This window comes from Cupressus sempervirens, chromosome 5, assembly GCF_028749045.1.
Source record: "Cupressus sempervirens isolate cs-2001-9-10 chromosome 5, ASM2874904v1, whole genome shotgun sequence".
Lineage (NCBI taxonomy): Eukaryota > Viridiplantae > Streptophyta > Pinopsida > Cupressales > Cupressaceae > Cupressus > Cupressus sempervirens.
The window spans coordinates 483,011,260-483,155,438 of NC_143122.1; positions in this window are offsets into that span (position 1 = coordinate 483,011,260).

Sequence of the window (144,179 nt, forward strand, 5' to 3'; positions counted from 1 at the left end):
TTTTTTGGTTAATTTTATAATGTGTATTTTTTTTTAATGAATTTTTTTAACTAGACACATCCCAAAAACATGAAATATCTATGTGCTCCCCCTAGAAATAATTGAGAACTAATCTAAAATCAATTTTTTTTTCAAAGTGTGTAGAATGGAGTCTAGTTTCTAAAAAACTAAGTTGTTCCAAAATTCGATGAACGAGCTAAAATCTATAGCCCAATTAGTACATGGTGGTTTTTGACAAAAAATGAACATACATTCAAAAGAAATTATAGATGAAAGGCTTGAAATAGTTTCAAATTAATAATTAATTATATGGTTAGATAGCTAACACATAGACCTATAATGCTATGTAACCTGATCTTATCGATACCCAACCATGAGGAATCTTGAAGGGGAGCACATAAGAAAAATCAATCATTTTTGGTATGTTTGCTGGAAAACAAGTCTCAGATCTGTTTATAAACTCCAAACCTTTGGGGTTGGATCTCAAAGGCAAAACCAAGCCTTAGGCTTGATTTTAATACAAAGCTTTCAATAGTGCATGTGCCCTATAGCATGCATGCACTATTACAAGCATTTAAATTCTCAATAGTGCATGCGCGCTATAGTGCACATGCACTATTGAGACCTAAATTGCAAACCAAGCACAAGAGAGAGTTGGGGGGGGGGGGGGGGGGCGAATGGCTGTGTGTGTGTGTGAGAGAGAGAGAAAGAGATAGAAAGAAAGTAGGGGATGGGAGAGGGGAGAGAGTATAGGATGGAGAGAGGAAGTGTGAAAGAATAGGGGTGGTAGAGAGAGGAAGTGTGAGAGAGAGTAGGGGTGGAAAAGAGAGAGTACAGGATGGGGGAGAGAGATTGAAAGTAGGGGATAGGAGAGAGAGGAAGTGTGAGAGAGAGTACAGGTTGGGAGAGAGAGATTGAGAGTAGGGGATGGGGGAGAGAGAGAGTAGGCGGTGGGAGACAGAGTGGGAGAGGAAGAGCGAGAGAGAGGAGGATGGGAGTGCATGTGTGTGAAAGAGAGAGAGTAGGGAATGGGAGAGGGGAAAGACAAAGTAGCTTGAGAGAGAGTAGGGGATGGAAGAGAGAGTAGGTGATGGGAGAGGGAGTGGGAGAGGGAGAGAGAGAGGGGATGGAAATGTGTGTGAGAAAGAAAGAGAGAGAAAGAATAGGGGATAGGAGAGAGTGTGAAAATGTGAGAGAGAGTATGGGGTAGTGAGAGTGAGAGAGAGTGTGAGAGTGAGAGTGAGAGAGAGTGTGAGAGTGAGAGTTAGAGTGAGAGTCAAAGAGAGAGAGAGAGAGAGAGAGAGAGAGAGAGAGAGAGAGAGAGAGAGAGAGAGAGAGAGTAGGCAGTGGGAGAGGGAGAGAGAGTGAGAGACAAAGTAGGGGATGGGAGAGGAGAGAGGGGGATGGGTGTGTGTGTGAAAGAGAGAGTAGGGAATGAGAGAGGGGAGAGAGATAGAGAGAGTAGGGGATGGGAGAGAAAGAGAGTAGGCAATGGAAGAAGGAGTGGAAGAGGGAGAGAGAGGGGGGATGGGAGTGTGTGTAAGAGAGAAAGTAGGGGATGGGAGAGAGTGTGAGAGTGTAAGAGAGAGTAGTGGTGGCAGAGAGAGAGTGAGAGTAGGGGATGGGGGGGAGGGAGGGAGAGAGAGAGAGAGAGAGAGAGAGAGAGAGAGAGAGAGAGAGAGGAGAGAGAGAGAGAGAGAGAGAGAGAGAGTAGTCGGTGGAAGAGGGAGCGGGAGGGAGAGAGAGGGGGAATGAAAGTGTGTAAGAGAGATAGAGTAGGGGATGGGAGAGAGTAGGAAGTGGGAGAGGGAGTGTGTGTGTGAGAGAGAGAGAGAGGGGGGAATGCTAGGAATGTGTATAAGAGAGATGGAGTAGGGGATGAGAGAGAGTAGGGGTGGCAGATAGAGATCGTACGGGGAGAGAGAGAGAGAGAGAGAGAGAGAGAGAGAGAGAGAAGGGGATGGGAGAGTGTGAGAGAGATTAGGGGATGGAAGAGAGAGAGTGAGAGTAGGGGATGGGAGAGGGAAAGTAGAGAGGAAGAGAGAGTACTTGACAGAGAGAGAGAGATAGTAGGCAATGCAAGAGGGAGTGGGAGAGGGAGAGAGAGAGAGAGGAGGGGAATGGGAATGTGTATAAGAGAGATAGAGTAGGGGATGGGAGAGAGAGTGTGAGAGAGAGTATGTGGTGGTAGAGAGAGCTCGTACGAGATGGGAGAGAGAGAGTGAGATTAGGGGATGGGAGAGTGAGAGAGAGTAGGGGATGGGAGAGAGAGAGAGAGAGAGAGAGAGAGAGAGAGAGAGAGAGAGAGAGAGAGTAAGAGATGGAGAGAGAGAGAGAGAGAGAGAGAGAGAGAGAGAGTAGAGAGGGAGAGAAAGAACTTGAGAGAGAGAGATAGTAGGCAGTAGGAGAGGGAGTGGGAGAGGGAGAGGGAGAGAGATAGGAGGGATGGGAGTGTGTGTGACATATCTAGAGAATAGGGGATGGGAGAGAAGAGAGTGGGGGGATAAGAGTGTGTGTGTCTGTGAAAGAGAGAGAGTAGGGATGGGAGAGGGGAGAGAGAAAGTAGGGGATGGAGGATAGAGAGTAGGAAGTGGGAGAGGGAGAGAGTGAGAGTAAAGGATAAGAGAGTGTGTGAGAGAGAGTAGGGGATGGGAGAGAGTGTGAGAGAGAGTAGGGAGAGGGAGATAGAGAGAGCAGGATGGGAGTGTGTGTGACAAATCTAGAGAGTAGGGGATGGGAGAGAAGAGAGAGAGAGAGAGAGGGTGATGGGAGAGTGTGTGTGTGTGTGTGTGTGTCTGTGAAAGAGAGAGTGTGTGATAGTATGAGAGAGATTAGGGGTGGTAGAGAGAGAGTACGGGATGGGAGAGAAAGAGTGAAAGGATGGGAGAGAGTGAGAGAGAGAGAGTAGGGGGTGGCAAAGAGAAAGAGTACAAGATGGGAGAGACAGAGTGAAAGGATGGGAGAGAGAGTAGGGAATGGGATAGAGTGTGAGAGAGAGTTGGGAATGGGGAGAGAGAGAGAGAGAGAGAGTAAGAGTAGGGGATGGGAGAGAGAGAGAGTAGAGAGAGGGAGAGAGAGAACTTGAGAGAGATAGATAGTAGGCAGTGGGAGAGGGAGTGAGAGAGGAGGAGAGAGAGGGATGGGAGTGTGTGTTAGAGATCTAGAGAGTAAGGGATGGGAGAGGGGAGAGAGAGAGGGGGATGGGAGTGTGTATCTACAAAGAGAGAGTTTAGGGGATGGAATAGGGGGAGAGAGAGTAGCTTGAGAGAGAGAGAGAGAGAGAGAGAGTAGCAGATGGGAGAGAGAGACTAGGTGGTGGGAGTGTGTTTAAGAGAGAGTAGGGGAGAGAGAGAGAGAGAGAGAGAGAGAGAGAGAGAGAGAGAGAGAGAGAGAGAGAGAGAGAGAGAGAGAGTGAGGAGAGAGAGAGAGAGAGAACATGATGGGAGAGAGAGTGAGAGTAGGGGATGGGAGAGAGTGAGAGAGAGAGAGAGTAGGGGATGGGAGAGAGTGAGAGAGAGAGTAGGGAGAGGGAGATAGAAAGAGGGGGATGGGAGTGTGTGTGACAAATCTAGAGAGTAGGGGATGGGAGAGAAGAGAGAGGGGGGATGGGAGTGTGTGTGTGTGTGTGTGTGTGTGTGTCTATGAAAGAGAGAGAGTAGGGGGTGGGAGAGAGTGTGAGAGTGTGAGAGAGAGTAGGGGGTGGCAGAGAGAGAGTATGGGATGGGAGAGACAGAGTAAACGGATGGGAAAGAGTGTGAGAGAGAGTAGGAGGTGGCACAAAGAGAGAGTATGGGATGAGAGAGACAGAGTGAAAGGATGAGAGAGAGTGTGAGAGAGAGTAGGGGATGGGAGAGAGTGTTAGAGAGAGTTCAGGATTGGAGAGACAAAGTAAGAGTAGGGGATGGGGGAGAGAGAGAGTAGAGAGGGAGAGAGAACTTGCGAGGGAGATAGTAGGTGATGGGAGAGGGAGAGGGGAGTGGGAGAGGGGGAGAGAGGGGGGGGGATGGGAGTGTGTATCTGTAAAAGAGAGAGTTTAGGGGATGAGAGAGGGGGTAGAGAGAGAGAGTAGTAGATGTGAGAGAGAGTAGGGGATGGGAGAGAGTAGGGGATGGGGGAGAGAGAGAGAGAGATAGTAGAAAGTGGGAGAGGGAGGATGGGAGTGTGTGTGAGAGATATAAAGAGTAGGGGATGGGAGAGGAGAGAGAGTGAGAGAGGTAGAGAGATCAGGTGGTGGGAGAGGAAGAGCGAGAGAGAGAGAGAGAGAGAGTAGGGGATGGGTGAGGGGGGAGAGAGAGTGTAGGGGATGGGAGAGAAAGTAGGGAGAGAGAGAGTAGGGAGGATGGAGAGTGATGTGTTTTCACATAATGCGTATGCGCTATAGTGCGTACGTGCTATAGTGCATACACACTATAGTGCATACGCGCTATAGTGCATACACACTATAGTGGGTACGCACTATATGAGATCACCTAAAAATGGTCAAAAAAAACTTTGGGCCCATTTCATCCATTCTCTGCTTTTGGTCTGTTGTGCACTCTGTTATTCCGACAAAAATCACGGGTTTCAACATAGAAAACACTGTTTCAACACTTTTTGAAGCTAGCAAACACCAAATTCAATCATTGGATACGCAATTTGAAGACTTTTTAAATATTCCTTGTATAGAAAAGGTTAGTGCAATCCATTTTAAATATTGTTTGTCGATATATAGATACAAATTTGATTATAATTTGACATGTTGTTTAATATATAGTGAATTCATTGAAAATTGTATGTTTGAATGAAATGTTATTTCGAAATGATTAGAAATTTGACAAGTCGTTTGATATATATTGTGTATTCATTCAAATAATTATAATTTTTATATGTATTTGAATAATTTGTAATTCAAACATTTTAAGTAATTCAGATATTTGGATAATTTGACATGTAGAAATCATCATCATGCCAAGGAAGAAACCAAAAACTCAAACAAATGAAGATAGGGAGAGATATTTGGCAATTAAAAGAGATAAAATAAAATTACTATGTGAACAAAGAAAATTGCAAAGCAATAATGAAGAATTGACTTTCAAAGAGGATCAAGAACCGCTTGTACAAAGAAACAAAGAGCAAGAATTAGAAAGACAAAGAGAATGAATGAGACTATTATGCTCAAGAAGGCAATTGAAATGTGAAGCTACACCATCTTACAATGTTGGAGTCATATCGTCTGCTACACCATCTTCCAATGTTGAAGTCATATCATCCTCTCATGTTGAAGAGACACTAATTTGTAGATCCGACGATATACACACTCCATCATGTCATGTTGAAAGCACAACATCAACACATCAAGTAGGTGATATTCCATCTTTTACATCTTATTGCCAGAGCACATCATCTTCAGTTCAATGTACGCAATACACTCAACCTTATATTGATGTTCAAAATGTTGAGAGAATTGAAGAGATTAGATCACCTTCTAGAATTCATTTAGAAGATCAAAATATTTGATTGATATTGATATTAACATTTTGAAATCAATGTTTGACAAGATTAGCAAGTGTACTTGTCAAAGAAAAGTTAATCATATGTGGAGATTATTTTTTGAAGAATTAAATATTATAGGTCAATGCCAATTATTTGTTGAAATGATAAAGAATTTTAAATTTAGGCCTATCATGAAGATTCTTGGGCTAAGAACGATGGACAATTCAAATGAAAAAAATATTGTAAAGAATCTAATGAGTGCTTATGACAAAGTGGGTTCTAAATCACGCAACAAAGATAGTGATATCACAAGACAAGTACTTACATCGATGATAGTAAGTAGCCAAATGAAGAAAGCTTGACTCATGAGAAAGATAAGCAAAACATTAAAAATTGGTAGAGGTACTCTAAGGAGAGCCATGCTAAGGCGTGAAAGATTGGAAGATCCAACAAAAAATGAGTTATGGACATTTAGCGGTAGACTACCATGAAAGGATAAAGAAATTAGTGAAGCTTTGAAATCATTGATCGAAGATTTTTGAAAAAATAACACACATGTTTCCCCTAATCAAAGAGATGTTGTAAGGAGGATTGGTAGCCAAAATTGTGATCCCCATGCGAAACATTTTTTTGACTCAAGTCAGACACAATTTTTTGCAAAATTTATTGGTATGTATCCTCAAATTCAAATAAGTCAAAGATTTTTTGAGATGGGTAAACCTTTTTATGTGAAGATAAGTCACACATGCACAAATTGTTGTTGTAGGATACATATTGAATTTTCTAACCATTTTGATATTTTTAGGCATATATGCATATTTTTGCATTCTCAGTTTGTTTTGTAGGATTGTGACATGAATGAGCCACCAAGATCTTCAAGGGAATTCATATCCACCATTTTATGTGAAATAGGGGATGGCCAACAATTTTACAAGACATCATGATTGGATGGTACGTGCTTATTTTGTGGTTCTTTGCAACTTTTATCAACTTGTCAACATATGGATAGTACACATCCAATTGGAAATGAAATAGTAGATTACGAAAAATTTAAGATAGTGACATATGCTCTAAAAGATGGGAAACATGATAAAAAATGTGATTTAGTCATTGAAAAGATTTCAGTGTATGAGTTTATGAAGATTTTTCATGAAAATATTATTTACGAGTATGCAAGGCATACCCATAGAGCTCGATGGTTGGATTTGCAATTCAAGTTGTGCAAGGACACATTTCCATTGGAGACCATTGTTTCAGTTGTAGATTTCGCAAAGAACTACACACTACAACCACAAAATGAGGTGCAAGCAAAGTATTATACGTCTCAATAGGTTTCCATATTTGTTCACATAAACATTCATGCATTCACCTACAAGTATACAGGATGACAAGAAGATTTTGAGGGAGTACCATTTTTACATTAGCAATGATCGATCACATTTTACGGAGTTCGTACATGGTTGTTTTCAACTATTTTATGGAAATTTGGCTAATAGGAGCATAACATATCATCAACACATTATTTGGTCAGACAATTGCGCATCTCAATTCAAGAATGCACAAATGTTCTATTGGTTGAGCAGGATGCACAAGTTGTGTAGAATTCAATATATGTGGAATTTCACAAAGGCTGGTCATGGTAAGGGAGAGCACAATGGTGCAGGTGCATGCATTAAAAGAGCCTTGGCTCATGAAGAACTAAAGTACAAAGATGAAGCAATATTGATAGATGCAAAATCCATCGTCCAATGGTGTAACAATACAATGGGTCCAGGTAAGGAAGGTGAGTCTACGGTTCATAGATTTTTTTTGGTTGATAGATAATACTAACATTGCACCATATTAAGATTGTTGCACACTAACAGGATCTAGTGAGTTACACTCTTTTAGAAGCTTTGATGCAGGTTCATGGAGTATCCACACACAAAAAATGGCATGCTATTGTCCATCATGTGCAGAGGAAAATTGGGATGACTGTGAGTCAACTGAATGGGTGGACAAATGGGAGATACAAATTTTGGACCCAATTGACACCTATCATCCTCCACAAGCACTGGAAATGGTAGAGATGGATTCATCTATTGACTTTGACCGCTTGTTAGATCTAGTGCAACCTAGTAATATATATATATATATATATATATATATATATATATATATATATATATATATATATATATATATATATATATATTTATATATCTTTGTAATTTCAATATGTAACTTTATAACTTTTACCTAAGTATTTTTTGAATTAATGACTGCATTTTGTACATTTGTAACTACAGGCCATGTTTTTGCTGTTATTGCACCTGAAGACAATAAAGAAGGGACAAAATATTATTTGTGTCATTGTGTTGAAGCCAAACAAAAATTGGATCACTTGGTTATAGATGGTGAAAATTTAGAGTACCATGTCGGTGCGGTGGTTGTAATCAACACATGGCTTAGACGATATTCTAGGAAGAACCCTAGCTTGTGGTTATTCAAGGATTGGCAAACCAAGAGGAAGATTATTCATTATTCAAACCTTGTTGTCTCATCAAATGTCCACTTGATAAAATATGGTGGAAAACCAAGATTCTTTAGAAAGTTTGCAAGTCAGACCATGAGGCAATACTTGAGACATTAAAATGTCGAGCAGATCCAGTTGGCTCATTAGATTGAATAGGGAGAGAGGGAGAGAGAGAAAGAGAGAAAGAGTGATCAACTGGATCCAAATACAATGTTGCAACCTCTTCCCCAAGATTGTCCACATGACTAAGGTGGATCATATAGTTTTTTATTAGATAAACAGGTTTTACAGGGACCCTGAAACCCAAGAGTTAAAACATTAACAAGGCTGATAATAAGCGTGAAAAGCCCAGCCAAAAAAGTTCCAGTTCAAAGGCTGAAAATAAGCACAAGGCCCAGCTGATAGACAAAAACCAAAGAAAAGGCTAGGAACAGAAACAACAAGAAATGACCAGGGAAAAAGCCCTTACAAAAAGCCAAAAAATGGCACAGAAAGAAACAAAAGAATAGGCAGAGGATTAGTCCTCGTTCTTTCTCTCTAGGTCTTACATGACCTCAGCTGCCTCATAGGCCATCTTGTTCTTCTCAGCCTCTTGCTAGTGCACCCTTTGATCCTCCTGGTCCTAACCATTGTTGATGTTGTCCTTTGCGGTGTTGACCCCCATTCTGGCTTCTTCCCTATTTTTACCATCCTCATCATCCTTCATAACTCTATCTTTGATCTAGCCCATTAAAGATACGATGTTGTTGTTAATGTAGCTTAGCATCGAAATCATCTGATTTGAGATATTATAATTGTAGATTTCGAGGGTGTTAATCCTTCTCTCTACCAGACTAAGCCTCTCACCATTGTCATCTCTTTTATCAGAGTCCGCTCCATTCTTGTTATCCTCCATATGACCCACCTGCTCTTTGACCTCCTCCAGCTCATGGAAAAGCCACTTGATTGATATGAAGTTATCAATCATGCTATTGCGGGCATTGTTCAAGAGATTCAGCTCGGTTTCCCTGGCTTTGTCCAAAATAGCCACAATCGTCCGGTCAATGAGTTCTTCAAGCCTCGTCTCTTCTTGGTTATCCACAAGGACTTGCGAGATCATGGCCTCTCTTAAAATGCCCATTTTTGAGGTCTTAACTTTAAAGTTTTTCCAAGCTTTCCTCCTGTTATTTACCTGCACCTCCCCACCCTCAATCTTAGAATCCAAATTTTGTTCCTCAAGTTGTGCATGAATATGGATAGGTGAAAGAGGTAGCAAAGACATGTCTCATTTTTGCTACATAATCTCATCCTCCAGACCCTCCCTCTTGCGTTTCTTCCCTCCCCGATCATCCTTAATTTCCTCCTGTGTCTCCATTTCCTCCTCTTTCATCTCCACATCGTCCTCCTCATCACTGTCATCTTTCACAGGATGCTTCTGCCCATGATCCCTAGGACTTTTTCTATTGGGGGTGATGGAGGAAGGCAAGTTCTTGACCTGATGGGTGGCTTTTTATCAATGGATGAAATCACATCATCCTCAGAGCTAAAGCTTTGAATTTCATCCAAGTCTGAAGAGTAGCTAGAGCTTCGAGAGGTCGCATTCTTAGTCTAAGGGGGAGCCTTGCTTATAGTCTGAGCCTTGAAATGCTCATAAATAAGCAACAGGAGCCCCTCATGCAACACGAGGTTATTAGTAGGCTTCTTTTTGAAGCTAACCATCACCTTGCTCAAATAAATTAAAAAGTAAAAAGGAAAAGAATTTTTACGGCTGCATCGAAAAATGATTTAAAAGAACAAAGTGGTGGGTACGAGCCCTATCAAACCTAGGGTCCAAAGTAATATACTATATAATAGCTCTCAGAACATACCTCCACAGTTTCTTCATGGTATCAGTAACATAGTACATGTCAATCTTCTTTAGGGCTTTCAGTTCCTTCTCATCCTTAACAAAATCCTACACAACATTAGCCGAGAGCTTCTTGTCCCTAAAAAACTTAAAACCCTTAATCGGGATTTCAACAACAGTCAAAATTACCTCCTCAGTGATCATGAAAGAAACCCCATTCACCTTCACTCTACCATCCTTCCATGAACCAATTATACTATTGGTCACCTCCTTATCAAAGCCATGCAATTTCATAATGTATCTGGTAATCCCGCCCTGATCCAGTTGTTCCCAAACTTTTTCCTTGCTCTTCCATTTCTCAATTTTTCCTACAAGCTCCTTTCTACACCTTTCACCAACCATATCTGCACTCTGCGCACCCTCAATTCTCATATGCACCTCGCACTATAATAGATTGGATCCTCTATGAATAAGTAGAATGCAAAAAGAATTAACCCTTCTATTGCTCCTATTGTAAATGTAATAAATGACCCACAAAGTGTGTCGACTAGTCTATAATAAATTGCAGCAATTACAATTTCCCATGCAAAATTTTTGGGAAGTACCCTTTCCCCTTAATCCATTCATACTCATAATTGCAAATTGATCTTCTATGTACTTCCTTGGATCTTGTCTAGATCGATCATGCTTTTAACATCCTCCTGCAAAGTATTTTTGGGATTCCATGTCATAATTTGGCTTGCACCGACCCCAATATTTGCAAACTTGTCAGCAACTAGGTTAGCTTGCCAGAAAATATGAGTGACATGGACTCTACTAAATTTGACAAGAGTCTCACGAGTCTCATCAATAAGATTCACAATCGACCATGATGGCTGAGAGTTTCCATTAATACATTTTATAATGTTGTTCAAATCCCCTTCAAGCCAAAGATTAGTAACTCCAATTTCAAAAGCCAATTTGACAGCATTACACACAACATTCACTTTCGCAAAGTGATTGGTTTGATAACCCAGCAGGAGGGAAAAAGCCGCAATACCATTCCATTTTCATTCCTTATTATGCCTCCACTTCCCAAGGAGCCAGGATTTCCCTTGGACACTCTGTTGAAGTTGGCTTTATACCAACCTTCCGGGGGGAGAAGCCATTTGGCTTCCTGTCTTTTCATCTTTCTATCTTTTGCCTTCTCTTTTTTTCTACCACCTAATTCAATATCTCCCTTTCCTTATTGAATAGTTTTCCTTTATGTTAGAAAATATTTTCTTTCCTATCACTATAACCGGCTCCTCTTTATCTCTGAAGATTCTGTTATTTCTCTCCTTCCAAATGCTCCAATAGAAATGAGGCAAGATCCAAGAACTTATTCCTAACATTAAGACCTTTTGAACATACATTTCCATTGATAGAAGAGATCCAGGAGGTTAAAAGGCACACACCAGCTGAAGCCCAAGTCCTGGGTGAGGAAAACCCAAACCTCCCTAGAGAAAGAGAAATGAATGAACAAATGATTACCAGTCTCCATCTAATGTTTACATAACACACATCTGCTAGGCATAATATGACCTCTTTTAATGAGGTTATCCTGGGTAAGGATTTTGTCCTATAGAGCCAGCCAATAAAACATATTAATTTTTGGAATGAGGCCAGGAATCCAAGCCCCTGACCAAGTAGGAATCTCTTTTAATCTCCAAAGAGTCGAGTACCTAGAGGTGGTAGTATATTTCCCATTGGCATTATCTCCCTAGACCAACTCATCCTTGTTGTTCTTTAGGGCCATAGAGTTAAGCATAATCATAATAGGGTTAAGATCTTCAGAGATGACAGAAAGGTCTATCCATCCCTGGTTGTTCCTATAGTTACTAACTTTCTAACCAAAATGGTTGATGCAGTCATTCATCAGAACCTCATAGCTGGGGTTGTTCATAAGGGGGCCCTAAATGAGCTAGCTATCAGACCAGAACTGGATATCCTCCCCATTTCCCAGTTTCCAAGATACTCTAGAATTAGCTAGATCCCTGGCTTTTAAAAAACCATTCCAAACATCAGATCCTCTTGGGATAGCTTCACTAAAGAGGGTAAACTATTTAGAGGGTCTCGTAATATACTTGATTTCCATAATGTCTCTCCATTCCCCTATGCTACTGAAGATATGCCATATTTTCTTAGCCAAAAGAGCCTTGTTGAGGTGAGTTAGCTTCCTGATGCCTAGACCCCCATATTTCTTTGGGAGGAAAACTTTTTCCCAAGGAACAAGAGGATACCTTTTATTCTTTTCAGCCCCTGTCCATAAGAAGTCTCTCTAAATTTTTTCCATTCTCTTAGCAAATTTCACAGGGATCACAAAGAGGCTCAAAGCATAGATAGGCAAGTTCTAAAGGGTGGATTTAACCAGTTGGCATTTTCTAGCTTGGCTAAGAGAGGCCTCTTTCCAACCAACTAGCTTCTTACTAAATCTATCCATAATGCCATTCTAGAAAGAATCAGGAGGATTCATGCCCAAAGGAAGCCCAAGATAGGTAGAGGGAAGCTTCCCCACACTGCATCCTAGAATTTTGGAGATTTTCTTCGGTTTGTCCTTAGGGGTGTTGATAAAGAAAACAAAGCTCTTATCCCAGTTGATGAGCTGCCCCAACCCTTTGGAGTAGATATCCAATATGTCCTTCATAGCTTTTGCCTCCTTAATAGAAGCCTCCCCTCCCATTATGGTATCATCAACAAATTGCTAATGTGAAAAAGGGGCACTTTTACAAGAAGGTTTAAAACCTTTGATTCTCCCTTCCTTCTTATTTTTCTCAATAAGTCTGCCTAAACATTCGGCCAAGATAATGAAGAGAATAGGCGAAAGAGTATCCCCCTGATGAAGGCCACGAGAGGGTTTGAAAAAATCAGAGGGGGATCCATTAACTAAAACTGCAAGAGATGAAGTAGACACTTGCTGAGATATTAGCTTACAAGTTTTGTCATCAAACCCAAAAGTCTTAAGCACCCTATCCAAGAAAGACCAGTCGACCCTATCATAGGCTTTAGAAAGGTCCAGTTTAAGTAACATCCCTTCTCTTTTTCTAGGTTCCATGGAGTGAATCACTTCATGCACCATCATTATGGAGTCTAAGATTTGTTTGCCCAGGACAAAACTAGTTTGCTAATGAGAAATAATCAAAGGGAGGAGTTTGAGCAGCTTGGAAGTAAGAACCTTCGAAATAATCTTATAGAAAGAATTGCAAAAACTAATTGGTCTAAACTTGTCTAAGGAATTGGCTCCAGGAATTTTAGGAATGAGAACTAAAAAAGTTGAGTTAATCTCCTTAAGAATGCTTCTAGCCCCAAAGAATTCCTAAATAGCCTGAACCGCATCCTTCCTTAAAATAGGCCAAAACAATTGGAAAAAGAAAGATGGGAAGCCATCAGGGCTAGGGGATTTATTTTTCGGTAGAGAGAAGAGAGCTTCTTTAACTTTTGACACAGAGGGAATTACTTGAAGCAGTTTATTATGGTGAGGAAGGATGACCTTAGGGATACAAGAGACAATGTCATCCTGATTCACTTTGGAAAGCAAAGGATCCCAAGACAACATGGAAGAGAAAAAAGAAACAACCTCAATTGATATTTCCTCATCCTTGGTCAACGATCCCTGCCCTTTCTTTAAACCTATGATTTTGTTGTTTGCACAATGTTTTAGAGTAGTGAGATGAAAAAACTTTGTATTCTGATCTCCCTCTTTGATCCAGTTAACCCTTGATCTTTGTCTCCAGAACTTCTCCTCTTTATTGATAATATTGTGTAAATCTGATAGGATAGACAACTCAACCTTCCTGTTTAACTCGTCATACCCTTCCTCCTGAATAGAGGTTTGGATAGCAGAAAGATTATCAGTTAAGACTTCCTTCTCAAAGAATATATGGCCAAAATCAGACTTGTTCCAAGCTTTAACCATCCTTTTAACATTGCTAAGTTTTCTTGCTACCCTATACATAGCTATGCCTTCCACATCAATACTCCACCAGAGCTTAATCTTATCTAAAAGGTCAAGGTGGGAGGTCCACATTTTTTCAAAATGAAAAGAGGGAGGCCTTTTAGGACCTATAGGAACAATTGAAAGGGAAATAGGGGAGTGGTCAGAACCCACTCTGAGCAAAATAGCTAATTTATAGGAGGAGGTCTTCAGCCAATCGGGATCGATAAGAGCTCTCCAGTTTGACTTGAATATAGTCCTGACCAATGCATTTATTTGACCAAGTAAAGGCACCTCCCATGAGGTCCATATCCAAAAAATCCAAACCATTAATGAAGTTTGCAAGGTCAATTCTTCTTTCCCAGTCCGGAGGCAGACCTCCCTTCTTCTCCTCATCCAACAACAGAGTGTTAAAGTCACCCATAATAATTCCTTTCTTTAAATTGTTGCTTTGTACTAGACTTCAAGCTCTAGTCCAGTAATTCTTTCTTTCTCTCTTATTGTTAGGAGCATATAAGTTCATCAGGAACCAACATTCATTGGAAGGGAAATGAAAAACTTTGCACAAAAGAATATTACCATCATTGTAGACCACTTCCATTCTAAAATTTTTGGTATTAAAAAGGGTCAGCAGACCCCAGAGGCACCATTAGAGTCTGAAGCCTCTCAACTCATCAAGTTGCTAAACTTAATCTTCCCCAAAAAATCCTTTTTCATCTTAGTTTCTTGGATCATCAAAATGTCTAGTCTTTGATCTCTGATCAAGTTCCTGATAATTTCTTATTTATGGGCTCCATTAAGGCCCCTAATATTCCATGATATGATCTTCATGATTAATTCTTGGAACACTCCTAAAGAGTTCTTTGGCATCCATTCACCAAGCTTCTTCTGGTCTCCTCCTCTTTAGCTTCCTTCTCAAATTTTCTGCCTCTTTTGGCCACTAAACCAACATCCGATTTGCAGCTGCTTCTAGTCTCCACTGGAGAGGCCTAAGAAGGTCCTCTAACATATTTCTTCCTGGCTTTGGGGAAAGAAGAACTTCATCCTTCATGCCAAAATTCAACAACTTGGAAGCCTTGAGAGCAGTCTTTGGGTTGGTTGGAAGAACCTCCCACTGGTCTAGCTCCTTAACCAAAACATCCAACTTTCCTATGTTGGTCCCTTCACTAAAGAGGAGACAAGATTTTCCTCTAGGTCTTAATAGATGATAATATCCCTATTAACTCTATCAATCTCCACCTCTATGGGAGCCGGGGCCAGCCTACCCTCAGAAAGTGGAGATCTAAATAGCACCGCCACCTGAGTAGCCTACTATGGGGCTTTCTTCCCTTCCTCAACTCTAGAATCCAACATTCCCTCTACAAGAGCACCCTTAGTCAATTGGGGTTGAACAATAGTTTTCTTCTCCCTAATGAAAAGAGAAGAGATCGGGGCAGGCTTCGACAACTCAACCTGAGAACCCATCTTATCATCTATGCCCTAAGGAAAATTTGATTCAGAAGGTAGCATTTGATTTACCTTCATTGAATCTTCTGCCACCTTAATGTTCATCGAAAGTGGACCCTTCTGGCCCTAGATGGTGGTCTTTTTTCTCTAGACTTTCTTGACCCTAACAAGAGAAGCCTCAGAGGGATTCTTCTTCTTAACTGACTTTGCTTATGGGCATTGAAAATCTTTATGGCCTATCTTAAATCAATGATAACATCCAAATGGGACACTCTCATAAATCGACTTCTAAATATGAGTTCCAAGTTTAGACTGAAAGCACATCACTTCAGGAAAATCATTCCCTTCCCTAACACCTATACAAATCCTTGCATAGGTCAGCCTGATCTTAGAAGTAGTAGCTAGGTCTATGGAGAGAAGCTCTCCAAAAGAATTGGTGACACCCATAAGCACATCCTCACTCCAGAATTAGTTATGATGTGTAAGTGATGAGATTTAGTTTAAGGGTGAGACGCCAAAATCATCTGCAAAATGGTTGATTATGGATATTTCCTGATAAAAAATCAATTGAAATCCAAATAAATAAACAAATCTAAATAAAAATTGTAAAAACCTTACAAAACAATATAAAAAACCTACAAAACAATATGAAAAACATATCAAACAATGCAAAATGAAGTTTAGATCACATACGGCATTGGCGCAGGCGTGCTTGTGATCTTGGATTTTGCTAGCGAGGAGGATGAGGATGGTGAAAACCTTTGTTTCTTCAGCCTGTGTACATTTTTCTGGTGTAGGAATGTGAAAAAACCGAGATGAAAATGATGGGCTGTGGGTATGCAGCCCATCTATAAAAAATCACTTTTTTAAAAGCGCATACATGCTATTGTGCGTATGCGCTATTTAAAATAGAAAAAAAAAGATTTGTCACCTTTTTGGCACCACAACTCAGTGCATAATATATATAAACTAAATCCAAATGATCTAGAAGAAATGAATGAATAATAATTCATGCCTAAATAGATACTTTCAAAAACAACAAACAAATAGACATAAGATAATGTTATAATAAATTAAATCTTCACCAAATCATACTTAACAAAAGCACTTACAAATGAAATAGCTGAAATCTATAAATTAAATCACAATATAGATTGCATTCATATAACTCTATCAACCCCAAGCTTCTAAAAGAGAGATTCCTTCTCAATATTAACATATACAAAATTATGTAGATTTTATTCACCTCCTACAATTATCACTTTAAACATCTCATAAAAGCCAAATCTATAAAATTACAAACAATCTTATCAACCATCCAAATTTTTTAGAGTATGGTAACATTATAGAATCATAAGGAGTAGAATAGAGATCACTTATAGATAATTAATAATCTTTTGTTCCATAGAGACCAAGTCCATATCCTTTGACTATATCCCAAATCTAATTTATTGTGGGTAAGATATGAGTCAAAATGCCACATACTGCTTTAAATAAATAATGACTAACACATACAAGAAATTCATAGATTTTTATATACAACAAAGTGCAAATTAAATATGATTACTAGATAGTGATGAGAGACTTACAGGGAAAGCCAAATACACATAGCAACTTTAGCCAAATACACCAAAGTAATTTCTCATTTAGGGAGCACACAAAACAAAATTAATTTAATTCAAAAGGATTTGCTTTGCAAGACAATTTTACTAGTCTTGGATCACAACAAAAACTCTTTCCAAAGCAAACCAAAACAAAATAAAAATAAAAATAAATGTCCCCATTCATGATGAAATCTTGAAAATATATATGAAGTGAAGTAATCTAAATTGTATAGTTTCTAATTACAACATACTCATTAAATAGTTGTTACTAAATTAACAAGAAAATATCAAAATTCAAATAGAAGTTCATTGTTAAAAAAAAATAGCAAGATAACATCTTGAAATAGAAATAAGAGAGTGGTTCATATGAAATTCTAATTTCAAAATGATAAGTTAATTTAGGAAGATTTAATTACTTTATTTACTCGTCAATTTTTATAAAAAAGGAGAAAAATAGATTCAATTAAAAAAATTATTTCGCAACAAATCAATAAAAAATCTTGGTAGTAAAAAAATGGGTTGTGACATCCTTCCCTCCTTAGAAAATGTATCATCCTTGATGCATTTAAGTTTGCAATCATAACCTAGGAAGGTCAAGAAGTTCACATTGATAATAATCTTAATCTAACTTTGATTATCAAAATACTGCATGAAGCCATATTCAAATTCTATCATAATTCATCAAGATTGTCCTTCATCTATTTAAGTACAGTCAAATTTATTTTCTTGAATCAATTCTATTTAAATGTATTTGACACACACAATATTCTCAAGGATGATAGTAATACACATAAACTCAGTCAAAGAAGAAAATACACTCATTTATAAATAATATTTTCAAGAACATCTTCTATGTGATTGTGTGAATTCCATTATGTAACACTATAGTTTTACAAGGTTAGAATACCTCTCTCTATAATATTCCCCCTTTCTTATAATGTGTTGTTCCCTCTATTCATTTATTGGAAGAACACCAAAATATCAGTCCATTTTATATCATAAAACAAATCAATTATCCAATGAAATATCAAATCAAATACTTCCTTATATCAAAGACTCCATAAATTAAGTAACAATTACCTTAAAAAAACATGATATCACACACATACCTATGCTTACTTATCATACCTTGGCATCACATGGATTTGGCTCCTTTAATAAGTACTTCATATTCACTTCCTACCATACTTATACATATACACTTACAATACTTTTAGCTCATTGTCAATGTCAAAAGAACAAGATGATAAGTAATTGTAAATATCAAGAGTCAACATTTCACTTTAAACTAATCTTTAGTAACACATTCGTCATGAGTAAAATAATAATAGCAATCAACCATATGTACCATCTAACATATGATTTTCACAAGTGAGTAAGTATCCACATCAATAGGCCAGTGCCCATGAATACATAATCAGGTAATGCAATCATATTATATCTATCTCATCATTAATTGAATCATCATGACATATATTAACATCTTCAATGTACTCATCTAACAGTTAATCATCATTAAGCATATAAACACTTGCAAAAGTTGACATCCTAATGTATCATAATATATCAGTTAGCTAAAAATTAGTGACATATATCTAAAGAATATGATAAGAAGATGAATGATAAAAAGCCACAGAATCAAGTGTATCAAGTAGCATTGATCCAAAGTTTTGCATCAATAGGTAATAAAACCCAATCCCAACCAGACATATTGACCAAAGGCTCTAAGTCAAAGACATAATGATCAAGTCTATGTTGAAAACATATCATCTAAGAGTCCAGAAAAAACAACTCAAGATGACCAAATCATTGGTTGACATTCATCAACCAAGCGGACTAAATAAAATGAGTCAACAACTTTCTATAAGGTAGAAGTCACATCCATGGTGGATCATCACATATACATAACACTAGTGCAATATATATTCTTAAATATAGATAAAATAAGGATCTATACATACCCTTTTCAATTCTCATAGGAAGACCACATTTCCATGCACTTGGCACATAGGCCAAAAATTCAAGCCAGGGCAGTCATAAGTTGACTACACATAGTTGAATCAACAAGTAGATAAAATATCTTTCAATTAATTCTACAACTTCATTCTATTTTTCAACTTATAGGTCAAAATGATAGATACAATGATAATTACATTTTATAAGCCAATTATTGACCAAACAGTCGAACACAATATATCATCACATGAATATTCCATTAATGAATATACTTGAGAAGTTGACCTACATGTAAGAAACATGTCCTACTAATCAATTGCCACATCATCAATTGTAAGAATATATGAATAATCAAGCAAAACCTTAGTTTGAATAGTCAACAATTATTTCATTCACCATAATCAAGGATTATAAAATAATTATTCATTCAAGAATGTAACACATGACATTATCCAAGGATTCTAATCTACACGTCATGCATCCACCCATCCATCAAAATGCATGATTTAATAAATACATAAAGTATAATCTAGAGTATCATACCTCAATGAGAATCACAAAAATTGTTGACCTACATGTCGAACATAGCATAATAAGCACATCATACAAGTGCAATATCATCTACCATATGATCTGCACCATTAAGTAAATCATCTAGATATGATCATCAATCACCTACAAGGATTAGTAAACCCAATTTTTATCAATTCTGTGACCTAGGCCCTCAAGTCGATCTTGTCACCTCAGCATATTTAACCAACCTATAAGCACAAGTTATGATATATGGCTTTCATGTCATTTAATCATCACATAAAATATGGTTGAGGTGCTTTCCTACCCAACCATGAAGTCTTACACTTCCTTGGGATCTTACCTAACACAACCTAACACATAGAATACCCAACCTTGCAATGCCTAAATATTAAAAAATGTGATTCCTTGGGATCATACCTAACATGTAGAATTCCCAATCTAGCAATGCCCAAAATAATGCAAAAAGTAGGGGGTATCTGGTGCAGCCATGAAATAAACTACATTCCACATATATCTAAGTAGAACTAATCATGGATGTGGCAGGAATGATGGGACATAGGCAAGCATATTCAACAACACACTATGACATATGCACATAGCTTTGGCCAAAACATTTTAGCACCATATTTATACTGACAGGTAGAGTGGGAAAGAAAGCATCACTTCTACCCTTCCCTATCTTGTCCACATTCAACACCCCTCACCAGAAGGTAAGCTTTCTAAGTCTCATACACAAAAAGTAAAATGAAAATTTTAATGAAAGAAGAAGAATGAAATGTTCCTCACAATCTACTCCCTTATGCATTCTATCAATATTCCACATTGAACATGATAGAGAACAACACATCACATTACAAGACTAGCAACATAAAAATACACCCTAGCCACCTCAAGATCAAATAAATCTCAAAAACATGGTTCACAAGGTCCAAAAGTGGAGAGGAAAATCAATAGAAATAAAAGTGAATGTAAGAGTCACACTAGATAGATCATAGAAAATTTGGTGGCTAGGTGGTCACAAGAAACATATAACTTTTTTCAAGCTAACCCTTCATCACTCCAAAATTCATGAAAATAGAAAAGACAACATAACCAATTGGAAATCCCCCCCCATTACCCCAAGCAGAAAAACCCCTAGGGATCTAGGGCAGAAGCAGGCTGAGAAGGCTGAGGAGGGAAGTAGCAAAGAAGAGGAGGATTCAGAGTCTAAGGATGTTGTGAAGGAGACACTGGAGGAAACAAAGGAGGACACTGGAAGGAAGAAGCACAAGAGGGAGAGTTTGGAGGATGTGCGCTCTCAATATGAGGAGGTGTCTGTGCTGCCTCTTTCTCTTGTCCATCTCCACCTTGAGGAGAAAGAGGAGAAAGATGGGTATGCGAAAGGGGAAGTGCAGACCAATAACAGGAGGAAAGCGTGGATCAACTTCAATGTCAAAATAGACAAAATGGGAATCTTTAGGGAGGCCATGAATCCCCATATCCTCGTGGATAATCAAGAAGAGCAGCGGTTGGAAGAATTAATTGATTCGATGATTGTGGCTATTTCGGACAAAGCCAGGGAGACAGGGATGAACCTTTTAAATAATGCTCACAACAGCATGAGTGATAATTTTAGATCAATCAAATGGCTTTTCAACAAGCTTGAGGAGGTTAAAGACCAGGTGAAGCACATTGAGGCAACAAGGAAAGGAATGGATGCCGATAGGAAGACGGATGTGGCTGATAGGCTCACTCTGGTGAAACAAAGGATACACAATCTGGAAAACTACAATCACAACCTTGCAAACTAGATGTTTTCTTTATTAAGTTCCATTAATACCAACATCATCTCTCTCATGGGCTAGATCAAAGACAAAGAAGTGCACGATGATGAGGATGGAAATGATAGGGATGAGGCCAGAAAGGAGGATGACCCTGAAAGGGACAACTCCACTCCTACTCAAGACTAGGCTAATCAAAGGGCACAACAGATGGAAGCAAAGGAGAATCAACAGGCCTTAGAGGCTACTCAGGTGATGCATGATCTAGAGTGAAAGAACAAGGAATAACTCTTGCCTGTTCTTTTGTTTTTTGTTGTCTTTTGGCTTTTTGTTCTAACTTTTGGCTATGGCTTTGTTTGATTTCCTGATCTTTTCTCAATACTCTTTCCTTTGGCTGGGCTTAATGCTTATTATCAACCTTTGAACTTTTACTTTTTTGGCCAGGCTGTCACGCTTATTATCAGCCTTCTTATGTACTAACTTTCAGGTTTTAGGTTCCCTGTAAAACCTGTTTATCTAATCAAAAACATAACCAATTGGAATATAATTTACTACAAATGGGACCAACACATGCATACATACATACATACATACATATTGTTTATCAATCAACCAAAAGGACCAACACATGCATACATAGACTAAGCTAATTGACTTATAGTTATGTGTCATAGGGTTATGATGTAACATAGTGAACTCAAGGCCCTAGTGTGGAACCAAGAGCTCTAATACCACATGTAAAGATTGCCCCTACAAAATAGGACCACATTAGAAATCTCCATAAAAAGAGTAAATAGTCAACAAGAGTCAAGGTCAATAGGCACATTGACTAGTCAACATTAATTTTTAATTACCATTAAATTTAAAAGAAGTGCATACACATGTACAAGTATGAATATAAGAGATAAAATTAAAAGTTGTAAAAGAAACCATAACTAGTTACTAGAATACCAACATGATCTGAACCTATCTTCCAAGTTGACAAAGACTCCATAAGTACTTGTCAAAGAATACAATTTGTAGAGAATATTTTAGGAGTTGTTTACCACCCTACCACAAAGCTAATAAGCTTCCCTAGAATATTACTTGACATGAAAGATACCTAGCCTGACAATGAGGGAGTCTAACCAAGCAGAACTAAAGGAATAATGGAATTGTGTAGCAAAATAGTGTCAAGAATATATAAATGTCAGTTAATCATAGTTTGACAAGATAATATGAACAACCTTTGGTTATCATTACAATATCATAGTCTCATCACATGCACTTTTAAAACATAACATCATTCATCCAAATGTGTAGTTACATAATATCCTTTATGCATTCCCTATCTCTACATAGATTTTAAAAACAACTGAAATCCATTGACATGCATCAATCATTCACATCATGCATCAATTATTCACATCATTTTTCATTCTACCATTACTTATTATTCCTCACTCTACACCCCACTTTTCTTAAGGATCACGCAAATACACCTAGCTAATAGCATGTTCTTGATAATTTCAAGGGATTTGATATAATTATTTAATTATGCATAGAACTAATTATAAGTGAATATTAATAACCAATTTAACTAACTTTGATCAAGATTCATGAAAATAAAATAAAATGGATAATTCTTAATTAGCTAGTTAAGTTTGACAACTATCATTAATTCTTTTAAAATCCAACCAAGTTTTAACACCTAATCCTTTAAGTATATTTGCAACAATGAAATTTATAAAATAGAATTCTCATCCAAATTCTATCTTGAATTAATCCTTAATAAATGAAGTTATCATTTAATTCTAAACTCTAACTATTATGTCTTTTACTCCCTTTTAAACTAAAACTATAAGTCTATTCATCAAATCAATAACAAAACAATACAATTATATCCTTATATATATATATATATATATATATATATATATATATATATATAAAATAAATGAGAAACTAAATCCAAATGATCTAGAAGAAATGAATGAATAATACATCATGCCTAAATAGATACTTTCAAAAACAACAAACAAATAGACATAAGATAATGTTATTTAATAAATTAAATCTTCACCAAATAATACTTAACAAAATCACTTACAAATGAAATAGGTGAAATCTATAAATTAAATCACAATATAGATTGCATTCATATAACTCAACCAACCCCAAGCTTCTTAAAGAGAGATTCCTTCTCAACATTAACATACACAAAATTATGTAGATTTTATATAGATCACATTCATATAACTCTATCGACCCCAAGATTCTAAAAGAGAGATTCCTTCTCAATATTAACATATACAAAATTATGTAGATTTTATTCACCTCCTACAATTATCACTTTAAACATCTCATAAAAGCTAAATCTACATAATTACAAACAATCTTATCAACCATCCAAATTTTTGAGAGTATGGTGACATTATAGAATCATAAGGAGTAGAATAGAGATCCCTTAAAGATAATTAATAATCTTGTGTTCCATAGAAACCAATTCCATATCCTTTTACTATATCTCAAATCTGATTTTACATGGGTAAGATATGAGTCAAAATGCCACATACTATAAATAAATAATGACTAACACATACAAGAAATTTATAGATTTTTATATACAACAAAGTACAAATTAAATCTGATTACTAGATAGTGATGAGAGACTTACAGAGAAACCCAAATACATGCAACATATTTAGCCAACTACACCAAAATAATTTCTCATTTAGGGAGCACACAAAACAAATTTATTTTAATTCTGAAGGAGTTGCTTTGCAAGTCAATTTTACTAGTCTTGGATCACAACAAAAACTCTTCCCAAAGCAAAACAAAACAAAAAATAAATAAATGTCCCCCTTCCTGATAAAATCTTGAAAATATATAGTGAAAGTGAGGTAATGTAAAATGTACAATTTCTAATTACAACAGACTCATTAAATAGTTAAAGAGAACAAATTTCCACAATCCATTATATTGTACTGATATGTTTTTGGATTCAATTGTGTTAAGATTTTTACCATCAACGTTTCGAATCACACTACGTGATCCATCATCAAGATGAAGAGCCATTTCGAATCACACTATGTTTCTTGCTCTTCATTCTAATGATGAATCACGTAGTGTGATTCGAAACATTGATGGTAAAAATCTTAACACAATTGAATCTAGAAACATATGAGTACATCATTAAATAGTTACTAAATTAACAAGAAAATATCAAAATTCAAATAGAAGATCACTGTTAAAAAATAGCAAGATAAATCTTGAAATAGAAATAAGATAGTGGTTCATATGAAATTCTAATTTCAAAATATTAATTTAGGAAGACTTAATTACTTTATATACTCATCATTTTTTATATAAAAAAAAGAGAAAAATAGATTTAATTAAAAATATGTTTCGCACCAAATCGATAAAAAATCTTGGTAGTAAAAAAAATGGCTTGTGACATAATAGGATTAATGGGAATGGGCCGCAAGTCATGAATATGATTAGGAAATTTAACATCATTGTCAGAATTTCAATTTATGTATCTTGGAAGAGGTTCAATGTTCATTGGGGCAACAAGCCGCTGGAAATATCTTCCACAACTGGCTGAAACTTTGATTTACGAAGATGCTTGGTTAATTTGAGATGTTTTCTTTAGATGCCATGAGTGCACTGCCCAAAATTGAAATTAGAGAAACTTTCTCTGCTTTTCCAATGGCTGATAAATAGAGGTCCCTTCTATGGTTTAAATAAGGACAGTGGTTTTCATGTTAATCGTGGTAGATCATGATGGGAATTTAAATATTTGTCTATCTAATTAGTTATTATGCATTTACCATTTCAGTTCTGTGCATGTTATAGGCACAAAAAAATTTGATGATCTTAAAATTCATAGCTCATAATTGTTATGAGCATAACTATGATTAAGGAGATTTAGAAATATGTTTAATGTATTTTTTTGATTGAGGGGTATTAAAGGAAATTCAACTTTCACCACTGGATCAAAGACCTTTGAATTTTTTTTAAATGTATTAAAAAAAAGGTTTGATTTATTTAGTTCTAAAAGAGACAACAATGTAATTTATGTCCCTACATTTGCTAATAACAACTAGAAACTAAGGATTTTTTACAAAGTGAAATGAGAAGATAGATGGAGAAATATGTATATAGAAAAGGTTACTTTATTTCTTACAAACTCATAGAATGTTGTTGTGTCTCTGTTGTATTGAGAATCTTGTGATTGAGAACATGTTTCATTTGAAGGTGGCATTAGAAATGGTTCTTGTTGAGTGGCCAACAACATCAAATCTATTTTCTTTTCTAGGCTTTCCAAGTTATTTTTGGAAAATGATATCTTAAATTTCTCATCTGAAAAACACTCAATATATGATATAACCACATATCAGCTAAATATCTAACAACAGACTCCAGTTATATTATTACATTTATAATTCTTTCAAATAGGCTTGAAGAGGATCTAAAATCTCATACAAACATATTTTATGGAAATGAAGCTTATGTTCAACACATGAATATTGCTAGAAGATTGAACATAGAATAACATTAATACACAAGAAGAATAGAATATTTATTTGAAAGAAACTATATTTGCAAATATTGAGAAATGTAAACTTACTATCTTCAAGACAAGTTAGGCTGTGAAATGTACCTTGTTGCATCTTGATGAGCTTGATGCCTACAAAATCAATTACAATTGAAAAAATTTGCTAAGTTCAGAGAAAACAACTTCAAGAAGAACTCATGACTATTATAGTAATTTAGCAATACCTGTAGATGGTTTTTCACTTGAGAAAGGGTAAGCCCTTCAATACCAAGTGAATTAGTTGCAATATGTCAAGTAGCTATTAATAAGAGGTCTATGATCAAACTATGATCATTTGCTCTACTCCATTTATTATGTACAAAATATTTGTATTCAAGGTAAAGCATAAGCTACACAAGGTAACAAGAGCACCCTATCATTACTTGCTACTAGAGAAGATACAAACATATAGACAAAACATTAATAAATAGTTGCAACACTTTGGGATAGTGATGCTTAATGCAAGCTTTAATCCAGCTTCCTGCACAACTTTAGAGAGAATGACACCACACACACGCGTTCATTTTTAATCTTAAGCTTCTTGCTAGAATCACAATATCTGGCTAAACTAGAGGTAGTCTGGTCTTGTACTCCACGAGTACAAGATGCCATTGCTAAGGTATTTTTTCAATAGGGATATTGTGAAAAAATATAAATCACAAACTCAAAAATTTTGCTTGGCACAAGAAGGTGTCGAGTGACATTTTTCTCAACACGCAATGGATGTCAAGTGATAGGTAGTAGGTGTCGAGTGAGCTTGGCACATGAAGGAGATGAGTAGCTCAACACTAAGGGAAACTCAGCACAAGAGGGTGTCGAGTGAGCTCGGTCATTGAAGAGAAGGTGGACCTTGACTCAATGTTTGTTGAGTGAACTCAGTCAACAAGGATTCTGAGTGAACTACAAAATAGATAACTCAATTAAAGAGTAAGTCGAGTGAGTTGTTTAATAGACCTACAGTCTAGACATTTTGACCATTAAAATATAGAGGGGATAACTTCAAAAAACTTACAAGTATGAATAACCATGTAATGTCAAATAGAAGGGAGACAATAATGAGCCAAGTATGCTTGCTTGCTTACTTTGCTCATTTTCTATTCAACTAAATTAAAACTATTACAAAATATGGGAGCATTCAGTTTCAACAAGAAAACCCTAAAAACTTTAAACTTGTAATACTAATGACTGCATACAACAATGCCTGGAGCAATCACTACTTCATAAGACAAAATAATATGAACTTATAGAATAACAAAAGGATTCAACATGTGTTGAAACTTCCTTCTATCTTTTGAATTTTCTACACTTTCTTCCTCTACTCTAATATATTGATCTACTTCTTTTTTGCTCGATACTTTTCTCTACTCTCTTCAACTGATCAAATGAATTAGATTCATTCCTTTTGTCTTCTAGCAAAAATGTTTTCCCTGTCATTTTCAAATTCAAACTCACCTACCTACATCCAATATTTTTTACTATTGTTACTATAGGTCGTGAGGGTGGTAGGTGTATGTTTGTCTCAAGGGGCAACTGCTTACACATGAGATATTTCAATACTCCCCCTTTATCCAAAGCCAAAAAAAACAAGGATCACTCTTGATCCAAATCAACTACACCAAGACTCTCTCTTAGGTACACCAAAAAGTTCCAATGTCTAAGGGCTTAGTAAAGATGTCTGCTAGCTACTACTTAGATTTATAGAATTCTATTTTGATTTCCCCATTCTCCACCAACTCTCTGATGAAGTGATATCTGATCTCTATATGCTTACTTCTCCCATGGAAGACTGGATTCTTAGACACTGCAATTAAGGAGATGTTGTCACAAACTATTGTGGTTCCATCCTCTTGCCTTTCATTAAAATCTGTCAAGATCATTCTTAACCAAATAGCTTGACATGTTGCTGCATTCACTACTATATATTTAGCCTCTATTGTAGATTGAGAAACAATAGGTTTCTTCTTGGTGTAATCACCTGAAAATGGTCATCTAGACTATTAGCCTCCTTCTCAACATTTTGGCTAAATTAATTAATCGCTTACCTAGACCAAATTGCTAACAATCAATAAATTTGATTATAACCTATAGTCTAACTATGCTATCCTAAGTTCATTATTTGATCAAAAGAACATGTTCCCTTTTAATTAAATAAAAGACCCCATTCTTCTAACCCACTTAAAGTGCACACATAAAGTCCTTTTCTAATTTTTAAATTAAAAGAAAAAGCTTTGTGGCTTTTGTCTTATATGACAAGTCAACTTATATTCTATTGATTGACTTGATTGTGCACATGGATCAATCCTCTTTTTGAATTCCACCATTGATCATCCACCATCTTCATCTTAATATCTACCATCCATATGACTTTAAAAGGGAGAGAGCTTTCCCCCTCAAAGGATCCACACTCTTGAGTATTGTTATGCTGCAAGTTTACTATTCAAATTCTTGAGAGCTCTTTGTGGAGAACTTCTACTTCTTGTTTACATTCTCTCATCCATGGCATTTTTTAAGCATATAGCATCCTAGCATAGTTTCATGTTAATGTAATTTTTTACAATAGCTTAGTTCACATAGTAATTAGTTGGATTTGTAACACTTGCATATTGTTTAGAATAGTTGCATCTTGCATTCTCATTTTAACTTAGCTTCATCTTGCATTGCAGCATTGAAGAACTTCTCATGGACATTTTGCACTCTTGCATCTTGTCTTTGGAACCTCCAGTTGCATGGTTTTCTAGTAAGAAGTGTATTCCAAAGACTTAGCTAAGAGCTATTTTACTTGAAACACACTCTCTTGCACTCCATGGATAGGGAGCTCCAAGCTGACATCTAAGCATTCCAAATTCAATGGAATCCCTTGGATAGAAGGGTTTGGAGAGGGACACTTTTGAGTGTACATTTTTGGCACCCACCGTGGGGCAAAGCATCAGGTTTTGTCCCCTACTCTACTATTTTCATTTGCATTTTTTCTTACTACAGACACTTTTTTTTCTTTTTTTAGTTGCAGTTTTTGGGCAACATTTTTTCAATTTCATATCACAGTTTTCATAACTTTCAAGCAATTCTTTTGTGGAAATAGTATCGCACAATTATATAGCACTTTGTCACCTTGGTATAGAAACTTCTATTGTCTGGCTTAGGAATAAATATCGGAGAGGGAGATTTTGTTGGACACCCATATTGAGAAGTATTGTACGACAATCTACCAGTAGAAACTATTGCCAAACTTGAATTTCTTTGCCATTTAAGGTGATTTTGTTAGTTTTTCAGTGGTTGTCTGCTATTTACTGGTTCTTATAGGTTCTCGTCTATTTTATGGAGGTTCTTGTTTACAAATTACATATTTCTTTTTTTAAAGCAAACTTGTGAGGCTAATAGTTGTGGTTGCAAGGTGTTGTTTTGAAGCATTAACATTTCCTAAATTGTCTAAAAGAGCACATGTCAAAGGTTCAAATGCACAAGGTCTACTAATGATTGTTTGTAGGGTTGCCCGATACATAAAAACCTAACTTGCTTACTTTTTTTATTTCATGTGTGGCATCTACTAGTTGTTCATTTTTTTTAGGCACAATAAACTTGCAATTGGGATTCCTTGGTGATAGGAGAGTATGCTCTTCACTCTTGCAGTGAATCAAAAATCTTGACTCACCTTTGGATTTTGAGAACAAGAGGATTAATTGAATCTTCTTGGTGTGTTTGGGGGAAACAATCAAGGTAGGAGAGTATGCTCTTCACCCTTGAGGTGAATCAGAAATCTTGACCCTTGAGAGTGGATCCATTTTGTGGTAGTTAGGATCCTTTAGAGGGCCTACTCTCGGACAATCTGAGAGGAATGACCCAAGTGGGGACAAGAAAATTACATGGCTCTTCCAACCCACTATAAACTCAAGGCTATCAATGACACAAAACCTTGGTAGACGTAGTGTTTGTCTTCGCTTAGTGTGATCGCTTATTGAATTTTGACCATAGGGAGATCACTAGGCAAGGACACTTAAGGTGCTCTTGTGGCTATGAGGTTTGTTACCCATCACAAGGTGGGGTGTCCCTTAATTGTGTGCAAGAGGAACATTACAAATGGAAGTCCTTTCTAAACACCTTAGGTTAGTATCTACACTATTTTGCTGCTCAACTTCTTGGTGCAAGGATCAATCCTAGTGGACTACCCAGATCACCCCAAGATTTACACTCACCATATGTGTTCCCTTGGTTGTGCTTATGGTGCTTTCATGAAAAAGCCAATATCTCTTGTGGGAAACCACTTGGTGTGAGGCAAAGGAGCATCAAGCGTGGGCCAAGTTGTTGAAGAATGAACCATGACTCTTAGGTAGATTGCTTTGCTACTATTTTTGAATGTGTTGACTAGTGTTAATGTTCTTACAAATCAAACATCTTGGTAATATTGGTAGAAAGAATGTTCTGATATCACAAGTGCATGTTGGCAAGGTTCTTTTTACCCTTGCTCAACTGTTTAAGACATGTTAAAACCACTGCTATTTGCAAACCTTGTTGATAAATGACACGAACTGAAATCTCACACTGTGTGATCCAAAAGTCATCTGATTATCAAACTAAAACACAAACTTTTCGAGTCAAAACTGGTCCTTTTTGCACAAAATACTGGCACTTTATCACCTATTCTCTGAAGAAATATCATACAATAGTTCTTTTGCAAAATTATGTCATCCTTCTGCTATAATGTCTATCATCCTAGTATACTAAGTTTTATCATCTCGTCCTGTGTGAATTGTCGCTCAGAAGAGAAGTATCACATGGGTGTCCTAAAATGTGTCATACGACATCTTATGCTATCTCACTATCACCTGACCTCTAAGAAAATATTGCCTAGGATTATTTACTATCAAAATAGGGCTTGTGTTCTGATTTTTCTAATTTAGGGTCTTGTCATTCTAGTCCTTCCTAGTTCTAGTTGCACATCCATTTATTAGGTGTTATCTGAAGTTGAAAAGATGGGTTTAGTCTGTTAGATGTAAGTCTTGAAACATCATTGATGAATCACTTGTCAAAATATAGTTACTATTCTATATTAGCTACTTGCTATTGAGCTTCTTGCTCACTCACTTGGCTTGAGTCACCAGTGCTATAAATTCTTGAGCACTTTTTGACAAGCCATCTGTTGTACTTTTACAAGTGACTAATCTTGATTGTAAGAGCTTCAAATTTAACATAATTTTCTTGTCCTATTAAGCAAAGATGAATCTTTGCATGCCTGTTACAACTAGATTTCAAGTTGGGAGTGATAGTCATACCCCTTTTGTCCTCAAGCAATTGGAAATGCCACATAGATGTCCTTGTGGACAACCTTGTGTGGAGGACCTTGAACCTACTCAAACACAAACAGCCAATGCTAGACATAATCTGCTTTACAATTTTGAAAATTTGTTCAGTACACCCTATGAGACACTTAAGGGTGAGAATAGTTTGGTCATCATGGTGCACCCCTATGAAGTCTAATTCCAATTAGAAGAACAAGCACACGAAAATCAAAGGATCCTAGAAGCCATGTACACTAGGGAGAAAGAACATCAACAATCTAAAAATGATAACCTTACCCACCATGAAGGGAACAAGGGGACTTGCTCTCGAAATCCTTTTGATGGCAATGATGGCAACAACACACCTCCAAGAACTCCTAGAGTCACTACGAGCACATGCCTTTCCCATCATGAAAGTGATGAAGAAGTAACTAGCGAGGATGTTATCAAATTCCAACAAGATGGTTTTGCTCAAAAATTGATGCTTAGAGCTTTAGAGGAAAATGGAGACCAATACTTATGATACATGGCAGCCAAGGGATGGAAAATCCCTCAAGATCTTGATGTAGAATGCATAATTCAAAAATGAGAACCCACTGAAGCTGAAATCTTAAGGGAAGAAATACAAGAATTGAGGAAACAATTTACACAATTGCAAACATCAAAAGAACCACCCAAAACATCATTTGTTGAATCAATATGCACTCTTTGATTTGATAGGAATCTATACATGCTACCATTTCCTAAGGATGTAGAGGTTCCTAAGTATGATAAATACAATGGAAATGGTGATCCTCATGATCATGTGGGGCACTTTTATGCTCTTTGCATGGATTTTATGCATGAAGACACCTTTCTTATGCATCTATTTCCTAGGAGTCTAAGAGGGCAAGCTATGGAATGGTTCACAAAATTGAGTTTTCTTAAAAACATCTGATGAACTAGCACAATTCTTTATCCAACAATACTCTTATAACATTCAACATCATGTAACTGTGCTAGACTTATGCAACATCAAACAAATATTGGGAGAACCATTTGCAACTTATCTTCAACGATGGAGATCCTTATACACTCGATATCCTCGACAAGTTTCTGAGGCTGAAAAAATTGACATTTTTGTCAATATGCTTGTAACAGAGCTATACTTTGATCTAAGAAACAATTATTCACATCCTTCAATGCCATGGTTGAGAGTGTGTATCACATTGAAGATGTTGTTATAAAAAAGGGTGACATTATTATAAACAAAGACAAAAACAACAACAGAAATGGTAAAGACAAAGGTAAACCTTGGAATAAAAACAAGTATATTTTCAATGATGGAGTAGTGAATACTCCTAAGACCAAGGAACCTATGTTTAAACTTTCTACTACTATCTATGCTATGAAACAACAAGAAAATGTGAAACCAAAAATATTCAACAAGAGCTCTAAGTTTACCAAGAAACGACGTGTTTACACACCAATGGTTGAACCTTACAAAGTGGTCTTAAAAAATTTAATTGCAAATAAGCTAGTTACTTTACTAGATAATTCTTGACCCTATGACCCACCTATCAAACCCCCATGGTGGAGAGAGGATCATATCCACAGTTATTATTGAAGTAAGGGTCACAACACTGAAAACTATTTCAAGCTCAAAGATGTAATTCAAGATCTTATTGAGGAAGTCAAAAATGTTGATCATAAAGCTTTTAAGTAACCCTTGCCAGAATATGAGAAAGGTGAAACCTCCATAGCTACTAAAAATAATCATGATGCCAAGATTTTCTATGCTTATACTAGCACAAACAATGTTATAGGCATGCTTGAGCCCGTTGAGTACTTATGCATGGCAAGTTCTAATGATGACAACCAACATAAAGATGAACGACCCAAAGTTATCTTAAGAATATGCAATATTCCTCAACACCATAACAACTCTAGACCTAAAGTGGTGCTTTGAGTGACCGACTCTTTCTCATCACAAAGTGAACCACTTAATGTCGTCACTAGGGGGCAATCTAAGGTTGTCCTAAAAGTTTCCCATGATCCTAAGAATGCTTCATCTTCTAAACAATCAACTACTTCTAGGATCTCCAACTATGACCTTGTCAATCAACTACAATGTACCCTGGCTCAAACTTCCATTTTCTAGATGTTAGAATTGTCCCTTTTGCACAAGGATATCCTTGAGAAAGCTCTATGTTCTACCAAAGTTCCCATATATATTGATGCGGAACAATTCCAAGCTATGGTGAACCATATCTCTTCACCCCATTATCTCACCTTTTTTGAAGAAGATGACCAAGCTCTCAGTCATCCCCACAACCTTGCCCTCCATGTCAAAGTCCAAATCTTTCGCACTTCCATTTGTCGAGTCTTGATTGACAATGGTGTAGGGTTAAACATAATTTCATTCAATGTGATTCAATAGTTGGGCATGTCTGAATTTTCCATTGACCTTAGGTACAAGATATATATAAAAGCCTATATTAAGGTTGAATGACCTTCCAAAGGTCTAATTGTACTTCCAATCAGAGTTGGTCTAGTTGAGAAGGATATCATTTTCCAAGTCTTAGACATACCACTTGTATACAATTTTTTGTTGGGATGACCATGGATTTATGACATGAAAGAAGTACCCTCTACGTACCAGCAATACATCAAGTTCCCTTTTAATGGCACTAAGATAGTTTTCCCCAAAGACAATTCCATGTCTATCAACACATTATCTACTGCTGAAACAATTAGTTCCACATAATCAGTCCTCTCATGAATTGACACCATCCTTTACAAAGTGTGAACATAAATTGAAAATAATGAGCCTTGGTATGGGAAAATACACTCTAGACTCCATTATTGTTGTACCTATTTCCCCATGGTCTTATGGGAAACCATCTACTAAAAAGAAGCCCTTTGCTTCCGCCATGACCCTTTTTAGCACTTTTGGGTAGTCCTCAGTTCCACTAGATGCAAAGAAAGAAGAGCAAGCAATTAAAGATTAGATATATACGGGAGAGGAAGATGAGGAGGATGACACAATCACCACTCCCATTTCTCCTAAATGATATGGAAAAGGATATAAGATGCTTGCAAACATTGGCTATCAGGGCCATGGGTCCTTAACTAGTAATAAAAAAGCTCTAGTCAAACCTTTAAGTCATACTCAAGGTCATGATGCTCGAGATACTATTGGCCTAGGATTTGGGTTAGAGGATGATATACCAACATTTGCTCAAAGTGCGCCCATATCTAGTAAATTAGAGGATGATGATCCTCCATTCATTGCCACCACTTCACAAGATGAGGACTTTATGCCCATGACTTCTCTCCTTTGGAGAGAAGAAACATTCACCACCAATGATGATGCTGAGGCTTCCACTTGCAAACAATTAGAACAAGATGAATTTGACCATGAAGACTTGAATAGAGGATGAATTATACAAAATATTTTTCATTTAATTGCTAGAGATTAGAGTACAGACTCTCAAGGGTATGAATGAGAAAATTTATCAGATGCCTCTTGTGAACTTGGGGTAGATGTCATTCACACCTATGCAACCCAACCAAATGTGGTAGATGAGTTTAGTATAAGGTTAGATGAGTTTGGCTAGCAAAATGCTTTAGTGGACCATGTTAGTCCCTCTAGGTCTATTCCTGATCTAGACTCCTTTGTGACATTCACTATAGGCTCAACTTCGCATGTCACTAGAGATGACTCTTTTCACATCAACAACCTTGAAGCTTCTACCTCACTCTCATTGATCCATCCCGATCTCATAGATTGGTCCATTCAACATCAAAGACCAGAATATAATCTTTTTGAAATGACTATGAGATTTCTTGTTACCTAAACACCATTAAAACCATCACTTCTTCCACTAGTGAACATGTGATTGATATCACAAAATCAGATATCAAGTACCTTAGTCATAAAATAAAAAGAAAAAATAAATGGTGAGATGGTGAAAACCACATTGTGGTGATATTTGAGCCTAAAAATAGTAAAAACAAAGATGTATCTAAGGGTGAAAACCTCTTTGAGGCACTTGTAGATGAGGTACTTGGTAGTGTCCCAAGATATTTTTAGGACAGATTGTCAGTTCTCATTGAACCCACACAGGCTATCAACTTGGGGACAGAGGAATCTCCTAAAATTATTTATGCAGCTCAATCATTGTCAGCTGAAGAAAAGGAAAAATTTACCCAATTCTTTCAAGACAAAAAGATTAATTTTGCATGGATATACTCAGATATGCCTGGGCTCGACACAGATCTTATCATGCATCATTTGTCCATTTCTCCTTATATCAAGCTTGTTAAAAAAAACTAAGAAAGATGCATCTGCATGTAGCCTTATTGGTGAAAGCAATTTTATCAAAGCTATTGACTATGCAGAATGGATTTCCAACATCATACATATATCCAAACATGATAAAACATTACGATTTTGTACTAATTTTAAAGACCTTAACAAAGCATGCCCCAAGGATGACTTTCTACTACCAAACATCAATATGATAGTGGGCATGACTATGGGTTATGAAATGTACTCCCTTATGGATGGGTTTTCTAGATATAATCAAATTAAGATAGCTCCAACTAATCAAGATAAGACAACCTTTACATGTGCTTGGGGTACTTTCTGCCAGAATGTCATGGCTTTTGGGCTCAAGAATGTTGGTGCTACCTATCAAAGAGAAATGACCACCATATTCCATGATATGATGCATACAAATATGGAAGACTATGTTGATGACACACTGGCAAAATCTAGAAAATGAGATACACATCTTGAAGACCTTAGAAAAATATTGGACTGTATGGAACAATTTCAACTTAGGTTAAATCCAAAAAAGTATGCCTTTGGTGTCACTTCTAGAAAATTGTTAGGCTACATTGTCTCAGAAAAAGGTATTGAGGTTGATCCTGAAAAGGTTTAGGCTATCATGGAGATGCCTCCTCCAAGAAATATCAACCAACTTAGAAGTCTACAAGGATGTCTACAATCCATAAGAAGATTTATTTCTCAATTGGTTGATAAAGATCAAACATTTTAACAAGAATTTTCATAAAGGCTCTATTCATATATGGAGTGATGAGTGTCAACAAAGTCTAGACCAAATCAATGGGTACTTGGCAAAACCTCCAGTTTTGATGCCACCTATTCCAAGAAAACCTTTGATCTTGTATATCTCAGCTACAACTTCTTCTCTAGGATTGCTATTTTTCCCAAAGTGATGAGACTAGTAAAGAATGGGCTATATATTATATCAGTCAAACTTTGGTTTCTTATGAAATGAACTACACTAGTATCGAGAAAGCATGTCTTGCAGTGGTCTTTACTTCTCAAAAACTCTGATATTATATGTTGGCACATACAGTTCACTAATTGCTAAAATTCATCTTTTGAAATATTTGTTAAGCAAAGCTGCACTTACTGGTTATCTAACTAAATGGATGATGATTCTTTCAGAATTTGACATTCAATATGTTGAATATAAAGTCATCAAAGGACAAGCTATATTTGACCAATTGGATAATTTTCCACTAGAGGATATGATACCCATACAAGTTGAATTTTCAAATGCCTCAATTATGTACATCACTGAGAGAACTTGGAAAATGTTCTTTGATGGTTCTCATACACAGAATGGAGCTGGATGATGTATCTTGTTTGTTTCCCCTCATGGATATACAATCCCCAAATCTTGTAAACTCTTATTCCCCTATACAAACAACATTGTAGAATATGAGGCACTAACAAATGGGATCAAAATGACTCTCAAATGGAGAATAACTAAATCGCATATCTATGGAGATTCTCAACTAGTTATCAATCAAGTGAACAATGACTATCAAATGAAAGATGATAAGTTGATACCTTACAAAAGGTTGATAGATGCTCTAAGGAACTACTTCAATTTTGTGACATTTCAACAAATTCATAGAGCTGAAAAAAAGGATGTTGATGTAATGGCTACTCTAGCATCTATCCTCTAACTACAAGAACATGAATCATGATCTGAGTTCCTAGTGGAAGAACTGCGCCATCCTACCTACAATTCCTCAGATAACCAAGTGATCTACACTATTATAGGTCACGATTCCTCTCGCTATGTGGCCATCTTCTTTTACCTATGTGATCAAATTTTTCCCAAGAACCTCATGCACAACCAAAAATGCCAATTCCTCTACAATGCCTCACATTACACATTGGTCATTGGTGACTTGTATAGGAAGGGTCTAGATGGAACATTGCTTAGGTGTTTAGAACTAGAGGAGTCCAAAAAGGCACTTGTCGAAGTCCATGATGACATTTTTGGGGTACATTATAATGGCCTTGTACTTGCTTGAAAGCTACTTAGGGTGGGTTATTACTAGACAACTATGCAAGTTGATGCTATTTGTTATGCCAAATCCTGTCAGAAATGTCAACTTCCTGGTAACTTAATTCATGCTTCTAGATGTGAGTTGATTCCTTCTATGATATATTGGCTATTTCAAAAATGGGCCTTTGACATGGTAGGAAAAATTCACCCAAGTTCATCTAGTGGTCACAAGTTCATCATTACAACAACCGAGTCTTTCACCAAATGGGTTGAGGTTGTGCCACTATCGACTGCTATAGGAAAACATCATGCCCTATTTATACTAAACCACATCATTTGTTGGTATGGTATTCCTTCCTCCATTGTCATTGATAATGGAGGAAAATTCAAGAATAAGGACCTCAAACAGTTGTGCAAGAATTTTTGAATCAAACAACATTGGTCTTTTATTTAATACCCTTAAGGGAATAACCAAGCTGAGGTCTCCAAGAAAGCATTTCTGAAAATCCTACATCACATGGTTCACAAGTTTGGGAAAGATTGGAACCTATAGATGAATCTGGCATTTTGGGCCTATAGAACTATCATTCATACTCCAACAGGGGCCACCCCCTTTTCTCTAGTCTATGGCTTTGAGGCCATCCTCCTATTAGAAGTAGAGATCCCCTCCTTGTGAGTCTCTTTACATGGGTTGATAACTGATGAAGACCATAGAGCTATGCAAATACAATAATTAGAGACTCTTGATGAATTTCATAAGGCTACTTTTGATCACATGAGATCATATTAGAAGTGTATGTCTACTCAGTATAACAAGAAAGTTCACCCATGTGAGTTTCAAGTCGGTGAACTCGTGCTTAGAGAGAATCCAAAAAATCAATAGCATAGAGAGCAGAAGGGAAAGTTTGAACCTAATTGGTTAGGCCCATACATTATCACAACAATATTTGGGTCTAGTGCTTATCAACTATCTACTCCTGAAGGAAAAGAACTTGCAAAACCTATCAATGTCCTATATTTGATGAAATTCTATGCTTAGAGGCTCCCTGCTCAACCATCTTGTACATATCTATGATTTTGAAAAATCTTTAAAAGCATAAAATGTCTTGAAAAAATGATCATCTTAGTGAAAACCTAACAATAGGGTCTTTGATGTATCACTAAAAAAATTTAAAAAATCAAAAATAAAAAAAATTTGAAAAATGTCCTGAAAAAATAGGCCAAGTGGTTAAAACTTGGAAACAAGCGCCACTTGAGACCCTTGCACCTATGTCTATCAGTCTTAATCAATCACTCTACAACATAGTTCCTAGCTTGGAATTATCTCTTGTCCTCATCTTAGGGGCACATCTACCTAGCCTATTTGAGGTTTCCTTATGCATTAGGTTTTCTTTGGCAACTCACAAAACAATGTTTCTCAACACTACTCCACAAACTTGACATCAAGTGTTTCTCAACACTTTTTAGATAGCTTACCTATGGTCCCCAATGTCACGATATTTCTTACTATCAAAATCAAGCATTGAAGAAATGGCCAAGTGACTCACACACATGCACTTAAACACTTAAATGTCTAAACTATGTTGATCTTTATTTTCTTTGTGTGATGTCTCGTCTGATTTTCTTTGCTATATGTTCCCTTGCTAATAGTATTTTGAGGATGTCATTGACTAGAAGACTTGGGGCATAGGTCATGTTTTCTTGATTTCTACTTGTGGGTATACTTTATTTGTCTATATTGTTTAAAACATTCATGGTTGTCCTATTTGACACTTTGGCTTATAAATGTATCATCCTTGACTATTTTGCAAGATCGCACTTGGGGGTTATCCTAGCCCTTGTGCCTTGATATAGGTGTAATCTTGCTATACTAAACTTAGGGAATCTAATCACGTAGTCATCTTATCTTACATGTCTCCAATTATTAGATTAGATTTCTACATACCCATTTGATATCTATCATATTCATATCCTCATAGTTATACTAATGATGGTTGTATGATCATGATGTCCCTAATAAATGCTCAATGATGAAATAAGAGTCTAAATGTTATGTTTTCCTTGCTGGTAAACCACTATGCAGATTAGCTTGCATTATAGGTTCATTCTGTAGTTTAGTTTTACATTCATACATATGGGGCGAGCTCTCTCTTCATCCTTTTTGTGGACATATCAGCTAACTGCTTTCACATATTTCTTTGCTTTCTTATTTATCATGTCTTTTCATCTTCTTGATCTTTCGTTTTATCTCTATTTTTTGCTATTCTATCATCATAAGGGTTAATCTAAACATCACATTCAATCTATCCAAGTGTCACATATTTTTAGTTGCATAAGTCTATATCATACACATGAGAGCTAAAACATCATACATGAGAGAGATACATGAGCATATACACATAAACATCAAAGCAATACATACATGAGAAAGAAATAACAAATGAAACATCACATTAAAACTTAAAATGCTAAAACATCCATCAAAATGAGACAAGTACACAAATCTATTGATCAAATCCAATATCTCATATTATATATATATATATATATATATATATATATATCAATGTCTCACAATACATATACAAGTGTGAGATCCAAAATTTGGACATTTGTCTCAAGAATACATGATGTATAATAAAAAATGTCAAAATTGTCATAATCAACCTATGACTAGCTAGCACCCTCTTCAACTAGTGTTATCCCTAATGGTGGACCCTATCTCCTATCTAGTGGCTATACCACACCCTCTAACCTACTTGCCTACTCTGAGTAATCAGGAAGCCCATGGCCTAGTGGCACCACACCCCTATAGGCAGCATAATAATATGTAGCTCATGTACCATGATGAGATGAATCTCACCTCGCTACATCTCATTCTCTATGGAGCTCATCTCCTTGAGTCTGCTCATCCATGAGCTACTGATCTTGTACTGCAATAGTGACCCAAGTCGCTTATGGCTCCACCTCTAAAGTATAGATCCTCACATCCTAATCACCATCCCCAACGGCTGGCTACTTTTCTTGCACCTCCACCCACCTTGGTCACCACCACCTCAGTGGTACCTCTTCCTCTTCCTCCTCCTCCTCCTCCTAGAGTGAGAACCCTCTCCAACCTCCATCTGTCTCCCTCCACCACCTTCGTGTCTACCTACTATAGGCAACACATCTAGCTATATAAAATATGGAAATGGATATCTTTGCATCTCATATAAATATGCTAGATCTACTCATACATCTGCCACATCTGGGTGATAATCCTAGGGAGTCCGCACCAAAGCTACTATCTTTCACACCACTATATGATAATCCAACATAGGTAATCATCCTTATGCCTCATCAAAATGAAAGTGAGCATAGGTGGTAGTCTCCATGGATATCACCTGCCACTCTACAAACTATCACCATATCTAGCTAATTACAAACCTCTCAATGATCTCTAAATGCCTACCTACCAGTGGCCTGCTATACCACATATAGTCTAACTCCTAGGCATCTGACCACCTCTGGTAATCTCAGTAGGTTCACCATGTGAACACTATCAGCTCATCAAAAAAGAGCCAGTAATATGTCACATCCCCACTATGAGTATGTGGGACAAATCCTCTATAACCAAAAATATATGGCTGGCTCCACTCTTGTGGCTGCACCTAGGGTCGGATCACTGAATATGCTCCTAGGCCCACATCTATGCCAGCATTACCTTGCATGCCCAAGAATGGCCACTATGGTATACTATCTCATGGAGCTCATGGTTTCTGCCAGTATCACTAGCCCCCATGCCATCTTGCATGGTTGTGTAATCAGATTTTCCACCAATCGACCCCATCCTAGTGGGAAGCCCTTTTGGACCTTGTCTGTCACCAAGGCTTGAGCTACCAAAGAACATATCAAGCTAGGAAGAGGGTAATCTACTCCATACTTGTCGATGAGTTGCTCCCAACTCAGATGGCAGTCCAGGATGGTAACATCTTGGAATATCTATTGCATGACTACTCACCCCTTTGTTAAGGTCTGATCATAGTATACCTATGACATTCAACTAAACTTGGCATCAGTATACCTCACATCAATATTAGAACTTGCAAAACATAACAAGAGCAATCAAGAGTACAACTCACTAGATCACTATAGCATGGTACTTGAAGAATCCAATATACATCCTCCAATGTAATTGAGGCCTCTTTGGTTAGTAGATGGAAGGCATTAAGCTTGTTATGCCACTACTTAGCTAGCACAATTAGCAACCCATGGTTTACCAATATATGGGGCATCTGAATAACCCATTGCAAACCCATGGTAGATATAGTTGCAAGCTCATCATAAGTCAAATTCTCTACAACACACAACCCCATCACTTTGGGGGCTCTGATAAGAAGCACTAAAAATAACTCTTACAAACATAGAACATTTAAACATTAATACACAATCAAAAACATGATCACAATGCAAAAAATCAATGGAAAATGCTCAAAAATAGGCTATGTGATACTTTTTCCTAGATGTAGGTGATACAAAATGTTGGCATGGTATCATGTGATACTTTTTGTGAAGTGGTGTGACACACTTCTATCATGCAATATTTTGCACTAGTCCGATCAACAAATGGGTATGTCCCATACGATACACTTTAAAAAGTCGTGTGATATATTTATGCAACATGATGTATCATACGATATTTTGTAAAGTACCCATGTGATACTTTTAAAATATCACACAATATTTTGCATTTAAACACTTAAAACATGTGAAAAAGACCAAAAAAGCTTTTAAAATGAATTTAAAAAGTAGTCACTTACCGACACCCTGTAGTGATTTGGTCGGTTGTGCAACTGACTGCGCTTGAAATAGTGTCGGTGAGTTAGAATGTTCACCAAATCCATGATGCTCTCTCAACCACTCACAAAGCTCTCAAAAAATCACAAAAGACAAATGAATTTGAAAATGACACTTGGGCCCCTTTTATAGCCTTCGACCTCATTTTGACCTAATTTTTAAACTCCTCATAATTTTGTGAAAATTACATCCCTAGCTAATTTTGACATTCTGGATCCATTTTTGAGATCAAAATAAAAATCTAAGTTCATTTTGATAGTCAAAATTGCATTTTAAAAATCTACCTTCTTCTGAGCAATTAGCTGACCTTCTAAGCTCTAATCTTTGAATCATCACTGGGGAATCTTCATTTCTTCATGTCTTTATCATCTCTACACTTCATATCTACTCAAATTCACTGTTTCATGTCTAGAATCATCTTTTTACTCAATTTGACCTAATTTTTATGTTGTATCCTTCATGGTCAAATCTTGTCAAAATGGGGCATTCTATCATTCGTTAATAGTCACTCTCTGGTTCTAACCATCTATCTGTCATCTTGGATGTTGCTATATCTCAATTTTGTCATCTCACACTTGTTTTTACATCCCCTTACCTCATTTCAATTTCAATCCTGAGGGGGCAAAAATACTCTATCATCACCTTCTATAGCTATTTATTTCTTAGGAGCATTTGTTTGATCTTTTGCACTTGCTCTTGATATATCGGCTTTGCTAGGTGTTAGTATTCTTCTTGACTTCTGACATCATCTTTTTTTTCCTAGTGTTTAGTACTATCACTATTAGACTATACATTTAGGATTTGCTATCTCTCTTTTTTATTTCATTCTTCGGAATCAGATATCTATATCTATTGCTACCTACTTGACTTCTATTTTCTTTAATGCAATGTGTTCAAAAATCAATCAAGCATTAGTCAAAGAGGGGCAAATGTAATCACCTAAAAATGGCCATGTAGACTATTAGCTCCCTTCTCAGTATTTTGGCTAAATTAATTAATCATTTACCTAGACCAAATTGCTAATAATCAATTAATTTGATTATAACCTATAGTTTGACTATGCTATCCTAAGTTCATTATTTGATTAAAATAACATGTTCCCTTTTAATTAAATAAAAGACCCCATTCTTCTAACTCACTTAAAGTGCACACATAAAGTCCTTTTCTAATTTTCAAATTAAAAGAAATTCTATTGGTTGACTTGTATGTGCACATGGATCACTCCTCTTTTTGAATTCTACCATTGATCATCCACCATCTTCATCTTGATCTCTACCATCTGTACAACTTTAAAAGGGAGAGAGCTTTCCCCCTCAAAGGATCCACACTGTTGAGTATTTTTATGCTGTAGGTTTACTATTCAAATTCTTGAGAGCTCTTTGTGGAGAACTTATATTTCTTGTTTACATTCTCTCATCCATGGAAATTTTTTTAGCATATAGAATTCTAGCATAGTTGCATGTTAATGTACTTTCTTTACAATAGCTTAGCTCACATAGTAATTAGTTGGATTTGTAAGACTTGCATATTTTTTAGAATAGTTGCATCTTGCATTCTCATTTTAGCTTAGCTTCATCTTGCATTGCATCATTGAGGAACTTCTCGTGGACATTTTTAACTCTTGCATCTTGTCTTTGGAACCTCTTGTTGCATGGTTTACTAGCAAGAAGTGTATTCCTAAGGCGTAGTTGAGAGATATTTTACTTGAAACACACTTTCTTGGATTCCATGGATAAGGAGCTCCAAGTCGACATCCAAGCATTCTGAATTCAGTGGAATCCCTTGGATAGACGAGTTTGGAGAGGGACACACTTGAGTGTACACTTAGATGCCCATGAAATTGCACCTAATCCCACATGGAACATGTATCCAAAAGTGCTCTTCCTATCATCTAAACTTCCAACCCAATCATTATTTGTGTAACCAACCAATTTCAAATCATTATCTGTAGTATACAAAATCCTAAATCCCTTGGTACCATTCACATACCTTAGGATCCTCTTTCTTGATTGCTAATAGAAATCCTTTGGTGTTTCCATAAATTTGGAAATCAAACTTACTACTTGCATCATGTCTAGTTGAGTTGTAGTAAAATACATCAAACTTCCAACCATACTCTTGTATAATGTTTGATTCATGCTTTTTCTGTAATATTCTGTTCTCAACTTTAGACCTACTACTGTTGGTGTTGGGGATGCCTTGCTATTTTATGTTTTGAATCTTTCCAAGATCCGCCTTGTGTATTTTTCTTAGAAGATGAAGATGCCATCATGCATGTGTTTTACTTCTATGCCTAGAAAGTACTTCAAGAGACCTAGGTTTTTCCTTTCAAATTCATTTTTCATGGCCTCTTTGAACTCACCAATTAGGATGTTATCATTTCCAATGAATATTAAGTCATCTACATATAAGACAATAATCAACACTTTACCATTTGATGCATTGATGTAGAGAATGGGCTCTTCATTACTTTTTGTAGAGCTATTGCTCATCAAATATGAGTAAATCCTATTGTACCATGCCCTTGAAGCTTGCTTGATCCAATAAAGAGCTCTTTTCAATCTATACACTTTGTGTTCTTCACCTGTAACTTCATAACTAGGTGGCTACTCCACATAAACCTCTTCTTTCAATACACCATTCAAGAAGATGGACTTCAAATCCATTTGTGTTGGGATACATTTGCTATGACAACATGCATAGTTTTCGTTCTTACAACTGGGGCATATGTCTCATCATAATCTCTGCCATATTGCTACTTATTGTGCCTTATGCCTATCTATTTTTCCTTTAGCATTGTACTTGGTCTTGTAGACCCATTTTGCTCCAATTACTTGTTTCTTGGGAAGCAAAGTAGTTAACTCCTATGTCTCATTTATTTCCATAACATCTATTTCCTCATCCATGGCATTGCACCATTTCTCTTCATTCATAGCTTCCTCAAAATAAATTGGTTAACTATGAGAAAATAACACAAAATGTACACTCTCATCATAATCTTCCTCATACCTTCCGTCTTGATATATCACCCTTAGACATTTAGTCTTTCTTGGAAATAAGGAGGCAAGAGTGGGATCTAATTTTTTTATATTGTTGCTACTACTATTTTTCATACTTGCTCGGAGTTGTCTTGAAGTGCTTGGAGCTGTTACTTGGCATGTTAAGGGTTGCTTGCCTTTTTTCTTCTGTCTACAATCTATGTTTATTGGTGCATCATCTTGTTAATCACCTATGTCACCTTCTTCTTCTTCAATAGTAGGCACTTTACTCGAAGTGCTTGAGGATTCATCTATCGAGCCATCCTATGACTGATTTTCAAGAAACTTCACATCTCTTGAGATGATGATCTTCTTGTCAATTGGATCATATAGCCTATAAGCCTTTGATTCCAAGCTATACCCTTTGAAGATGCACTTGACACCTTTTTCATCTAGATTTTTCCTTTATTCCTTAGGCACATGTGCATATGCTACACATCCAAACACTCTCAAATGTTCAACTATCCATCTATTCGTTAAAAAAGCCTCAAGAGGTATATTGTCATGAACTAACTTTGTAGGACACCTATTGATCAAGTACACTGTCGTTGCTACAACTTCTCCCTAATATTCAATTGGAAGTCTATTTTCTTTCATCATGTTTCTTGCCAATTCAACAATGGTCCTATTCTTCCTTTGAGCCACTCCATTTTGTTGCGGAGTATAGCTGGTTGTAAGCTCTTTCTTGATGCTATTCTTCCTACAAAAATTTTCAAACATATTGGACGTATACTCCTCTCTGCTATCTAATATAAGGACCTTTACATAGCTTCCACATTCTTTTTCAACCAGGTCTTTAAATTCAACAAATTTATCAAATGCTTCAGATTTGTTCTTCAAAAAATACACCCTTGTCCTATGACTAAAATCATCTATAAATGTCATAATATAAGTACTCCCCCCAATATAAGTAGTTTTCATAGGGCCTACTAAGTCAAAATGCACCAATATTAATGGTGTTCTAGCCCTTCTAGAATTTCTAGAATTAAAGGAAAGCCTATGTTGCTTACCCAAAATGCAAGCCTCACACTTGTCATATGAATCTACTATGCTTGGCAAATCATCTACCATTCTTTTCTTGGATAAAAAAATTTAAATGGGAAAAGCTAAGATGTCTATACCTAAGATGTCAGAGCTTGGAAGGGTCTTCAATCATGCTTATAAGAGCTGATTTCTGATGTACTATTGTATATGCATGCTTTGTAGGTGCATCACTGACTTGAGAAGAGAAACATATCTCTATCCTCAATGGGAACATCCTATTCATTTTCATTTGGACTACTGCAAGTAATCTATTACACCCTTCCTTCTCATGAATGACACACTTGTCATTTTTCATCAGCACCTTGTATCCATTTTGAATGGGTTGTCCAACACTTATCAAGTTGTGCTTCATACCTAGGGAAAAAAACACATTTTGTATCTCCTTCTTCTCACCTTGCTTGGTGCAGACCATGATAGATCCTTTTCCCACTATGGGAATGGTTCCATTATTTCCCATCTTAATTTTAGACTTAAAAGTCTTGTTAATGAAGGAAAGTAAACTTTCATTGCCACTCATAAGGTTGCTACAACCACTGTCTAGGTAACATACCTTAGGGCTGCCTTCTTCATCAATGTTGCACATGATGAAAGCTATGGGATTGTTTGCATTTCCCATGTTCACATTAGGCACATTAGTATTCTTCTTTGACTTATCACCTTGCTTCTTCTAGCATTCACTTGCATAATACCCATACTTATAATAGTAGTAACATTCAACATTGCTCCTATTGGAGTTGTAATTCTTCTTGCCCCCTCTAGAGCTATTTTGAGAGGTTCTTTTTCCCTCTTGGTTGCTTGCTCATCCTGAGCTTTCTGCACCAACATTCCTTTGACCATTTCTTCCACAACCTTTACTTCTTGAGCCTCTACCAGAGTCATTTCTTTGCTTGCCCTACCTCTTGAATTTTCTTAAGCCTTGAAAGACTACTCTTGGGAAGTTGTTGCTGATATGTTCATTCAGTGCTCATGGGTTTGAAGGATTCCCATCAACCCACCCATGGTCAATGTGGTGAGGTCCTTTGTGTCCTTAATGGTCATCACACGGTTGTCATATTTTTGAGGTAAACTCATTAATATCGTTTTGACAATCCTCTACTCTTCATAATCTTCTCCATTTAATTTGGGTCAGTTTATCAAAGTGGAGATTTGTGAGATAAACTCTGCAATAGGTTCATTGTCCTTCATCTGAAAGTTCTCAAACTCTCTTCTAATCTTCTATAGCTTTACTACTCTAACCTTATCAATCCCCTTGAAATTTTTTTCAAGGATATCCCATGCTTCCTTTGCATAATTTGCTGCTGCAATCTTGGGGAAGATATTCTTTGTCATTGTTGCCTCAATTAAATTTAATGCCTTAGCATCCTTTCTCCTTAACTCTTTCAACTAAGTCTTTTGTGGGTTTGTGAGGGAAACATACACTGTTGGGACTGTAACATCATTAATCCATTTATCACAAACTCCCACAAGTCATTAGCTACCATTATGGTTTTCATCTTCTTTGCCCATGTATCATAATTTTTTCCATTAAAAGATGGTGGTTGTTGTCATATCTTTCCTACAACTCCTACCATGTCAAATATTCTAGAAAAAAAATGCCCTAACTCACTATGGATGTGGGGCTTCAAATATTTGATACCATGTGAAATATAAATCACAAACTCAAAAAATTTGCATGGCACAAGAAGGTGCCAAGTGATAATTTTCTCAAAATGTAATGGATGCTAAGTGATAGGCAGTAGGTGATGTACACTAGGAAAGTGTCCCAATCCAAACCCTTCTATCCAAGGGATTCCATTAAATTCAGAATGTTTGGATGCCGACTTAGAGCTCCCTATCCATGGAGTGCAAGAGAGTATGTTTCAAGTACAATAGCTCTTAGTTGAGCCTTAGGGATACTCTTCTTGCTAGTAAACCATGCAATGGGAGGTTACAAAGACAAGATGCAAGACTGCAAATGTCCATAAGGATTTCCTCAACAATGCAATGCAAGATGGAAGCTAAGCTAGAAATGAGAATGCAAAGTGCAACTATTTGAAGCAATATGTAAGTGTTACAAATCCAACTAATTAATATGTGAGTTAAGATATTGTAAAGAAACTACAATAACATGAAACTATGTTAAAATGCTATATGCTAACAATGCCATGGATGAGAGAATGTAGATAAGAAATAGAAGTTCTCCACAAAGAGCTCTCAAGAATTCGAATAGTAAACTTGTAGCATAACAATACTCAAGAGTGAGGATTCTTTGAGGAGGAAATCTCTCTCACTTTTAAATTTGTATAGATTATAGAGATCAAGATGAATATGGTGGATCATCAATGGTGGAATTCAAAAAGAGGAGTGATCCATGCACACACACAAGTCAACAAATAGACTATAAATTCACTTGCCATATAAGACAAGAGTCACAAAGCCTTTTCTTTTAATTTGAAAATTAGAAAAGGACTCTATAGGGTCTTTTATATAATTAAAAGGGAACATATTCTTTTAATCAAATAAAGAACTTAGGATAGCATAGTCAAACTATAGGTTATAATCAATTTAATTTATTATTAGCAATTTGGTCTAGGTAAATGATTAATTAATTTAGCCAAAATGTTGAGAAGGGGGCTAATAGTCTAGATGAGCATTTGCAGGTGATTAAATTTTCCCCTCTTTGACTAATGTTTGATCGATCTGGGAACACATTACATCAAAGAAAATAGAAGCCAAGTAGGCAGTAATAGATATAGATATCTGATTCCAAAGAACAAAATGTAGAAAGAAATAAAAAATCCTAAATATATAGCCTGATAACAGTAGTATTGAACACTAGGGAAAAAAAATGATGTCAAAATTCAAGAAGAATGCTAACACCTAGCAAAGCAGGTATATCAAGAGCAAGTGAAAGGATCAAATAAATGCTCCTAAGAAACAAATAGTTGTAGCAAGTGATGGTAGAGTATTTTTGGCCCCTCAGGATCGAAATTGAAATGAGGTATGGGGTTGTAGAAACAAGTGAGATATGAGCAAATCGAGATACACCAATGTCCAAGATGATGGATAGATGATTAGAACCAAAGAGTGACTATTAAGGAATGACGAAATACCCCAGTTTGACTAGATTTAACCATGAAGGATACAACATAAAAATGAGGTAAAATTGAGTAGAAAGATGATTTTAGACATGAGAGGGTGAATTTGAGTATATATGAAGCATGGAAATGATGAAAACATGAAGAAATGAAGACACCCCAACGATGATTTAGAGATTAGACCTTAGAAGGTTAGCTAACTACTCAGAAGAAGGTAGAATTTTAAAATGAAATTTTAACTATCAAGATGAACTCATACTTTTATTTTGATCCTAAAAATGGATCCAAGATTTCAAAATTAGCTAGGGGTGCAATTTTTGCATAATTCCATGGAGTTTGAAAATTAGGTCAAAATGAGGTCAGAGGCTATAAAGGGGGCTAAAGTGTCATTTTCAAATTCATTTGTCTTTTGTTATTTTTGAGAGCTTGTGAGTGGTCAAGAGAGCATCATGGATTTGGCAAACATTTTGACTCACTAACACTGTTTCAAGCATAGCTAGTTGCAAAACTGGCCAGATCACTACGAGGTGCCAATAAGTGACTACTTTTTTGTCTTTTTTCGAGCTTTTTTGGTCTTTTTTCCACATTTTTAGCAGTATGATATGGAATATTGGGTGACATTTTAAAAGTATCATACAATACTTTATAAGACATCGCATGATATTTCACATAAAAAAATGTGTTGTCGTATGAGTATATTTAGTTGTGTTGTATGGGATACGCCCATTTGTCGCCTGGACTGGTATGAAATATCGCACGACAGAATTGTATCACACTACTTTAGAAAAAGTATCCTATGATATCATTCTAGCATTTTATGTCACCTACATGTAGGAAGAAGTATCACACAGCCAATTTTTGAGCATTTTTTCATTGATTTCTGTGTTTTGATCATGTTTATGATGTATCACTGATGTTTACATGTCATGTGTTTGCAGTAGGTGTTTCCAACGCTTCTTATTAGAGCCCCCAAAGTGGTGGGGTTACGAGTTGTACAAAATTTTACCAAAGATGATTTTGTAGTGATATCAACCATGAGATTGAGATGAGTTATACAAATGCCCCATATATGAGCAAACCATGGGTTGTTGACTGCACTTGTTGAACGGTGGCATAGTGAGCATAACACTTTCCATCTACCAACTGGCAAGGCCTCGATCACATTAGAGGATGTGTATTGTATTCTTTGAGTGACTTGTTATGGTGATCTAGTAAGTTGTACATTTGATTGTTTTGTTGTGCTTTAAAAAATTTGATTTTGATGTAAGGTGTACTGATGTCAAGTTTGATTATGTGTCATAGATGTACTATGATCAAACCTTGACAGAGGGGCTAGCGGCACTATAGCAGATATTTTAGGATGTTACCATCCTAGACCACTATCTAAGTTAGGAGTGACTCATCAATGAGTATGGGGTAGATTACCCTCTACCTAGCTTGTTATGTTCTCTAGTAGCTCAGGCTTTGGTGATAGATAAGAGCCAGAAGGGCTTCCCACTAGGATGGGGTCAATTGGTAGCAGATCTGATTGCACAACCATGTAGGATGGCATGGGGGCCAGTGATATTGGTAGATATGTATCATGAGCTTCATGAGATAATATACCATAGTGGTCATTCCTAAGAATGCAGGGTAGTACTTGCACAAATCTAAGCCTGAGAGCATATTGTTATGATTCGACCATGAGTGCAGCCTCAAGAGTAGAGCTAACCCTGCATTTTTGGGTATACAAGTTTTGTCCTACAAACTTATAGTGGGGATGTGAATTATTATCACCACATTTTTTATGAGCTGACAATATTAACATGGAACATATGTGGTCAGATGCTTAGGAGTTAGATTACATGAGATATAGTAGGCCATTGGTGTGTAGGCATTCAAAGGTCGTGGAGTAATTCGTAATCAGCTCGGTATGGTGACATTTTGTAGAGCGATAGGTGATACCAATGGAGATCACCGCCTATGCTCACTTTCACTCTGATGAGGCATGGAGATGGCTGTCAATTCTAGATTATTAGGTAGTGGTGCAGGAGATGACAGCTCTAGTGCAGACTCCCTAAGATTATTGCCCAAATAAGGAAGATGCAGGAGTAGATTTGGCATATTTATATGAGATGTAGAGACATCCATTTCCATGTTTTACAGAGCTAGATGCATTACCCACAATAGGGGGACACAGAGGAGGTGGAGGCAGAGGAGGATGTGGAGGTAGTGGAGGGAGACATATGGAGGTTGGTGAGGTCCTCACTCTAGGAGGAGGAGGATACAAGAACAAGGTACTAGGGAGGAGGAGGTGCCTCTAAGGCGACGATGAGCAATATGGGTGGAGGCAGAGGTAGAGCAGCTAGCTTGAAGGCATGATGATCAAGATGTGAGGATCCATACTTTTGAAGTAGAGTTATAGGCAGCTTCAGTGACCATCACAGTACAAGATCAACAACTCCTAGATGAGCGAGCATAAGGGGATGAGCTCCATAGGGAGAAAAATGCAATGAGGTGAGAGGCATCTCATCATGGTGTGCACACTACATATTATTATGCTACTTACAAGGGTGTGATGTTGCTAGGGTAGTGGCTTATTAATTACTCAAAGTAGGCATGAAGGTTAGAGGGTGTGGTACAACTTCCAAATAGGAGATAGGCTCCAACACCAAGGCCACCACCAGTTGGAGAGGGTGGAGTCATTCATAGGCTGATTATGATAGTTTTGACATTTTTGGTTGTACTCCATGTGTATTGTGAGACAGATATCCAAATTTTGGATCTCATATTTGTATATATGTACTATGACACATTGATATATATATATGAGATACTAGATTTTGATCAATAGATTTGTGCACTTGTCTCATTTTGATCAATGTTTCAATATTTTAAGTTTTTCATGTGATGTTTCAATTTCAATTTCTTGCTCATGTATGCATTTCTTTGATGTTTTTGTGTATATGCTCATGTATCTCTCTCATGTATGATGTTTTAGCTCTTATGTGTATGATATAGACTTATGTTTCTAAAAATATGTGACACTTGGATAAATTGAATGTAATGTTTAAATTAACCCCTTATGATGATAGGATAACAAAATAGAGATGAAAAGAAAGATCAAGAAGGTGAAAAGACATGATAAAGAAGAACACAAAGAAAGATGTGAAAGTAGTTAGCTAATATGTCTGCAAAAAGGATGAAGAGAGAGCTCCCCATATGTATACATGTAAAACTAAACTAGAGAATGAACCTATAATGCAAGCTAATATGCAAAGTGGTTTACTAGCAAGAAATGCATAACATTTAGACTCTTATTTCATCATTGAGCATTTATTAGGGACATCATTATCATACAACCACCACTAGTATAACTATGAGGATATGAATATGATCGATATCAAATAGGTATGTGGAAATCCAATATAAGCATCGAAGACATATAAGTCAAGATGACTACGTGATTAGATTCCCCAAGTTTAGTATAGCAAGATTACACCTATATCAACACATAAGCACCAAGATAACCCTAAAGTGAGGTCTTGCAAAATAGTTAACGATGATAAATTTATAAGTCAAAGAGTCAAATAGGACATGCATGAATCTTTTAAATACTATAGACAAATAAAGTATACCCACAAGCAGAAATCAAGAAAACATGCCCCATGCCCCTAATCTCCTAGTCCATGACATCATTGAAAGACTATTAGGGAGGGAACATATAGCAAAGAAATTTTCATAGATAGCACACAAAGTAGATAAATTTCATCATAGCTTAATCATTTAAGTGTTTAAGTGCATGTGTGTAAGTCACTTGGCCATTTCTTCAAGACTTGGTTCTAATAGTGAGAAATATCGCAACATCAGAGACTGTAGGTAAACTATCTAAAAATTGTTGAGAAACACTTGATGTCAAGTTGGGGGAGTAGTGTTTAGAAACACTATTTTGTGAGTTTCCAAAGAAACCCTAATGCACAAGGAGACCTCAAATAGGCTAAGCAGTTATGCCCTCGAGACAAGGACAAGAAACAATCCTGAGCTAGGAAATGTGTTGCAAAGTGGGTGATTGAGACTGATAGACATAGGTGAAAGGGTCTCAAGAAGTGCCTATTTCTAGGTTTTCACCACTTGGCATAATTTTTTTAGGACATTTTTCAATTTTTTTGGATTTTTTGATTTTTTGATTTTTTTTTTTTGTGATACATCAAAGTGCCTATTTCTAGGTTTTCACTAAGATGATCATTTCTTAGGACATTTTTTAATTTTTAGGATTTTTTAGGATCATAGATATGTACAAGATGGATGAGTAGTGAGCCTCTAAGCATAGAACTTCTTCAAATGTAGGATGTTAATAGGCTCCACAAGTTCTTCACCTTTAGGATTAGAAAGTTTATAAGCATCAAACCCAAATACTGTTGTAATAGTGTATGGGCCTAACTAGTTAGGTTCAAATTTGCCCTTCTGCTATCTATGCTATTGATTTTTTGGATTCTCTCTAAGCACAAGTTCACCTACTTGAAACTCATGTAGATGAACTTTCTTGTTAGACTGAGTAGACATGCACTTCTAATAAGCCCTCATGTGATCAAAAGCAGCCTTACGACATTTATCAAGAGTCTCTAATTCCTATATTTGCATAGCTCTATGGTCTTCATCAGTTATGAACCCATGTAATGAGACTCACAAGGAGGGGATCTCTACTTCTAATGAGAGGATGACCTCAAAGCCATAGAATAGAGAAAAGGGTGTGGGCCCTATAGGAGTATGAATGGTAGTTTTGTAGGCCCAAAGATTCAAATTTATTTGTAGGTGCCAATCTTTCCTAGACTTGTGAACTATGCGGTGTAAGATTTTTAGCAATGTTTTGTTGGAAGCCTCAAATTGACTATTCCCTTGAGGGTAGTAAATAGAGGACCAATGTTGTTTGATTCAAAATTTCTTGCATAGTTGTTTGAGGTCCTTATTCTTGAATTATCCTTCATTATCAATAACAATGGAGGAAGGAATACCATACCAAAAAATGATGTGATTTAGGATAAATAGGGCAACATGTTTGCTTGTAGCAGCAGATAGTGGCATGGCTTCAACCCATTTGGTGAAATACTTAGTTACTTTAATGATGAACTTGTGACCACTAGATGAACTTGGGTGAATTTTTCCTACCAAGTCAAAGGCCCATTGTTGAAACAACCAATATGTCACAGAGGGAATTAGCTCATGTCCAAGAGCATGAATTAAGTTACCATGAAGTTAACATTTTTTATAGGACTTGGCATAATGAACATCATTAGCTTGCATGGTTGGCCAGTAATAACCTACCCTAAGTAGTTTTTGAGCACATGCAAGGCCATTAGAATGTGCCCCACAAATTTCATCATGGACTTTTGCAAGTGCCTTTTTGGACTCTTCCTATACAAGTCACGGGAGACCAAAGTGTAATGTGGGGCATTGTGGAGGAATTGGCATTTCTAGTTGTGTGTGAGGTTCTCAAGAATAATTTGATCATGTAGGTAAGAGAAGATAGCTGCATAGCAGGAGGAATCATGACCTACAACAGTACGGATCACTTGGTTATTTGAAGAATCGTAGGCAGGATGACACAATTCTTCCACCAAGAACTCAAATCATGATTCATGTTCTTGTAGTTGGAGGATAGATGCTAGAGTGGCCATAGCATCAATAGCCTTGTTTTCTACTCTAGGAATTTGCTCGAATGTCACAAAAGTGAAGTAGTTCCTTGGAGAATCTATGAAATTTTTTGTAAGGTATCAACTTGTCATCTTTTTTTTTATAGTCATTGTTCACTTGGTTGATAACAAGTTGACAATCTCCATAGATATGCAATTCATTTATTCTCCATTCAAGAGCCATTTTGATCCAATTTTTTAGTGCTTCATATTCTGTAATGTTGTTTGTACAAGGGAATAAGAGTTTGTAAAATTTAGGGATCATGTATCCATGAGAGAAACAAACAAGTTACCTACTCCAGCTCTATTCTATGTATGAGAACTGTCAAAGAACATTTTCTAAGTTCTCTTAGTGATGTACATAATTGAGGCATCTAGAAATTAAACTTGCATGGGTGTTGTATCCTCTAGTGGAAAATCAGCCAATTGGTCAGCTATAGCTTGTCCTTTGATGGCTATATGTTTGACATACTAAATGTCAAATTCTAAAAGAATCATCATCCATTTAGCTAGATGACCAGTAAGCGCAACTTTGCTCAACAAATATTTCAAAGGATCAATTTTAGAAATTGGTGAACTGTATGTGCCAACATATAATATCAGAGTTTTTGAGAAGCAAAGACCACTACAAGATAAGGTTTCTTAGTACTTGTGTAGTTCATATTATAAGAAATCAAAGTTTGACTAATGTAATATATAGGGCGTTCTTTACCAGTCTCATCACTTTGAGCTAATAGTGCTCCTAGAGAAGAAGTTCTAGCTGAGATATACAATATCAAAGGTTTGCCTGGAATATGTGGCATCAAAATTGGAGGTTTTTTATCAAGTACCCTTTGATTTGGTCTAGACTTTGTTGACACTCATCATTCTAGATATGAGTAGAGCCTCTATGCACATTATTGTTAAAAGGTTAAGCTTTATCAGCCAATTGAGAAATAAATCTTCTTATGGATTGTAGACATCCTTGTAGATTTCTAAGTTGGTTGAGATTTCTTGGAGGAGGCATTTCCATGATAGCCTAGACCTTTTTAGGATCAACCACAATACCTTTTGCTGAGATAATGTAGTCTAATAATTTTCCAAAAGTGAAACAAAAGGCACACTTTTTTGGGTTTAGCCTAAGTTGAAATTGTTCTGTATGGTCCAATATCAGGCTAAGGTCTTCAAGATGTTTGTCTCATTTTCTAGATTTTTCCAATGTGTCATCAACATAGTCTTCCATATTTTTATGCGTCATATCATGGAATATCATGGTCATTTCTCTTTAATAGGTGACACCAACATTCTTGAGTCCAAAAGGCATGATATTCCAATAGAAAGTACCCCAAGCACATGTAATAGCTATCTTCTCTTAATTAATTGGAGTTATCTCTTGAAGCCCATAACCAAATGGTTCTTTGTGAATTTTTTCCTTCAAATTTGGTAGTAATCATTTCATCAATTTAAATTATCCATTTTGGTATTCTAGGATCTTCATGTCAATTATAATTAGGAGATATGTAACATTCCTATGCATTTTCATTTCTAACATGGCCAATCATGGCATTTACATTATGAATTGGTAAATTTTCATTCTCCAAATTTTTAATCTCCAAAATTTCAATCCTGACATTATCATTATCAATTGGTACATTTTCATTCCCTAACTAAACATATTCATTACCTGACTCTATGATTTCACCTTTGATCAATACATTCTCAACTTGATTCACATTTAACATATCTTATCTCTTCCTTCAGTGATTTAACTTATCCCTTTCCCTATATGTTGCAATGTCTTCATCGATACCTTTCTTTTGCACTTATCCTTTCGACAACTATTGCTCCCCATTTAGGAAACAATATCAAATAGCTAATCAAATATAAGCGACAAATAATTATTTTTCTCTAAACCTACAGAAATAGACTCAAAAAAATGTGATTGTCAAGTCTGCAGTGACATAGAATATTTTTGGAAAAAAGTATGATAGTATTTTGGGTACCTGATCCCATATTGGGTATCCAATATTTTTAGGTATTCAATTCAAGATTGAATACCCTATTAGATTTTAGGTACTCAAAATGATCACCCAAATTTTGGAAGGAAATAAAAATTTGGCAAGTGTGGCAATCAACAACTAAATTGTATTAGTATTTATCAGTATTATATTATTATTAAATATATTATATTGTAATAAATATGATTATTATTATATAATCTAATAATATATTATTATATAATATAGTAATATATTATCATTATTAAATTTAATATAGATGAATGGGCCGAAAGGGGTCATAGGATAATGTATGAATCCCTTTCAACCCATTTGAACCCTATGTTTTCAAAGATTTGAGCATATCTTCCCAAGTGCAATGAGTTTAGATCTAAATTGTTTTTTGCAAGTTGGGAATGCATCTGAAATGTCTCAGTCCAACTTGCACATTGTTTTGAGTTGATTTGCGTCTGTTATGAATTTTTCTTTATTTTTCACAAAAATATCATTTTTGGTCTCAAATCAGCAATTTTTTTGGAAAACTCTACATTTTTGAAAAGGTATTTAAATTATATGGGGGGTCCATTCTTTGTATTTTGAATTTAGAGGTCATATTAGGGCTAAAAAACTCAGTTTATAAATCTAGTCTATTTTGACAAATTGGGTCCCTAGGGCAAAAATGAAGAGATGTTGTTGAATTTATTTCATTTTTGAAAGTATCTCTAGTTTTTAGTAGGGGTCTCTTCTTTGAATTTCTATTTTTGGATCCAAAATCATAGCAAACAAGTCTAATCTTGTTGACTAGGTCAATAGCAAAGAGTAAAATTGAGAGCACATGTGCTTAGCTTGTACTTTCTTTGCATACACTTGGTTGGAGGATAACTTGGATTTTTGAGGAAACTAAGTACTTTTTTTTTCAGTTCTTACTTTATTATTATGCCCCAACCTTGGTTCTTTTGTAGGGAGTTTCTCATTTTATTGCTAAAAAGAGTACATGTCAGAGACCTTGCTTGCTAAAAGGGCTACTGATACTTGTTTGCAAGGCTGTCCAAAGCATAAAAACCAAACACTTGTTTGTATTTATTTTATTCCATGTGTGGAAATCTACTAGTTTTTTTCATTTCATAAGCATATTAAACCTTTGATTGGTATGCTTTGGTGATAGGAGAGTATGCTCTTCACCCTTGTGGTGAATTAGAAATCTTGACTTGCCTTTGGATTTCAAAAGCAAGGGGGTTAATTGACAATTTTGAGCATGTTTAAGGGAAATGATCAAGATAAGAGAGTATTCTCTTCATCTACATTGTGAATCAGAAATCTTGACTCTTGAAAGTGGATCCAATTTGTTTAGTTAGCATCCTATAGAGGACTTGCTCTTGGGAAACCAAGAGGAATGACCCAAGTGGGGACAAGAAAATCTAGCTATTCGAACCTACTATAATCTCAAGGCTATCAAGGACACAAAACCTTGGTAGACATAATGTTTGTCTTCGCTTAGTGTGAGTGCTACACCCTTAATATTGGAGTATATAGGATTAGGAATAGTCAACTTGTGGCTATCTTAATCCTTAATTAAGTCATGTTATCATTATTATATTATTATTTAGGTAGGTAGGTTGACCTAGGAATTATGTAGGGTTGTGTCTATTCAATCTAAGAATAATTAGGTATATATAGGAGGTTGTGAGTCTTATTTCAACATGATATTGGGAAGTGTGTTCTCATTGGAGATATTTGGAGGGTTCTCCCTCGAAGTGCCCTATTACTCTTAGTTATTATCAAGTATTAATATAATATATCATATTATTTATTCTGTTGTGCAAGTTATTTCATTACAAGTGGTATCATAGCATGATCTTGGCACCATAGAGGAAAGATTTTTTCTCAACATTGGGGCGATTTTGGGAAGAGCATAACTTTCAGATTTTAGCAATTTTTTCAAAGTTTTTTAAAAAAAATTTGAAGATTGTATTAAATAAACTATAATCCAAAATTTAGAGGAATCGGCGAAAATTTGAGAAAACTATTGCAAAATTACTATTTCTACACAATTTATTGAGATCTTCATATCTTTCACATCTTGTTGAATTAGAGTATAACATGTATTGGGTTTTTGAATACATGTTAGAGGAGCCTAAATTTAAAATCATGGAGAAATTGAAGGGAAAATAAGCAAGATATTGAAAAATTATGAAAATTCTCTCAAGGGAGCAAATTTGCTAAAAAAAATTGGATTTTTTTCAAGGGTATCTTGGCCCTAGTAAGTTACAGTAAAAATAAATAAATTAGAGAATTTACATTTCATTTTTGTGATATATTTCAAAAATATTGGTTTCCATCATGATGGGGCCTTCAACAAGAGGCAAAAAGAATGCTACCACACTGGGGAAATCCTTAGATCAAGATTGAGAAACAACAGAGGATAGTAATCCCATTAAGGAACTAAGTAAGTTCAAGGAAGAGGTTGAGAGGGATATGTGTGATCTACAAGGAGATATATCATATATAAGAAGCATGTTAAGAACCTATATGAATGAAACAAGGAAGGATCTCTCAACCAATCAAGGTGAAAACTTCAAGTTGACTAATAATGATCCACAAATTTTATTAATCCTATGGAATCTAGGAATTTTTTTCCAAAGGTGTATATGCACAAATTTCATGGCAAGGATCCTCTAACATGGATAAATAAAATGGAGATTTTTTTTTGAAGTACATCAAATTCCATATGGAGAAAAGGTCATGATGGCTTCCTTATGTCTAGAACTAGATCAATTCATTTGGTATCATTGGCTTTGTACTCATAGGAGGAAAAAGGATCTCACTATATCATGGTCACTTTTTATAGAAGAACTCCAAGAACAATATAGCAAAAGAGTGATTGAAAACTTCTTTATCCAACTTGCTAAGCTTCAACAAACAGGATCAATTAAGGATTATATTCAAAATATCCAAAATCTATCCTTAAGAGTGAATACAATTATTGGAAATAATCTAGACTAACAAGGTTACTGAGAGGGGAGGGGTGAATCAGTAACTCTAAAATTTTAATTCAATTCTGTATAATAATATTTTTACCATTCATCCATCTAATCTATTCTATGCATGAAAAGATAAACATATGAACACACAGATTTGGTGACCCAGAAACCTTCCGATTAGAAAGTAAAACTGGGGTGGGGATGATACCCACAAAACTTCAATACTACAGTGTAAAGTTGGTCGGTTAAGGCTTACAATGATCACTTCTGACGATCTACCCTGTTAGGAGCAAGTAGGATTGTTAGATCCACCTTGTTAAAGGATTTACAAACATACAATGAAGTATGCACTCTGTTAGGAGATTTACAAAAGACTATCAAGTCTACCTTGTTAAAGGATTTAGCAAACTGATTCACCTATTAGGATGAAGCAATGGACCTGATTACAACTGATTGCTAATAAGATCCTTTGTGCTCTGATCACCTAATGTGATGGATATATCTTTTTTGTATCAATGTTGACCTTGTTGTATTCCTCTGTTCTGCTAGTGATTCGCTTTCCCTCTTCTCAAATTATTGCAACATAACACTACCAATGATATTCAACATCTCATCATTTCAAATGATATATACCATTCCAATATTTACACTAGCAAGGTCGGCCAAACACAAGTGAATGAATATTACTGAGTCGGCCAGATGGTAGAAAACTCGGGTTCCACAAACTAACTCGGTGACCTTCTGATACTCGACATCCACTATAATACTCTGCATCATCATGTACTTGGTAAGAGTAGAGGCACGGTCCATACTAATCATTCTAAGTAGCTTGGAACTCAGTAACCATTGGTGACTCAGTGAATACTGTGTCACTTGGAAAAAAAACTGAATCCATTGATAACCTTCTTCCCTTGGTAAACATTGATTCCTTCATTTACCTTTTTTACTCGGTAATCATTGATTCCTTTGTTTACCTTGGTCACTTTGTAAACACTAAGTTCTTTTTTTACATTGATCACTCGATAAACACTAAGTTCTTTGTTTACCTTGATCACTTGGTAAACACTAAGTTCTTTGTTTACCTTGATCACTCGGTAAACACTAAGTTCTTTTGATGACTCGGTGAGCACTGACTGCTTGGGGAACACTATTCTGCTCAGTAACCACTATTCTGCATGGTAACCACTATGAACTTGGTAAATACTATTGAACTTCCCATATGCTCAGTTTCCAAAGGAATGCTCGGTATCAACTGTTTACCTGCGGAATTTATAAGGTAACCGTTGAATGCTCAGTGTGAACTGTAGACTAGGTGATGAGCTCGGTAAGCATTTGGAATAGAATAAGTGTTGTGACTAATGAAAAATATATCATAATTCCAACAATCTCCCCCTTTGGTATTAGTGACAAAAACACTTATGAGCCAAAACTTATATACAATATCTGACATACTGACAACTGATTCTGCTGGATATACATGGCTTCCTTACATATGACTCCCCCATACAATATACACAAGGTATTTACATGAGCTATATGACTTTTATTTACAATATCTCTTTGTTCATTTTGTACATTTATCTCACCAATAACTTTTTTTGAGTATCTCTTTCTCCCCCTTTTTTACAATAATGCCAAAGAATAAAAAAAATGTATTTACATTGAAACACCAAAATGTGAGATAAAATTTGAATGTACCTGAAGAATGAGTTGCAGATTCTTATCCCAATTCTCTTGTAGGATTTTTCATGTGGATAGAGCTATTTGAACTTTTGCATTGTGTCCATGATGGGAAGGATCATATTTTGAATATCTAACAATGTAGATCGGATCCTTGACTCTTCTCTCAGCAATTCTGCTTATTTTTCTGACAAAATTTTTATCCTGAGGTGATGAGATGAGGTTGAACTGGGGTCAAGCTTCAGTTTTTGTGTGCTTTCCTTCAGATCCTCATCTATCTTATTCAATTGCTCTCTTATCTCCTTAGTATACTCGGTAACATCATAGAGCTTAGCAAAAAGAGATGTTACATTATTAAAAGAATTTTCAATTTTGGCCAAAACTATGGTTAATTCAACCTATTTTATTGCTATGTGCTAAGAAATGTGCTCAAGCACCTTATTATCAAATTTCTTTTCTGCCTTCTCTATCAACTTTTCTTGACCAGAGGTATCCTCATTGAATTTATTGACTACCTCTTCTAATTGTAGAAAAATGTGTTGAGAAGTATCAATATCAACACCTATAGCCTCTGTAATTATATTTTTTGCTTCATCAATAATTTTAAACTCTCTATCTCTCTCATTCCTTAGTTGTTTCTACTTTGCCTTCAGTTCTATGCGCTGACTGAGCAGTCTTAGTTCATCAACTGAATTAGTATTTGTATCTATCTTTGGAATGACAATTCTAGTATCCAAGTCTACATCCTCATCAATTGTCTTGCCTGTAAGTGAAAGTTTTAGTGGAGTCTTTGGTTTTTCTTCTGTACTAACATCTTTGTCTTTGAAAATAGAGACAATGGTTGATGAGGTTGGACTAGCTGTCAAAACTGGAATAGAACCAACTAAAGGAAGACTGAGAGAGGGGCTAAATGTGTCCAAAATTGATATGCTTCCCAGAATTGATGTGCAAACCGGAATATTTACAATTGAAGAGCTTACTGGAGAAAAAATTGGTGCTAATGTAGCTGAAGTTGACAAAATTGGAGAGAAAACTGGAAAACTTACTATACATACTACAGGAGTAATAGATACTTCTAATATGGTGACTGCAGCAGTGGATGACTCGGTAACTAAAGAAGTTTCCTGCAGCTCAATAGATGAAGTGGAGGTATGCAGCTCGGTAGATGAAGTGGTAGACACTTCCATTGATGATACCTGGAGCTGAGATGTGGCAGGTGCAGATGATATATCTGATGTAGTTGTGACCAAACCTGTTGAAGCTGACTCCAACCTTGATGATGTCACAGTTTTAGGTGGAGAATGAGGAAGGGATGCAATAACTACTGCTGCAATTTTCATAGGGTCATCCTCTTCTTTATCTACCTCTTCAGCTTCTTCCTCCTTCTCTTCCATCAGTGCATGCAGCTCTCCTGGTGAGACTGTGACGGATGGAGTGCTATCAAGCTCATCATCACAATTGTTGTCATCATCTTTAATTTCTACTAGATCTACACTGGGCTTATGTAGATGATAGATGTTTTTCCACATGTTTTTAGCATCATTTACAACATGTTCAATGTCTTTAATCAAAATCAAACAAGTGTGGAATCTAATCATCATTTTACCTTCATGGTTTTTCATTTCAGCTTTTACTTCTACTCCAGTGAGACTTGGTCGAAGATTTTTTAGAGATCGCTCATAAATATCTTTTACCATTTGGGTGGCTAACTCCCATCTCAGTTGCAATCTCTCCAGAAGTTCTTTTGAGATTTGAGGGGCAATCTGGTCTGGGGAGTATTTCCATTTACCCATCTTGCTGAGTACCAGCTCCTCAATCTGCATTTTCTCTGTATTAGTTCTATTTTCAAATTTCAATGCTTTGGAATTTATGATTCCAGCTCCTTCCTCCAATTGTTTGAGCCTTTGCTCGAATGTGGGTGCAGGCCTAACTAGTATAGGTTCCTGCTTACCTTTCCCGGTTCTTCTAGTGAATACTGCAGTAGGCTTCTTCTTGGGTTTGGTAATGATTACCGTACCTTTCTTCTTTGGTTGTTCCTCTGCAGATTCTTCTTCTCCTTCTTCTTCTCCTCCTTCTTCTTCTCCTCCTTCTTCTTCTTCACCTTCTTCATCTTCACCTTTTCCCTCGGTGAGCATAAGAGGACAAGTAGAAGTTTTCAATTTGGCTATTTTTCTCTTACCCTTACTTATGGCCTGTGGTAGCTTGATTTCAAGCTCAATTCTGGCCTTAGCTTCATCATAGGTTCCAAAAATTTGTTGCCTAGGGTCTACTAGCTCATTTACCAGTGCTTCTATAATGTCTCCGGTTTCATCAATATTTACCTCATAAGGGAGAGGTTTCACCCATGCAACTCGGGGTCTGACTGCCTGAATGTATACCTTGTCACAGTCAACCATGAAGCACACATCATCTTTGTAGTCCTCAACAAGCTGAGGAGGGATTCTAAATTTTCTATTAATTCTCTCTTTGAAGTCTTCAAAATAATTATCCATAATACTATCAAAATTTTCACCCATCTTTGCTACAAACTCATTTATTTGATACAAAACTGGAATATCTTTTCTCCATACAACTGTACCTTCTGAAGGGAAAAACTTTTGTATATAAAAAAATAAACAAACTAACAAAGAACCAAATTTACAAGAGTTGGTTTTTGAGGTCCTTATACTATCCATGTTTTTATTAAGTTGTTTCAGCAGCACATCTGATAGGTCAAACTCCATGTTTTTCTTCACAACCTTATAGGCTAAATCTACAGCCTCACAAGGCACACTATTCAATCTGCTGGAACTATACATCTTGTATGCAATTAAATAAATTCTAAATCTTAGCTCTATATCAGATACATTGTTAAGTTTTAATCCTCTGCCATCCCATTCGGCTAGGGTTAACTTCTGAAGTTCATCACGACTTAGGGTTTTAGTTGTTTTTGATTTGCTTAACATTGGCAAACCCATGATCTTATGAATCATTTTCTTCGTTATCAGGACAGGTTGATCTAACCACATTTGACCATTATGCACATGGCTTAAAATGTATCTTATCCATTTCATTTGAAAGTTCCTCGATAGGTGCGGGATATGGGTCAAACCTTTGGTTTCCAGATGTTTGAACTCAGGTTTGAGGGTTCCATCCACACACAACTCGGCTAGGGCATTATCCATATCTAGTGTCCCTATTTCTTGAACAGTGCATTTGAAATGAGTACGAATGTCATTTATAAGTAGTACCTTTGGTGGAATCTTCTATTGGGCTCCATGTGGATCGAGCGATTTAGCTATGGTGGGAACGAGCTTGAAGCTGGGTGCTTTCCATTCTGCTCCCTTCACAAGCATTTTAGAACCTCTCTTTGCCTTGCTGCTACTGGTGCTTGTGGATGCCATTGCTGCTTGGTGAGTGAATGATTTTGTTAAACAAATTCTTCGCTGGAAAATCGCTTGAACTCACTTTTGCACTCTTGGAAATTTCTTCGCTCTGTATATTCTAAATTCGCCGTGAAAAATGAGATCAAATTCTGCCTTTTTGATGAAAAATTTGCCATTAATGCTTAGGTACGAAGGTAGCTGAGATGTCCTAGGGTTTTTTAGATATTCACTGACTTACTTGGTAAACCTTACAATTTGGTAAACAAACAAAACATTTCACATTACTAAGCTAGCTCGGTTAAATCTGAAACCAACCTTGCTCGGTAGATGCACCACAATGAATTATGTCTTGTATCTAAAATACTGATTTGTCATTTGCACTTCTACATTTTGGAACTGCTTTAGGATATTGCTTAAAGATGTAGTCCCTGGACCTTCTTGATGAGTCTAATTAGAAATGGTGGAGTCACCCATTTCTTGAGTGACATTACCATCATTTAAACTTTCTGGCTCGGTAGAGTTAGGAATCCATTGTTGTCTCATCTATTTTTGAATGTTGTTAGCTCTGGCTTTCTTTTCATCTTCAACTCTTCCTATATTCATGCAATTCTTGGATATATGACCAAATTTAGTACATGTATAACATCTTATAGTAGTATCTTTCTTCCTTAGGTGATGCCTTGCACAGTTTATTCCAATGTGTCCATATTCTCCACAATAGCGATATCTGCACCAAGTATTGTAGTCCCAACCAAATATTGCTTTGATAACCTATTCTACTGGATTGAATGCTTTGGACCTACATTCAGATGCCTTGTGACCTTATTTCTTGCATTTGTGACATTTGCCCTCAAACTTTGGTTTCTCTTTGCATTCATTTGCTTTTTGATCATGTTGATTGTAATTGTAGCATTTACCATTGAATTTTCTTTTACCATTGCTCCAACATCTATTAGATGTATGACCTAACTTACCACAGTGATTGCAAGTGGGTCTTTGATTCTATTGGGTACCCTGTTTGGAAGATTCACCTTCTTCATTATATCCAAGGCCTGTTTTACCTTTTTGTCTATGAAGATTCTACTCATTTTGCAAATTCAATTGATCCATATCTGCTTGAGATTTTATCATCCTTTCATTGACGTGTTTTTCAACATTTAAGCCATTTTCCAAACTTTCATTGATTTGTCTTTTAGATCTCAGATCACTTTGTAAGCTTGCATTGATTTGTCTTTCAGTGATTAAATCATTTCTCAAACTTTCATTCTCAAATCTTAGATTCATAATTTCTTCGTTTGCATCAGATAGTTGACCTACAAGATCTTCATGCTGAAGGGATTGATTATTTCTTACCTCAAAGTCTTCATTTGCCTTGCTTCTTTGTTCCAAAACTTCACATAGCCTAATGGATTGGATTTCTTGTTCTCTTTTGAGCTTTCTTACTTCTTCCTGCAGAGAACCATTCTTTGCTAGGAGTTCCTTGATTGCTTCATTAGCTTCATTTGAACTGCTTGATGGTAAAAGGTCTTCAATCCTTTCTTCAATATACTGATGATCATTCATTTGTCTTGCAAGTTCCTTCCTTCTTTTCAAAGATTGAGAAAGATGCTCCTTTGCTTCATTGAGTTGAGTCATGGCCATTTCTAGATCTAGCTTTTCATTCTCAATAGATTTGTCAAGTCTGAATATCTCCATTGTCCTTGATCTTTGCTCAAGCTATCAAAATTCTATCCTGAGAACCACAATGCTCTAATACCAATTGTTGGAAATAATCTAGACTAACAAGGTTACTGAGAGGGGAGGGGTGAATCAGTAACTCTAAAATTTTAATTCAATCCTGTATAATAATATTTTTACCATTCATCCATCTAATCTACTGTATGCATGAAAAGATAAACATATGAACACACAGATTTGGTGACCCAGAAACCTTCCAATTAGAAAGTAAAACTAGGGTGGGGATGATACCCACAAAACTTCAATACTGCAGTGTAAAGTTGGCCGGTTAAGGCTTACAATGATCACTTCTGATGATCTACCATGTTAGGAGCAAGTAGGATTGCTAGATCCACCTTGTTAAAGGATTTACAAACATACAATGAAGTATGCACTCTGTTAGGAGATTTACAAAATATTGTCAAGTCTACCTTGTTAAAGGATTTAGCAAACTGATTCACCTGTTAGGATGAAGCAGTGGATCTGATTACAACTGATTGCTGATAAGATCCTTTGTGCTCTGATCACCTAATGTGATGGATATATCTTTTCTGTATCAATGTTGACCTTGTTGTATTCCTCTGTTGTGCTAGTGATTCGCTTTCCCTCTTCTCAAATTATTGCAACATAACACTACCAACGATATTCAACATCTCATCATTTCAAATGATATATAACATTCCAATATTTACACTGGCAAGGTCGACCAAACACAAGTGAACAAATATTACTGAGTCAGCCAGATGGTAGAAAACTTGGGTTCCACAAACTGACTTGGTGACCTTCTGATACTCGGCATCCACTATAATACTCTACATCGTCATGCACTTAGTAAGAGTAGAGACATGGTCCATACTAATCATTCTAAGTAGCTTGGAACTCGGTAACCATTGGTGACTCGGTGAATATTGTGTCACTCAAAAAAAAAATTGAATCCATTGATAACCTTCTTCCCTTGGTAAACACTGATTCCTTCATTTACCTTGTTTACTCAGTAATCACTGATTCCTTTGTTTACCTTGGTCACTCTATAAACACTAAGTTCTTTGTTTACCTTGATCACTTGGTAAACACTAAGTTCTTTGTTTACCTTGATCACTCAGTAAACACTAAGTTCTTTGTTTACCTTGATCACTCGGTAAACACTAAGTTCTTCTGATGACTCGATGAGCACTGACTACTTGGGGAACACTATTCTTCTTGATAACCACTATTCTACGCGGTAACCACTGTGAACTTGGTAACTACTACTGAACTGCCCATATGCTCAGTTTCCAAAGGAATGCTCGGTATCAACTGTTTACCTACAGAATTTATAAGGTAACCGTTGAATGCTGGTGAATTGTAGACTAGGTGATGAGCTCAGTAAGCATTCAAAATCGAATAAGTGTTGTGACTAATGAAAAATATATCATAATTCCAACAACAATTACAAAAGAGAACTTGAATGATTTATTCTTGGGTGGTCTCCAAGATCACATTCAACATGAAGCATGCCTGTTTTGCCCCAGCTTAGTAAATGAGTCTTTTATATTGGCACGCAATGTAGAGGAGAAGTTCTTGACTCCTAGAAAGCAAGGGGCTAATGCGACAAGAGAAAAGGGATATTTAACACCTTCTCTTCCTCAACCTACTAGGTTGAATCCACAAAAAATTAGGATAAAAGAGAAAAAGGGTTGTGTTTCAATTGTTATAGCAAATATAGTCAAGGACATAAATGTAGTAAAAAGAAATTGTTCTATATTGAAGGTCCAAGTGAAGAAGAAAAGGATGAGCCCACATCAGAGGAGGATAGGGAGTCAGGTGAGGAATCACATGATTCTCAACCAATCATTTCTTGTTGTGCACTTTCAAGTTTTAGTGCACAAAAAACTCTCAAGGTAGTGGGTTTCTTAAAGAAGCAAAAAATAACAGTATTGATCGACTCAGGTAGTACTCATAATTTCATCAACCAAAAGTTTGTAACTCTTCTAAATTGTTTTATATATCTAGCCCTATAGTTTTAGGTTTTTATTGTAGATGGGGGCACAATTAGTTGTTCAAGGAAGTGTCATAGCATCAAATTATCCATGGGAGATTATCAACTTGATACCCCAATGTATGCAATATCCATGGGTTCAAAAAATATAGTTTTGGGAATACAATGGCTTACTACATTGGTAACAATTGAGATGAACTTCCAAGAACTATTCATGTGATTTCAATCAAAAGGAAGGTAGTGGAGCTAAGGGGATTGAAGGAAAAATCCCCATAGATGGTAAGCTCTCATCAAATGCAAAAGCTTCTTAAGAAAGGTGTAGATGGATTTGTGGCCTAGCTATGTTCATTAGAAGTCTCTCAATCTAATGCTCTTACTCATCCCGATATATAAGCAATAATTGATCACCACTCAGTGATTCTTAGAGATATGCCTAAAGGACTTCCTCCTAAGAGGGATCATGCCCATGCCATACAACTAGTTCCAAGGATCCAACCACCAAACATCAGGCCTTATAGGTACCCACACATACAAAAAAGTGAGATAGAAAAAATTGTTGAGGAAATATTAGAGGTAGGAATTATCAAGCATAGCCAAAGTGCTTACTCCTCACTTGTTGTGTTGGTGCATAATAAGGATGAAACTTGGTGCATGTGTCAAGATTATAGAGTGGTCAACAAGTACACCATTATAATAATTGATGATCTTCTAGATTAATTAAATGGAGCTATGTATATTACCAAGTTAGATCTTAGATCAGGTTATCACCAAATTTGAATTGAGGAAGATATTTGCAAGACAATATTTTGAACTCATGAGGGTCATTATGAATTTTTGGTGATGTCATTTGGTCTTACCAATGCACCATCTACATTCAGAAGTTTGATGAATTCCATTTTTAAGAAGTTCATGAGAAAGTTTGTGTTAGTGTTTTTTGATGATATATTAATTTATAGCAAGACTTGGGAAGAACATTTGAAGCATGTAGATCAAGCATTACAATTAATCAAAGATCATCAACTCTATGATAAGCCATCCAAGTGTGTTTTTGGTCTTAAGGAGGTGGAGTATTTGGGACACATAGTTTCACATGAAGGAGTAAAGGTGAACCATAAAAAAATTAAGGCTATCATGGAATATCCTATTCCAAAAACTATTGAGAAGCTGAGGGGTTTCTTGGGATTGATAGGATATTATAGAATATTTTTGAAGAATTATGATCATATAGCAGCACCCCTTACCACTCTATTAAAGAAGGATTCTATTCTTTGGAATGAATCTGCTAATGTATCATTTGAGCAGTTGAAGAAGGCTATATGTACAACTCTAGTGCTTGCCACTCTAGACTTCACCAAGGAATTCATTGTGGAATGTGATGCTTCTAAAAATGGAATAGGATAATTTCTCATGCAAGAAGGTCAACCAATTAGTTTTGAGAGTCATCCATTAAAAGGTAAAAATCAACTCAAACCTATTTATGAGAAGGAAATGCTAGCAATCCTTCATGCAATTAAAGAATGGAGGCCTTATTTAATGGGTCAATACTTCAAGGTTAAGACAAATCATGATAGACTAAAATATTTTTTGGAATAAAGACTATCATCATAAGAGGAAAAAAAATGGGTCACTAAGATGTCGAGATATGACTTTGGAATTGTATACAAGAAAGGGAAGGAAAATATTGTGGTCAATGCACTTTTCAAGAAGGAATAAAAAGATGAAGCCTTATTATATGCCCTTAAAATATTACAAGAAAATTGGGTGGTAGAAGCCAAAGAAGAGTGGGAAAATGATGTTGCAACAAGTAATCTCATCCAACAAATAAAAGGTGACCCTAATAGTTTAGATAACTTTTGTTTAAAGCGGGATATTCTTTGGTATAAAGAGTGCTTGTATCTCTGCAAAAAATCCTCTTAAACACAAGATTCTCAAAGAACTACATGGATCCCCAATTGGTGGTTATTCATGATTTTTTAAGACATCATTGGGTCAAGAAAGTTTTTTTTTGGGAAGGACTAACAGGTGATGTTCAAAAATTTGTGGTTGAATATTTGGTTTGTCAAAGAAATAAGGGGGAAACAATTAAGTCACTAGGTCTCTTGCAACCTTTATCTATTCCTAGCCAAAGTTGGGAAGAGGTATCCATGGACTTCATCACAAGGCTTCCCAAATCCAAAGGTCATAATGTCATCATGGTAGTAGTTGATCACCTCACTAAATATGCACATTTTGTTGCATTATCACATCCTTTTACAGCAATTATAGTGGCAAAATTTTTCTTGGAGCATATCCAAAAGCTACATGGTACACCTAAGGTTATTGTTAGTGATCATGATCCTATATTTACTAGTCACTTTTGGAAAGACTTATTCTCTTGTTTGGGTACTCAATTGGCTCATAGTTCTTCATACTATCCTTAGTCAGATGGGAAAATTGAGGTTGTTAATAAATGTATGGAAGGATATCTATTTTGTTTCACTTCAAAAAAACAATCTCAATGGGTGGATTGGATACCTCTTGCAGAATGGTGGTATAATACTTCTTTTCATAGCTCATAAAAAATGTCTCATTTTTGGCACTTTATGGATATCATCCTCCTTCCATCACATCATCATTAAAGGTGTCATCAAGAGTTTAGGTAGTAGAGGACCACTTGCTTCATCAACAATAGGTACTTTTAGGACTCAAAGAAAAATTAGATATGGCACAAAATTGAATGAAACAACAAGCGGACCAACATTATAGTGAAAGAAATTTTGAAGTTGGAGACTGGGTCTTCTTGAGATTGTAGCCTTATAAACAAATCTCAATGAAGCAACAAAAAAAGAATAATAAGTTGTCTCCAAGATATTATGGACCAAATCAAATCATGCAAAAGATTGGTAGCGTTGCCTACAAAATTGAGTTGCCACCAACAACAAGATACATCCAATTTTTAATGTTTCTTGTTTGAAGAAGGTAATTGGGCAGAATATTCCTAATCAAACAATACTACCAAAACTTGGTGAAGAAGGAAGAATAATTTTGGAACCAAAGTGCATTCTTTAAACATGCACAAAGAAGCTAAGGGACATAACCCTAACTCAATATCTCATCCAATGGAAGAATTTACTAGTTGAAGAGGCCACATGGGAGGATGAGGAGTTCATTCAAAAGAATCCACACTTGGTTAGCATTGAGGAAAATGCTTCTTTCAAGAAAGGGGACATGATATGCACTTAATATTGGTGTATAGGGCTAGGAATAGTCAACTTGTGGCTATCTTAATCCTTAATTAAGTCATGTTATCATTATTATATTATTATTTAGGTAGGTAGGTCAGCCTAGGTGTTATGTAGGGTTGTGTCTATTCAACCTAAGCATACTTAGGTATATATAGGATATTTCAACATGATATTGGGAAGTGCATTCTTATTGGAGATATTTGGAGGTTTCCCCCTCAAAGTGGCCTACTACTCTCAGTGATTATCAAGTATTTATATACTATTTCATATTATTTCTTCCATTGTGCAAGTTATTTCTTTACAGTGAGTACTTGTGGGATTTGGACCATGAGGAAAATTCTAAGAAAGAATGCTTAAGGTACTCTTGTGGTTGCAAGGTTTGTTACCCACTGCAAGGTGGGGTGTCCTATAATTGGGTGCAAGAGGAACATTACAAATGGAAGCCCTTTCTAAACACTCTAAGTTAGTAACTACCTTATTTTTTTCACTCAACTTCTTGGTGCAAGGATCAATCCTAGTGGACTACCCAGATCACCCCATAATTTTACACTCATCATTTGTGTCCCTTGGTTATGCCAATGAAATCTCCATGACAAATCCAATATATCTCATGGGTAACCACTTGGTGTGAGGAAAAGGGCCATCAAGCGTCGACCATGTTGTTGAGTAATGAATTGTGTCCTTTAGGTAGATATTGCTTTATGTGTCTTTGAATGTGCTAGACCCATAAAAATCATTTGAACATACACATGACAATAGTTCTATGGATTTATTTTGAGACCTCACATATTCTTGTATCATGCAAGATTGTTTTCTCCCTTTATTTATTGTTTTAAGACTACTCCATGTATCACTATCTTGCTTGAGAAAAAAAAATCTTTTGAACATCAAACTTTCTATGCTATCAAGTATTGTGAAACTTTGTCAACCAAGTCAAAACATCAAGTGCAAACATTTTCTTTTATTTCTTACTAAGGGGAGTCTCATCATTTGGCTTTTCTTTTCTATGTCTCTAGTGCTTGAACATGCTTAAAATGACTCTTTTTTCTTAGTACTCTTGGTCTTTCTATCTTCATGGTCTATGTCTGCTTGCTAGTTATCTTTTTGCTGAAATGGTTACCTTGATTTCATGAATACACTCTTGGGTTGGGAAAGTTTTTCACTTATCACCCCACTTGCTCTATCTACTTGGCTATTTGGCTTCTTGCCTAGCTCTTTACTTGAGTCACTAGTGTTGTAATTTTCTTAGACACTTTCTTGACAAGTCACTTTACTCTATCTTTACTATTTTGGCAAGTGAACACTCTACCTCTCTAGTTTGGACATCAAGCTTTGATTACATAAAAACAAGTTTTAAAGGACCCAAAACCTTTAACAAAGTATCAAAGAGAAACTAACCAAAAATTTTAGAAAATAAAAGGCCTTAGTGAATAGATAAACTAACAAAGAAACATGAGGCCAAGTAGAACTATGCATAAAAAGATAGCAAAAATAAAGAAAAAGGATAGCGCCTAGATAGCTACAAAGTTTTCGACAGGTCCACTACTTGATCTGCTAGAATGTTCATATTTTTTGCAATAGCTTTCATTTCCTCCATCTTCTTCACTCCCCCACCTGCATTCCTCTTGGAGTTGGCCCTGGTGCGCTTGCTTGGCCCTTGATCCTCATTCACAATAGAGCATTCAAGTCCTCTAGCCTGATCCATCTTATTCAACAATGTATTGATTTTATTAGCCATAGTTTTAAGAATGTTACAATTTTTGTCACCCAAATTCTTGATCATTTTTTTCCATATTTCTCACTCTATCTTCAAGGCTCTCTATCCTTTTTTGGATATCTTTATTAACCTATTCCAAATTCATGCTTTTGGTTTCAATTGGAGGCACCTTTCTCATTACCAATGACTTCTGAAAGCCTATCAATATGCTGGCCCAATGTGGACTCCCCCCTTGCCATCTTATTGAGCTGCTCAAAATCCTTTGAAATCACTTGCATTTTTTGTTTAAGGGTACCAATCTCCTTCAAAATTGACCCTAGGTTAGCCATGATTCCCTTTAGAAAACCCTTCTTGACCTCCTCCCTATTATGGTCCAAATGGTGTTCCTACTCCCCTTGTTTCTTGATGCCTAAATCTACCTCTTTTGGGACATTGTCCTGACCCTCATTCTAAGCTAACACCAATTTTCTTTTTCTTTCCATCCTTTGAATTAATGGTTCATCATCAGAGGAAATTGAGACCCTATCCACATTCAAACCCTTATAACTCGAGCCCTTCCCTACAATTCCTCTCTTCTAAGAACCCTTTCTCATTTCCTCCTCGTAGCCACTATCCTAGTCTAACTCACTCCCCTTTCCTTTCTTTTTCTTCTTGAAATTGCTGCCAAAATCCCCTTTCATACTCTACTTAAAATCCACCTCATCCCCTTCATCCTCAATGTCCTTATCAAGTTCCTCCTCTAAATCATTGCCCTCCATCTCATAATCAATCACTTTCTTACTCTACCTAGGCCTATCCACCTTTTTAGACTTTAGGAGGTTCATAATGAGAACCATTAACCCCTCATGGTAGACATGATCACCATCTGGGTCATTTTGGAAGGTCATAATGGAGTTACCTAGAGATTATCTAAGATAAAAAGGTAGATTTATCCTAACCCCATGCCTAAAATGATTAACTAACATAAAATAGTGGCCATTAATTTTTATGAACCGACTATCCAAAGTGGGATATTCTCAAATCACCATGGGCATGAAATGGAAGCCAGGTTGAAGTAGGAATTACCTATTTTAATTAGTCTATTGCATTCTTTGGTTGAATCCAAAAACTCATCAATCACCCTATTAGACAACTTTCTATCCTAATAAAAATTGATGCCCTCCATCTCTAGACCCATAGCTTCAACTATGATTTCTTCTATTACCTTCATTCATTGAATTCCCACTAGAACTATCCCATCTCTCCAAGTCTTAATGAGCTATTGAGTAACTACAGGGTTGTTTCCTTTCAACTTTTCCATATAACCAATAAAGTTTCCTTGCTCAAGAACTTCTCAAATTTCCTTCTTATTTCTCCATTATTTATATCTAGTTGGTTCGATTCTTTTTTGTTTTCCTCCCATCTTCCTATTTTGAAAATGAATATCATGTCTTCTTCAAAAAACCCTCTGTAACTAAATGTGGTAACCAATATCATAGCTAAGGCACATAGTGGCAAATAAGACCCACAATCTGTGTGGAATTAAGTGGAAGAACTCTGTCCTTCCCATAAAAGCCCATCGAAGCCCAAATCTATCGATAAAACAATTTTTTTTTCTTACATGGTAATCATTAATGGACCACTTTTGTTTACTTCAAACTTTTTCATGTTCAATCAGTAAGCACCCATCTATGGGTATTATATAATTATTGTTCCATATTACCTTTTCCTTACTCTTACAAGATACATTGGTAGCCCAATCAACAACTTGATTGATTTCTCTAAAATTATGAGTAACAATAAAGTTTTCAAAGGAATTGATAAGATCTTTAGCTTGACAAAGAAAATTATTAATAATCTAAGAAGACTTGGTAACTCCATTGAGGAAATTGATAATAGTAAGGGAATCCCCCTCAATCCATATATTATTCAAATTCAAACTCTTTACATAGATAAGACCATAAAGGGAAACATTAGCCTCAACCACATGATTAGTTTGAATACTGATAGTGATGGCCGTACCCCCCATTCTATCTCCATTCGCATTCCTAATAATGACTTCGCAACCTGCAATTCTTGGGTTTCCCTTTGAGGCCCCATCAAAATTTATCTTATACCAATTCATCAGGGGACAATCCCATCTAGCTAGATCCCTAAGGTTAGGACCAATTTGTATTAGGCTGATATCCTTAAAATTCCAATTTTGGATCACCGAATCTTCCTATTCATTCTAAGATTGTTGACCTTTTCCACTGGATCTGATATTCTCAATCACCAAATTCTTAATCATATAGAAAACTTGATCAAGATTTCATTCAAATCCCCTAAACACCCTGTCATTATGTTCCTTCCAAACACCCCAGCAAAGGAACAGGAGAATAAAATTTCACAATCGCAAAACTAAGGAACTATTAGAAGGTGGCTTCCAACCATTGAAAAAGTGTTGAATGGTATCAAGGAAAACCCAATCAATATTTAGTAGACCACAGACCCTATCCCACACCTTTTTAGTATAGGATCAATGCAAGTTCATATGGTTGAATGACTTAGAATTATTCTTACAAAGGTAACATCTATTAACAATGTTGAACCCTCTCTTCAATAAGTTATCCGAAGTCAAAATTTTATCCTGGAAAAGTATCCAAAAAAATATGTTAACTTCTAGAGTCATACCTTTAAACCATGCTTTAGCCCAACAAGGCTCTAGATGCTCTTCAATATCATTAGCATACACCAAAGACATAGAAAGGAGCCCATTAGGATTGAATTTCCAGATCAGTGCATCCTCCTCATGGCTTAAGAAGACAACATTCATCTTGTTGAGATCATTTAGGTTTCTATCCACCCTTTTGGGGTTCAAGCACTTATTCCCCTCCCAATAATCCTCAACAAAATTCCCTAAGAGATTCTTATATTGCTCCATAGAAGCATTCCACCTTTGATCAGCACTAAAAGGATGATCAAGAATCCAAATATCATCCCAGAAAAGAACAGTCCTCCCATGTCCCACCTTCCATCTAACCCCTTTCTTAATAATATGTTTATGTTTTGGGGCATTTTTCAAAATCATAGAACCTCCTTGCACCAACTCATTATTAAGAAAGTAACTAAGATCTTGGTTCTCCCTATTATACTTATCATTATAGATTTCACACCATTCTTCTTCTTCTTTGTGCCACCTCCATAAAAATTGGGCAAGCAAAGCATCATGCATAGTAGTAACACTTCTTAGACCAAGGCCATCTTTATTATAAGGCATACAAACTTTCTCCCAAGCAATCAAAAGAAGTCTTTTCTTTTTTTCCATACCCATCCATAAGAAAAGCTTCTAAAAAATTTCAATAGCCAATGCAAAGTTTCTAGGGATCTTAAAAACACTCAAAACATATAGTGAAACATTCTATAAAATGGATTTAAGAACAATAATCTTACTAGCATGACTAAGGAGGGAGCCTTTCCAACTGGCTAACTTCAAGTGAATTTTTTCAGTTAGTGAACTCCAAAATGTCTCAAGTGGGTCCAAACAAAGAGGTAATCCTAGAGAAGAACTCGATAAGGAACCAATCTCACATCCAATAATTCTTTTAGTTTTTTTCTATCACTTCTCATTCGCATTGACAAAATGAATCACACTTTTGCTCCAATTATTAATTTGACTCGAAGCTTGCTCATAATCCTCCAATGCCCTCTTTAAATTTCTAGCATTTCTAACTGAGGCTTCTCCCATAACTATAGAATCATCCACAAATTATTGATGCAAACAAATCAACTCTTCGAAAGAGGATTTAAGACCAAAAAAATCCCCCACACTCACCAATTTTTCCACAAATCTTCCTAGTTATTCAGCCATCAAAATAAAGAGGATAGGTGAAAGTGGATCCCCTTACCTTAAACCATGTGAAGCCTAGAAAAAAGGGGTAGGTATCTATTAACAAGAACAGAGAAAGTAGCTGAAGAGACCATCATAAAGACTAGATCCCTAAATCTCTTGATAAAACCAAAAGCTTCAAGTCCTCTTAGAAGAACAGCCCAATCCACTCTATAATAAGCTTTGGATAGTTCTAACTTAAGAAGAAACCCCTCTTTCTTAGAAGCATTGAGAGAGTGAATATTTTCATGCACCAAAATAATTGAATCCAAAATCTTCCTTCCTAGAACAAAACCATTCTACTACTTGGAAATCAAGCTAGGGAGAAGGGACAAAATTTTGAGAGTAGGCACTTTAGAAAAAAAAATTATAAAAAGAATTACAAAGACTGATTGGTTGAAACTGATCCAAACTATCAGCACCCAAATTCTTGGGAATTAGTGTAAGGAAAGTACCATTCAACTCTTTGAGCATTTTCATAGAGCCAAAGAACTCCTTAACCCCATTACAAACATCATCATTGACGATACTCTAGTACTTATGGAAAAATAGGAAAGGAAACCCATCTGGCCCTAAAGCCTTATCTCCATCAAAGGAGAATATAGCCTTTGATATTTCTTCATAAGGAAAAATAGAAGTTACAAATTTATTCTACTCCTCTAAGATATAGTTTCGAATACAATCTAGAAACATATTATGCTTATCCTTGTCCAAATTGGGGTCACCTTGAAGTAGATTGCTGAAAAAATTCATGGCTTCCCTTTTGATAATTTCCTCATCCTTCATAGTCCCACCATTAGTATTGAGTCTAAAAACTCTATTAACCATCCTATGCTTCAAAGTGGTCATGTAAAAGTACTTAGTATTCTAGTCTCCTTCCTTCAAAAAAATTTTTCTAGATCTCTACCTCTAGAACATCTCCTCCTTAGTAATAATGTCATGAATCTCAGTCAATTTCTCACATTCTTTCTCCCTAGAAATATTCTCATAACCATCAACCCGAATATTGTCCTGAATATCTTTAATTTCCTCTAAGACCTTCTTTTTATTCTCAAAAATGTTCCTAGAAGTATCCTTATTCCAAATTTTGATTTTATTAAATGTTTTTCAGCTTAGCAGCAACTTTGAACATAGCAGTGCCCTTCAAAAGAATGTTCCACCATTCCTTGATAAGATGTTCCTATCCTAGAAGGGTTGACATTTTTTCAAATCTGAATGGATTATTCTTCTAAAAGGATAACAAATCTACCCCAAGAAAAATGGGATAGTGATTCAAACCAATATGAACTTGAGTAGTAAGAAAACATTTATATTTTAAAAATCAGTCACTACTAATGAGAGCTCTATCCAATCTAACCTGAATGAGATCCTTACCAGTTCTTCTATTGGTCCAAGTATAATCAATCCCATGCAGATCCATATCATGTAGAAGATGATAATCAATGAAGTTTATTAAATCCAATCTATTATCCAAGTTGGTTTGCCTTCCTCCCATCTTTTAAGATTCTTTCAACGGGGTATTAAAATCCCCCATAATGATCTAATTCTCTTCCACAAAGTTTTTTCTTTGATTGGTAATATTATCCCAAAGAACCATCCTACCGCATTTAGAATTGGGAACATATACATTAGTAAGCACCCATGTAGAGCCATCCTTAGAATTGGTAAATTTGATGTTCATCATATTTCTATTTTGAGAAATAAGTTCCCTAGCAATGTATTTATCATTCCAGTAAACCACCATACCACCTGAGGCCCCATCTGAATCATTCCCAATAATTTTTCCTCCCCTAAAAACCAAGAGACCTTACACTTTATCCTTCAACATTTTAGTTTCTTGAATTAGAACAATATTCGGTTTATTATCCCTTATCATGTTTTTAATAATATCATGTTTAAGAGGATTATTTAATCCTCTTATATTCCATGAGATGAACTTCATTTCTCATGGAAATTTATTTTTTTCTAATATAGTCCTCTAACTACCACCTGTAATACTTCTATTAGTCTCAAACATTCTTCTTTGCATGTTAGATGGTCTACCAACTGAAGAGGGAGATACACCAACATCTCCAACCTTAAAGCCTTTACCCAAAGGTGTTGCATGTGGATAGTATTCCCTATCCTTGTTGCTCTTCATTTCCCCTTTTTTATTGCCTTTTCCCAAAGGTGTACTAGGAATATCATCTTTCTTATTGCTCCTGGTTTTAACCACAACATTCTCTTTATTATTTTTGGAGGAGACACCCTCATTTTTATTTTTAGATTTAGAGGTTCTAATACCCCCAACATAACTCCATTCTACACTAGAGTTCTCCTCTGCCTCCTGTAGCACATTACAGATTTCCTTAGCTTCCCTTATTTTGATAACTTTCTACAATTGTATAATCTACCAAAGGTTCAGTCAAACCATGATCTACCTTACTTATGGGGAGAGAAACAAATTCCTCAACTTCCACAAAAAATTCATAAGTGAAATCATTCTTAATCTCTCTTTCATCATCTCCATCCCCATAAATGGGACCCATCACACCTCCTTCCTTAGCCAGACCAATGTCCACGCTACTAAGATCCAATGAGATATCCTAATTATTTCCTTTATTATTACTCTTTGGTTGAGAAGCATCCTCAATAGCTATCAGTGGTTTCTTAGCCAAACCACTTACCACTAGGGAGTTCCTAACCTCCCTACTGCAAATCTCACCTCCGTTTTGAACATCTTTTCTAACCCAAATTTTTTAAACTTTTTGGGTACCCTATTCAAAGATGGACATTTTTTAGCCCACTGTCTAGATTTTTTGTAGTGGAAACAAGAAAAGGGGATGGTCTTATACTTAATATGTTTCTTCCATATACCAAATTTAGGTCTAAGAGAGATAGATTCTAGCATATTCAAACCTTGAAAGACACCCACATAGATTCCAACATAGGTCATCCTTCTCCTCAAAACAATGACTAGATCCATAGAGAAGAGTTCACCAAAGGTACCAAAAATACCTTGAAACACATTCTCCACCCAAAAATCTAGTTGTAGCATTGTCAATATAATCCAAATGGGAGCCTAGATTCTAGATTCATCCATAGAATACAAGTTTGGAGCCCATTTCTACAGGACCAGAGTATGTTTACCCACAACCCAGGGACCGTTGTAGAGGATCTCACATTTATCTTCTTCACTAGAGAAACCAAATGAAAGGCATCCTTTAGCCATTACAACAATATCCACTTAGCCTTTAAGAGCACACTTCTTTCTAACAAAGGCCCTAACCACCTCAATGTTGGGCCTAGCCCCTAAAAACTTTCCTACCAAGGTCAAATCCATCCTAGAGATATTTTTTTCAATGATTTGATCCGAGATTTCAAGTGTAAATATACCTTTATCCTTATCTAAAATATTCTTGACCAGTGCTAAAGCAGGTTTACCATTTGGTTTAATACCAAACAGACTAGCCCATTTCTTTTGTAAAAAAATAGTCTACTTGGGACCCCCCCCCCCCAGATCCTCCATAGTCCCACCATCATTGGGATTGTTCACCTTTGTAGTATTGTCCCCTTCTGACTTTGATCACACTCCCAATCCAATCTAATATATTTTATTCCCCCCCCCCCAACTTTGAAACCAATATTCCTGCCTCTCACTCCTGCATTGCTCCTGCTTGCCATCCTAACCCATATCCCCAGTTTGGACATCAAGTTATCTTGTGTCATCTTCTTAGCTTCCTCTAGTCTCCTTCATGCTTGATTATCTATCTACCACTATGGGCTTCAAACCTTATGCTTCCAAACCTCAACCAAGTGTAGATGATCATGATATCCTTGATGCCACTAAAGAGTTTCAAGATCTATATGCTCAATAGAAAGAGCTAGAAATGAAGTCTAAACTTGAGAAAAGGTTAGAGGAGAAGATTACATTCTTAAATAAATCTCCCTTAAGAACTTTACATATGCATGGGTTATCTTCTTCAAAATCTTCATATCCTACTCCAAGACATAAAATGTCTTCATCTTTTAGATCTATAGACCTCTTTAGAGAACAAGAAAATGATATCTCCTTTGAGCCTATGCCAAAATTTCATGATAAACCTATCTTTGACCAATATGACAAAGACATGGATGCATGCTATGCACTTGATGAGAAGCAACAAAAAGAGCCTAGTTATACTTTTGAGAGAAATTTTACGCCTTTGGAATATTCATATGATGATATTTTTCAAAATTTTCTTGGCACTAAGTTCATCACATTTCCTAAGTCTAGCTCATATGGAAACCCATTCTTAGATATCTATTGTGCTTATCATCAACATAATGAGCATAGTACTTCTAATTGAATCGATTTGAAACATAAAGTCCAATATCTTATTAATGATGGTATTGTTAATACCTATAATGACTCATGTGGTGATGATACTTCTCTTAAGCAAGGTCATATTAATTAACCTATGCCTAGTGGTGGTTCCTTGATACCTCTACTTGTTCCAAAACTCATACATCTCCCAACACTTCAAAGCTTCCCAACATGACTCCATAAAACAAAGAACTTAGTGCTTTCCATATGGAATATGTGTACCCTCAAGGGCTACCTCTAAAAGAAACTCAAGCTAATCTTCACTTTCCTGAAAATATTTTCCATGCTACTAAGCCTAAAGATCCTCAACTCCATGCACTACTATGCCTACTCCAAGCACTACTCCATTCATTCTTCATTCTCCCTTGTCCTTAGAAAAGGCTCCATATCAAGAGGACTCTCAAAAAGAAAAATCTATAAATGTCAAGAAAGATCAAGATCAAGTACCCTTTCATCTCTTTCAAGATTTTTCCCCTCCATGTCCTACATCTTCCCACCTCCTAAATATGATAAAGACACCACTTCCACTATTTCCATTGAGCTTACTGAAAATTATGAGAAAATTTCTCTTCCTATGCTATCCAAATATACTTGTCAAGATCAAAGTGTCCCCTCATGTTCTACTTCTCCATATCCACTTCAAAATCTTGCTCAAGCTTCAAGTAATCCTATTAAAAATGTTTCTCCTATTAAATATACTCATGAGTCTATTGATGGCTTTGACCATGTTTCTCACTCTAAAGATGGTGACATCCCTTTCCACTATCTAGTTTCATCTCCTAAGTCTACCCTTGGTCCTTATCCATTAAATCTAAATCCTTCAAACCTTCCATATATATTGGGACCTTATGTTTCTTCATCTCCTACATTTTCCACTCCTAGCTCTCCCATCATACCTCAAGATCAACAAAGACACTCATCCTTGATGAATTTCCACCCATCTATCCATCTAAACTAGACATATCATCCTTATTTATCCATAAATCCCAAGTCTTTTGGAAGTGAGAATAAACATAAGAATCCATTAAAAAATAAAGATCATTATGTCCCATCTAATCGACATTTGAACTCTAAGAAAGAAAAAACATTCAAGAGACCACAAAAGTCCACTACCTAAAGAGATAAATCAAAGAAAATATGGGTTCTTAAACCCATTATTGAAGAAATGTGTTCTAAAGTATCCAAAGGAAAATCTAAAGCTATATGGATTTGCAAGTCTCTCTTCAAATACTTGAATATTGAACATAAATCTAAGTTGATATTCAAGCTTCCAAAGGCTTCCACTCCATCTTCTTCTAAACATCTTCCTCAACATCTTTCAAAGCCTTACACTCCATCTTCCTTCAAGATTACTCTACCACTTCATACATCTAAACCTCAAGCTATTTCATCCATGATTCCTTCATCATTCCATCACCCTTTATGGTGTGTTTCAATGTTGATCTTTCCCAATATTTTAGCTATCCTCATAAAATCCTCTAAAGCTTACACTGACTTGCTATGCATGAACTCTTATCCTTCATATACTCCTACTATCATCTCCCTTCCATTACCCTATCAGCATCTTTGAGCATACTTTTCTATTGCCTTGGCTTATCATGACTTATCTTTCTTATAGGAGCACTATCTAACTTGAAAATTTTTAAACTATTTCTAAAAATACAAAAAAAAGGACCAAAAAAAAAATTGTGCCTTGGTGAAAACTACTTCTTGTGGCACCTTGGTAGAAAAAGTAAAGAGAAATGAATTCGTCCTATGGTGAAAACCACTTCTTTTGGTGCCTTGGATAATTACCATTTTGAAAATTTGGTAAACACATGTCATCCATAATTCTTCCATCATCCATCTATTCCTTCTTCCTTCCTTGATCTTGACAATGTTGAGCTATCCTTGTATATTTGCTATCTTATCCATGAGATTCTCTAGTGTGCTTGCTCATTCATTCATAGCTTTCATATCTAGCTTCATTCTTATTTCTCACTCCCATCGCTATCCTATCTATTTGACCCCTTGGTCTTGATCAGAATAAAGAAAAATATTCTAGGATATGATACCTCACTTATTGGCTTCAACTACTTATCCTACATGTTATCTTTCTCATTACTTCAATTGCTTATCCAGAACCTTCTTCATAAGGCTATTTTTCCCTAGCTTGGGTACTCTTGAGGAGTGCATCCTTAAGGATCATTTTTACTTGCTTCATACTCCCTTTTTATCCATCTCTACTTATCTACCATCTCAGTACTCCATCATGTCCTATACCTTGCTAAACATTGGGAGAAAATGATGTGATCTTGCTTGAGAACTAATTTTCTCTAAATCATTCTAAAAAATCTAGAAAAATCGTATATGATGCTAAAAAAATCCTAAAAATTAGAAAATGTCTTGAAAAAATGATCATCTTAGTGAAAACCTAGCAATAGACAATTTTATGTATCACCAAATAAATTTGAAAATCCTCAAAATTTGAAAAAAATCCTCAAAAAAATTTCCAAGTGGTAAAAAATTGGAAACATGTGCTACTTGAGACCCTCTCACCTATGCTTATTAGTCTCAATCACTCACTCTGCAACACAATTTTCCTAGCTTGGAATTTTCCATTGTCCTCATCTTGGGGCACAACTGCTTAGCCTATTGAGTTCTCCTTATACATTAGGGTTTCTTTGGAAACTCACAAAATAGTGTTTCTCAACACTACCTCCTTTGACATCAAGTGTTTCTCAACACTTTTCAAATAGTTTACCTATAGTCTCAGATGTGGCAATATTTCTCTCTATTAGAATCAAGTCTTGAAGAAATGGCCAAGTGACTTACACACACACACACACTTAAACATTTAACTAACTAAAATATGTTGAACTTTATCTACTTTGTGTGCTATCTATGATGGTTTCATTATTATACATTCCCTCCCTAATAGTCTTTCGAGGATGTGATGGACTAGAAGACTGGGGGCATGGAGCATGTTTTCTTACTTTCTGCTTGTGGTTATAGTTTGTTCATCTATAGTGTTTAGAGCATTCATGCTTGACAACATATCATCCTTGACTATTTTGCAAGACTCCACTCATGGATTATCTTTGCATTTATGCCTTGTTACAGGTGTAATCTTGCTATATTAAACTTAAGGAATCTAATCATGTAGCCATCTTGACTTACATGTCTTTGATGCTTTGATTGGATTTCCACATTCCTATCTTATATACATTATATTCATATCCTCATAGTCATATTAGTGATGATTATATGATCTTATGATGCTTCTAATAAGGCTCGATGATAAAAACTATGACCTACTTATGTAACCCTTACAATTTCACCTTTTTATACTAGCTTGCATTATAGGGTTAATTCTAGCTTAAATTTTCATTTTGCATGTTGAGAGAGCTCTCTTATTTATCTTACATGGGTGTGTCAGCTAACTACATTCATCCTTCTCTTGCCTCTTCTCAATCTTATCTTATCTCTTCTTTCCTATTTCTCTCTCCTTTTCTACCTTACCATCTCATCTATGCTTTTGACCTATCTTTTCTAATTTCAACATCTTGGATCCATTTTTGACATTGAAATCCAAATTCAAGTTCATCTTGCTAGTAAAAATTTATTCCTTCTTCTATGTAGTTGGCTAACCTATTGAGGTTTAATCTTTGAATCTTGTTGGGACAATCATCATTTATTCATTTCCTCATCATTTATACTCTCTTCTACTCTTCCCTTTCATTTCTATTTCATCCCATTTCATCTTTTATCTTTCTTTGACCTAATTCTTATGCTTTATCTTTCTTGGTCAAACTTTGACAAACTAGGACATATCTTCATTTCTTGGTGGTCACTCTTTGGTCTTAATCTCTTATCTATCATTGTGAAATTTTCTTTGTTTTAATTTCATTAAATCTAGCTTATATATGCATCTCCTCTAAGAAATTTTGATTTTAATCTTGAGGGGGCTATAATATTCTATCATTGTTGCAAATTTCTTTCTTCTACAACTATCTATTTTCTCTTGATCTATCTTGTTTTCTTGGTGTTAGTACTCTTCTTGAGATTTGATATCGTATTTATCCTAGTGTTCAAAACTATCACTATTAGACTATACATTTAGGACTTGCTATCTCTTTCTACATTTCATTCTTTGAAATCAAATCTCTCCATTTATCATTGCTTACTTGGCTTCTATAGTCTTTGACATCATGTGTTCCTAGACTAATCACACATTAGTCAAAGAGGGGCAAATGTAATAACCCAAAAATGGTCATCTAAACTATGAGCCCCCTTTCTAGCTTTTTGTATAATTTATTCATTGCTTATCTTTGATCGAATCCTCAAAAATATATTTATTCGATAATAACCTATGGTGTGACCACTTTATTCCAAGTTCACATTTAATTAAAAGAACATGTCCCCTTTTAATTAAATAAAATTCCCCACTCATCTCTTATCCTAAGTTGCACACACATAAAGCATTATTGTTATTTTAAATATAAAAGAAAAGACATTAATGTCTATACATGAATGCACAATTTTCTATGCAAGAGAAATCTTCTATTTTTAAAATAATTTTAATTCTCTTCCACACATTTGAAACCCTCTCAAAAGTCAACTATTGATTGTGATTGGTTGATATGCTTGTGCACATGGATCACTCAAGATGCATTCTCCTCCCTTGATTATGCCTATTTTGTCTCTTAATCTCTACCATCCATTTTTGTTTAAAAGGAAGGGCTCTCTCCTCATTCATAAATTTTAGTCCCTCATGTTATTGTTATGCTGTAGGTTTTCTTGGTGATTTTGGAGACTTAGAGCATTCTTGCATTTTTGCATTTTATCTTAGCTCTCATTCTACTTACATTATGACATACTTTTTAGCTTAGTTTCCTTTATGATTTAGCTTAGTTCTCTTTGTTAGATTTCATTTCATTTAGAATAGCTTACATTTGCATTTCATTTTATTCTAGATTCTTGAATATTGGCACTCTTGCCTCTACTCTTTGAATCTCTTGTTCTATGGTGCACCTTACAAGGGTTGTATAACTTGGTTCATTTTAGAGCCACCATACTAATATTTTTCACCTTTGTACATCATAGATAGAGAGCTATAAGCCACCTCTTGAGATGCCATCTTTCATGGGTATTCTCAACAAACAATGGTTTATAGAAGTGTGACACTTTTTGTACACACAATAGTAGTCCTTGTGGCAAATGAATTATTTTTTTGAGTACGCAAGCAGAGCAACTAACATCATCAACACTTGTAGGGTAGTGACTATCTAGCCACAAAACTCATCATGGTTGGATGCCTCATACCCCATGCCCATGCCCACTACCCATGACATAACATCATCTTCCTGAGTTTTATGAGTACTACACATAAAACTATCAAATCATGGTATGTCATATTTTTTTCTGGAAGTTAATGAGGTTATATATATATATATATATATATATATATATATATATATATATATATATATATATATATATATATATATAATGACTAAATTTTAGATGTTACAAATTGTTTAGGATAAATTTTATTTAAAATTTTTTAATTATTTTTAAGTAAAGTTTTATAATATTTTGTAAATAATTTTTACTTTCAATTCATATATTACTTGGTATATTTTAAAATCACATTTTACTTTTTATATTTCAATAATAGTTTTTAGTTCAATACATATAATATTTTTATGAAAATCTATAAGATCTAATCGTTAAATAATTTGACAAATAATTAAATAATATTTTTTTATTTTAATATTTATATTAACATTTATTTCTACTTTATTCTAAATAATTTATTAGTAATTTTAAAAAATATTTTCTAAATAATATTGTTTATATATTTTCTAACTAAATAAAATATTTAGATTATTATTAGTAATTAATTTTAAGTTGAATTTGTATATTTAATTGATTAAATTTTTATATTTATCAATATATCATTTTATTGATAATAAAAATAATTATAATAAAATGTTTAAAATATTTTTTTTTTATATTTAAAAAATGATAAATTTTTAATACATAAAAAAATTGTGTAAAAATGATTCTACATTAAAAAATAATTACTAAAAAAGGTAAATGAAATGTTTTCATTATGTAAATTATATGCATAAACATAATCTAATTTAATAATCAAAAGTTACAAGCAAATAAAAATTAATAGCAAATATAAATATTATAGAATATTAATAAAATTAGTAAAACTTTTTTAAATATTTTTCTATTAAATATAAGAGGATCAAAAAAAATAGAACTAGAGAGTTTATAGACTATCAACACGGAGACCTAGCCTCCATCCGACAACAAAGTATCAAATGTAAAATGACATCAAAACATGAGGAACAACCAACTAATGAAAAACATCAAAGTGAACATCCATCCAAGTAGTCCAGCCGAGCAGAACCTCCATCCAAACAATGTTTTTGCACTCTTGAAATTGAGTTAATATGAGCAGCTCTTCTTTTCTAGCATTAATATTCTTCCTAATCTCCCTATTCAATCTTTTACATGCCTGATCAAAAGCATGCAAGTCATCCAATGTTCTTCTCCATTGATATCCATATTTCAACTCATAGTAGAGGAAGGTAACATGACCATCTTCTAGGAATCTCTTCAACTCTTCTTTCTCAATAAACATAGTGGCCTAAACCTGCAAGAAAATTTTTAAATGTGTGAGTTTCCAAAAAAAATCAATAAGAACCCTTGGCTTACCTTGGTACCTCTCCTCGTTCCTGCATTTCTAGATCTACCAAAGGATGTTAGGACAACATGTTCCAAAAGAGATTTGAATCCTTATGAAGACAAGAGATATGACCAATAACAATGTCAATAATAGTAATATTAATAGGATAAATAATACCCAACATTTTCCAAATCTCTTTAGCAAAAATACAATCAAATAAAATGTGTCTACTAGTATCAAGAAGCCTGCAAAGGCTACATATATTAGAATCATCATGAACTCTTTTAACAGGAAGCCTATCCAGCATAACAAGCCATTTAAAACATTTAATTTTTGGTTCAATAGGAGATTTCCATAAGTAATCAAAATATTTTTTCCAAACATCAGCTTCAAAAGAAGAGTACCAAACATCATTAACATGCTCAATGATATCTTTATTTTGATCAATAATTTTGTAAATATTCTTAGCTTTAATGTTATCCATGACAACTCTATCTGGCCATTTACATTTAAGATGCCTATGAGAATCAACAAAACAAACATTAGGTAGACCCTTAGAGGCTTGAATAATCATATTGTAAGTTTTCTCTAGCGAATCAGGGATGTCATACTTCCTTTTGAGCTCATTCCATGGAGTGAGGCGATCTTGCTCAAAGAGATCAACAAATTGATTTAAACCTTTCTTGGCCCAAGACCTGGCAGAGCATCCTTGGGATAGGGCTAGGGATTTGTCATTAAGGTGGAGATTCCACCAAATGGATCTGTCACCATGGATCAGATTTTTACTGTAATAGTCCTTATTGGTGATAAATTCCTTGACATGGTCCTAGGCCTTCCAAATAGATTTGAACACCCCAGAGCCTTGGATGATGACAAGGCAGCATCCAACAAGGAGATCACAAAAAGGGAGACTCTTCCAAGACCTATCTTTCTTAGGACAACCTCTTTCAATGTTATGTCTAATAAGCACCTTCCAAGGACTATTACCCTCCAAGGACTGAAAGATCCATTTAGCAGAAAGGGTAATGCCTTGGATTCTGAGGTCCTTAAGCCCTAACCCCCCAAAGATCTTGTTGGCATCGTACCACTCCCATTTAATAGCATGCAACTTTTTGTTACCTTTACCATCAGACCAAAGAAATTGTCTAATAGCCTTTTGGATTTCCAAAATCTTATAGTCACTGAATAACCAAGTAGAAGAGTAATATAAACTGTATGAAGAAAGAATCTTTTGACAAACTTGAATTCTACTAGCTAGAGAGAGGGCTCTATTATGCAATTTATTAAGATTCTTTTGTATTTTATCCTTAATCTAGGACCACATGTCCTTGAGAGCAGGTTCAATAGAAAAAGGGATACCCAAGTACTTAACAATCTTATATGGACAACCCCATTGGAAACTATAATGGGAAAACTAGTCAAGAGGTTGGTCATACCAACCCAAACGTATGGATTTATATTGGGAGATGCAAGCACCAGAAATAGAGTAGAATAATTCAAGCTTTCCTTGAAGGATCTTAAAATTATTTTTAGATTTAGAAAATAGGGTGGTGTTATTGGGAAACTAACAATTAATAAGCTTATCATCATTAGGGAGATACAAACTTCTGACCTCAGGTGACAGAGAGTTATCTGTGAGAATATAGAAAAGAGCTTCTAAAGAAATGACAAAGAGGGAAAGAGCTAATGGGAAACCCTACCTAATGGAGTGATCAAGATGGAAGGGGATTGACAAGGAACTGTTAACCTCAACCTGGGCAAAGGCATCTTTAACAAGAGCCTGGACAACATTACAAAAATATGGGGGGAATCCAAATGCTTCTAGCATCATAATAATAAACTTCCATTCAATCCTATCATACGCTTTTTCAAAATCAAGAAGAAGCATGGTAGAATCCTGGTGAGAAAATTTAGCCCATTCCATGTCTTCCCAACTAGTAATAAGGTTCTCAAGGATGTACCTACCCTTGATGAAACGTGTTTGGGTGTCACAAACAAATTTAGGGAGAATATCAACTAACCTGAGAGCCAGGACTTTGGCAAGAATCTTATAAGAGTCATTGAGAAGAGTAATATGCATCCAATTTTTTATGAGAGCCCTATCACCATCCTTAGGAAGGAGTTTAATAATGCCTCTATTAATTTCAAGACCCAAAGTACCATTGGAAATAGCTTCAACATAAATGTCATGAAGATCTTTACATATCTAGCTTATGTTGGCTTTATAGAACTCAATAGGAAACCCATCCAGGCCAAGGGCCTTATCATTACGGAGAGCCTTAACAGCAATCTCAATCTCCTCAAGAGAGATAGATTTAGATAAGCTTAAGACATCATTAACATTCAACTTAATAGGAATCAACAGTTTACACTTGTTCATGTTATCTTCTACTTCCTTGGAATCCTCAAAGGTGAAAAGGGTCTTATAGTAATCGGCAAAAGCTTGAATGATAATCTTAGGATCATAAATGTCTTGATTATTAATAAAGAGCTTATCAATGTATTCTTTGTAGCACTTATTTTTAAAGAGATTGAAAAAAAAATTAGAACCCTGGTCTCCAAATTGGAGCCAATGGGCTCTAGACCTAATTCTATCTCCCCAAATTTTAACCTGTTGATATTTCCTAAGAGCGTCCTTAGCCACCATGACTTGAGAAAAGAGATCAAAGGTTGAGGAGTTATCTTAGATATTGCTCTCAGCCTTTTGAATCTCAGTGCTCAAGTACTTCTCAAAAAATATATATTATTTTGCCCTCTTTTGGCCAATAGTCTAAAGGAAGCACTTCCACGCAGGGAGGTTGAGGTTCCATCTATCCAGATTAGATAAATAATGAAGATTAACTTTATTGATGCCTCTAATGATCTGAATGGCCACAAGGACATCCTCATCCTTAAGAAGGCTAGAATTCAATATAAAATTATGAGAGGAGACCTTATTATGCAGGGGGACCTTGATAAAATTGACCCTGGTGAAAATAGGGTGGTGGTCAGAAAGAGTAGTGGTAGTGACCTGAACAATATTACCAAACTGATTAGGGGAGAAGGAGAAAGATTTCTTATCAGCATAAAAATGGTCAAGCCTAGAGCAGATCCTTGCCTGGCCTTGCTGAAAATTGCACCATGTATGCCAAATACCAGGGTTAAGATTCCTATTACCTACAATAGGATCAAATAAATTTTTAGAGGTTAAGAATCAGTTCCAATGGAATTTCTCATTTTCTTTCCAATGAAAGGGGTTGCCCCCAACTTTATCATATTGAGATTCAATCATGTTAAAATCACCTCTGAATAGCCATAGGATATCAGGAAGAGGGATCATCTAATCCCACAAATCACTTCTTTCTTTGGGTTCATTAGAAGCATATATAGAGAAAATGCCAAAAACATTATTGTCATGTTGAAAACTAGACCAAACAGCTCTCTAACAAGGAGAACAACCATTCTCAGAGATGTAATTTTCCCATTTAGGGTTAATGAGAAGGGAGATTCCACCTCTTCCCCTATCATGCTAAGTAAACAATTTAATGGCATCTTTCCAAATGAAATTGAGATTAGATTCAAGCATAAATCCAATAGCTTGAACTTCTTGCATCATAAAAAGTCTAACGACTAAAACGAGTTAATCAAATGTTTAATAACAAAATTTCTATTAGGATACTTAAGCTCCCTAACATTCTAGGATAAGTAGTTCATTTGGAATCAATTTTAAGGTTGGAACATGCAGCAACATCAATTGAGGGTGAGGCTAAATCTGAAACCTTTCCTAGTTCTTGCCCAGAGGCTTTGTTTTTAGAACTAGGAGACTTACCTCTTCGCTTAGTCATTAGGGCATTAGCTCTAGATTCATCAACAAGTTCAATCTAGGAATCAATTTCCATGGATGGCATACCAGAGGAACCATCAAGAGTTGGTATGGCTGGAATAATTTTGATGGCATAGTCATCCTCGATTTCTTTGAAAATCTTCTACGAAAAAATTCGAGAGGAAGCTTTGGAAAGGGATCCTTTAGCTACCTCATTTTGTGGGATCTTAAAATTTGCAAAATGTTAGGGCTATTATTATGAGTAGATTGACTAAAAAAATTATTAGAACTCACAGTAGTGCTAGGAACTAGAGGATTTTGAGGGCCAGCAATGTTTTTAGGACCAGTGTTGCTACTTTTACACTTTTTTTTTGTTACAAACCATAACAAACCCATCATCCAAGTTAGGGTCAATGGCTAAATTTGTAGAGGGATTCTTCTAGGAGTGTGAAGCAACTAGAATAGAAATGGGGTGATGATTATCAAAAGTAATTTTAGGCGAGATCGACTTATGCGAGTCAGGAATAGGAATAGAACTGGAGGTTTTGATCGAGGGATTAGGGATCGACTAGTTAGGGTTCTTAGTAGGGTCTATTCTAATGATAGGGTAGTCCTTTCATAGATGCCCCTCTTTAGGATAGAGGAAGCAAGCATTTAGCCTGCCTAGGACTTCTATTGGGAAAACATAGGAGTCATTGAGGATATTGACCACAATATTAGTAGGGATTTCTTTCCCAGGAAGGAGAGAGATTAATATTCGAGCATCCATATGTGGAGCTAATCTTTCCAAGTTATCCATTTGAATAGTTTTCCCCAGGGGTTCTAGCAAATGGGGCAAAAAAATGCCATAGGAAAGGAGGAATATTTTTAACAAGGATCCATCTTGGAGTAGATAAGGCTAAAACTTCATCGTGCACTGCTTCTGGTGACCATGCCAAAGCTCTAAATGAAGTAGAGCCCACAGACCAGTATTATTTTTTAAGGAATTCTTTCTAAGCATTTGGGTTAACAAAAAAAATAAGATACAAACCTTTTGGTATTTTCCAACAAAATGATATATGAGACCCTAATTTATTGTTCCAAAAATTGTGAAACCAATTGTCCATGAATTTGCGTGGAGGACACTTATCTAGTTCAATAGCCGAAAAGAATATTGCAAAATTTCTTAACCTAGCTTTCTCTTTAACAATTTCATCCAATATCTCTGAATTATGAACAATAGCAAAGGGAGTAGTCGTAGCTGAGGTGAACTTACCATTTTTCAGTGGCTTCATCAGAGCAAGGGCTGGAGAATTCAAACCTGGCCTTCAAACTGACATCTGTGGAGCGAGCCATAGCCTCAAAGAAGGACTTGGGTCGAGAGTTGGGTGAGCTAGAATGAGCCTGAGTGGCATTACTATCGACAAAAATAGCCTCAAGAGGAGCATTGTCAAATAAAGAATTATTGTAAAAAAATAGTTTCTTCGTAGCTGTCATCTCCATCATGGCCACTAGAGGATGCCTCCATACTAGATTCCACCATTCTCTTCAAATCTAGACCTCAGAAGAATAAAATATTTGAAGGGATGTGTGCCCAAATTTGACCTAAAAATTCACTGTTATGATTTGCAACCCTGATCCAAGCGAAGTTCATAGGTATATTATAATCTCTACAACCTTTGAATTTACAGCTGCAATAATGAGATTAGGTTGCTACCTGAAGGGATTCATAGAGAGCAGAGTTATTCACCATTTAAGAGAGCAGAAAAACAAAGATTAGGTGACCGATTTAGAGATTAGAAAAATTCACAATCACCCTAATTCCAAAAAATATTAAAAACATAGAATATCGCATTCACATTTAGCAGAGATAATCGCACTCACAATCACAATCAACAGAATAATAAAATTCCTCAATATATTTAAATATTTAATATATTTTTTCAATATATATATAATTTGATTATTGATTTCAAAGAATGTAATTAATTATAAAGATAATATTTTTGGGGTTGGTCAATTATAATTACAATATTTTGATATATATTAAGATTTGAATTAATCAAATATTGTCTATAATTTAATCAACTAGAAATGTTACTTATAACCACAATATCCTCCTTAAAACTAATTAATAGTTAATACTTTTTAAAAATATATATATTTTTAGTAAATGAAATTTTATAAATACATCTATTTAAAAAATAAATTAATTTTTTATAAAACTTTAATATCTTGGCAAATAATTTTTAAATTAAAAACTTAATAAATAAATTAGTACATGTCACTTTAATTTCTTAACAAATATAAATTTTAATAATAACTTTTTATTAAGCTGAGAGGCTTTCTACAGTGGTAGCAATCTTCAATGTAAACATTTTTCATTATTTAAAAAAATTAACATTCATTTACTTGTCACAGAAATAAAATAGAATCTTCAATTAAAATCTTAAAAGTTGCATGCAATGGATAGTTTAACTCAATGTGAATTGGTGGTATTTTTATTTACAACCAATTACTCCTCAATGTAGGGTGTGTTTGTTCCACTTTCCAAAATATGGTTTACAATCTTCTTATGATTATGCTACGAATTAGAGCATAAAATAAAAAATAAATTCAAAAAATTTACTAGGAATGCTAATTTTATTGCTATGATTATTTTTATTGCTATAATTTGTAAATTTGATGCAGGAGCATCATGTGTTGCCTTGTTATCTTGCTCTTTTTTTTGTTCATTCTGCAATTCCTTCATGTGCCCAGCAATTCCTTCATGTGCCTAGTAATCCTTCATGTGCCTAGTAGTTCCTACATGTGCTTAGTAGTCCTTCATGTGCCTAGCAGTTCCTTCATGTGCCTAGTAGTCCTTCATGTGCCTCATAGTTCCTTCATGTGCCTAGTAGTCCTTCATGTGCCTAGCAATGCATTTTTCTTCATGTGTTGAGTTACTGTAGCAATTCCTTCATGTGCCAAGTTATTGTAGCAATTCCTTCATGTGTTGAGTTACCTAGTGTATGTCGAGTGACTCTTCATGTCTCGAGTTACAAAGTGTATGCTGACTATTTCTTCATGTGCCTAGTTACTCAGGGTATGTCATGTGTCAATATTTGGACATGATTTATGCGAGTCGACTTGTGGGATTTATTTCGTTCACGACATTTATGTTAAGATCTTTTCTTGGGATGAGTCCAAACCATTGTTGGGTTAGCCTTCCTCTTATGTAATGTTTTAGAATAATCTATAAGCCATTTTGGTAGGTATATATAGAGTATTTAGGCTTAGAGTTAGGCAAGTTTAAGGAAAGATTTTAGAGCAGAACTAAAGGTGCATATTTTCTCTTGAATAGTGAATGTATTGTAATTGGCCATAACCCAAAAGGTCTTATAGTTGAGCATGTATGTTGAATATTTGAAGAATCAATAAAATATTTCTTTCTTCTTCTTCCTTTGGTTGTTGTCCTTTGTGTTTGCTTCTATTATGTTAACTCTTGCAAGGTAGTTTGGATAGCTGGGTGAGCCTTTGGCCCTAGTTATTCACCCTTTTCCTGTGTTAGTTGGTATCAGAGCTTGAGGTTCATCCTTGTGGAGATTGGATTGTGTAGAACCCTAATTTGGATTTGGTTGTAGGGTGGTAGATCTGTTGATTTGACCTATAACTTGCAAAGGGTTATGATCTTGCAGGAACATGATCTGTAAAGATGGTTCATGGTAGAGGAAATAATGCTGATAATTCTATATTGGATCAGTTGAGACAAATTGCAGCCACATTAGATGTTATGGAGATAGCCTAGTGGAGAGGAGCACATCTTGAAGATGTGAGTGATGAAGAAGTAGAAGCACCAAATCATAATCCAAAACATGAAGAAGATCAAGATGAGGAAAGATTGTTATGAGTGTTGTCTAGGAAAAATTCAAAGCCTACTGTAGAAATTGTTCCCTATGATGGAAAACTAGATACCAATGTTATGTTCGATTGGATCTCTAATATGGAGAAGTTCTTTGAGTATGGAAACACTCTTGATAATAGAAAGGTGAAGATTGCAGTCACTAGGCTGAAAGCTTGTGCATCACTATGGTGGGAGCACTTGTAAACTAATAGACAAATGAAAGGAAAGGAGAAGATCAAAAGTTGGCCAAAGATGGTGAACAAGGCAAAGAACAAATTCCTTCCTGCTGATTATCAAGTTAGCTTGTTGAGAAAGATGCAAAATTTGAAACAAAAGGACATGACTATGAAAGAATATACTGAGGAATTCTATAGATTGGACATCAAATCTAGACATGTAGATGATGATGTTGAGAAAATTGCAAGGTACATTAGTGGATTTTGATCTGGAATTCAAGATGAAATAAGTTTTGTGAAGTTGGAAAGTGTGGAAGAAGCATACCAGTATGCTTTGAAGGCTGAGTAGATCTTGACAAAGAAGCATGAACAAAGACAAAGAGGTACAGGTGGTAGATTCCAAAGAGGAAGAGGTAGATCTTATGGTGAAGGTGGCAGATCTAAAAGTTCTGCATAGGATAAGGGAAAATTTGAATGGAAGAATGATGACAAAAGAAAGACCGAATGGAAAAGTGGTAATTCTTACTAAGGAGGCACTAATTCTTATCGAGGAAGAGGTAATTCTTATTCTAGAAGTGGATTTCATGGTAATTGTTTTAGATGTGGCAAAGAAGGGCATAGATCTTTTGAATTTAGATCCTCTAGAAGTGGATAGAATAATAGTAATGTTGTGATTCAAGAAGACAATGAAAGTTCACTAAGTGGACCTAAGGTTAGAGAAAATTTGATGGTGAGAAGAACCTTATGTAATAAAGGAAGTGATGAGGAACCTATTTTAAGGAGAATTCTTTTCAAGACCAAATGTAAGATGGCTGGAAAATGCTACAAAGTGATCATTGACAGTGGAAGTTCTACAAATTTAACATTAGAAGAGCTGGTTACGAAGTTGCAGTTGCAAAGGTTGAAATATCCCAAACCCTATCATGTTTAATGGATCAAAGATGAGCATAAGATATTAGTAAGTGAGCAATGCCTTGTGAAGTTTAAAATTGGACATTACTTTGATGAAGTTTTGTGTGATATTATGCCCATGGATTGTTATCATATTTTGTTGGGTAGACCTTGCCAATATGATAGATATGTTGTACATGATGGAAGATTGAATCAATATACTCTTTGGGTAAATGGTAAGAAACAAACATTGTTTCCTTTGATTGAAAGTCTAGATGAGGTTAATTGTAATACTGTAAAAATTTGCATGGTTAATGGGAAACAATTTGAAAAGGAAATGAAAAGGAATCAAGTTTGTTTTGCCATAGTTTTGTACAAGCTGAATTTGCATATAATAATTCTGTGAATAGGAGTACATGGAAGACACCTTTTGAGATTGTTACTAGAATGCATCTTAGAGGTATATCAGATTTGAGAGATGTTGCTAGTGAAGAAAAGAGAAGCACTGCAAGAGAAGAATTTGCTGATTTTATGGAGTCTTTGCCTAAGGAAGTGAAGTTGAGATTGGAACAAAGTAATCAAAAGTATAAGGAGAATGCTGATCAGTCTAGAAGACACCATGATTTTCAAGTTGGTGATGAGGTGATGGTTCATCTAAAGAAAGGAAGATTCCCAGTTCGAACATATAGTAAGCTGAAGATGAAGAAATTTGGACCTTGTAAGATCTTGAAGAAGTTTGACAGTGGTAATGCTTATGAAGTTGAGTTACCTGATGACATGGATATATCTCCTATATTCAATATTGCTGATTTTTATAAGTACAATGAGTCAGAGGATGAAGTTGTTGAATCAGATGATTATCGTAAGAAGTAGATTGAGGAAGTTGAACAAATATTGGATCAAAGAGTTGGCAAGAGTACAAGAGGAAAATATTACTATGAATATTTGGTGAAGTGGAAGAAAAGACCTATTGAAGATGCTTCATGGATTTCTCAATTTGAGTTGGATTCAACTCAGGTTGGGACATCGCAATGATTCAGGAGAATCACTTCTTTCAACCCTAGTTGTCTAATGCAGGAGCATCCCGGGTTGCCTTGTTATCCTGCTCATTTTTTTGTTCATCTGTAATTCTTTCATGTGCCTAGCAGTTCCTTCATGTGCCTAGTAATGCTTCATGTGCCTAGTAGTTCCTTCATGTTCCTAGTAATCCTTCATGTGCCTAGTAGTTCTTTCATGTGCCTAGCAATTCCTTCATGTACCTAGTAGTCCTTCATGTGCCTTGTAGTTCCTTCATGTGCCTAGCAGTTCCTTCATGTGCCTAGCAATGCAGTTTCCTTCATGTGCCTAGCTGTGAAGTTTCCTTCATGTGCCTAGTAGTACAATTTCCTTCATGTGCCTAAAAGTGAAGTTTCCATCATGTGCCTAGCAGTGCAATTTTCTTCCAGTGCCGAGTTACTGTAGCAATTCCTTCATGTGCCGAGTTACTGTAGCAATTCCTTCATGTGCCAAGTTAATATAGCAATTCCTTCATGTGTTGAGTTACCTAGTGTATGCCAAGTGACTCTTCATGTGCTAAGTTACCCAGTGTATGCTGAGTGTTTCTTCATGTGTCGAGTTACCCAGTGTATGTTGAGTGTCAGTATTTGGATGTAATTTTTGCATGCCATCTTGTAGAATTTATTTTGTTCATGACATTTATGTTAAGATCTTTTCTTGGAATGAGTCCACACCATTGTTGGGTTGGCCTTCCTCTTATGTAATGTTCTAGAATAATCTATAAGCCATTTTGGCAAGTATACATAGAGTGTTTAGGCTTAGAGTTAAGCAAGTTTAAGGGAAGAATATTTTAGAACAGAACTCAAGGTGTGTATTTGTTGTTGAATCTTTGTAATTGAATGTATTGTTAGGACGTAACCCGGAAGGCCTTATAGCTGGTCATGTATGTTGAATATTTGAAGAATCAATAAACTATTTCTTTCTTCTTCCTCCTTTGGTTGTTGTCCTTTGTGTTTACTTCTGTAGTGTTAACTCTTGCAGGGTAGTTTGGATAGCTGGGTGAGCCTTTGGCCCTAGTTATTCACCCTTTTCCTGCGTCAATATTTCATGTTTGGATGTGATGAAGTAGATCATTCTCTAAATTTGATTTGTTGGGATTTTTCAGTCTCATAAAACTAAGAAATAGTTTTAAAATTTAAGATTTCTATGTATTTTTTTCAATAGATTTAAGATTTCTATGTATTAAGGGATAGTACATATAAAACAAATAAACTTATGCTAATTTGTTGAAATTAGATACCTCTCAGCTTATTTTTCAGAAAAATTGAATTAAATTTGTAGGTATGGTAGTTAAATATATTAGTTACATGCCACTTTCATTTCAAATATAAACTTTAATTAAAAAATTATTATTAAATAAATTAGTCACACGCTTCTTTAAAATTTTACCAAATAAATTGTTTAAATAATAACTTATTAATAAATAGATTAATTACATACCAAACTTTTCAAATAAAAGCTCTAAAAAATACTTATTAAATCAAGTAACACATGCCACTTACACTATTAAATATTGAATTAAAAAAAGTTTAGAAGTAAATTAAATTTAAGTCATATATATATAAATTTAAACTAAAAATTACTTACAAAATATTATAAAACTATAATTAAAAACATAATAGATATTTAAATTTTGAAATTAAAAGTCTAATAACAATTTTAACTTAAAGTTTTCAATGAATTTTGTAAAGTAAAATATCAACTATAATAAAGAGAAACATACAAGAAAGATATTATTAGTACTAGTAACATCTGCACTGGATAAACATATGTCTTCCAAAAAGTTGATAGGTGCATGGGCTGCAAGATGCATGATGCATTGTAGCATGGCATGGTATCCCGCCAACAAATTTTGTGGTTGGATAGCCACTGCCCACTTGTTTATATGCAGATTTTTGTTATGGTTTGTTTGACGACATCATGCCTTGCTAATACATGGTGTTGAAAAAAATAGTATGGTCTATACATGTATGGTTTTGATATGTAATAGCTTATTGTCACATCAATAATATTTTATGTTGCTATTACTTAGTATCCCTCTTTTTATGGTGTTATTTTATCTTTGAGCTGATTATAATGTACACCCAAATTATAAGGCTATTTTGTACTCATGGGATATCATATATGTCAATGTAAAGTTCCCTTTTATTTCTTCTTTTTTTGTGTAACAATTGAAGGGTTTCTTGTTTCGTTCTTCCCTTTAAGAGACCTTGAATTAGATTTTATTATTAAATATATATAGTGGCTTGCCACTTTTGCCTTTAAAAAGAAAACATCTCTTTGGTTTCCCTTGTGTTTTGATGCCAAAATTTTTCAATTAACATTCTTAGTGTATCAACAACAACCTTTTCCTTGCATGGGAGTCTACCTAAGAATTCCCAAAGAGATTTATTGCTAGGATCCTCAATTTTCTCTCTCCACTCTAAGGCATTATGTAATGTTGTTCTACTTATCATTAATGACTCACTTTTTTTTCTTATTAGACAATATTTTTCCATTTCCTTTCCCATTGTGGTTGATGTGATGAAAAATCAAGAAATATTAGAATCTTATTCATACCAATGGGTTGGTATGTGTACACTCAAAAGTTGTCACACTCTAAACCATTCTATACAAGTGATTCCATGAGATTGGAATGCTTGGATGTCGACTTAGAGCTCCCCATCCACAAAGTAAAAGAAAGTATGTTTCAAGTATATGAGGGCTCAACTAAGCCTTAGAGATACTTTTCTTGCTAGTAAACCATGCAACAGGGGGTTTCTTTGAGACAAGATGCAAAAATGAAAGTGTCCACAAGATAACTCTAAAAACACAATGCAAATGTGAAATAAGTTAATATGAAATGCAAAATGTAGCTATAATAACCAAGATGATAGTATTACAAACCAACCTAGTTATGATATGTGAGAAATATTATAGTAAAGGAAACCAAGCTATCATGAAACTATACTAAATGACCAAGATATGAGAGAATATAGACAAAAAGATGGAAGTTCTCCACAAAGCTCTTCAAAGATTTGGAAGGTAAACCTATAGCATAGCAATACTCATGAGTGTGGATCCTTTGATGAGAGGAAAGCTCTTTCTTTTAAAGATGTATGGATGGTGGAGATCAAGATAGAATGATGGATGATCAAGGATGGAGTTTGAAAATGAGATTGATCCATGTGCACACACAAGTCAACCAATAAATAAAGAGTTGACTTTGCATGTGAGACAAAAAGAGTATTTTCCTTTAATTTGCAAAATAGAAATAATAGTTTATGTGTGTACATTGAGTGGGTTAGAAGAATGGGAGCTTTGATTTAATTAAAAGGGACATGTTCTTTTAATTAAATAATGAACTTAGGACAGTATAGTCAAACTATAGGTTATAATCAAATTAATTGATTTTTAGAAATTTGGCCTAGATAGATGATTAATTAATTTAGCCAAAATGTCGAGAAAGGGGCTAATAGTCTAGACGACCATTTTTAGGTGATTACATTTTCCCCTCTTTGACTAATGTGTGATCAATCTAGGAACACATTACATTAAAGAAAATAGAAGCGAAGTAGATAGCAATAGATAGAGATATCTGATTCTAAAGAACAAAACGCAGAAAGAGAGCAAATCTTGAATGTACAACTTAATAGTGATAGTACTAAATACTATGAAAGAGATGATGTCAGAACTCAAGAAGAATGCTAACACCAAGAAAAGAAGATAGATTGAGATAAAATAAAAAGATCAAGCATATGCTCCTAAGAAATAGATAGGTGTAACAAGCGATGATAGAGTATTTCTGCTCCCTTGAGATCGAAATTGAAATGAGGTAAGGGGGATGCATAAATGAGCTGGATATGAGAAAATAGAGATTTAGTATTGTTCAAGATGATAGATAGATGATTAGAACCAAAGAGTACCATAACAAAGTGATATAATGCCCTAGTTTAACCAAAGTTGACCATGAAGGATAAAGTATGAAAGTTAGGTCAAATAAAGAAAAAGGATGATTTAGAAGTGAAAGTTTTAAATTGAAGTAGATATGAAGTATGGAAATGATGAAGACATGAAGAAATGAAGATGCCCTAGCAAAGATTCAAAGAATAGACCTCAAAATGTCAGCTAATTGCATAGGAGAAGGTAGAATTTTGAAATGTGATTTTGACTATCAATATGAACTCAAATTTTAATGTTGATCCTAACAATGGATCTAGGATGTCAAGATTAGCTAGGAATGCAATTTTTATAGAATTCTAAGGAGTTTGAAAAATGAGCCAAAATTAGGTTGGAAGGCTATATAAGGGGTCCACATGTTAGTTTCAAATCATTTTATGTTTCGTGTTTCAATTCATTTTATGTTTTGTGAATTTGGAGAGCTTAGAGTTAGTTTGAGAGAGAAAATGGTGTTAGCAAGGACTCACAGACACCATTTTAAGTGCAACCAGTTGCACAACCAGCCTCCTGGCTATGAGGCATAGGTAAGTCATCAAGATTTCTTCACTTTTAGTACATTAATGAGCTTTTTTCATACATTTTAAGGGTTTAAAGACATAATATCATGTGATATTATAAAAAGTATCGTAGGTACTTTGAGAAATATCGTACGATATTTTGCATAAAAAAAGTATCGCACCCTTTGAAAAACTATGTCATATCGTTCATACCCAAATATCACACGAGATGGTGTGAAATATTGTCCAAGAAAAAAGTATCAACCAAGTGCAACAAAAAGTATCACCTGTTTATAGAAAAAAAGTATCGCATAGCCTATGTTTTGAGGTAAAAGTTTGATTTTTCTTTCTTTGAGCACTGTATTTTGATGGTACTGATGTTTCTTTGTCATTGTTTTGCAGATTGTGTTCCCTATATTACTTATCAAGGCCCCCAAAGTGGTGGGGTAATACATTATGAGATGCCTCACTAATGATGAGATAGCCATAATAGTGAGTATGGGGCCGAAGTGGGTCATGTGGATGCCCCATATCCAGGTGAACCATAGATTTTTGATTGCACTAGCTAAGCGATGGCATAACAAGCACAACACCTTTCATCTACCTATTGGAGAGGTGACTATCACTTTAGAGGATGTGTACCACATCCTTTGAGTGCCTTGCTATGGTGATCTAGTGAGTTCTAATGTTTTGATCTCTCACTTGCATTTCTAAGTTTTTGATGTCTATGTGATGCATACTAAGGCAAGGTTGTTTACATGTCATAGGTGTACTATGATCAAACCCTAATAGAGGGTAAAGAAGCAGTGCAAGATATGTTCTAGGATGTCACCATCCTAGATCAACATTTGAGTTGGGAGTGACTCATTGATGAATATGGTGATCAATATCCTCTACAATGTTTGGAATGTTCACTAGTTTCTTAGGCTCTAGTTACTAACAGGGGCCAAAAGAGCTTCCTGTTGGGATGGGGCAGGTTAGTAGTGGACTTGATTGGGTGGCCACAGAAGATGGCTTAGGGACTAACCATTCTTGTTGACATGTATCATGAGTTGCATGAGATAGTATACCATGAGGGATACTCTTGGGCATGTGGGCAATGTTAGCATAGATATGAGCCTAGGAGCACATTGTTGTTATCTAATCACAAGTGCAACTATGAGATTATAGCCAACCTACATTTTTAGATATACAAGTTTTGTACCACAGACCCATAGTGGAGATCTAACATATTCTCAGTGAATTTTAGATGGGATCACATCATTTTTATGGTAGCTATATTGATAGTGCCATAGGTGGTCAAACTCTTGGGAGCTAGGGTATATGCACTATAGTCGACCACTGGTGGGGGGGCATGTAGAGATAGTTGAGCATTTTGTGATTAGCCAAGTATGGAGCTAGTTTGTAGAGTGATAGGTGGTTTCAATAAAGACTACTGCATATGCACGGTACCATGGAGAGTAGGCACAAGGTTAGCTTCCTATGTTGGACTATCAGAAAATCCTCTAGGAGACAACAACATTAGTATGAGAGCCTTGGGATTAGAGGCCAGAGGTAGTAGATGTAGGTGTAGACCCTACATGCCTATATGAGATGAAGAGCCATCCCATTTTGAAGTTTAGATGGATGGATGCCCCACTTGTAGTAGCAGGAAAAGGGGGATGGAGGAGATAGTAGTGGAGGTAGAGGCAAAGGCAGATGGATGGAGGTTGGGAGCAATTCCTGAGCTGGGAGGAGACAGATGTGTTCCCAAGCCATGAGTGATGAGGAGGAGGAGGAGGAGGAGCATCCACTAAGACATAGGAGAGTAGAGTGAGTGGAGGTACAAGAGGAGAATCTTGATGTAGGAGATGAGGATCAAGATGACTGATTTTGGGCCATGGAGGCAGAGTTACAGGCAGCTCAGGTGACTATTGCAGTCAAGGATTAGTAGCTCATAAAAGAGCTCTATAGGGAGCAAGATGCTACTAGGTGAGAGTTAGCACATCATGGGGACCAAGTATCATATTATTATGCAACATTCAAGGGTGTGGTGCCACTAGGATAGGGACTTGCTAACTATTCAGAGTGGTCTGATAGATCAAACGGTGCAGTATAACTGCTACATAGGAGACAAGCTCCTCCACTAGGTCTACCACTAGTTGTAGAGGGTGGGAATCAATCTTAGTTCTAGGCTTGATGTTTCATGATTGTTTTTTATTGTACCCTATGTATTTTGACATAGATATACATATTTTGGATCTCACATTGTGTATGTATAGTGACATATTTTGATATATATGAGATACTAGATTGGATCAATATTTTTGTGTACTTGTCTCATTTTGATGGATGTTTATGGATGTTTTGGAATTTTATTTTTTCATGTGATGTTTCAATTTCTTTCTTATGTATGTGTTGTTTTATGCTTATGTTGATATGCTGATGGATCTCTTTCATGTATGATGTTTAGCTCTCATGTGTATGATATAGACTTATGTTTTTGAAAAATGTAACACTTGGATAGATTAGATGTGATTTTTAGATTAACCCCTTGTGATGACAGGATAACAAAGATGTGAAGTGAAAGAAAAAGAAGTTGAAAAGACATGATCAAGAAAGCAAAGAAGGTATAAAGCAATTACCCAACATGTCCAAAAAAGATGAAGAGAGAGCTCTCCCCATATGCAGGAATGCAAGACTAGGCTAGAAAATGAACCTATAATGCAAACTAATATGCAAAGTGGTTTACCAACAAGAAACACATAACATTTAGACTCTAATTTCATCATTGAGCATTTTTTAGGGACATCATAAGATCACTATGTGTTGAAAATCTGATTGAAAAGTTCATTGTTGAAGATCAAAGAGGGAGATTGTTGTTAAGAGAATGTTTTCAATCATTGTTTTGCCATTGATGTCAAACCTACTATTTGTAGGAATGACATTTTCTTATAAGATTGAAGTACTATCACTTACTTGATTGATGAAGAGGATTTGATCAACAAGATGTAACAAGAGCACCTAAGGGAAAGGTTGAGTTATGATGTTGTAATGAAGTGCAAGGATCAGTTAAGACAATGGTTAAATAATGTATTGATAACATACTCAAAGATACAAAGGTTGGTCACACTTAGAAACATTGGAGGAATAATTTGTAGCAAATTTGATTGCAAAGCTTAAACTAAGATCATTAGTGAGTGTCGAGCAAGTTAGTTGAAGTTGACCAAATTCTTAGTTGGAGCTGAGTAACAAGAAATTCTAGTGTGTGTTGAGTGACCTTTAGGTGCCGAGTGAAGTTCAAGTGCTAAGCATCAAGAAAATCTTAGTTGGTGCCGAGTAATCTTCAGGTGCCGAGCATCAAGAAAAATATAGTTGATGTCGAGTAATACAGTATGTGTTGAGCACTAGTATTTCAATAGTGTCAAGTTGTTACATTATTTCAAATGACAAAGATTCACCAAATCTGAGCCGACAAAGTGGTTACCTTGAATTTTGTGAACTAGTTGGAAGATAAGTATGATGAGCTGGTGGCACATAATTCTATGTAAACCATTTTTAGACAAATTCAAGAGGATTATTCAAGAAGTTTCTAGAGAAAACAAAATATGGGTTAGATGCAGTGAATCCTACCTAATCCATATGAATTAAAATTAAAAATGGAAGAATTGAGTAGGAAAAGAACTTCAAGACTTCTATTTAAGGAGTCATAGACCAAAAAGAAAATGTTGTTGATGCTGCTACTACAAAGAGCCAAATTGTGAAGTGGTTAAGGGTGTAAAAGAGAAGACATCTAGGAGAAGGAAGAGCACAAAGGCTCTACTTCTACAAGTGGTGATGAAGAGATGATTGCACTGCTACAGTGAGCATGAAGACTCAAGGAGACTAAGCTTGAAAGAAGGGCAAGCAGTTAGAGTTGCAGACATTGAAAGCTAGGCAATGGTATGAGCTGAGAAGTGATCTGAGATCTGCAAGATAAGTTGTATGCTGTAGTAGGTCAAAGATTTTCTAATACTCTCTAGCAATTGTATTAGATAAGGAAAAATCCTATGGACTCAGGTTGGCTTAACAATAATTTGTAAAATCCTTTAACAGGGTGGCATTCCAAGTGAATGTTCTAAAGTCCTCTAACCAAGCCCACTTCTAACAAGGTCACATTTAATAGTATGTTTTAAGCCTTTAACAGGGCAGGCCTTTCACAGGGCATCACTTTAGAAGAGTGAGAATTGAGTAGCATGTTACTGGTGGTTTTTCTCAAATTGGGTTTCCACATAAATCACTGTGTAATGAGTTGATTTTCTATATGTTATGCTTGTATGTTTTTTTAAGTAACTCGCCAGTTAGAAAAGTTAAAGCTTGGATGAATGAATGGCTGAATGGGCTCACTATACTTAGTGAAAAGTTTGAATAAGACATTTGGACCTTGAATAACTTATTCACCCACTGCCCCCCCCCCCCCCCCCCCCACTTAGTTGTTCTAAAGCATTTCTAACACTATGAGGATATGAATATGATCAATATCATATAGGAATGTGGAAATCCAATCTAAGCATCAAAGACATGTAAGTCAAGATGACTAAATGATTAGATTCCCTATGTTTAATATAGACATATTACAATTGTATCAAGGCATAAGTGTTAGGATAACCCCCAAGTGTGGTCTTGCAAAAATAGTCAAGGATGATACATAGTAAGTCAAAGTGTTAATTAGGGCAAGCATGAATGCTTAAAAAATTGTAGACTAACAAAGTATATCCACAAGAAGAAAGCAGGTAAACATGCCCCATGCCCCCAGTTTTCTAGTCCATGACATCCTTGAAATACTATTAGGGAGGGAACATATAGCAAAGAAATCATCATAGATAGCACACAAAGAAAGATAAATTTTCAGCATAGCTTAGTAGTTTAAATTTTGAAGTGCATGTGTGAAAGTCACTTGGCCATTTCTTCAAGACTCGATTCTGATAGTGACAAATATTGGGATATCTAAGACTATAGGTAGACTATCTAAAAAATATTGAAAAAAACTTGATATCAAAGTGGGGTAGTGTTGGGAAACACTATTTTTTGATTTCCAACAAAACCATAATGCACAAGAAGACCTCAATAGGCTAAGCAATTGTACCCCCAAGATGAGGACAAGTAACAATTCCAAGCTAGGAAATGTATTGCAGAGTGGGTGATTGAGATTTGTAGACATAGGTACAAGGGTCTCAAGTAGCACTTGTTTCTAGGTTTTCACCACTTGGTATATTTTTTCAAGACTTTTTTATATTTTTATATTTTTTTGGTGATACATCAAAAGCTTCTATTGCTAGGTTTTCACTAAGATGATCATTTTTTCAAGACATTTTCTAATTTTTAGGATTTTTTCAGGATCAATAGATATGTACAAAATAGTTGGCATGTGGACCTTAAGCGTATAACTTTTTCAAATGTAGGACATTGATAGGCTCTATCATTTGTTCCCCTTTTGGAGTAGAAAGATGATAAGCACCAGACCTAAATGTTGTTGTGATAATGTAAGGGCCCAACCAATTAGGTTCAAACTTCCCTTTTTATTCTCTATTTCACATATTTTTAGAGTTTTCTCTAAGCACAAGCTCACCCACTTGAAACTCATAGGGATGAACTTTATTTTTATATTGAGTAGAAATCCACTTTTGATAAGCCCTCATATGATCAAAAGTAGCCTTGCGACATTCATCAAGAGTTTCTAGTTCTTGTACTCACATACCCCTATGGTCTTCATCGATGATCAACCCATGTAACGAGACTCGCAATGAGCGCATCTCAACTTCTAAGGGAAGGAGAGCCTCAGATCCATAGACTAAAGAAAAGTGTGTGGCCTTTGTAGAAGTATGTATTGTAGTTTTGTAGGCCCATAGTGCCATATTGATCTATAAGTGACAGTCCTTCCTAGATTTTTGAACCATTCAGCACAAGATTTTTTGTAATGTTTTGTTGGAGGCCTCAGCTTGGTCATTCCCTTGAGGGTAGTAGATGGAATACCAATTTTGTTTGATTATAAATTTCTTGTATAGTTGTTTAAGATCCTTGCTCTTGAATTGTCCTCCATTATCAATAACAATGGAGAAAGGAATTCCATAATGACAAATGATGTGGTTTAGTATAAATAAGGAAACATGTTTTCCTATAGTAGTAGATAGTGGCACAACCTCAACCCATTTGGTGAAATGCTCAATCACTATGATGATGAACTTGTGGCCACTAGATGAACTTGGATGAATTTTTCCTACCAAGTAAAAAGCTCATTACTAAAATGGCTAGTATGTAACAGAGGGCATCAACTCATGACTAGGAGCATGAATCAAATTACCATGAAGTTGGTATTTCTTATAGGGCTTGGCATAATGAACAATGTTGGCTTGCATGGTTGGCCAATAATAACCCTCCCTAAGTAATTATTGAGCAAGTGCAAGGCCATTAGAATGTGCCCCACAAATATTGTCATGGACTTCATCTATTACCTTTTTAGACTCTTCTAGCTCTAAACACCTAAGTAACATTTCGTCTAAACTCTTCATATATAAGTCACCAAAGACCAAAGTGTAATGTGAAACATTTCCAAGGAGTTAGCCTTTTTGGTTGCATGTGAGGGTTTCACGAATAAGCTAATCATGTCGGTAGGAGAAGATAGTATCATAGCAGGAGGAATCATGACCCACAATTGTGCAAATCACATTGTTATCCAAGGAATCATAGGAAGGATGACATAGTTCTTTCACCAGGAACTCAAATCATGATTCATGTTCTTACAACTGGAAGATAGATGCTAGAGTAATAATAGCATCAATAGCCTTTTTTTCTACTCTAGGAATTTTTTGGGATGTCACAAAAGTGAAATAGTTCCTTAGAAAATCAATCAACTTCTTGTAAGGTACCAACTTGTCATCCTTAGTTTGATATTCATTATTGACTTGATTGATGGCAAGTTGGGAATCTCCATAGATATGAAATTCAATGATTATCTAATCAAGAGCCATTTTAATCCCATTTGGTAAGGCCTCATTTTCTGCACTATTGTTAATGCAAGGGAGTAGGAGTTTGTAGGATTTTGGGATTGTATAACCATGAGGTGAAATAAAAAAGATGCCTACCATAGCCCCATTCTATGTACGAGAATAATCAAAGAACATTTTCTAAGTTCTCTCAATGATGTACACAATTGAGGCATCTGGAAATTCAATCTACATAGCCATTGTAGCCAATTGGTCAACAATGGCCTACCCCTTGATAGCTTTGTGTTTGACATACTAAATGTCAAATTTTGAGAGAACCATCATCCATTTAGCTAGGTGGATGGTAAGCACAACTTTTCTTAATAAGTATTTTAGGGGATCAATTATAGCAATTAGGTGAACTATATGTGCCAACATATAATGTCTTATTTTTTGAGAAACAAATACCACTAAAAGGAAATATTTCTCAATGTTGCTATAGTTCATCTCATAGGCCACCAAAGTGCAACTAATGTAGCATATTGCATGTTCTTTTCTAGTCTCATCACTCTGTGTCAATAATTCTCCTAGAGAGGAAGTTGTAGCTAAGATATACAAAATCAAAGGTTTTCCTAATATGGGAGCCATTTATATGGGAGGTTTAGCTAAGTACCCTTTGATTTGGTATATAATTTTTCAACAATCTTTGTTCTAGATATGAGTAGAGCCTTTATGTAAATTCTCATTAAAATATTGAGCTTTATTAGCCAACTAAGAAATGAATCTTCTAATGAATTGTAGATGTCCTTGAGGACTTCTAAGTTGACTAATATTCCTTGGAGGAGGCATTTCCATGATTGCTTGTACTTTTTCAAGATCAACCTAAATGCCTTTAGCTAATATAATGTAGCCTAGCAGTTTTCTAGATATGACACCAAAGGCACACTTTTGTGGATTTAGCCTAAGTTAAAAATGTTTCATATGGTCCAATATCAAACTAAGGTCATCGAGATGTGTGTCTCAATTTTTCAATTTTGCTAGGGTCTCATCAACATAATCTTCCATATTTCTGTGCATCATATCATAGAAGATGGTGGTCATTACATGTTCATAGGTGGTACCAACATTTTCGAGCCCAAAGGGCATGACATTCCAGCAGAAGGTGCCCCATGCACATGTGAAGGTTGTATTCTCTTGATCAGTAGGAGAAATCTTAATTTGGCTATACCCAAAAAAGCTATCCATTAGAGAGTACATTTCATAACCCACCATCATAGCCACTATCATGTCTATGTTGGGTAGTGGAAATTTATCCTTAGGGCATGCTTTAATTAGATCTTTGAAATCAGCATAGACTCGAATGGATTTGTCATGTTTAGACATAGGTACAATATTGGAAATCCACTTTGCATAGTCAATAGCTCTAATAAAGTTTTATCTTAGGATTTTTTCCAACTTTTCTTTGAGCAAGAGGGCTACATGTGGATGCATAATTCTTAATTTTTTCTTAACGGGTTTTACACCAGGAGAGATAGATAAATGATGCATAATTAGATATGTGTCAAATCTTGGCATGTTTGAGTATGTTCATGCAAAATTGATCTTCTTTTCTTAAAAGAACTTGAAAAAACTCTCATTTTCTTTAGTTGACAATGACTAAGCCACGTGGATATTTTTGGGAGATTCCTCTATACCCAAGTTGATAGATTGTGTAGGTTCAATGAGAACCAAAGATCTATTTTGAAAATAGCATAGCAGACTACCAAGTACCTCATCCATAGGTACCTCAAGGAGATTTTCATCATTAGATATGTCTTTGTATTTACTTATTTTAGGTTAAAATACCACCACAAAGTGGTTTTCTCCATTTGAACACTTGTTTTATTCTTTTAATGTTATGACTAAGCTAATTGATATTGACTTCCATCATGTTAATTGTGGGTTCACTAGTGGAAGAAGTTATGAGTTCAATGGCATTAAGGTAGCAAGCAATCTCATAGTCATTTTGAAAAGATAATATTTCAGGTCTTTGATGTTAAACTAACCAATCTATGAGATCAGGTGAATCAATGAGAGGGATGTGGAATCTTCAAGGTTATTGATACAGAAAGAGTCATCTCTAGTGCCATGTAAAGTCCAGCCTATAGAGAAAGTTACAAAGGAATTCAAATGAGGAATACACCTAGAGGGACCAATGTGGTCCACTAAGAAGTTTGCAAACCAAACTCATCTAACCCTACACTATATTCTTCAACTAAATTTGGTTAGGTTGCATAGGTGTGAATGATATCCACCCCTAATTCACAATATGCATCTGATAGGCTTTCCCATTCATATTCATCAAAATCTATGCTCTAGTTCCTAACAATTAAGCAAGCAATATTTTGTCTAATCCTTCCTTTGTTTAAGTCTTCATGGCCAGATTCATCTTGTTCATGTTGTCTAGAAGTGGATACTTCAACATCATTGTGAGTAGTTAATGTTTCTTCTCCCCAAAAGAGAGAAGTGAGAGGTATAAAATCCTCATCTTGCAAAGTGGCAACAACAAAGGGAGGATCATCATCCTCTGATTTGCTAGATGTTGGTGTTTTGAAATGTTACAAGTTTCAAATTACCCCAATAAGAACAATATACATCTAGGGGCAGCTAAATCCCATCTTTAACGTATCTTTTCAGGCACTAGGCCAACTATAAGGCAAGATCCTTCTTCTAGTTCAGGCTCTACAAAACCTAGGCAGGACAACCTTAGATTCAATTAATATGGTACCACTACAAACAACATATTCCTGAATCTAATAAGTAGATTTAACCCTTATATCTCTTAATAATTATGCAATAACATAGATCTACATTAGCTAAGTGCTAGGTAATGTGATTCATAACTTGAGTAAGGGCATCACATTTAGGTTCTTCAACATGAAAGGAAATACAATTGATTAATGATGTTGATATTAGCAAGACCTAGGTATGAGCAACAAAACTAAATGATCCTACAACTGATCACTACCTTATCTATTGGGAAATCACATGAATTACAACCTACATCTCCTAGAAATCTTTGACATAACTCCTACATCAAGATCCCTAATCTATTTTTCACCTTGTGAATAGAAATCTACATCAAAATGAATCTCATACTCAAACTATCCCATCATGAAATCTACAAACCCTGTGATAAACATCAAACAATTATGTGGCTCTTTATTCCATTAGAAAGATACTTCAATCACATACATTCTTAAACAAAATGCAACCTAGTTTATGATATTTTTTCACAAACTAGAAAAGATTACAAATCCATGAACAAGAGACAAGATTCAGACTGAAATTAAAGATGTACAGAAATACTTCACAAATCACCTAACAAATGAGAACTATCTACATTAAAACTTAAATGTTGCTCAATACAAGAGAAATTGCTAAAGAATGTGGTGCCATAGTAATGAAAACACATCAAAAATTGGAACCATTGGTCTCACAGATCTGTGAAAAACTCAAGATTGGAACCCCCCTAGTATCATAGAAATGAGTCTTTTCTCTCCAAAATTGGAACCCATACAATGAGAAAGAAAGAGGATGATAAAGGAGGAAGTCAATTCCCAGATCTAATTTGAAGACAACATGTGTCCACTTGAAATTTCCTCTCCTAGCAGTGAAAAGAATCTCTCCAATCTCTCTGCAATTGTATTTCAAATCCTTGATGATTTTGCCTCCTAAAAGCATACAGTGATTCAAAAACTTGATGGAAAAATAACCACTTTTGATGCCAGATCTCCAATTAGGGAAAAGGCAAAAATAAATTAAATGGCCTCTAGAATGCAATATAATCTTTTCAAAAAAAAATTCCACATTCAGGCTTCAACAGTCTTTTATATCTGCCTCCTAGCCAATTTTGATGGTCCATGATGAAATATGTCCATTCTGCTGAGAATACCTCAGAAATTACAAATTTGCTTATAGACTGAATCGGTGAATAGTTGTGCAAAAACTAACTCCATATTCAGAAAGTTTGTTTCCACCTGGTTCTAATAGTATTTTGAAGTTCATATTTCGGATAAAAATTGCCCCAGTTATGTGCCTTTGAAAATCTAGGTTCCTAATATGGCCTTGCACATTAAAAAGAATGAATTTAAAAAAAATTAAAAATTCCATAGTTTAAACTATAGAAATTTATTTTTTGAAACCAAATTTTTAAATTTTAGAATGAACATGAGGATATTCTTTTAAGTTTAAAATTCCTTTATATCCCCTCAACCTCTCAAATGGTGTCATGTGCCACATTTGCATTGGCTCTCTAACCACTGTGAGTCCCACACATCTTTCTCAACTCCTCACTGGATTCTTGGATTTTTCGGCAAGGTGCCATATCACATGCCATAAAATATTCCTATTTTTCAGTGGCGACATGGTGGCCACTAGATTATGGCCATTTTCTAGTGTCTCATCTATCCACTGATGCCACCTTTTTTCCACATCATCGCCACCTATGCACATGTTCATCACCACCTCACTCCACATCACTATGCCAACCAAGAAATCGCTATGTTGCCACATTAACCACTATGCATCTTTCCCTTGGCAATGTAGCAACCACCATAGGATCATCCATGTGGTGACATGTCCTTCCTCAGATTCGATGTCACCTCTTCGATGTGCGTGCATGTTCAAATTTTTTTACATTTCATCTTCTAGCTGATTGGGAACCACGTGTATAGTTTAGGCTTCAAAAGCCTTGTGTCTTAAAGACACTTAGTTGTTGTGTGTTGGGGTATTTAAACACTATAGTCGTGCCCTGCATGGGCAATGTGGGATATATGTTTAGATGCCCTGCGCATGACTTTCCTTTTCCAACATTGTCGGCTTCCTTCCTTAGCATTGAAGACATCCTCCTTATTGTAGATCTCCCCTTGTATTTTTTTAACATGGGGCTCACTCCAATGTGGGGCTCTTCTATTCATGGTAGCTTCCATTATGATGATGTCTCCCTTCAAATGCTACTTTTGCAAACTCTACCTTACTCCCACTCATGTGTTCCCCCTTTGACCTGTGTGATTTTGTTGAAAATTTTGGAGAAATTGATTTTGGAGATTAAGTAGAAATTACTTTGTGATGTCATAGCTAGTGTGAGATAGGTTGAGGTCATGGAGCATGGTTCAATGGTTGTATTTGTAGCTGCCACAATATTTGGAGTATGGGTTGAAAGTGAAGGTGTTGTAGTAGGTTTGTGTGAGGTCTCCATATTAGACAAGATCTTTATGGAGGAGATATTTTTTGGCTCTAGCAACCCCTCCTAATTATTTGAACCCTACACCTCCCTTAATATATCTTGGTCAAACCCCCTTACCCAGTTGATGCATCTCTTCTCTAGCAAAAATTTTAGTTTGCAGAATGTAATAACCAATAAGATCACTAAATGCTTCATCTATATCCTTTTCCATCTTCTCCAAATCTTCAACACTATTGCCAATGGTTTGTAGTAGCCATTTTCCCACTCTATAGATGTGGTAGCTATGTGTTATTTCTCTTACATCCATGGCACTATAATGAACTAGCATTGACCTGTTCTCTTCTAGACGTTGCTTATGCTCCATCACAAGTTTCTTGATCTTCTAATTTTCCTTTATTAGTCTGTGGTCTCATCTTTCAATGCTTGACACCTCCTCTCCAAATGCCTTCTTCTCTTAAAATTCTTGTGACTGGTAGCATTTTTTATGGTCTGTTGTTGTGGTCTCTCCCTTTTCATTCAGCGACTTCCTCCCTACCGCTTTGGCTTCTCTTGCCTCCCCTATTGCTCATGCCCTCTCTCCTTGTTGGAGACAGTTCAAAACTATGACTTTTTCCTTTATTTTCATCCTACTTTAAAAATTGTGGCTTCTCCTCCAGTCTCTTTGAAACTTCTACAATAAAATAACAAGTAATCTCTGCAAATTGGGAGGAACCTCTAATGGGAAAAACCTTTGGATCTCTTCTTTATTGAAGTTCTCATAAACACACCTTTTTAATCAATATACAAAGGAAAATCAAAAGAGGATCCAAGTCATTGTGGTTGGGTATCTAAAAGAGATCTTGAATATATGATGTCTCAGATGCTTCCAAGCCTATTTTGTGGGTCCTCCACAGAGCTTGAAGTATATTCTCTATCGATTCCACCCCACATATCCACATATATCATTTGCCTGTTTTTGAAACCACCAAATTCCATCAATTTCTTCTTCACCACTTCCCAACATAGGACTCTTGGTTATATCCATAATCATGAATCCCTTCATCTGAGCTAACTTGTGCATTGAAACATAGTTTGGCCTCATCTTACACCAGCAACCATCAAGATTATCAAAACACCATGGAGAACTATGATCTTTTAAATTAATACCCTCATCCCAATGTTAGACAATATAGGCAAAGAAGTTGGCAAGTTCTTCCTTTGATGTTGGTAATGTGGGTCGTCTGTTATTACCTTCTCTAATGATATACAATGTTGTAAGTCTTGTGTTTTTTCAACTTTGTGTAGAGTCAGCACACTTGTGAAATCATAAACAAAACTATATGTAACTTTAAGTAATTATAATGATTAAAAGAAACCATTATAGTACTTTGTCAAAATTTCAATCCGCAATGCCTAGTCAATCTACAAAAATTAGTCGGGCCCAAAGAGGGTTCGACTAAAAAAAAAATTATTTTCAAATGACTGACGTTGCAAAGTAACCTATTGATCAATCTAATTGATTAAACTCGAATTTGAGCATTAATTGATCATCAAAACTTATTTTATCACTTTATTACAACTTGTCAACTTTGTGCCAAGAGGTCCTTTGACTGACTTTAAAAACTGACACAAACACCTAACCAAGTTGTAAAACCATACAAACTGATTCTTTGCTATACAATCTCTTACCTAGTCGAATCTCATCTCATGAAGAATTCCCAGTCAAAAGATATTCACTGTCAAAGTTACCTTCTTAGAATTGCTTGCATGAAAACATGTCAGAAAACAATAAATCACGTTTGGAATCGGCTTTGAAAATTGGGCAAACTGACACTTGGAGAGACAAAAACTGGGGCATTAGTTCATTGTCATGATTACAATATGAATCTGTGATTTGGGCTCATGATGAATAACAAGATGCATTTGGCGAGCAGTCAAAGTGGGTTACTCAGATTTATAGAGCTGGGAACAATGACAAAAAGGTGATTTTTGTAAATGGAATTGACCTGGAAAAGTGTAAAAATGGATTCGTCAAGATTTGAAAAATGGCATGCTTGAAGTATTTTTTGAGGACAACACAATGGTATAATCTATTCGATCTCACCTATCATGGATTTTGAGATATGATATCACAAATAGGGGTTTTGACAAATCTTTCTTGACACTAGTAAAATGTTACAAATTACATTTGGAATCGCATTTGAAAATTGATCAAACTAATTCGTCATAAGCTTAAACTTAAAACATAGAAAGTATCTAACCTCTAAAATGTAATACAAAAGAAATTTTCTCATTTTGATCAAGTGGGTCAAAAATATAGCAAGTCAAATAGGGCTTCCCAAAATTTTGAACAATTCACATTAGCATGACAACAGTAAATGACCAACTTTGACGGATTTAAAACCTAGTCAAACATATTCAAAATGACTCAAAACCTAAAACATAGGCTCTTTGGTATGGACACTAAATACTTCCAAAGTGGAAAGTCATGAAACATAATTGGGTGTGAGATATTCAGTTGCAAACAAGGCCTCCTGTCACTGTTTGACACTTGAACAAAAATGCAAATTTTACAATTGCTCAAATGAGACTTCTCATAATGACTCAAAATGACAATTTATCATCACAATACAAGTGGACATATTGAATGGAAGGTGTTACAAACATTAAACACCTCTTATGCTTCAAATGAGCAGTTGAGTACATATGCATTAAAGAGCATTTATGGGCTTGATTTTCTCAATGGTACTCAAAATTGGGGCTTCAATTTTGAGTCCCAACACTAGAGATGGGAGATCTTCTGTCAAACATTAGTATTTCATCTTCTAGCAAAAAACCTAGTCCAATAGTATCTTGAATGGTACAACCCTCAATATGACTTAAGGGTTCTATTAGAGATTTTTTGTTACCAATTAAGGACCTGTAGCCCTAATAGCCCATGTTTGTGAGAAGTTTATATCCTTTGTCATAGCATTTAGGAGAGATGAGAGTAGTGATCGTGGCTTCCTCCTCATCTTCCTCTTCCCTATATATACATTCTTTATTTTCTTGTTCTTCCTTTTCTTCTTCTAGGGAAATTGAGGATTGAAAAAAGGTGCCAAAAATGATCATTGCAAACATTGAAGGCTTAGTTTTGGCAAATAGTTTCCCATAAGAATGAGAGGAAATAGATAAAGAAACAATAGATTCCACGGTGTATTTGTCCATGCCTAGGCTCATCATTTTCAATTTCTATTCACACTATGTAAAGGATGGTGTTAACTCGTGAGAAGAGCAATTATGTGGAACCAATGTTTCTACAGCAGATAGTGTATTGATAGACATTGAGTTATCTCTAGGGATAACTATCTCAGTACCATTGAAAAGGAACTTGATACATTGATGATATGTGGAGGTGTTTTTTGCATGTCGTGAATGCATGGCCATCCCAACAACAAATTGTATGAAGTGGTATGTTTAGGACTTGAAAATGACATCTTTTTCAACTAGACCAACTTATATTGGAAGCACAATGAGACCTTTAGATGGTCTTTCGACCTCATCATAGGCTTTCATAGTGATCTTGTGCCTAGGGTCAATGGCAAATTTAAACATGCCTAATTGTTGGATCACATTGAATGAGTTGGTGTTCAACCTTGCACCATTTTCTATCAAGACTCAGTGAATGCGAGTACAAAAAAATTGGACTTTGACATGTAGGGCAAGATTATGGGGATGATTGAGAGCTCTATCATCTTCTTTAGAAAAGGTGAGATAGTGAAGTGAAGAGATATTTTTCACCATAGCTTGGAGTCATTGTGCATCAATATCTATGGGGACATTGGCAAAATGCAAAGCTTTTTCAAGGATGTCCTTATGCAAAGGGGATAATTCTAACAACTCAAAAATGGATATTTGAGTCAAGGTACATTGCAGTTGGCTTACAAGGCATAATTGGAGATTGCTAAGGTAGTTTCTTTATTGGAAGATGAAGCATGCTTAGGGTCATTAGAAACTTTTAGAACAACTTTAGATTGTCCCCTAGTGATAGCGTTAAATGGCTCACTCTAGGAGGAGAAAGATTATGCCACTCAAAGGACCACCTTAGGTTGGGTATCCCTATGTTGTTGAGAAGCATTTCTCATTTTGAGGATAACATTGGGTCTTGCATCCTCAACATCATAGTTGGGTTGATTGTTAGAATTAGAATTCATTGTGCAAAGATACTCAATAGATTCAATCATGTTTATAACATCATCAATGTTAGCGTAGGCATAGTTGATCTTAGCATCATGATTTTTCTTAGGAGCCTTGGAGGATTCACCTTTCTCATATTTAGGAAAGGTTCGTTTAAAATATTTGTGGTCATAATTTTTTATGAGACCATCTGTGACAACTTTACCAACCTCTTTGAGATCTTGAATAATGTCTTTAATCTTAAAATAGTGTTTAGTATTGAGGCATTTGCTTATGTGATAATTGCAAATATGATCCTTTCTCTATCAAAGAGGTTTAATGGGTGGGTCATAAGGGTAGGAATTATTTGCAAATTTCACTAGTTTATTTTCAATTAAATTTTTTAAGACCACTTCATAAGATTCAACCATTAGTGTATAAACACGTGCTTTTTAGTAAACTTGGTGCTCTTGTCAGATGTTTGTGGTTTTGAACCTTCTTTTCTTTTACAGCATAAATGGCATTAGAAATGTTAAATGTAGGCTACTTGGTCTTAGGAGCATCCACTACTCCATCATTGATAACATAATTTTTTTTTGTTCCAAGGTTCATTTTTCTCCTTGCCATTTCCATTGTCATTTCTATCTTTGTTCACAACAATGTCACCCCTCTTGATAGAAATATCCTCAATACAATATACACTTTCAACCATTACATTGAAGGATGTGAACAATTATTTTCTTAAGTCAAAGTATAGTTTTGGTACAAGTTTGATGACAAAGATGTCATTTTTTTCAACCTATCGAGGGTAACTAGAGTATAGGGATCTCCATCTCTGAACATATGTTGCAAAAAGTTCTCCCTATTTTTGTTTGATGTTGCACAAGTCCAACACAGTTATGAGAAGTTGAATTTTATAAGACTATTTTTGGATAATACATTATACAAGTTAGTCAAATGTTTTGACAGGGGAAGTCAATTTTTTGAACCACTCCATATCTTTCCATTTTAGACTCAAGAAACAACCACATAAGATAGATGTCTTCATGCATGAAATACATGCTAATAGCATAGGAATTCCTCACATGATCATGAGGGTCACCATTTCCATCATATTTTTCATATTTAGGAACCTCTATATCCTTAGTAAATGGAAGAATTTATAAACTCCTATCAAATGGGAGAGCACATATTGATTCAACAAATGAAGTTTTAGGTGGCTCTTTGGAATTTTGTAATTGTGCAAGTTGTTTCCTCAATTCTTGCATTTCTTCTCTCAAGATTTTGGCCTTGGTGGGATCTCTCTATCATTCCAATTTATATAGTTCTCTAAGTCTATGGTGAGTGCCAAAAATGTACACTAAAAAGATGTCACACTCTAAACCATTCTATCCAAGTGATTCCATGAGACTAGAATGCTTGGATGTCAAATTAGAGCTCCCTATCCACGGAGTGCAAGAAAGCATGTTTCAAGTATATGAGTGCTCTAAGCTAAGCCTTAGACATACTTTTCTTTCTAGTAAACCATGCAACGAGAGGTTTCTCTGAGACAAGATGAAATAATGCAAGTGTTCATGAGATAACTCTCAAAATGCAATGCAAATGTGAAGTAAGCTAATATGAAATGCAAAATGCAGCTATAGTAACCAAGATGAGAGTATTACAAACCAACCTAGTTATGCTATGTAAGCTAGATTGTAGTAAAGAAAACTAATCTATCATACAACTACACTAAAATTCCATGATATGAGAGAATGTAGACAAGAAGATGGAAGTTCTCCACAAAGCTCTTCAAAGATTTAGATGGTAAACCTACAACATAATAGTATTGAAGAGTGTGGATCCTTTGACAAGGGGAGACCTTTTTTTATAGATGTACGGATGGTGGAGATCAATATCAAATGATGGATGCTTAAGGGAGGAGTTTTAAAATGAGATCGATCCTTGTACACACACAAGTCAACCAATAAATTGTTAGTCTAAAAATGGTTTTGACACTTGAGTGCCAACACACGTAACCACTTTCTACATTGAAGCTGAGTACATTGTGTATGTCGAGCCACAACGTGTGCCAAGTCAGGAAATTCATTAAGTGCCGAGTGATCTTCAAGTGCCGAGTGAAGATCAAGTGTCGAGTGACTATAGGTACCAAGCATGATCTAAGTACCAAGCAATACATAGGAGCCAAGTTACAGAAGGTGTCGAGCATCAGGAAGTAGTAAGTGTTGAGTAACTCAGAATTAGCATATGAGTTTGAAACTTCACAAACTCAGATGAAAACCATTTTCATAGCCGACATATCAAATCATTTATATTTCCTATGCAATCTTCATGCAGCCAATAAGAAAAATGGAGAAGGCATGCAACCAATGATAAAAGTGCAAGGAATAAGCAGGAAACAAAGATTCAATATGGATCATAGATCCATAACTTACCCTAAGTCTTCGAGTATCTTTATACGGAAGACAAAATATCATTTCATAGAAGTGGATGGACAAGGGTGTGAAAGGAAAACTAATTTTTAGAGAAAAAAGTATCAGATCATAAAGGATCAAGATCAAAGAAAGTAGATCAAGTGCCTATATTTAGCAATCGAAGGATTATAAGCTATCAGGTTTATTATACCTAATACTCTCCAACAATTGTATTAGAAAGAAAACCCTATGGTGATAGGTTAGCTTAGCCACTATTTTGTAGATCCTTTAACTAAGTGACTAAATCCTTTGACAGGGTAACACTTCATGTAAAGTGTTTTTAAATCCTTCAACCAGGTCACTATTGATATAGTGTAAAGCCTTTGACAGGGCAGGCCTTTAAAAGGGCAGACCATCAGAAGTGGTCAAACATTATTACTGCAGTGATTTTGTGGGTATCATCCCCACCCCAGTTTTACCTTCTTATTTCTGGAGGGTTTCTCGGTTACCAAAATCTCAAGTGTTATGTGGTGATGCATATTTATTTCTCATGATTGCTTAATTTTTATATGCATGCATGTTCATTTCAAAGATATGTTATTAAGGATTTGAAACTATTAGAAAGCTAGTACTTCTAATTCACCCCCCCCCCCCCCCCCTCTCAGAAGCATTCTTTCCAATAAGCTATTCCAACAATTGGTATCAGAGCCCAATTTCTCTCAAAAAGGAGCCTAACAGCTTGGAGGAAAGGATCTAAAGATGAAAGTTTTCAAACTTGGAAGGATCATTGAAAACTAGGTGATAGATGTGCATCTCACTCTACAAAAAGTAGAGGAAGCTAAAGTGGAATTAAGAAAATCTTTGAAAAGAAGAAAGGAGATATCCATAGCTGAAAATGACATATACTACAAGGAGGTTGATGTAGGATTTGAGCAAATAAGCCAATCAAATCCACAAAGCCTTCGAATCCCTGCATGCAAAAACCTGTCACAGAAGAAAAAGACAAGAGGAGGCAAAGGGTTTTGCTCTGAAAAATATGCTAATGTATTTTCAGAAATGGAAAAGATAATTGAATACAAAGGAGATCAATCCTTATAAAAGGAGATCAAAACCCTAAAAAGGGTAACCTAAAGCCTAAAAAAGCTAGGTTGCAGAATATATAATTAATAAAATATTAATTATATGCACCTACAAGATAGCTTAAGCAAACTAGAGTAATAGGAAACTTAATTAATTAAATCAAAGTGATTTAATTAATAAGTGCAAACAAATAATTACTCTAACACCCCCCCTTAAGCGAAGCTCAGGAGGTAAGCTAACCTAGCATAGCTATGAAAGTAGAATTGGGTCCCGGCAACAAGGCATGATCAGGTACCCAATTACAAAAAAATCTCTATAAAGAGGAGAAATAGAGAAAACCACATGGGAAAAACCCTACTCCAAAAAGAGATAGCAAAGAATGTTCCAGAAGAAGGAACAAAGAGATCAGAAGAGAATCATTGAAGCATGAAGAACTGCAAAACTCTGTCAAAATGCTGATCTGTAGAACCTCCATGGAAATAGAAGGCACGAACCAAGTGTGTCTATATGGTAGATGATCCATCTCACCGAAATGCATAGGTTGCCAGCCACTGCAATCGCCTAGTATGCAAGATCAAGTACTAAATACATAGCTCACACCAACGAACCATCAACCAAAGAAGCATAGAACAACAATATAACCTCCCCTTAAGGAAGGTGAGGTGACAGGCAGCTGAAATGGTGGGCCAAAAAATCTCCTACAATACAGGAACCAGACACATCGACAGTGAGGTACAGACACCAATAAAGGCACGTGTCATAGACACTGCATGAGAAAAAAGAGAAAGAGGGCCTATAAGCGGCAAACAACTATCCCCCCATGGCACTTTATATAATAGTGCGAGTACAACGAATCACAATGATGAAAAGGATCCTGAAATGCAAGAGTGACACTTTATCTCAGTGCGTTGCATAAAAATGCTTACAATGAATATCAATAATGATTAGAAAAGACATAAGGCTGAAACAACAGAAGGTAGAGCCCAAAACGAAGCAACTGAAGCAACAAAATCGATCCACAGACCTGAAACAATCAGGATATCCACCAGAATGCTAAAACACGAAAGATTGAATAAGATGTGCTTGGAATAGAATCTGGAACAACAACTAGCATCACTGGAAAGAGCACAGAAAGAGCTTTCCAGCGATATAAAGAAGTCCAAAATCGGAGATCGGAAGCTCAAGATATGCCTCCCGGAGTGCAAAACAAAACATCTAGCTTTGACTGCTAAAACAGGCAACCAAACTACATCAAAACTCAAAAACGCCTATGCCAGCATCTTCGTCTCGGAACCATCTTTTCGGCACATTTTTTGGATCGAAAAAATACGTCTGTATGCTCAAGTTACGGAGAAAAAACCAACAGGACCTTTGAAAATGCATGAAAATTTATTTTTTTTAATAAAAAAAATAATAAAAAAACAAAAAAACTTCATTAAAAAAAAGTGCCGCCACTGGGTGGAGGTGGAGCTGAGGAAGGCGGCGGAGCCGCTAGTGGCCGTGGTGGTGGGTGGGCAGCGCTACCGGCGGTGGAGGCTGCAGAGCGGCAGCGGTCACCGGGAGCCGTTGCGGTCAGCGGACTGCCGACGGTTTACCGCTAATCGCTAGCAGTCTTGGTGACCGCAGGCAATTTTTTTTAACCGCCGCAGCAAAAAGTGAAATTTTTCGTGTCTCAAATTGCGTTCAGAGTTCGTACGGCCCTGTACGGCAAAAAAATTTGCCTCCCAGATCAGCGTTGTCCAAATCAGACAAATTTTATATCAAAACGGGGGTTTTGATGTCTTTTGAATCCATCCGTGAGGTCTATTTGGCCTAAAACTACTCTGAAAATTAGTGACCCCCCTGTTTTCTCAGAAAAAGCTTTAAAAAACACCAGATCTGATCTGCCAAACCCTTGTTCTCCCTTTTTCTTGAAACACCGAACAAGCTACAACAGATCTAGCTCTGATACCATGTAGGATTTGAGCAAATAAGCTAATCAAATCCACAAAGCCTTCGAATCCCTGCATGCAAAAACCTGTCATAGAAGAAAAAGACAAGAGGAGGCAAAGGGTTTTGCTCTGAAAAATATGCTAATGTATTTTCAGAAATGGAAAAGATAATTGAATACAAAGGAGATCAATCCTTATAAAAGGAGATCAAAACCCTAAAAAGGGTAACCTAAAGCCTAAAAAAGCTAGGTTGCACAATATAATTAATAAAATATTAATTATATACACCTACAAGATAGCTTAAGCAAACTAGAGTAATAGGAAATTTAATTAATTAAATTAAAGTGATTTAATTAATAAGTGCAAACAAATAATTACTCTAACAGTTGATACCACACAAGTATTTGCCAATGGAGACACTAAAGAATTTGATGCAACAATAACAGAACTGATGGAGAAAAACAAAGTTCAAGAAAAAGAAATAAGATCTCTCAAGATGGAACATGAATCATAGGCCATAATGTTATGTGAAATCATTGAACAAAAGAAAAGAGCAGTTGAGGACAAAATCATGATGGAAGATGACAAAAGAAATCTTGCAAACAAACTGGAGGAAAAATGTATTGAATTAACAAGGGTCTCAAACATGCAAATGGATACACTTGCTCAAGTGATGAATCTTCATCATGAACTTAATATGAAAGATATTGAGATCTCTACTTTGAGGATGCTGAATGAACAATTGCAGAATGAATTGAATAGAGAAAAAGAGATAGCAGAGAATCTCAACAAGTCAAGCGAAGCCATAAAATACTTTGAACAATTGCTAAAATTCCCAAGATAAGCCCATGATACATCAGGACTCAGATACAACAGTGTTGAAGTTGGTGAATCATCAAAGAGTGTTGAGCAAAGAAGTGACAAAGGTAAGAATTCTAAACCTACTTGTCATTACTGTAATAAAAAAGGACATACTGCTAATATTTGCAAGAGTAGAAAAATCAATCAACCAAACACACACAAAAGCAAGAGTTACTATCACAAGTGCAACATGCAAGGACATATGACACAAGATTGCAAATACAAAATCCCAAGAACACAAAGATTTGATGGGCATTGTCATAATTGCAAAAAATATGGACATAGGGCATTTGAATATAGATCAAAGCCTATGTGGACATCAAATCAACCAGCAGAAGGGAATGAAAGTCACTACCATTGGGATTATAACACCAGGTATAGTTGTCACTATTGTCAAGAATATGGACATATACCCCAAAACTGCATAAGAACACATTTCAAGGGGAACTATAAAAGATGGTTGAGTCAAACCACATGTTTCAGTTGCTTGAAAACTAGTCATACCAGCAAAAACTGTCCTACAAGGTCCAAAGCACCAAATACTGAAGCCAACAAAGGAAAAGAAAATATTGATGTCATAAGAGGACAAATGAATAAAACTTGGAAGAAGAAAGATGAGTGCAATACATCAAGCAAAGGGATCACTTCACCTAACGGGTCAAGTGATCACACTTCATCAATCTAAGCATAAGAGAGATATATGGGACTGATATACAAAGTTGTATCATACATCAGTCCCAAGATAAAGAAGCACTGAAAAGAAGAAATAAGCATAAGATAAGATGCTAAGACTAAACTTGAACAATGATGTTGAGTTGTCTTTGGATGCCGAGTGAAACTACTTTGGATGTCAAGTTATCAATAAAGTAAGTAGATGCCGAGTATAGTTGCCGAGTGGAAGCCAAGTTGAAAAACATTCGAAAGTCGAGTGACAGGTGTAGGTACTAAAATGCATTAAATGCAAAAGTTTCTTTTGCCACTTAAAAGTAAAAATCGATTCATTCTTGAGCCATTAAAATGAAGAGCAATTTCCTTGAGCACGACTGAGCAACTTTCAAACTTTCAACCAATGATTTGTAGCAATTCAGCATCTACCCAAGCGATTTAAGTATCTATCCAGGTATTTACTTCAAGTGCTGAGTATTACAGTTTGAGAAATTTATTTTAATCATTAAAACCCTAGTTCGGATATAAATGGCATCTAGTTCAAAAATGACCCAAGAGAAAATGAGCCATGAGATTCAACTTGTCAGCAACGAAGTAAAGCAACCTGAGTTTAGACCTATACTACAGGTTGCATACAAAAATGATCCCGCTAGTGCCCTATCCGCCATCCCTAAAAAATTTGTTATGGTTCAGGATGTGCAAAAATGCTATAATTGTAAAATAGGATCCATAGGAGATTTGGAAATATTTAATGCCTATGACAAACTCTATGAAAATGGTATTCTGAAAGATGAGTTTTCTGTCATAGAAAAGAATGGTTTAACCAAAGCCCTTGTTTTTCCAATCGTATTAAAAAATGAGTGGATATGCATTATACTCAGCAGAATCCATGATGGATCATTTTGGTTAGAACAAGGGCAAGTCAAGATTACTAAGAAGATGGTTCAGAGGGTTACTGGTTTTCTAACCCTAGATCGGCAAAAGACTTTGAGAACTAAAAAGAAGGAAACAATTGAGAAGAACACAGGTGCAAAGTGGAACAATAGAGGCATGACTATAGACACCATAACTGATCCCCTTCTAGACTTTGCTATAAGGATCATATCACATAAACTTTACCAATCCAGTAGGTTAAATAGTGTACCCTACATAGCAGTAGATGTGGCACATAAACTTGTAAATAAAGACCACACTTATGACCTTGCAGAGCTCTTGTTGCAACACATCAATAAAAATCTTGGAGCTATTAGAAAGTCCAAGGGAGCACAGTGTAAATTTGGTTCAGTGTTGGTTTGTATGTTCTTCTATATAATGAAGGAATTCCCTTCATTGGCAAAGTCAACTAGAGTCAAAATAAAACCATTGTTGATCAAATTAATGATTTCATTGCACAAATGGGAGATATCTTTGATGATCAAATGTCTATCTATTTTGAGGATTTCAAAAATGCAATGAAGAACAGAATGAGAATACCAGTTTCACTGGTAGAAAATTATTTAAATGACATATGTTTTCTTGTTGATATTGATTACACTTACATTCAAGCAGTCCTTCCAAGAACAAGATGGCTTAGACCATTGGAATATGAGCTTGATGTTGATCAAGCTTTTGCAGCCATCACAGCTTTACTTGCAGAGGAAATGGACAAATCTGCCAAGGCATTTGGAACATATGACACTGTAAAATCAAGATTTGTTACAGAAATCAAGACAACCTCAGTAGTAAAGAAAAAGGACAAGCTGGTAAAGCAGATAAAGAAGAAATTTGGTGTTGGAGAATCAAGTGCAGCAGGTAAAGATGAAGAGATTAGTGAAGGAGAAGAAGAAGGTGAGCCAGTACAAGAGTGACTTGAGAAAGATGAGAGTGCCGAGGAAGCACAAACCAAGGAAGCACCCATCAGAGGCAGATTCATCAAAAGGAAAATAAAGACACCTCTTGCTTCTCAGCCTTCACCAAAGAAAGCTTCCATGCAAATGCCTAAGAAGCCAACAACCAGAGCTACAACAAGGGCCTCTACTCAAAAGGCTAAAGAGGAAGCCACAAAGAACAAAAACATAAAGGCACAGGGAGAGCCAAAGAAAAGGAAAAGATATGTGGCCCAACCTGATACTGATGAAGAAGATTAGACTAAAAAGTTAAGTCCTCCTAAATCTTCAATTGATACACTATGTAAGAAGATTAGGAATGGAGACTTAAATGAAATGAAAAAGATTGATTTCAATAAGTTTAGTAAAGAAGAACAAAATAGCATAGAAGAGTCAGTCTATGCATTAATGGCATAGTTCAAGTATACACCTCTTGAACTAGATGGACAATTTCCAAAGGAATTGTCTAAAACTATAGAAGACAGATGGCATTTTTGTCTAAAGATGGAGAAAGAGATGAGGGAATCAACCCTAGCAAACCTACTGCCTGATTTAACAAAAGAACAAGTAACTCAAGTAGTCAAAAGGCATAGCAAAAGGTTTACACCTAAATATAGGGCATTCTCCATCTTGCAAAACAAAATTGAAGAAGTTGTGCAAAGAACAACAAGAGTTTGGAAAAACTTGTACAAGACATTTAAAGATGTTCTTGAAGAGGTATACAAAGAGGAAGTTGTTGCCAAACCTAAAGAAAGAAGGAAGAGGAGAGAAGAGAAAATAGAAGAAGAGAAAAAGGTTGAAGAAGAGGAAAATAAGAAACAAAGAGAGGAGGAAGGAAAAGATGAAGACAAAGGAACTGATGAACAAAAAAGTGTGCAAGACACACATCCTTCACCTCCTAGCCTGCCTCACTCACCTACCACACCTACAAAAATCATAAAGATTAAGGATGTTGTTGACACCACATGTCAAAACATCAATCCATTAACTAAATGGATCTTACTAAGATCCTTGACCAAAAAACTTTACAAGCACAATTGTGTACAAGTCCTATATTGGTCAATGTGGATAATCTTCAAAAGTCAGTAGATAAACTCAAAGAAGCCAAGGTTTTACCACAAGAACCACCTTAGATCATTCAAACTATTGGGCTTACATTTCTACCACCTCAGTTACCACCAAGATTAGCTACTCAAATTCATCAGGAGCCGAGTGCAACAACAAAGGTAGTCATAGGAACAATAGTTCAGACAGCAAGTACTCCTCCAGCAGCAGTGACACAAGAAGAAGAAGACAAGCAAGAAGAAGAGGATAAGGAAGAAACTCAAAATAAAGAGGAGTCTACAATACAAACTTTGGTTGAATTACCTAAAATAGGAACTCCCACCAAACCTTGTAATAAGCAGAGTACTGAAACAATGACCTTACATGTCAATACAACAAGTTCAAGTTCTACTAGGGTAGCCAGGACCATCCATTATGGTATTCCTGAGCTTGATGAAGAAATCAAAATACCCTATTATGATTCAAGCACTCTAAATGAGGAAAAGATGAATGAAATACGAAGTGCATTGGATAAGAGAAGGAGACAAGAAGCAATGAGGAAAGACTATAAATACAAATAGGCAATGAATGAAATAAAAAATATATTCATGGATGTGTTTAGTCTTCAACCTCCAGATGCAAACAGGCCAATACTTGAGCAATTATCTGATATAGTTGACCAAGTAAATAATGAAGACCATGATACTAATGTAAAACTAATGGAATGGTCAGAAAAGAAGTTTGTAGCCAAAGTCAATCAGAAAATAGCTAATAACATAATTTTGGGATAGGTTGACCTAGCCAAGAAATTGGAAAATGTAAAAAGTGTATTAGGGAACATATTTTCCCTTTATAGCAAATTGTGTGATTTTTCCAGGTTCACACAAGAAATAAATCAAAAAAATTTGAACCTTGAGAGTAAATTAAAGCTCTCTAGCACATAACTACCCTCAGACCCTGCACAGAGTAAAAAGCAATTTGCTCAAAAATTACACACTCAGAGGGAATTAGCTGCATTATCAGCAGAAGAGGCCACTATAAAAGAAAAGTTGATCCAAATTCAAGCCTCCATTACTCCTCACTTAGAAATATTGCACAAGGAGCAAATGTATGCAGAAATAGTCATGCAGAAGGATCCAAATATCTCTACACATGAAGGACTTGTTGATCTTGCAGCAGAGCTTACAATCCAACAAAAGTCATTGGATATTGCCTTAAATAACTGGGATGCAGCTCTCCAAATACTCCTTGAGGTAAACAAGACATTTTTTGCCAAGCATGGCATTACTATTTAGGACCCTTTGACATCAATATCAAAAAGGGGGAGATAATATTCTAAGAGGGAGATAATATTGTGAAGATATATTAAACAGAACATTAGGCATAATGGCACAAGACATCAGCATGATCAACTCAGGGGGAATTATAAGCATGATCAACTCAGGGGGAGTTATAAGAGTTATAATAATTTTAAGTTATATATATTGTAAGCTACAAAGTTACAAAATTTTTGTTAAACCTCTGTATATATACCAAGCAGATCAGTAAATGTACTCATAAGATCAGATAAATATTGCTTAGTTAAGTGTTTTTGACACTCATGTCAAAGGGGTAGATTGTTAGTCTAAAAATGGTTTTGACACTTGAGTGCCAACACACTTAACCACCTTCTACATTGAAGCCGAGTACACTATGTATGTCGAGCCATAGCGTGTGTCGAGTCGGGAAATTCATCAGGTGTCGAGTGATCTTCAGGTCCCAAGCAATCTTTAGGTGCTGAGTGACTGCAGGTACCGAGCATGATCTAAATATCGAGCAATATACAGGAGCCAAGTTACAGAAGGTGTCGAGCATTAGGAAGCATTAAGTGCTGAGTAACTCAGAATCAGCATATGAGTTTGAAACTTCAAAAACTTAGATGAAAACCATTTTCATAGCCGACATATCAAATCATTTATATTTCCTATGCAATCTTCATGCAGCCAATAAGAAAAATGGAGAAGGCATGCAACCAATGATAAAAGTGAAAGGAATAAGCAGGAAACAGAGATTCAATATGGATCGTAGATCCATAACTAACCCTAAGTCTTTGAGTATCTTTATAAGGAAGACAAAATCTCATTGCATAGAAGTGGATGGACAAGGGTGTGAAAGGAAAACTAATTTTTAGAGAAAAAAGTATCAAATCATAAAGGATCAAGATCAGAGAAAGCAGATCAAGTGCCTATATTTAGCAATCAAAGGATTGTAAGCTATCAGGTTTATTATACCTAATACTCTCCAGCAATTGTATTAGAAAGAAAACCCTATGGTGATAGGTTAGCTTAGCCGCTATTTTGTAGATCCTTTAACTAGGTGACTAAATCCTTTGACAGGGTAACACTTCATGTAAAGTGTTTGTAAATCCTTTAACCAGGTCACTATTGATATAGTGTAAAGCCTTTGACAGGGCAGGCCTTTAACAAGGTAGACCATCAGAAGTGGTCAAACATTATTACTACAGTGATTTTGTGGGTATCATCCCCACCCCAATTTTACCTTCTTATTTATGGAGGGTTTTTGGGTTACCAAAATCTCAAGTGTTATGTGGTGATGCATATTTGTTTCTCATGATTGCTTAATTTTTATATGCATGCATGTTCATTTCAAAGATATGTTATTAAGGATTTGAAACTATTAGAAAGCTAGTACTTCTGATTCAACCCCCCCCCCCCCCCCCCCCTCTCTGAAGCATTCTTTCCAATAAGATATTCCAACATAAACAAAGAGTTGACTTTGCATGTGAGACAAAAGGAGTCTTTTACTTTAATTTGCAAAAAAGAAATAATGTTTTATGTGTGCATATTGAGTGGGTTAGAAGAATGGGGGATTTTACTTAATTAAAAGGGGACATGTTCTTTTAATCAAATAATGAACTTAGGATGGTATAGTCAAACTATAGGTTATAATCAAATTAATTTATTTTTAGCAGTTTGGCCTAAATAGACAACTAATTAATTTAGCCAAAATGATGAGAAGGGGGATAATATTCTAGATGACCATTATTAGATGGTTACAGTATGTAATACAAATAGATTTCTTATAATGGTTCTTTCAATATTAATTTTGGTGGTTCTTAACCCAAAAATTACCATTATCTCTAAATTTCAAAATTTTAATCATTTCATAAACTAATTGGAATCTTTCACTTTGGTTTAACTTTTCAAAATATTCAATCCAAATTATTTTAACCATTCTTTAACAAGTTCTTTCAGAGATTTTATCATGTATTGGCTTCACAATATTTTCATCAATGTCAATTAGAAACATTGGTTTTCTACTATGAATTCTAAGAGATGTTAAGATATGTGAATGGTCTTGGTTCTCGTTAGATGCATTAGTCTTGTCAAATTGAAGTGGTGTATTTTTTTTCAAATTCATTATGTGTATTGATCACATTTATTTCAAATTGAATATGTTGATTTCATTCATTAGGTGCATTTTCATGTCTATTTGAATTGGTGCATAGGGCACCTTTATCATGTCAATTTGGATTGGTGTGTATTCATAATTTTGATTAGGTGCATTAGATGACATATCTCTACATAAAATTCACATACACTCCCTTTGTCTCATCTTTTCTACCGCTCATTGTTCACGTATTCCTCTTTTGTTCTTTCTTGTCATTAATATTGATCGCTATACATAACATCATCATGAATATCTGAAATCAAATAGAAAGATAAATATGAACATAATTTTATTACAATATTAAGTGAAAAACTAAAAAATAACACAAATCAATTGTTTCAAAGAAAAATTGACAAAAACATTACAAACCTAATTGTTACTAATGTATAAATTGATCGAAAATAATAGTGGAACTTTCAAACAACTTGCACTAGTGGTTTCTAGGCCATTCAGAGTATGTTATAGAGATTTTTTCATAATGAGTTTTTGTTATGGAAACCTAATACTAATGTTACAATTTTCTCCATAACAAATAAACATTCTATAGAAATAGGAACCTAATAAGAGAGGGATAGGTGGGGAGGTTGAGAGATAGAGATGGAGGAGAGAGAGGAAGGGAGGAGAGAAATAGGAAGGCAAAAATAGAGGGAGAGAGGGAGAGAGGGAGCAAGAGAGAATGAGAAGAGAGGGGTAGTGAGAGAGGTAGACAAAGAAAGAGAGATGGATACCTTAATGGAAGGGGAGGGAGGGATAGAGAGAGGGAGGGAGGGAGTGTGTGTGTGTGTGTGTGTGTGTGTGTGTGTGTGTGTGTGTGTGTGTGTGTGTGAGAGAGAGAGAGAGAGAGAGATGGGATCTAAGGATAATAAGGGAGGATGGGGAGGGATATGAGGATAGGATAGAGGGGGGAGAGAGAGAGAGAATGGGACATGGAGGGAACACACATGTAAGAGAGAATATAGGATATGTAAAGAGAGAGAGAATATGATAATGAGAAGGGGGGTAAGAGAGAATTTCATAGAGGGAGAGAGAGTTGACCCAACTAGTCACATTAGCATATTGAAGTTTAGTTGGCACAAGTGCGTTGTCATTAATTGGCAACTAGTCAAAGAGCTACATCATCTCATATGCATTGGTAGATATCTTCACTAGTCTGCATAATAAAATAAGATAAGGAAGAGGTTATCACAATCAATAAGAGGATTCATCACCATGACTTGGCTGGACAGGTATGATGAGAATTCAAATTTGGTTGTATTCTAAGAAGAAAAAAAGAGTGCATAAAAGACAATTGAATGGAGACAAGACCTAGACTAGACAGACTGCACCACTATTCTAGGCCCTAAATCATTGGTATACTCATGAACCACTCAACATCATGAATTCAAATTTTTAATTCATTGGTTTGAGTGGGATAATTATTTAGGGTTTTGACAACTAGAGATAAAGAAGGATATGTCGCTTATTCAAAGTAGTAGTAGTAGTAGGTTGGCAAGTATGAAAAACCACTAAGGAAAATAGAGAGATATGGTGTACACCATATAATAGAAGAGTGTGAAGAAGAGGTGTAGGGAAAGATAAACACATTGCATCAATTAGTATGAAGAATAGAGTGAAAAACTAAAGTTGTTAAATATAATATTGATGATGAAAGGATACATCTAACTAGAAGTAGAAGAGAGCACTATAGACAAGGGTAATTACAAATTAGAGAAGTAAAGTGATACAAAAGGATATCACCAAGTGTGCCCAAGAGGTATGAGGAGATCATGATATCTCAAAAGTTATACATTGGATATCTAATAAGAAATGAAGTTCTATTTACTCTAGATCACATTTAATTTCTTTCTAATAACTTTAAACATCTTGTCAACTCTTAATTGAGCATGCTTCAATAGTAAGCATGACTCAGATGGATTTAAAGAAACTATCTCTAATCTCATGGATGGCAACAAGAAGTTGAGCAAGTCAACTACAAAATTGAAGAAAGAGTTGGAAGAAGCATTAGAGTGACTAAGTCAAGCACAAAAGTGAAAAGTGATGTTGTGTAGGTACTAGAAAAGGCTAAAAGAGAACTAAGTGAAGCCATGTAAAGAAAGATAGTAGAAGAAGAGAAGGTCAAATAGTAGGATGGGAATAATCAAAGGCTAACAGAGGAATTGAAGAGCATTAATGAAAGAAATGAGAAGTTGAGAAAGTCAAATGACAACTTAGATAAGATAGATGAGCAACTCAAAGCTCAAAGAAGGACCAAGGACATAATCAGTCTTGGCTATTAAGGTGACAACAAGACTGAAAGTGGCAAGATGTTTGAAAGGAAGAACAAGACCAAGAAAGGACAAATGAAAACATCATCTAAAGGTAAGAAACCTTTGAAACCAACCTATTATTATTATTGTAAAGTATGTCACACCACAAATATATACTGGAATAGAAAGGATGCATTCAATGAATAATATAGCTTCTATGGGTAATGTAACACATGTCATGGGTAAGGTCACTCTTTTCAAGAATGCAGATCTTATACTCATGAGAAAAGGTTTGATGGGTATTGTTACTACTATAAAAAATAGATACACAAGGCTAAGGTATGTAGATTAGGACAATGGACATATTAGTAGTCTTAGAGTACCTCCAATCCTAACTAGAAGAATAAATTCCCCACATCTACATGCTCAACCTATGAGAAAATAGGACATATGGCTGAGAATTTCCAAATGAGAATAGGTCAAAGGAACCACTCAAGAATATAAGAAAGAAACATGTATGACTTGTTACTACTATAGCAAGATAGGACATCTTGCTAAAGATTGTAGATCAAGAAAAATAGCCCAAGTGCACAAATTGAACTACAAAGTAAAGAGTAAGGTGTCGAACAAGGAGGAATTCAAAAGGACTTCAATAATATATGGGCAAGGAAAGAAAATTAGAGCAAAGAGGTCAAGACTAAAGAAATAGGAAGCTCACATGTTGCTGGTGAGACTTATAAGGCAAGCTAAGCTAATCCAAGTTTAGAAGGGATTATACGACAAATCATGTATTATATACTAGTCCCCTATTCAAAATTGGTAGAAGAAAGCATGAAGCAAGCATAAGGATCCTGTATCAAGCAAAAGAATGTTGAGATTATGACCAAGTCTACACAGATCACCCTCATTTAATGCAAAAGGATTAGTAGGTAAGAGTTTTGTTTACCGTTTCTCATTAACATAAACCTAACAATGGATCATCAAAAGATAGAAATAAGTTGAAGAGGGGTCTGATTAATCACTTTGCAAACTCTAAGCCTTGAGCTAAGTGCAATTCTGAGAAAAAACCAATTGAGAAATTGTGTGGCATTTTTTTTCATTAACAAAACCTTTAAACCTGCAAGTCACTCAAATACAATTTGATGTATCAAGTAGTTTACCTAGTGTGTAAACTAATAAAATATTCATCTGATCAACTAGGTGATTATATAACAACACAAGAGGAACTCCACACTCTTCAAGCTACAATGTCTCTTAATCCCTATCATAGGAATCATCTAAGGACACATCAAAGAGGTAAATGTTCTTCTATCCATAGACCTCAAGGACACCATTAAATAAATGGGATAACATCTATTGAATATCATCAATCTAACTTTGGCACTTTGCAACCTTCAAGGCACATAGTAGACACAGTTGGAAACTATAGGGGAAAGATATCCTTTTTCATTAATGACAAAAAAGGGGAGATAAAAAAAGATATTAGTAAAAGGGGTGATGAAATGAGATCAAAAAGGGGGAGATGAAGTGTGAAAAAATGTATAAATACATGAGACATAACATGGAGAAATTAAGTAGAGCACAACCAAAAGGGGGAAGAAAAATCTTGGAGAAGAATTAAAGTGACAAATACACCAAGGAGTAGACAAATAGCTAAGTCCATTTAACAGTAAAGATTCTATTGGCATCTAACCAAAAAAAGGTATAGGGTCTTCCATCAATGCAAAAAATGGATATTGTTGACCCAACTAATCACATTAGCATATTGAAGTATAGTTGGTATAAGTGTTTTGTCATTGATTGGAAACCAATCAAAGAGCTACATCATTTCATAAGAAACAGTAGATATCTTCACCAGTTTTTATAGTAGAATAAGACAATGTAGAGGTGCTCATAGTTAGTATTTGGAGTCCTCACCATTTAAAAGGTAGAATAGGTATGACAAGAATTCAAATTTGGTTTATATTCTAATAAGAACGATGGAGCATAGAAAGGACTATTGCATTGAGACTAGACCCAGAGTATATGGATTGCACCACTAGTCTAGACCCTACATCCTAGGTGTTATGGTTTTTTCTTGAACCACTCAAAAACCTAAATTCAAATTTTGAAATCAATGGTTTGAGCAAGGTAATCATTTTAGGTTTTGATGCCATGAGATAAAGAGGGTCGAGAGATTTCATTCATTCAAACGAGTATTGGTAGTTGGTTTACAAGTATGAAAAAACACTAAGGAAAATATATTAAGTAGAATATTTATGATGAAAGGATACATCTAACTTGAAGAAGAAGAGAGCACTACAAAAAAGGGTAAATATGAATGAGAGAAGTGAAGTGATATAGAAGGATATCACCAAGTGCACCCAAGAAGCATGCGGAGATCACGACATCTCAAAATGTATACATTGGAGATCTATTAAGAAAGAATGCATTATTTACTCTAAATCACATTTGAATACTTTCTAATAACTATAATAATCTTTTAAGATCTTAGCTAAGTATTCTTCAATACTAAGCATATGGTAAATCCTTTAACAAGGTGTCTCTAAGAAGGAGTGCTAACTCCTGTAACCAAGAAGCCTTCGTGGGATGATTATAATCCTAATAGGTTAATAACATTCCTAATAGGATGTTTTCTCAAGAGGAACAAGTTGTAGCTCTTAACTAAACAACCTTTTATCTATAATAAAAATCAAGCAGGTATATTATCCCCATTGTGGTTTTCATCCTCTCATCGAGGGTTTCCATGTACAAAATATTTATGTCCATTTATAAATGCTCTTGTGTGTGAGTTTATTTTTTCTATCTTACTACTTTCATATTCATGTCATTTATTAAGTATTTTTTACTTAATATATTTGGAGCAATTGAAAAAGGAACTAGTTTACGAGTCAGTACTAAATTATGCCTCCCCCCAGCATCAGTTGAGACAAACAGAGAGAACGAGAGAGATAAAAAGGTGGGGAGAGATGTGGGAGACAAAGCGGGAGATGGGAAAGGGAAAAAATGGTATATATATAGATAATTTTATGAGTGAGGGAATGAGAGAGGGAGAGAGAGGATACATGCCTTTACATGTGTAAAATGTGATCATGTTATAGATGCTTGGTCAACTAATTAGTTTAGAAACTAGAGTTTACACTCATTGCTTATGGATTGGACATCCTTAAGTAGTAACCAAGTAATCCATTGAACTCATTTAATTTATCAACTAGTGACATATACTTGAAATGGTATTTGTAAAGTATTTTCTCTAAACTAGCTTCATTGTCATTACTAATCTCTAAAAATGGAAATTTTCAACTGAAGTACAAAATTGAATAGTTATTATGTTATAGGGGAATTTAAATACAAATAGGATACTAATTTTCCTCCCATGCTATATGAACAACCAAAATTTTTGTAACCGTGTGGTTGTAGTAGCAATAGAGTTCTAGATATTCTAAGAGCAATGGAAAATTACTTCTATTAAATAAATTCACTCACAAAGTGGGCCCCCTTGTGTGATTGAATAAAAAAATACTCATGATAAGTGGTGAAAGTTGACAATGTCATTTTATTGATATTGGACCAATCAAACATATAATTATAACAACAAAACTATATTAATCACTACTATTGGATTACAATTGACTTTCTGACTAACTATAGAAGTATGATCAAAATTTCATTTATAACATCTACAGGAAAATAAACTTCCTTAATCTAATATCCTTTAGTAGTAAGGATTTAGAAAAAATTTAAATAGAGTACATTAATTCAAGACACATTCATTGAGAAAGTCTTCCACAAATATAACATGCCATGATTTTGGATTTGCACATGGAAATTTGTTGACCTTGTCCTCTACTTAACTACTTGGATGTAGCCACCACATGAATCTATCATTACTCCTTAGATAGTGCTTCTATAACTTCATTTGACTTGTTCCTACAAAAGTTAAGTACATATGCCTAATTTTGAAACATTAATCTATTTCAATAACTCATAGAAAGCATTAAATATACAAATAAACTAATCCTTTCTTGCAGTACATAGTTGTAGAAAACCTACCCATATAAGATTTGAGGAAAGAAACATATGTATCAATATACACTCACATGATTTTATCTATCAACCCTAAGTTCTAGCTATAGCGTTATAATTATAAAACTATAGTATGTCTTGAGAAACCATAGCAGTGCATACTAGTTTATAGGTTTATATAGAAAATATGATTAAAATTATTTTGAACTTAAGGATAAAAGCACTCAAATAATCATAAAACCCATAAAAACTATAAACTAGTATGAGACCCCATCATTCCCCCTAATTTATTATCTTTCTATTCCTCCAACAAGGATGTAATTTCTTAATCTAGCTCTCAAACAAAAAAAAATTGGGATGCTCTGTCCTAAACCTCCTTTAATGTAGCTCCAATATTATCCTTTGGAGTCTCTCGGTTGTTCCCCAATTTTGACCTTTGTGGCCATATCATGTTGATCCACATCCTTATGAATACCTATAAGTAGATGGATAAGAAGAGGGGGATGAAACCTTAGAGGTATCTAGAAGCTCTTTCTAGTTCTTTGTAACAATATATACCATGGAGCATACCTAGTTTCCATTATAAAATTTTGGGATAAATGTGGTTCCCTTACCTACAAATTATGGGGAATCCTAATCCATCTTTGCATGATCAATACTTCAACTTCCTAAAATTATCTTCCCTACAAATGTTCATACTCTGAATAAGAATATTTTCTATGTGGTTTAATCTTTTTTTTTTCTTGCTTCACTTCTTGCCACTTTAAACCAATAATAGTAGTAAGTCTTTGGATCTTTTGCTTCATACTTTAAAAATATAGGATCATTCATCTCTTATTCCTTGTAAGGTGTTTCTTAATTTTCCCTACCAATTTCATTTTGTGTCCAAGACATGAATGCCCTTAAATGAATTCCAATTGCATACATTAGTGGATTTCATTCCCTATCACCAAGAACAACTAAATTGTATAGGTAAAATTCACACAAGAGATTCTTAATTGCTAAAAGAGAATTTTTAAAGGTGTGATAAAATTTATGTGGAGTTTTCAAGGATGGGCTAAGACCCCATACTATTCTTCTCATTTTAAAATTCAACAACTGAAATAATATATATACCTATGCTAGAGGTCTAGAATCAACTTATTCAGGTATCATGGTAATAATTTGAGTTACCTTATCTTTTAATATTGTGATTTCATCTTCCTTATCCAATAATTATCGTTACAAATTATTAATGATCTATTGTGATATTTTCTTCTACTCTATTCACATGGATTTCTCCATCAAGACATTGATACAAACTTAGTCCAACCATTAGGGATGTAGAAATATCGAGTGGGGGTATTGGACATTGCTGGTCCACATTTATCAATTTAGGTATTCTAGCATCTTTTGGTTCATTATTTCTTGGATTTTTAGATGAATGTCTAGCCTAAAGAACCAAGACTCTTATTAGATTTTTAATTGTTGGTTGTAGTGGATGTTCCAACTCTAACTGTTGGGTTGCTTGCACTAATGTTTCTAGTATTTCAATAATAATATGTTAAACAACATTATCAATAGTTTCTATATTAATCTATGGGTTATCCTCATCAAGATATTTAGGATTTTCATTTGTGGATGCAAGATATTCTTCTTATATGTTTCCAAAAATAAATATAGTTTCATTAACCCCCTTTCCATCATCTAATGATTTATTTATAACATATGGAGCCTTTCTTTTTCTATAGAAGAAAAAGTTATGTGCTGCTAAACCCTCATCACTAATGTCATCCTCAATGTGGATAGTATCATCACCTCTCTGAACCTTATATGATTTATTTTGAACATTCTCAAAAATTTCTCTTATCATATCTGCATGTTGATCTTTATCTAGGTAAGGAATTTCTTTTCAACCTCAAAAACATCACCAAGAGGGGTGTCAACAAAATAACTACCTACTCTAGTGTTTCTAGTGATTCTTCCACTCCTTATGACAGGTGTATCAAACAATGTTTTTGAAACTTTCCTTATTTTCCTACTTGAAGATTCTCCTTTAGTAGATGTTGGAGGAGTTTCCTTTGGTACTCATTTCCACTTAGTAGGAGGTGAAGAAGAAATGTCAATATATTACACATCTTTTGGGTTTCTTGATTATTTAGTGTTTCCTTCTATTGGATCTTTAGCTACTTCCTTCTCATTTCTATTTGTAGAAGACCTAGTTTTGATATCAGTCTGAGGAGTAACAAGGTTTTTGCAAGGAACAAATTTTTCCTTCCCTTTACTGGAAGTAGAAATAGATCTAGGGATTTTTGAACCTTTTTCTTTTTAGATGACCTAGGGCTTTTGGTGGAACAAGAAGGTGAAGGATCAAACCATTCTACAACTTCTATATTTTGAGTTGGCATAGAAACTCTTCTTCCTATCCCTTGACCTCTAGGTCCTACTAGTTTAGGAAATATGCATTCATCAAGAAAAAATCATTCCATAATACATATTAATTTCTCCATAAATAAATTTCAACTAATGATTTAATCACATAGTGATTTGATACAGAATTGAGCTTACCTTCTTATACTCCAATATCTCTCTTCTTTAATAGGTTGAACAAGAAACATGAAAAATTAACTATTATATTATCATGGAAGAGACAACTAAGAAATTTAAAATGAATCATATGCAATCCTTGGTGGCATCCCTCAAAAGTGATGTATTGAATTATATATAGGGCGCACTAGTTGTAGAGTTCTTGGACATATATTCTTCTTGTGCCCTACTTTTTGTGAATCTCCAATTATTTATCTGTATGTAATGTAAACTAGGCCCAAGTTGATCTTGGGTCTAGATATTCCTCAAACATTTATCCTTCTTATGGTAGACTAAAGACCTATGCAATTATACTTTCACTACACTCCACTATAAGTCCCTTAACCATGGCAACACCATTTTGTAGAGAATATAGAAATTGAAATGCAACCTTGTCGTCCAATATAGTAAGCTTTAGGAAGTATTGCAACCATCCTTGACCCTCAAACTTAGGATGAAAAGCCTTATCTTGAAGGATTATGTTATGAATTGGAGGTTCATAATGGATCAAATCAACCCCCCATCACTCTTTTTCCTTTTCTCTTCTACTCCAAATTTAGCTCAAAGCCTAGACAATAAACAACACAATTTGCAAATAAACTAGCTTCAAAATTTGGAGATCAACACAAAGTTGCAAAGAAAAGTGTTTGAATGTAGCTGAAAGTGACTTGAAAAATAGTTTATGAAAAGAGCTCTACCAATTTTTGGAAATAATGTCATGTCATGATTAAACTTTTAACTTATGCACATGTCCTTTTAATCAATCAACCTTTTCAAATGAGTTCACATGAATAAGTTGTCAAATCAACTTAAGATGTAATCTTGTTTAAAAATGTGGCATGTCATTTTAATAATAATACCAAGTTTGAAATTTTATGTGTTAAAAATGATCAAATTATATGCATAACTAATAAATAATATTGCACACCCCCCCCCCCCCCCCCATCCTCCCCCCACCAACTTGAAATAGATTCTAGGTCTCGCCCTACTGATGTGAGAAAGAATAAATATGCACAAAAGAATGATAAACTATGAAATAAAATAAAATAAACACATGTACAAAGATATGTTACTTACCTAGACTTAATGAAATGCGTTATGGTTCATACTTGAATGTTTAAGTGAGGATGAGGTGGAAGATGGAAAGAATAGAAGGTGAGGTGGATTTATTGTAGAGAATGTGGAGTGATTATAATTATGGGTCTTTGATCAAAGTCAAAGAGAAGATGTAATCTAGATAGAAGACCCAAGTATTTTAGCTATAGGAGGAGTATGTGGTTCTTCAAAGTGAAATTATTGTAGGAACTCCTCTTTACTCTATGGCTTATGATAGATTTTAATTCGGTGACTATTTACCAACAATTTGAAACATACAAGGTCAATTGTCGATAACTATACTACACCATTATCAAATACTACTATGATATCATATGGTCCCAATCATCTTGTTTGAAACTTTCCCATTGTATTGATAGTGGGATTCATATAGGAGCGTGCAATATGTAATGGAAAATTGTTTATCCTTGATGAATTTGTCATGTCATTTCTTCTATTGTTGTTGGATAATCTAAGTATTATATAGAGAAAACTTTTGATATTCATCTAGGCCATTCAATTATAGGATTCATTCTCTTTGTGCTTCTGTAATTTCCAAATTTGTTCTAAGCATTTTATGCTCAAACTCCATAAGCATTATGACTAATTTACCATAGAAAAATTTAAAGTGTGTAAAGCCAATTGTATTTTTCCATATTGCCTTATAGGCCCAAATTACTTCAAGGAGATGAAATGCCCAATCTTTCTCATCAATAGCTACTATCTTGGTTTAAATTCCTTCAATTTCCCTATTGGTAATTTCTACTTGGTCATTATCCTAATGATGATAAGGGGAAGATTTTCATGCCTAATGGTATGCTCATTCATGAGGGAAGTTTTTAGATTGAAAGTAAACTAGGCACCTTGATCAAAGAATATTTCATTAGGGATTCCAAATCTAGTGAATATTGTTTCATATAAATCCCTAACATGTTTAATAGGATTAGCCTCTACCAATTTAGTAACATAATCAATACAAACTAAAATGTATGACTTACCATTTGATGAAGGCTCTATAAGTCCAACAAAATAAATTCCCCATTTGTTAAAAGGTGTAACAATTACCTGTGGCTATAGGGGTATTTCATCAAATTTGGTAGGTCTTCCCAGTCTTTACTTTTTAGTGCATAGGTCTTTCCAAGGCTATATAGACTTGGCCAGTAGAAATATATTGTTAGTAATTTAAGTTTTGTTCTCTTTGTTGTAGAGTGTCCTCCACATGGTTTATCATGACATGCCTGAAGGATGTCATATGTTTCATCTTCCCTTATGCATCTATGCATCATCTAATCATATCTTAAATAAAACATACACCCAAAAATCCAAGAAAAATTGAAGATTATATCTAGTAGAAAGTTGCTCTCTTTCAGCGAGAAGTGAAATGGTGTTCTTGTGGTGAGATAATTTGAAATATCAGCATACCATTGGTTTTGAGATGATATAGAGAACATATATTCATATAGAAAGCTATCATCAATTTAGGTGGGATCTTCTAAAACATGTAAGTGAGAGAGAAAATCAGCTACTACATTAGCTTTCCCTTGCTTGTCTACTATGGTTAAATAAAATTCTACCATGAGTAATAATCATCCAGCCAACTTTCATGAAATAGAAGGCTTATTCATCAAGTTATTTATAATTGAATGATCTATATGCATAAATATTTTATAACCATCGATGTAGTTCATGAACTTATTAAGTGTGTAGATCACTACAAGTAGCTCTTTTTTATTGATAGTATAGTTGGACTTTGCCCATTGTAAATTATTATAAATATAATAGATAGTATGTTCTACAAATCCTTCTTTCTATGCCAAGATAACTCATATGGAATAATCTAGAGCATCAATATGGATATGGAATGGTAGGCTCCAATTAGGACCTCACAACATAAGTATTGTAGTCAAGACTTCTTTTAGCTATTGGAATGGTTTATCACACTCTGAATTCTATGAAAAAGCAAAATCCTTTTTTTAAGAGATTATATATTGGAGTTGCAA